At 46.0% G+C, this 142648-nt stretch overlaps 4 protein-coding genes and 1 pseudogene across 12 annotated transcripts; 2 read left to right on the forward strand and 3 right to left on the reverse strand.

Annotated features, from left to right (window-relative positions):
• The first annotated feature begins 897 nt into the window (after positions 1 to 897).
• On the forward strand, positions 898 to 15745 carry Clk3 (CDC like kinase 3). Of its 6 annotated transcripts, none has more exons than XM_075965785.1 (13): positions 898 to 1830; positions 5122 to 5273; positions 5912 to 6128; positions 8190 to 8286; positions 8561 to 8627; positions 11048 to 11164; positions 11787 to 11953; positions 12877 to 12971; positions 13067 to 13196; positions 13597 to 13679; positions 14152 to 14231; positions 14514 to 14604; positions 15244 to 15745. In XM_075965785.1, exons 1-13 carry the CDS (start codon positions 1387 to 1389, stop codon positions 15418 to 15420), a joined length of 1917 nt encoding a protein of 638 aa, XP_075821900.1. In that variant the 5' UTR covers positions 898 to 1386; the 3' UTR covers positions 15421 to 15745. The 6 variants fall into 6 exon arrangements, with proteins under 6 accessions (XP_075821900.1, XP_075821905.1, XP_075821903.1 ...); XM_075965790.1 differs by lacking the exon at positions 898 to 1830 and adding an exon at positions 1846 to 1867; XM_075965788.1 differs by lacking the exon at positions 898 to 1830 and adding an exon at positions 1958 to 3712.
• A 478-nt stretch (positions 15746 to 16223) lies between these two features.
• On the reverse strand, positions 16224 to 65479 carry Edc3 (enhancer of mRNA decapping 3). Of its 4 annotated transcripts, none has more exons than XM_075965794.1 (7): positions 65400 to 65479; positions 61282 to 61463; positions 55668 to 55987; positions 31583 to 31918; positions 23150 to 23303; positions 20411 to 20628; positions 16224 to 18286 (listed from the first exon to the last, which is right to left on the reverse strand). In XM_075965794.1, the coding sequence occupies exons 2-7, from the start codon at positions 61443 to 61445 to the stop codon at positions 17952 to 17954; spliced, it is 1527 nt and encodes a 508-aa protein (XP_075821909.1). In that variant the 5' UTR covers positions 61446 to 61463; positions 65400 to 65479; the 3' UTR covers positions 16224 to 17951. The 4 variants fall into 4 exon arrangements, with proteins under 4 accessions (XP_075821909.1, XP_075821908.1, XP_075821912.1 ...); XM_075965793.1 differs by having other exon boundaries at positions 65311 to 65445; XM_075965797.1 differs by lacking the exon at positions 55668 to 55987 and having other exon boundaries at positions 65400 to 65450.
• A 4823-nt stretch (positions 65480 to 70302) lies between these two features.
• On the reverse strand, positions 70303 to 75692 carry Cyp1a1 (cytochrome P450 family 1 subfamily A member 1). The gene is made up of 7 exons (XM_075965792.1): positions 75591 to 75692; positions 72962 to 73812; positions 72356 to 72482; positions 72178 to 72267; positions 71960 to 72083; positions 71727 to 71813; positions 70303 to 71582 (listed from the first exon to the last, which is right to left on the reverse strand). The coding sequence occupies exons 2-7, from the start codon at positions 73796 to 73798 to the stop codon at positions 71294 to 71296; spliced, it is 1554 nt and encodes a 517-aa protein (XP_075821907.1). The 5' UTR covers positions 73799 to 73812; positions 75591 to 75692; the 3' UTR covers positions 70303 to 71293.
• Positions 75693 to 96107: 20415 nt separating this feature from the next.
• Positions 96108 to 104402, forward strand: LOC142847035 (cytochrome P450 1A2). Its single transcript, XM_075967779.1, has 7 exons — positions 96108 to 96188; positions 97317 to 98153; positions 98723 to 98840; positions 99441 to 99530; positions 99791 to 99914; positions 100714 to 100800; positions 103746 to 104402. The coding sequence occupies exons 2-7, from the start codon at positions 97326 to 97328 to the stop codon at positions 104038 to 104040; spliced, it is 1542 nt and encodes a 513-aa protein (XP_075823894.1). The 5' UTR covers positions 96108 to 96188; positions 97317 to 97325; the 3' UTR covers positions 104041 to 104402.
• Positions 104403 to 130816: 26414 nt separating this feature from the next.
• LOC142847036 (cytochrome P450 1A1-like) lies at positions 130817 to 135117 on the reverse strand (annotated as a pseudogene).
• Between the last annotated feature and the right edge of the window lie 7531 nt (positions 135118 to 142648).

Consider the following 142648-nt stretch of genomic DNA (forward strand, 5'->3'; position numbering starts at 1 on the left):
CTTTCCTTCTGTTAGGTGTGAGTTCTTTATGAAGAGAGACAAGAGAGCAAAGCTCTAATGGGAGACCCTCAAGGCTAAGTTGCAGAGACAGTTCCTGTTTATGCCAGTGAGGAGCGCTTTCTAGAGCTGGGTAGAGGTGGGAGCTTCGGGCAGATCGCCTGGATTTTTCATGTTAGGAGGGCAGGCAGGAAGACTAAGATTCCCCCCTTCATTCCTGATGCCAGGGTAGGGCAGGGGACACGAGCTTTTTGAGGATGTCGGCTTTAAACTGGAGGATACTGGTTTCCCACAGCTGTGGAAACGTGGTGGGTAATATTGGTGGGAGGCGATGACAGAAACCTGTGAACGTATGGTGTGAAATTGTCACTGTGGCCCTGGGTCTCAGGTGGGAACTGCATCTTCAGACACCTGGGTTTTTCAGTATCTTTGGCTCCTGGGGCCGGGACTCCAGGGCAGAAGCAGCTGAAACTGCTATTGAATGTCTGTGTCGCTGAAAGTTAACCATGGGGTCAAACTGAGGCTAAATTAGCAAATGTAATCACCCAGCTTTTTTTTTTTATTCAGCCACTGTTTGCTTGTGTGGTGATGAAGATGTCAGGCCACTACATCAGTCAGAGGCTGAGGTCTCTAGAGGCAGTTGCAGTACGGGAGAGAAGTTCGGGGGAGACAGGGCCTGGTGGGTGGGCGTGCATCTCATCCTGCACGGGGAGCTGGGCACATGGGAAACCCTGGCTGTCCTAGCTGAGTCAGCAAGATCCTAAAGGGAAAAGGCGCCCCGCCTTGGCCGGCTGCTCCAGCCTCGCGGGCCTCGCGTGGCGTGGGGTAATTAGGTGCAGCACCCGCCCGCTTGGCTGCGCGACGCGCGGGGGCGGGGACGCCGTCAAAGCGAAGCCTTCCCAAAGGACCGCGACCTGTTGTTTTTACTGGAAAAATAGGACCTCATGATCCCGCCACGACAAAGCGTGGGTCAGTAGGTGGGAGGGGTCTGGTCTGAGTGGCCGCACGCCCGAGGTCGCAGCAAAAAGGCTGGCCGAGTGACTTGAGTGGTAGAGCCGAAGCGCCGCACGGCGCGGGGCTTTTGTGTGGCGCGGGTTTCCTAGCCCAGCAACCGTGCTGATTGGCAGCGAGACGCTCTGAGGTGCTCAAGTAAGGGGACGTCCTCTTCGTCAGATCCCGCAGCCGGGGACCGCGGGGATCTTCCCGGAGACTGTTCGGCAAGTTCCAGCGAGCTGGGGCGTGGCGCCAAGACTTTCAAAAAACCCGCACAAGCCAAGAGCAGAATGTGTCGTTTGCTTCTAGCGCGCAAGCGGAGTCGCGCCCGCCTTCCTCTGCCCGGGCGCAGCTACCGCTTTCGTCTCTAGCGCCCTCCCGGGCCCCGGGAGAACAATGCCGGTCCTCTCCGCGCGCAGGAAGAGGCTGGCGAGCACGGCCGGGCCGCGGCGGCGGAGTGGACCCAGCCTGGCAGTCCGGTGGGTTCCTCCTTTCGGTCCAGAGCCGGACTCCGGTCGCAGCCGCGCACCAATGCGGCCCTGGGGGCCTACGTGCACTACCGCACGACGAGGGGCGAGCCGCGGTCCGAGGCTGCTCCCGGGACCTCCCGGAAGACACCTCCACCGCTGCGGTCCCGACCCTAGAGGGGCAGGCCGATCCTCCAGAGCCTGCGAGTTGGGGGCTAGAGCGGCCAGGCCTCTGGGCCGGGTCGAGCCCGGGCGGCCGACGGCTGCGTCACGCGAGGGGGCGGTGCTGCCACGGGCGGAGGCCGGAGCCGGAAGCGGAAGAGGCGCTCGGAGTGGGGAGTGGGGCCTAGCCGCAGCCGGAGCCTGGGAGACGGTGAGTATGGGCCCGAGCCCGCGGCCGGGCGGCTTGGGTGAGTCGGTGGGGACGGGCAAGCTGGTACGGGCACCTCGGCTCCTGGTCGGGTCTCGGCTTGTACCCTTTTCCCTTTTCGGCCCACGTCAGGCCGCGGTCCCGACCTCTCACCCCTGACCCGCCGCTTCTCTCCCGGAGGGCGGTCACTGTAGACCCCTTTTCTGGATCCCGCGGTGTTGGAGGCGGAGCCCAGGCGGCCTCCGAGGCGACTGGGAGCATCCCCGTCGGGCCCCGCGGGCTGGATTCGCGTCCGACATAAGCTAACCTGGAAAGGCTTTCCCTGCCCCGGGCTCGTGGCTTAGCCCGCAGACCTCCGCCGCGAGCCGCCTGGAGTTTGATTCTGGCTCAGGCTGGCCTTCCCTCTGGTCGCCGGGTCTTCCCTTGGCGGTTACGGGGAACGGGGCTCTGAGGTCCCCGGGATCCGGGCGGAAGGAAGGGACTCGAGTGAGGGCCTCCGGCCCCCTCGGTGTTTTGTTATGATGGAACCGCTCCATCCCGGAGAGTGGGTCAGACCAAGCCGGGAGTACAAGTGTCCAGGCTGCTCCTCGGTCCGGCCGGGAGCCTCTATGCTTTAGTTCCGGGTGCGGGTGCCCTGATGCTTGGGTGGGAATTGCTTGAGTCTGGCCCCCGTCAAGGCGGAGTTGGCGGCCTTCCAGCTTCCCTCCTCCGTGCCCTTGAAAAGGAGGAGCGTTTTGCCCGGTGGCAGCCGCAGCTTGCGAGGTGGCAGGTTTGAGGTTGCAGTGGTGGGGCACTGCCAGCCAAAAATAACCATGGGTCGCTGGGGTGGCAGGAATCCGGGAGGGCAGCCGCTGACCTGGCTGGCTGTTCTTCTTGTCAGCCCGGTTCTCTAGCCAGGAACAGCAAATGAGAAGCCAGCCAGGCCTGTGCTCAGAGAAAAGCTGGCATCCTTAGCTTGGTTTCATTGGTCACCATTGCCTTTTTTCATTGTGTAGAGCCTCCCAATGCATAATTGTGGTGCTTAAGTTTTAAAAAGCCTCTCTACTGAGGTCTCAAGAAATCGGAGGGAATTTATGAGAAATGGGCCCAAGAGCCCTGGCTGGGATGACGTGGGACACCTGGTAGTTCCTATATTTCACCTGCCCGGGCTGAGTTGCAAGGGAGGTGATCTCCATTGCTACCCTATACGTTGTACTTTATGGCCGTCATACTTGGCCTTCTTTGCCTGTCTGGGAGGTCTTATCTTCGTTTTCCAGGCATTGGAACCGAGCTCAAAAGTGACTCGTATAAATAAGGCCACAGGGCCAGTAAGTGGCAGCACTGGGATTGAGTTCAGGGTTTTCTGCCAAAACTTCCTACCGGCTCCCATGGAAAGGATTATAAATTGTGCCATTCATCATAATGCTGAGTGTTACCCGGAACCTTCTCAGACTGTCTTACTTCTTGAGGCCCAAACCTGTGCTAGGCTTTTGACTTTATATGGCAGATATACTTAATTCTTACAGAACCTGCAAGAGATTATTGTTTCCTTCTTTCAAGAGGAGGCCGAAGCTCAGAGTGGTGTAATAACTTGCCCAAAGGCAGACAGTGGTAGTGGTAGTGGCATGGATTAGGTTGACATTGGACTCTGAAGCTGTGACTTTCCACTCAAGTAGACATACGGTCATAAAAATTTTCTAGGTCCCAGAAGGAAAACGTTGCCTGGTGTATATTAGACCACATTACCACATCCTCCAGATAGGTCTTTGTCTGCCTGATGAGGATGGGCAGGACCACACTTGCCTTGTGGGGAAGATATGTGCCCTGGCCAGTAGGATGTCTTTTGGGTCAATTAGTGAGACATGAAATACTGCTTTCAGGACACAGGTTGAGCACTTGCCTTAAGGTAATTGGGGAAAAAATGAAAACAGAAACATTATTCAGACTATTGGGAAAATAACAAATCTCCCGATTTTGTGTAGTGTTTATCTTCAAGGATTTCTGGGTGGCCCAGACTTTTCAGATGGAGGGTTACTAGTGGGGAGATAGAAGGCAGTGCCTTTAAGTTCTCCAGAGGCCCCCAGAGGTTTAGATGAATTGGCCTCCCTGTCCTGCACATACACAAGTAGCTGTTTCAGTTTTGGATTATGCTGGTGAGATGAAGCAACCTTGATGGATTTGTTTAAAAGATGCTTGGCCAGGCAAGCCTAGCACTGTGCAAGACTAGAGGTTGGGTGTGAGCAGTTGCCAGCTTGGGAAGCAAACAAGCAGTGTGGGCTCTTGCCTGGCCATCTGGTGGAGAAAATGTGAAGGGGCAGGATATGTGTGAAAAGGGTACCAGCCTCATGTAGCCATCTTCCTCAACTGGTTGCTGATCCAGCTTGGGAGTCTCCTCTGTTGATTTCAGTCCTCAGTAGCTAGGGATAGTGAATGGGAAGCCTGCTTCTGCTTCCAAGTGTAGACCTGCAGCCACCTCTTGGCATCTAACCAGCAGCACAGGAAACAGTGCTGTTAGGGGAGCTAGGCGGGATGGCAGTGATAGTGTTGGTTTAAGGTGGAGCATCTGGCATAGGTCTGAGTTGGTCCGAGGGCCACTAAAATGTGCCTCAGGCAAGCAGCTTAGATTCTCCGAGGAGCGTGGCATCTTCTGGGCTGAGACTGGATGGGCCAACAAGGGCTGGGCAGGTCCTCTGGGCCTATACTCACTTGGCTAGACCCTGGTAGAGGTAGGGAATATTGATGAGATATTGTGTCTTTGCTCAAGAGTCAGTGTTCTCTTTTCTACTGTGACTCGTCACTGACTTAAGAGTTTTCAACTTCTTTGAGTTGAATCCAGTTCAGTGCCTTAGCCAGGCAGCTTTCAGTTTCTGAAACCAGTACATTGGCTCCATGCCACCAGTTCTTTAGCTCCAGACTCCTGGTATATTTAGATATAGTAGGAAGAAATTGAGCAAAGAAGCTCTTCTTTCCCCCTGCCCTTGGAATCTCTGTGGCAGTGCTCAGCATCCCTCTAAGAGCTCTACTTCTGTATCTGGACCCTGCTCACCCGGCTCAAATGTTTAGGCCCCTAGGCCATGCTGGGGAGGCACCTGTTTGTTTACTCACTGGCAAAGGACGAGTCACCCATTGTATGCTGTTCTGTCACTGTGACCTCAGAGTTCTTCTTTACTTCATAAACTCCTGGGGCGGGGGAGGGCTGCCCCTAAATAGAACAATGGGCCTCTTCTTCAGGAGCACCTGGCTGCACCAGGCAGCCCTATGACTGGAAGCAGTGAGCTGTGTGCTGAGCAGGGCTTTCTCTTTCTTGTGGCCTAGATGCATCACTGTAAGCGATACCGTTCCCCAGAGCCAGACCCATACCTGAGCTACCGCTGGAAGAGGAGGCGGTCTTACAGTCGGGAGCATGAAGGTAGACTACGATACCCATCCCGAAGGGAGCCTCCCCCAAGGAGATCACGGTCCAGAAGGTGAGTGGGAGCTGGGTTGGAGGAAGTTCTTCTTTCCTCAGCTAGATGAGCAGATGGCCCAGAGACTCTGGTGGCCTTAAGTTCCTTTAGGTGACTGCCTCTGCCCAGATGCCTATGGACCCTGTCACGATCTCTGGGCTGCTTGCATATCCTTATTTGTGTTTCCTGGCTTCAGTAGAAGCCACTTTCCTTGTCCTGTCTTTGTCACAAAATGATCCTCCTTCTTCTATATTTTCTAGGCCACCCAACTGTGAGCCTTCCTCAGTGGGAAGTAGAACATTGTCCTAGCCTTAGAAAGACTGCTCCTGAGTCCTATCTGAGTCCCCAGACCAAAGTAATAGTTGTACCAGACTAGTCAACTCTGTCACTGTTGGAGGCCCTTCCCTGTGCTCGCTTGCTATTTCTGCTTCTTCCTCCTGTGGCACTGGAAGGACACTGTTATTACCCAAGGCTCTGAGAGTAAGCTTGGTACCTTTGCTCCTTCTCCCTGCTCACTTCCTTCAGCATGATGCTTCAGCTCTGACAGACTTTCCTTGAGAGTCTTTGCAGGGGCCTTGCAAAGAAAAGCCTCTTGCCTGCTGGCAGGAACCCAGCTGGTAGGGCCCTTCTTGACTCATGTCCCCACCCCCTCTTGGCAGCCATGACCGCCTACCCTACCAGCGGAGATACCGAGAGCACCGTGACAGCGATACATACCGGTGTGAGGAGCGGAGCCCATCCTTTGGAGAGGACTGCTATGGGTCTTCACGTTCTCGACATCGAAGACGGTCACGAGAGAGGGGGCCATACCGTACCCGCAAGCATGCCCACCACTGTCACAAACGTCGTACCAGGTCTTGTAGCAGCGCCTCCTCGGTGAGTGGTGGCCAGAGTGTGCTAACAGGGGCCTAAAGGCCTCATCTCTTTCTAGCCTTCTCTCAGGCTGGCTGGTCTGGGTGAGTACTGGCAGCCCTGTGCATACACACCATTGTGTGTGCACATATGTGTGTGCGTGTGCGTGTTTGGTACAGGGCTGAGCAAGGATGTTATGCCCTCCATCTTCTGGCCCCTTGCCAGTGGTAACTGTAGGGGCTCTGGCTCCGGCGCTGGCTGGTTTCCAGCCTGTCTGTGTCTACCCACTGTTCCAGATCTAGGCTACATGGTACACATGTCTGGGACACACTCCTCAGGAATTGTACTAAGATTGATGGTTTGGAGTTATACGGCCTGGTATTTTTCATATCAGGTCTTGTCCCCTTCCAAACTTCCCCCCAAATCCCCACACTTAGCTAAGTACTTTGAGTGCGGACTTGACCACCTCTGCCGCCTTACCTCACAGCCCCCCTCTCCCAGAGTACTAGAGTCTCTATCACCCAATGAAAAAGGGACACTTTACCAGTCATAAATTTTTTTTTTAACTTTTTAAATGCTGGGAGTCCAACCGAGAGCCAACACGTACTAGGCAAGTGCTCCACCACTGATGTATGTCACACCCTGGTTCCCACACTTCCTCTTTGTTTTTTGAAAATCTTGTTAAGTATCTAGGTTGGCCTAAAACTCCTGATCCTTTTGCCTCTATTTCCTGAGTTTCTAGCCCTTTCTTTTTTTGATATGGATCTTGAATTTCTGTGTTGAGCCGTCTAAACTGCTGGTCTGTAAGCGTATATCACTTTGCCCTGACAGTCAGTTCTCTTCTGCCTTGTTCCTTGATAGGTGAGGCACTTGTGATGAGGAAAGGCAGCCATTTGTGTGCTGGGGCACCTAGGCCTCACCTTGTTGCTGACCCCTTAAAAACAGAGGTTGGCCGGCATTCTTGGGTCGAACAGACCAAGAGTCCACACTGTACTCAATCCCATGGAAAAGAAAAGTCGCATGTGTGTTTCTGAGGTTATGTGCTGTCTTCTCTTCTCCCCATCTCTTCTCCCCATGCTGTCCTCCTGCTGGCCAAGAGGCCTCTGAATAGTAGTGGTGGGTTCAGTGGAGGTATCTTCTTTGCCCACTCTCTGTGACTTGAGTGGCATGGGTTGAAGGTTGACTCTTGTAAGTGAATCCAGCATGGCCTGTGGCCTCACACAGTGCCACACGCTACCACTGGATGGCAGTGTAAGTCTGTTGCTCTGCTTATTTAGGGTGCCCTCTGTTGTTGTGGGACGGGTCTGGCTTATGAGTTGCACAAGTCCTAAGGCCAGGCCAGGAGCTGGCTTGGGGCCTGAAGGTCGGCTGTCCTGGAGGATCTCAGCCAGGCTCATTTCCTGCTGGAGGCTGGTGGCAGGAGGACTGCTGGCAGAAGGCTGTTTCTGGTAGTTGCTTAAGTCTGGCCAAGGATGTCATGTGGGGGCAGGTGGTAGCTTGGTTTTACGTGGCAGCTGTTGAACATGTTGTGAGGCTGTGTGGGCGAACAGAGGCAGGCAAGGACAGGCTGAGCATGCTGCTGCTGCAGAAGCCAGGATAGCCCTCAGATCAGTCCTGAAGGTTGGACCCAGGTTGGGCCAGCCGCTTTTTGCGCCGTCCACTCTCCCTGCGTCTTCAGCTCTGGCCAAAGTCATGGGAGGGTCAGGGCGGGGGAGACTCAGAAGAGGAGGGAGTCAGGGCTGTGGCTGTCCTTGGGGCCTGGCCCCTCTGTGTCAGAGGCTGGACATCTTTCTGAGCATTGTGGCACTCTTCTTAGAGATAATGTCCGAGTTTTCTTACATACCTGTAGCTGTTTTTGCTTTTCTGTTTTGAAGTCAGTTTGTGTCTTGACGTGTCCCTTGCAATATCCCTATCGTTATATATGCTGTGTGCCTTATGAAATGCTGGGATCTGGAAAATCCAACCAACCAACCCACCGGCTCCTCACCGTCTCCACCTCTGCCTTTGACTGACACCTCAATCTGTCAATCGGAACCGCCTACCATGCGATTGGTCGGATGGCGTTTCGGGGGGCGGTGCATGCAGAGAAGCCAACAGAGCAGTAAGCGCAGCAGCCGGAGTGTGGAAGATGACAAGGAGGGTCACCTGGTGTGCCGGATCGGCGATTGGCTCCAAGAGCGATGTACAGCCACCTTTCGTAAAACTTTACCTCTCTACTTTCTACCCCCCTTGTTAGATGAGACCTCTCCTGCGTGGAGGGGCCCTAGTGCGCGTGGCGCCTTAGTGGGGCCACCAGTAATTGCCTGAATGACACAGACACTAGCAACTTCTGTTTTAAGAGTGTAGCAGTGAGCAAGAACCTTTGTTGTTTTTGAGGATTTGAATGCTGTGAACTTGCAGGAGCTGCCAGACTCCCGCCCTCCAGACTCTGATGCCCAGCTTCTTCTCTCTCACAGATGAGATCGTGGGGAACCTGGGTGAAGGAACCTTTGGCAAGGTGGTGGAGTGCTTGGACCATGCCAGGTGAGCATGCAGGGGCAGCATAGCCAGCTCTGGGTGTGAGCATGCTTGGAAGAGCTAGTTTGAGGCTCCTCAGGGTGTAGCTCTTTTTGGGGGTTAGCACCAGTGCCGATGTATGTGCTGGGCTTTACTAATCTCATGAAGTAAGGGAGAAATTCATGAGATTTGACAGGCATGTGACATCGCTGCCCAAGAACTTCTGATTAATAGGTGCCTCTGCCCTTTATGAGCTGTGGCATTGATAACCAGGCAGGGCCAAGGCCTGGCTTCTGTGGCGTGGCCTGGAACTGCATCCCATGAGCTTTTAGAGATTTTTGGTCAGGCTGCATCTCTTTTTTCTGATTTCTTGGGCAGAGAAAAGGACAGCTATAAAAGGATCTGAGAACTATAAGGAATTCAAAGGGAGTCAATACAGGGCCAGTGGAGGTACAATTCAGTTCTTCCAACAGCCCTGGAATGAGTTATACCTGTGTTGTGTCTGGGTGGGAGGGGTACAACTTGTTTCAGAAGTCTAAAGTAGTGGGCTTGCCTCCCTCTCTGTCAGAAGGATGAGAGTGCTGCCGGCCTGGCCTCATTCTGCCTTTGCTCCTGCCATGTCTGCCTGAGAGGTCCCAGGGCCAGATGAGAGACATGAAACTCTGGCCTTCACATCTAGCATCTGCTGCCCACCCTAGTGGGACAAGGGCCTTTTTTGGTTTTTTGAGACTGGGTTCCTCTGTAACTTTGGAGCCTGTCCTGGAACTAGCTCTTCTAGACGAGGCTGGCCTCAAACTCACAGAGATCCACCTGCCTCTGCCTCCCAAGTGCTGGGATTAAAGGCGTGTGCCACCACTGCCCGGCTTGTGACTAGGGTCTTGACTAGTTCATGTTGACTTGGTCCAGATTACAGGGGCAGTGCCTGTCTGTGTCATTCTACTGAGACCAAATCACTCCCTCCAGTCCTAGCGGTGAACACGTATCCCCTCATCATCTGCAAGACTAGAATTCTTACTTTCTTCCCTGTAGCCGTAGGTGTGAGGCAGCCCTCTGGGAACCAGTTGTTCCTGCCTTACTAACCTCTAATTGCTTTAGTGCATTAGCTAAAGAGTGCTGGTGCTCTCATGTGAGCCATGCCAGCCACTGCTTCAGAGATGAAGCATTAACATCCTCTGTGGCGTCCCAAGCTAGACCTCAGTCTTTGATGACGAGCTGGGCTGTTGATGGTTCTCCCACATTAAGTGGGCTTCTTAGAAAGGACCATTAAACCCAAAGTCAGCTGTGAGATGAAGTGCTAATGTGACCGAGAAGCTTTCCTCTGCTCCCAGTTTCCATTCAAATGCTTGTTCATCCACCATGACCCCCAAGAATGAGTGTAGGAACATGTACTCACTGTCTTGTGGCCAGATGTAGACATGACCGATCCAAGAACTGATACAGAAAGACAGCTACCAATGTATGGACTGTTCTTTGAAGCTGGGGGTGGGATATAAGCCTCTGAAGTCACTAAAGGACAGATACAAGGTCTTGGGAACCTTTAAAGAATTCAAAGGGAGTCAATGCAGGGCCAGTGGAGGTAGAATTCAGCTCTGCCAACAGCCCTGACAGACCATTGTGTGGGTGTATGGCAGGGGGCAACTTGTTTCAGAAGTCTGAAGTAGTGGCCTCTCTTCAGCCTGCACTGCCCATGAAACCAGAAAAATGGATGAGGGCTAGTAGAGCAGGGAATTCTGAAGTTGTCTTTGCCTGTGGGTCTATGAACCTGTTCACAGCATCAATGCCATCCCTTGAAGCACCAGAGGGTATACCCTGCTGGGCCAGGGCAACCTCATCTTAGGTCTCCATTGGCACCTGAATACTAGCTCTCATTGACAAGTCTTGGCAACCCAGTTTGGCATGTTTCCTTGTCCGGTCACATCCTACAAATGGCCTGCTAGGGTGGGGTAGAGCATGAAGGGTAGAGCAACAACAGTGGAACTCTCATGGGACACCGAGAAACTTCCTGGCCCTCTGTAGCTGGTGGGAAATGCTGATGCAGTTAGTTAGTTGGGGGAAGGACCTGGATTAGAGTGTAGTGTAGGGAGTGGCCCAGGCTTCCAGTGAAGAAGTGGGGCCTACAGGAGGGTAGGTTATCAGATAAGCTTCCAGAGACTGGGGTTAGTCAGGATTGGCCTCAACTCTTCTGCCTAGATTCTCCCTGGGGAGCTAGAAGTTTCTCAGACCCTAAAGGTATACGTCAGCATGGAAACCAAGAGAGTTCATACAGATGCCAGGGGGTCTTGTATGGTGAGCAGAGGCCTGGTGTTGCTTTAACAGGTTGTACCTCAAGTATAAACACTGCCTCAGAATCTGGATTATGTAGTGGTATTGAGTTGCTGGGTTTCAGGAAAGGATAGCATGCTGGGCACTTGGCTGATGAGAGCCTTTGTGTCTTTCCTGATCTACAGAGGGAAGTCACAGGTTGCCCTGAAGATCATCCGTAATGTGGGCAAGTACCGGGAGGCTGCTCGTCTAGAAATTAATGTTCTCAAGAAAATCAAGGAGAAGGACAAAGAGAATAAGTTGTGAGTATCTACAAGGAGTGAGAGGGCATCAGTGGGGTAGCATCCTCTAGTTCCAGCTGCCCGAACACCCAGGGATTTCTCAGTGTCTTACAGGAGCTCGGTACTGCTTTCTCAAAACACTCAGTAGGGGAGTGTGACAGGGTTCTTTCTGGAAAGAGCCCTTGGACTTCAGGCTCTATCTAATCTGGCTTTGTGTTCTGAAGTCGTTCTAGCCCTGCATTTATGAGTTAGGGACTTCACAGGTTTGTGACGCTTGTTTGGACACTTACAGAGCTTTTCTTTGGCAGATAGATACCAAGCACTTCACTGTGCTACACTCAGCAGAGGGGATGTACCTGCCCAGGCCCTCAAGAAGCTTAGTAGTACCCGGAGGCCTGTGTTGTACTGGTGTAATTTTATCTCCCCCTTGTAACTGGCAGGGCTGCTTACCATTCCAGCCACGGGTGAGCTAATCCCAAAGTTAAAGTCCCTCCACACAGTAGGAAGTTCATTTCTCGCTCAGAGCCCATCTGTGTGATAGTAGATTGAGACACGTGCTCTATTGCATCGTATCATGGTATGCAAAACAATGTTGAGTCAGGTGAGTCGGAGCTTGAACCCCACCTATCCTTTTTTCCTCTAGCCTGTGTGTCCTGATGTCTGACTGGTTCAACTTCCATGGTCATATGTGCATCGCCTTTGAGCTCCTGGGCAAGAACACCTTTGAGTTCCTGAAGGAGAACAACTTCCAGCCTTACCCCCTACCACATGTCCGGCACATGGCCTACCAGCTCTGCCATGCCCTTAGATGTAAGTGCCCATTGGTGGTTGGAGCATGGAGTACTTTGTTCTCAAAACAAAGTCGCCTAGTGGTCTTGCCACCCTCTTTCCTCTAGCACACTGTTGATGGTTCTGCAAGGTCTCTTAAGCCTAGGGCCCCTGGCTGAAAGAAAGGTTCTTCTATCTTCAGATAGGAATCTCAGTGTGAGGCTAGAGGGACCACATATGCCAGGCTCTTCCACAAGTGCTTAGGAAGAAAAGAGAAAGTGCTCTAGAAGTTGCCTAGCTACTGACCTTGCCTTCACCTTCATAGAAGAGGAAAAGGTAGAAAGTGGACTCGACAGGCTCCTGCTACCCAGAGACCTCTGTCACTCATCTGTCCACCAACCTTGAAGAGCAGCTTTGCTGGAACCCAGTGCTCAGTGCACTGTAGGACTTAGGTAGAAAGGCAGCTTGGAAAGTGACAAGGCCTAGAGCTAAGATACGCAGGCCTACGTACCTTACACAGGCCTAAGTACCTTAGGTGATGGGGAAAAGAACCAAGTAAGGGGCACGGTTCTGCAAAGGTCTAGACTGCCTTGTGAGCATCTTATAGGCCAAATGGGAACATTGAGGTTGAAAAGTAGAAAGTGACAGTGATTGGATGCAGAAGACTTTCCTTCTCCGGGATGGCTTCATAGGCATGCTTTCCAACAGTCACACTTTGGTGCAGTGAGCCATTATATAGCTAGTACTGAGGAGAGGACTCACTAATGTGGCGTCAGTGAGATGGTAAGGCTCTGCCTCTCTAGAGAGTGGTGGAGGGGTTTTCTGATGGAAAGCATTCCTTCCTTCCCTGTCTTCTGGATTATGAAGAGGTCTTACAGAAATGGGCTAGGGTTGTAAGTGAGCAGCTCTGGCCACAAGCTGGTGGGCAAGCCTAGGGTCTCAATCTGTGCTTCTCTCTCCTCTAGTTCTACATGAGAACCAGCTGACCCACACAGACTTGAAGCCAGAGAACATCTTGTTTGTGAATTCTGAGTTTGAAACCCTCTACAATGAGCACAAGGTAGAGCACTGACTGGGTGGGCAAGAGTGTGGCCCTGCTCCAAGGTAGGTCACCTACCTGGGCAGACTGACCTAGCTGGCCTGCCTTGCATTCAGAGCTGCGAGGAGAAGTCAGTGAAGAACACCAGCATCCGAGTGGCAGACTTTGGCAGTGCCACATTTGACCACGAACATCACACCACCATTGTGGCTACCCGTCACTATCGCCCACCTGAGGTGATCCTTGGTGAGTGGCTTCATAGCCTCCAGTATTGTTTACACTGCGCAGTTGTCAGAATGAATGTCTGGGCTTCATAGCCTCCAGTATTGTTTACACTGCGCAGTTGTCAGAATGAATGTCTGGATGTGGTGGCACACATCTGTAATCCAAGTTTTTAGAAGGCAGAAAAGATCAGTTTAAACCAGCGTTGGCTACACGAGACCCTGTCCCAAAGCGAGGCATGTGGTAAACAGTACCAATCAATCTGCTGCCTGGACTGGACAATATCCAAGACACCAAGGTAGACTTGGTGTTAGTCAGACACAGCCTTGTTAGTAGGGCTTGGGCAATAGCTATGCCGGCTAGAATGGCAGCTTCCTGGTAATGTAGGGTGTTGAGTCTCACATTTTGCCATCTTGGCTTACAGAGCTGGGCTGGGCACAGCCCTGTGATGTCTGGAGTATTGGCTGTATTCTCTTCGAGTACTACCGTGGCTTTACCCTCTTCCAGGTAAAGTACTGGGTTGGTGGGCTGTAGGGCACATGGTCAAGAAGCTGTGTGGTTAAGGAATTGATACCTTCCATTCCATCCCTACCAGTTCATGTGAATCTAGACTCTTAGGGGTTATAGTTGCTCAGGGCAAGGAATCAGTTAAGAGTCTAAAGCAGGTAGGGAGGATTTCATCCAGGAAAAGACTGGGTACAAACAGATTCTGTCTGGGCAAGAACTTATCATAGCAATCCTGTGGCATGAAGAACCAACCTGGTGTGCAATCAATCAGCCAGCCAGGTCTACCTATGGGGCCGAAAAACATGAGTCCAGCTCTGGTTCTAGGCCTGTGGGATGCCACCAGGTTGTGTTGAGACAGTTTTCCTCTCCTGGAGTGGGGAGCTTTTAGCCCGTCTTTTCTCACCCTTTACTCTTCCAAAATGGGCAGAAGTTGGACTTAATTCTTACTTGTTCTATCCCTGATCTTCTGCAGACTCATGAAAACAGAGAACACTTGGTTATGATGGAGAAGATCCTAGGGCCCATCCCATCACACATGATCCACCGTACCAGGTAAGAAGTCTCCATGGCTCTGGGTCAGCTGGGTACCAGAGACACAGCCTTTGTCAGGTATTCCTGTGGTTCTCCCAGCTCCTCATAACCTTTACTGTATGTTCCTCAAACCTGTCTGGTAAAAGCTGTTGCCCCTACTAACCTTTGCAGAGTCAGGCTAACACCTATTTTCTGTCCCTGTTGCTACCTGAAGACTGCCAGGAACTTTTTCCCCACCTCCCACCTAAGTCCAGACCTGAGGGCTTCTACTCCTTGATTCCTTTTTTTCCCTTGTCTTTCTAGGAAGCAGAAATATTTCTACAAAGGGGGCCTGGTTTGGGATGAGAACAGCTCTGATGGGCGGTATGTGAAGGAGAACTGCAAACCTTTGAAGGTCAGTTTCTGGCTCCCCCAGCTCAGCTCACTCAAGGATACCCCAGGCTTTGGGCAAACAAGCAGTAGAGACAGGATGGGCAGCCAACAGATGCCTGATCATATCAGTTCTCTGTGAGGCAGCACCCAAGACTACTGGGTACTTGCAGTAAGGCTTTCTGCAAGCTGCCTGAGGCGCCCTTAGCCTTGCCCCTTTCCACAGGGGGCTGAGAATGTAATGGGGAACATACCAGAAGAGCCAGCTGTCAGACTGCTGCTTCCTGTCCCCTTCTCTTCTCTGAATTTTGGGAAGAACTAGGCAGGACTAAGGCAAGAGGGAGGGAAAACCTAGATGTGGCCAGGAGGACTGTCAACTGTTATTTGGTACCTGGCCAAGTGCATTTTCCAGAGGTGATTTCTACCCATCCATTAGAACTTTGCATGTGGGATAGAAGCACCAACCCAGCAAGATCTCACCCGGTAGCCTAAGTTCTGAGCATGAAAGAAAAGGAGTTGTTCTGTCCTGGAGGGCAGAAGTAGTCCTCCAAGGAGGCATAGCTGCCTCCTTGACCCATCCCAGCGAGGTATCCCAGAGGCAAGAGGACTGCGTGGCTTCCCACAACCCTGCTATCACACTGAGGCACCTTGTGTCCTTGAGCAGAGTTACATGCTCCAGGACTCCCTGGAGCATGTGCAGCTGTTTGACCTGATGAGGAGGATGTTAGAATTCGACCCTGCTCAGCGCATCACACTGGCAGAAGCCTTGCTGCATCCCTTCTTTGCTGGCCTGACCCCCGAGGAGCGGTCCTTCCACAGCAGCCGTAACCCCAGCAGATGACAAGTGCAGGCCAGCATACGAAGAGTTGGAGAGCTGGACTGGGCTCCTGGCCCCTTTTCTCCAGCCTCTCCCACTGGCCTCCGAGCCAGGGCCACCGATGAACAGTGCAATGTGAAGGAAGGCAAGGAGCCTGCAAGGGACAGGGGGATGTGGTGCCCAGCTGCCAGAAAGCACAGATTGGACCCAAGCTATTTATATGTTGTAAAGTTATAATAAAGTGTTTCTTACTGTTTGTAACCCCCTGGTACCAGTGTGTCCATCTCCAGGCTCCTTGCCTTCTCCCTTCTCTGACTGACTTATTAATAAAGTCTTTCTTAGCAGCTCAGCTTGTGGAAAGCTAAGTGTGGGTTGGGCCAGACACAGAAAGGCAAGCCAATGAGTAAGCTGGAACATCTTCTAGGGCAGCAGTTCTCAACCTTGGGGCTCAACAACTCTTTCACACAAGTCACCTAAGGCCATCAGGAAACACAGATATTTCCATTATGATTCACCAATAGCAAACTGTTATGAAGTAGTAACTAAAATAATTTTATGGTTGGGGCTCATCGATATGAGGAACCCCATATTAAAGGGTTAACATTTGAAAGGTTGAGAGCCACTGCTCTAGGGTTTTAAGTAGAGCACTTTTGGCAGCAGGATGGCAATGAGGCGGCAGACTTGCCAGACCTAGAAGGCTCTTGGATCTTTCAGTCCCAAGGGTAGACACAGCACACTATAGCTAGCCTGTACATGCCCAGCAATCATGGTGATCAGGGTAGGCTCCTAAGATTTGGGGAAGCAGCACTTCACACTCTACAAAGCAGTTGAGACAGCACAGAACTCACTTTATTGTAGTGCTGGCGTTGGGTTTCCCAAGAGCTGCATGAGTTACTGACAGATATGACCACTTGTCTGAAACCAGCCACTGGGCAGGGACTTCCAAAAAGTTTCAGTAACTCAAGTGGGGGTTCAGGCCAAGGGCAGGGAAAAAGAGGCTTCTCAAAGTCTTACCACCTCCAGGGTCACCATAACTACCTGATGCTAGCCATCTTCACATACTTTGTATGTGTCTAGTAACCTGTAGTGGCTGCCTGCTGTCCCAACTGTAACCCTGCATTCAGAGAAGAGGCCTAGCTTGAAAGTTATAAAGTCTTCCTTGAAGTGTGCAGCTGAGGCTCCCAGTCCTTTCCTGCCGCTGGAAATAACTTGAGAGAAAAGATGGAGGGAAAGGAAAGGCTATTCTCATCTGTTGGGGCCAAGTTCCTACAAAAAAAGAGATAGCCTGAAATCTACAATATCAGGGTAGTAAGCCCATCTGCATGTCTGCCTATGCCCACCAGTGATGGGCACAACAGAAAGAACCGTGGAGGGGGAAGAGCTTCAAAATACAAGTCCTTTGTAAAGGTCCCTGCTAAGGCTCCAGGCATGGTCCTATCCTACTAGCCTGTAGGGCCCAAATCCAGGAAGATCCCGAGGATAATGCCCTAGGATCTGAGCAATGTGATGTTCCCATGGTTGAGCCCCATCAGCAAGGTCATCCAGAACTGGGCTCATGTTTGGCCATGTTTGAGAAAGACCTCTAGTCCCAAGTCTGCACATAGGGGAGGGCAACTATAAAGGATTAAAGCCCAGACATAAGAGTGAAGCCATGGCATGGGGGGAGGGGGCATTTCCAGAGGCAGGCAGAAGGGGAATCAAGGAATACTATTTATGGGTAAGGAGGAGGTAGGAAGTGATGACGGCCTAGAACTGAAGCACCAAGGAGCCTCCTCTGGCTCAGCACCAAACTCCCCAGGGTTCCCCAGTACTGAAAAGCTGCATCCTGAACATCTGGCTCCCAACTAGGAGGTGTGGGCACTGTAGCCTGACAGGCACAAACCCTCTGTTAAAGATGACAGCAAAGCAGCCAGCCTAGAATCTCATCACAGTCATCATCCCGATACACTCCCCAGGAAAAGTTCCAACATAAAACTGGAACATTTCAGGAGGTCCAAAGCTTCTAAAAAAACTTGGGTGGCACGGGGGGAAGGCAGAGACAGCACTCTCAGGACCTAGGAGATCACAGGTCTGCCTTCTGGATAGCTGCCTGATAGCAGCCTAATCTACATGATTAGAGTAAAGGTGAGCTGGCTGGCTGCAGGGCCAGAGGACGCATGGAAAGGAGAAAGCCTTCTGAAATGAGGTGGGTGAGGCTCCAATAGGCCCTGGCCAACCCCACAAGGTGCCAGCCCATGCCCAGTGGCTGTAAACCTGAAACAGTCTTAGAGCTGCCTATGTCTGTAAACAAAGCCCCACTTGAATGGAGGCATGGTAGGATAGAAAAGATGCCTGGAGCCACTAGTCTGTCCCTGACATGCATGCCAGTGGGAAAGCCTTCCCTGATTAAGGGGAGGTGGCAGGCAAGTTTTAAGTATGTTTGTGTTCTTTCATATAAGAAACAAACCCAAAAGAGAATCTATAAGGTCCACAAAGCTTCACATCCTTAAGGCGTCCTTTGTTGGGTTTGGCAGCAGAAGTGCAGGGGAATATAGGGTCCAGCTGCCAAGAGCCCTCTATGCAGAGTGCAGGGGAATGACAAACTTGCAGCCAAAGGGTGAATGGTAGTTGATGCCAACCTCCTGGAAGACCTGCTGGGGAATGCCAATGTCACACAAATAGACTCGGCCTGCGTGCTCCCCCAGTGGCAGAGGCAGGCCCAGTGCCAGGGACCATTTGGCATCGATGCCCTGTTCCACTTCATGCACCGGAGGGTCTATGCTGAGCACTGGTGCCCGGTTCTGGTTGGCCCAGGCCACAGCTGCCTTGTACCAGGGCTGATCCCGCAGGAAGGCGTTCTCGGGGCAATCCAGGCAGTTGATAACCAGGTCCACAGGGCTAGTAGGGAGATCTGTAGATGGAAAGAATGCAACTGAACATTCCTGGAGCAGACAGCAGGCTGGACCAGGGTTTATGGCTCCATGAGATCTGGTGTTTGAGGTGGCACTAACTCTAATACTAGCCTCTCCAAAGGCCAGAGCATGAGGCCCTCACCACCTCTGCCTTGCAGATAGGGCTTTCTATCTGACTAACCCTGCAGACGCTACAAGTTCAGAGATGCTCTCTGGTCCATTGTCTGTCTAGTTGGCAGTAGGTGTTTATACGCAAAAGGCTGGTCTGTGCATCCCACTCCAGCCAGCCTACCCTTCTCTGGGAATTCCTTATACAAAGGGATCCTCTACTCAACCCTAACTTAGTAACAGGGAAAAATGATCTCTGTTCTCCCAGCACTTAAAAAAAAGGGCTTCTCTGTCAGCCAGTGAGATGGCTCAGTGCTTGATGAAAGCACTTGCAGTCAAGCCCCATGACCTGAGTTTGCCCCCACCTCAGGACCCACATGGTGGAAGAGAGAACCGACTCCTCTAAGTTTTCCTCTAGACCACACACATGCCACAGCATGTGCACACATACACACAAACTTTAGTAAAATGTAATAGCAATGTTAAAAAAATGCCTCTGCTCTTGATTAGGCTGTAGACCTCTGTAACAGTGTAAGAACAGGAAGTCTCAACATGTATGCAAATCGTGGATTACCTAAGAAATCAACCTGACAGCCTCCTGAAGCATCTGCCATAGGAAGCTTTTTAGACAGCTAGAAGGAGGACTGGCTGGAACCTGGCACTGCATCAGGAATTGTAATTCATCCTCGTACTCAGCCTATAGTTAATAGCATTGCTCAATTAGAGATTCACAGCTTCCCTCCTCAAACCGCACCACTATAAAGTTCCTGTGGGCCATGAATGGCTCGAAAGATTAAGAATGGAACCCTCTGTGTGTACACAGAAGCCTGTGGTTCTGGTCTAGGCTCCTCCTGACTTGCCATGTGGCCTCTAGCAAGGTCGTTCCCTCTTGGACCATCTTTCCTCCAGCTCTTACCCTGTTATCTCTTAAATCTGAGACACTGTTCCTACACCAAAACTGCGCTTTCTAAATATCCCTAGCCTCCACACTGCCAAATCTAATTCTCAGTCTTCCCATGAATTAATTTAGAATTCCTTCCTCCACCTGGCTTTCAGCTACACAGACCACTGCACCTCCCTTTCCCTCCCTGACCGCTCCTGCCCATCTCCGTAACTTCAGAAACAAAGAACTCAGTCCTCTGTCCTTCTTCCCTTTTCCTGGCTATTTTCAGCTTCCATATCCTTCAATACCTGAAACTCCAGGCTGGACCCTTCCTTTTACTACAGAGTCATAAAATTTCCTGCTTGGCAGCATCAGTCCCAACCCCTGAACACTTTACTAACATCTAACCTGAGGTGTTCTTTCTCTGTCAAGTTCCACTTCTGAGGCAGGGACTCAGGCCAAAACATTTAGAGTATATTCTCATTCTCTCTCTCTCTCTCTCTGATCTATTATTTTAGTATGAATATGAACCACTTGTGTGGAGGCCAGGAGAAGACTGTTAGATACCCTAGAACTGGAGCTACATAGGGTTTTGGGCTGCCATGTGGACTGAATCTAGGACTAAAGCTGCATCCAGCTCGGTAAATGGATTTAAAAATCATTGCCATGTTTATTCCCATAACTGGGAAAAGTACTTGTCCCATATATATTTATGGAATGAGTTAGTGGGTATCTGGTAGGAAAAGGGTAGGGCCGAGGCTGTTTCCTCTAGGTGAGTTAAAGAGCGAGCCCTTAGAAGCAGAGCACTGCGTGCGCATATGTGCATGCACACACACACATGTATTTCCCCCAGATGGAGTCTCACTATGTAGTCCTGGCTGGCCTCAAACTCAAGAACCTCCTGTCCCCATGTCCTGAGTGCTAAGATTTTACGTGTGGGCCACCATCATTCTGAACTAAAGCAGAAAATTCCACCCATGTCATGCTTTTCTACTTAGCACCACCAGATGGCACCACCAGACTGTCACGCTACCAAGGAAGCAGAAAACCTTGCCCAATTTTTGGGCACTTTTTTTTTTGGTGAACCTAGGTCTTGACACAGAAAGAGCTACCCTCCAATACTAATGCTCACCTCTTAGGCTAGACACTTGTTGACCTTGGGTCTTGCTGAAGAGAGACAGTTCATTGGTGATAGACTCCAGCATCTTGACAAAGTTGGGCAGGAAGAGGATGACTTGCACATCATGGTTGGCTAGGTGCCTCCCACAACTGATACCCTGAGCCCCCTTCACATGGGGCCCACACAGCAAGGCAACTGTAGGCCTCTGGTGGACATTCTTAGGATTCAACCTAGAACACAAAGTGAAGAAACAGTTTGTGGACACAGACTGGCCAATCCCTTAAGTCCTCAACACAGAAACAGGTAACTGTTGCTCTCAGGGGCACCCCACTCCCACTCTCCACTGTTGACCAAGTCCTAGGTCCCAGAGAAACCCAAGTCCACTACAAATCTAACAGGCCTGTAGTGTGGCCCTCACTGCTTGTTCTTCCCACTAGGAGTTCACCCAGAACAAGTAGCATAAAACCCTGTTCTGACCCAAGGATGTCTTCATGTGAACCGTTAGATCCAAAACTCCACGTGACAGAATTGCTCCATCTCTTACCCCCAGACCAACAAGGTCAGGTTCCTCATTCTTCCGTGGAGTTGTAAGGCTCTTTCCTGCCTGTGCTCAAACTATGGCCTCTGAGCAAACAGTCCTTTACTTTCCAGACTCTGGCAACCTTTTCTTTTAGTTGAGACAAGGCTCTCAGCTCTGTGGGGATGCCCTGACTCATGCTAGTTGTTTTCCCTTTCTTGACCCTACTGTCCTTGATTATTTGCCAATCCGCGTCTGCTTTCAGGTGCCAATAATCTGAGGAGGGCAATGCTGTGGATGACTTCTAGTATTTCCGAGGGGGCTGTGTGAGCAAATGGATGAAAAGCACTCCCCAACACAGGCATCTCAACTGAGACCAGGCACCAGGGAAGGACCTGCCTTGCAGAAGGCAGCCACTTGTCTTCCTGCTAGTCAAAGCTGTCATGCCACTGGCTCAGATCAGCCCCGGAGGGGCCCATATCAAAGGCAGAAGGTAGAGGAGAGGGAAACTGCAAGACTTAGGGGTGGAGCAGTGCCAATCCCATCCCCCACAGGGAGGAAGAGGATAGGAATCATCAAGACAAACTTCCCTTCCCAAAGGCTCTTGGGAGAACTTAGTATCATCGTCTCCACAGACACCAAGTTAGTCACTACCCCATTATCTCTGCCTCTAGAGCAGTGGTTCTCAACACATGGGCCATGACCCCTTTGAGGGCTACACAACCCCACAACCCTTCACAGGGGTCATATATCAGAGATTTACATTACGATTCTTAACAGCAGCAAAATTATAGCTATGAAAAAGCAGTGATAAGACTTGAACTCTTAAAAAAAAATAGCAACAAAAATGATTTTATTATGGTCAACATGAGGAACTGTACTGAAGGGCTGCAGCATTAGGAAGACTGAGAAGCACTGCTCTAGAGGAAACAGACTACTTCTTCCTTCAGACAGAAACTGCAGGGTGCTGGCACCTGACTCACAGGGGCTGCTTCTCCAACGGGCTTTCCCTCACCCATCATAAGCCTTCACCAAGAAGAAAGTGACAGGTGTCTAGCACCCACAGCACCTCTACAGAGTGGAGATCTGGCGCCCAGTACACCAGCAGTGTTACCTGGGCAGTCCTTCAAGCTCTGAGCCATAATTTGCTCCTCTTAAATCATGGGGCTGTAATATTTCTCTTTAGTGTGAACCTCTGAGCAGCACATAAGATTCCGTTGTGGAAAACAGCACTTGACACACACAGTGCACACAGGCAGAAACAGCGTCTGGCTCCCAAAGGCCTATTGACGACTGCTACAAAGGACACAGATGGGTCTCCTGAAAGCTCAGAAAAAGCTAGCTGGAGAAGAGTGCACTGGTGAGGACACGCATAGCATGCCCATGCTACGGTTTCCAGGCGGCTCCAAAACCCTTCTCCCCAAGGAACTCATTCCACGACCTACCCGAGTGGCTACTCTGAGCATAGTGTGTGCAACAAGCTATCCCTCCTTGGGGAGTCTTCTTCCTATACAGGAACATCAGAGACCCTGTACAGCAAAGAACAGGCCCAAGCAAAGCACAAGGGGAAACAAATACTCCTAACTTTACAAGGCAACAAACAAGTAGGGGCCAGAGTGAAATCCATCCATCCCGGATCAAACTTGCTTTTGTTGAGACTGCTTCAGAGCCAGGAGACACTGCAGCCAAGCACAGATGGAGACGTCCTAGACACTCCTCTCTGCTCCCGTCACCACAGCGACTGACTCAGTGCATGTCCTCCAGACTACCCAGGCTACAAGAGGGCGGGAGGAGAGTGTGCTGTGTTTGTCACTGGTGTGTGCGGTGTCAAACACACGGTCTTGCACATACCCACTGGTGAGACCATGCTCTGCTTCTAACAATGACCTTGGGCAGGCAGGAACTATCTCCTCTGATAGGCTTTTAGGGTGTTTCTAGAAGTTTCAGGTATGGTGCTCAAAACTGATGCGCTTCCTAGTAAAAGGCTGAGTGTCGAAGCCCAGATCTCTGCAAGGTCTTTCGAAGTCAGGCCTGACAATCAATAGGGAGCTCAAAAGCCCAGACAGCTGCTGTCAGCAAGGAAGGGAGGGTAAGGACTTCCAGGAGATGGGTAGGAGAGAGGCAAACGGAGACGTGGCATAAGGGAGGCTCACAGGAGATAGGCCCTATGTGCATGTGAGGTGCTGTGGGCTGACCAGGCAGGACATCAGCCCACACTCAGCAGGGTCACTTACCTGTTGGGTCCTCCGAGGAGAGTCAGTGCCATCTGACTGGCACACACACCGGTCATCTCAAGTCTCCGCTCTAGGGTCAGCCCATGCTTCTCAGCCACAGATAACAGTTTTTTATGTAGCTCATAGGAGACACTTGGGACCACCAGGCCAGAGTCTGTAGTTAAAAGAGGCAAGAAGCAAGGGAAAATTATTACAAGAAACCAGGCTTTAAAAAAAATGTAGGCATTCTATGCAGATTCTGAGACAGGGTCTCTCATGTAGCCCAGGCTTAAAACTTACTATGTAGCTAAGGATGACTTTGAACTCCAAATCCCTTTTCCACCTCCGAAATGCTGAAATTAAAAGTGAACACAGCCACAGCCAATTTATTCAGTATTGAGAACTGAACCCAGAACTTTGTGTGTGCTAGGCAAAAACTCTACCAAATGAGCTGTATTCTAGGCCAAATGTCAACTTTTTAAGACTCAGCCTTGCAAGGCATGCTGAAGCATGCCTTTAATCTCAGCATTCTAGAGGCAGAGGCAGTCAGATATGAGTTTGAGGGAAGCCTGGTCTACTAGTGAGTTCCAGGACAGTCACGGCTATGTAGAGAGCCTGTTTGAAAAAAGAAGACCAATCCTCACCTGACCCATTCTCCTCCCTGAAGAGAAGGCATGCTTGAAGAGTAAATGACAACTTATACACAATTTGGTCTAGATCAGTGTTCTCAACCCATGGTTCAAATGACCCTTTCACAGGGGTCACCTACGACCATCGGACAACAGATTTTTATATTACGCTTCATAATAGTAACAAAATTACAATTATGAAGTAGCACCAAAAATAATTTTATGGTTGTGGTCACCACAACAGAAGGAACTGATGCAGATCAACACAAAGCAAGGAGGACTTTGCCCTCCCTGAAGGCACTCGGCTTCAGATCACTGTGCACAGGTGCCACAGCAATCCATCACAATAAAGACAGCACACTTTCCCCAAAGTGGGGGAAAGTCACCCTGGACTGTAGTTTTCTTCATAAATAGGCTGCTCCTCTTTCCCAAGAATTGGAACAGACAATAATGCCCTTTGACCTTTCTGAACACTGCTATTCTCATCAATTTCTTGGCAGGAAGTTCTACCCATTTGCTCTCTGCTTCCTCTTATTTCTTTCTTCCACTTAGTTCTTCCTCTTAGCTTAAGGAAATTTAGACAGCAACTTGTTTTCTCAAATGTCATTTTTCCCCTATTTACATACTACCCAACCTTCTGGCCACAGCAAAACAACTGTCAAGCTACTTAAATGAACATTTTGTTTCATTCCCCAGAAACAAAATTCTAACAATTCCCTTGCAGCTAGTATACTTGGAAAAGTTTATGTGGTGTACCCACATACATACATCAGTATCTTCAGACCAGTGACACTTCAGAAAGCAGGAAACCAAGCAAGCAAGAAATACCAAAGTAAAAATTGGTGATCTGAAGCCCTTGCTTTAATGCCGTATTACAAATGCCAAAGCTGGACTGGCCCCAGAGGATCAGACCTACTGCCAAAGACTATTTAGCTTCCCTGTCTGAAGAAACAAACATGGGCTCTAGGCTTGAGAGCCAGCTCAGAGGCTAAGAGCATTGGCTACTCTTTCTGAAGATTCAGGTCTGAGACCAATAGCCACACGACAGCTCACAACCATCTGTAAACTCCAGTTCCAGGGCACCGGACACTCGTTCTGGCTTCGGTGTGTATTGTATACACATGGCACACACATACATGCAGGCAAAACACTCACAAATGCTTAAAAGACAAAACCAACAACAAAACAAGCTCTAGCAAGTCATCAGAGGATTGCCTACTGGCTGTGTCTGGCATTTTAGATCCTGTATCCTCAATTACATTGGACTGTGAACTCCAAGCAGCGAGGTGACCGTTTTAAATCAGTAGCCATGGTTTCCGGAGCGTGTTAGCTTGTTGCATCTCCATCGTCAAGACAGGTAAGGTCTCACCAACTGGTCAAATGTATAGATACAAACCTCATGCTATTTATGATCTGGTCTAAAAACAGAAGTTTTCTTGTGGATCTGCTTAGAAAAACTTCCCTGCCCCGCTGGTCATCTCTAGAGAAATTTCTTTTTCTTTCTTTCCTTCCTTCCTTCCTTTTTTTCTTTCTTTTTCGAGACAGAGCTTCTCTGTGTGGTCCTGGCTGTCACAGAACTCACTCTGTAGGCCAGACTGGCTTTGAACTCACAGAGAAACTGCCTCCTGAAAATGGGATTAAAGGTGTGCTGTCATTGTCCATTGAGAAATTTCTTTTACTTCTATCATGAATCCAGTCCTGACTGTGTAGATTACTCAAACCAGACAAAAGGAGGCTTTTGTATGTTTTAGCAGTAGGAACCAAGCAGAAAGCCCAATTCTACAGCAGTCAGGTCTGCATCTCCTCAAGTGAAGGCAGACCAACACAGTTTAATACAGGAAAAGCATAATGAAAAGTGCCTAACATTTGTCAAAATAAATTATCAGTTGAGTGCTTCTACCTGCCCAACCCATTTCTGTTATGGGCAGAGATGACCAACAGCACCTTTCAAGCACCAACTCTCTTCCTACCCCTCTCTAAAATTTAAGTCACTGGTATTCCAGGCACTAAGGCTGAGGGTGCAGTCTGACCTTATACATCAAAACACGACTAAAACAGCCATATTTTTATGGCCCACTTTAGACAGGCACATATTTGTAGAGCTCCCTGGTGAAGCCCTGAGAGGCTGAGTTTCCAAGCCTCCTGAGCTGTCGTACTCCAAACCTGTCAGGACTAGTCATACAGTCGTACACCTATGTACTTCAAAAGCCTCCTTCCCTGCAAAGCCATGCAGAGTAGAGCTTTCCCTCAGCCTGCCTCCTTCACCTGTCTACCCGAACTGGTGCTGTTGGGTTTATAACGGAGTCTGCTACCCTACAAATCAAGTTTTCCAAGTCTGGCTCTTGTGTTGTACACAGACAGGAATCTCTCTGGGAACAAGTTGATCCATTTTCAGCCCATTCTCGCCTCATAGCCCTGAAGAATATGAATAAAATTCTAGAGATTGGGGAAACAAGCACTCCCCACTCTAGCTAGAAGCTACTACTAGAGCTGGAAACTGAATCTCCTACCATCTCCTCTGGTCTGTGCAGACAGGATGGGCTGTGCTGATGGGCTGCATATTTCTATAACCTAGAGCGAGAGAGGCTAGAATCCTCTTTGCCTGAAGTCATACGCTGGGGACTTTACGAGAGCCTACTGTTTGCTTCTCCAAAAGGAACACATGAGAATCACATAATATCCCTTTTAAACATTATAAAGAAAGTTCAAGAAGCTGAACTTGCTTATCAAAAACAGTCAGGGGGAATAAAATAAGCTCCAAAGGAAATGAAGCAAGAACATAGCGTGTATACTGCGAACAATAACACTGGCATTCTGAACATGATCCAAGTCTAATAATTATGTTTGGGTTGGAAGGTGGATCTTTATTGTTTGAGAATCAAGGCAGTAGATTGGTTTCTGGGTTTCTCTGGATATTAGTATGCATTTTACAGCTGTACTGAAGTAAGAAAGGGGGATATAACTATGCAATCTGTGACAGGCAGAACATTCACAAGGCTCCCATTAACCTCTAGATATCAAGGAAAACCAACAAGCACAGACTGCATGAACGGAAAGGGGGCTCCTCCTTGCATTGCTTATTTCCACAGCGTGGGGCTGGGTTGTCTCTCAGGACCCAGGGGCCCAGTATTGCAAATATCTGTCCTTTCATATCACATATCATATCACACTATCACTTATGCATTCCCCATTCCAATCTACACCACTTCAGGTCTTTCTCTCCTTATAGACTACACACATCCTCATATTCTCCATGCCCCAATCTGGAAGCACCACATTCAAGCTTCCCCTCTCATCCATCCAGGTCTAGCCTTTCTCCTGTCTAACCAGACTCTTACAACAAAGTGCCTCTCCATGTAGCACCATCTTCACACAAATGTGGTCCTTTAGTAGGAAAGGTCCTGTGCCCTATGTCTCATGAACAAGGAGCACAGCTCCACTGATGGGCATGAGATTTCTCTAGGTCTATAAACTGAGTCTATTCTGTGGCAGTCCCAAAATGGAGGCTCTGGGAGGAGGTAGCATACTTTCTGTGGTTCAAAACCACCTGCAAATTAGCACCTTCAGACTAGCAATGTATAAGTAGCCCCTGCAGATCTATACGAGATCTACCACAAAATGCAATGTCGCATCAGGAGGGATTGTTAAGAGAAGCCTAGAGATATGCAACAACATACATCCTGGCAACAAGCCTTTATCCTGGCTGCATCTATCTCACAGCCTTTCCCTCACACACACGCACCACCTCTGTCAGGCCTCAGTACACTCTTCACTTCCTGTCTCTACTCCAACAGCCCTAAATACCTTAGACTCTCATCTGCCCTCTCACCGCATTAGTTTTTCTCAATCTTTACTTTAAAACATTTCATTATATATACTTATTTATTTGTGCACACATGCAATGGTGAAGAAATCTTGTGGGAGTCTGTTCTTACCATTATGTGGGTTCTGGAGATCAAACTCACATAAGCAGACATCAGATAAGGAACAGACTCATTAGCTTCCTACTGGCCTTATAATTCAAGATCCTTCTCAATGAAACTCACAACCACTTTCTCACTCTCTGTCCTCCAGAGTGGCAACTATACCTTTTGCTTTCTACAGCTTCATCCACAAAGCAATACAGAAGAAAAGAGGGGCAGACAACTCAAATCACAAAACTATGCACAGCTCTCTGTAAAGTTAAGCCTCATTTTCTAATAAACATCCTCTTCTTCTCAGCCTAGAAAATCCTGCCCATGAGCTTCTGTTCAGGCTCTCGCTCGCCCGCTTTTCAACATCTAGCACACACACTGTCAGCACCGCACACGGGGATCTTTCCATCTCTTACTCCCCATTCCTATCCCCATGCTGAGTAAGCATCCAAGTCAGGCTCCTGACTGCTAAGCTGGTCTGCACACAGCTCTTTCTACTACATTCTTTTACTTCTGCTTTTGCTTTTTCGAGACAGGCTTCCTCTATGTAGCCCTGACTGTCCTGGAACTGCTTTGTATGCCAGGCTGACTTCAAGCTCAGGGATACACCTGCCTCCGCCTCTCTATTGCTGGGATTAAGGGTGTGTGCCACCACGCCTGGCTTCCATTACATTCTTAAGAGCAGGTTACAATAAGCACAGCAGTTTTTTCCCCTGGTGTTTGTGTGCTTGTGGGTATGCATATCGAGGCCAGAAGTTAACAATGGGTGTCGCCCTCATTCACTATCTTACTCTTTAAGACCAGGTCTAGAAAAGACCCAGATACACTGGCTCCCTAGAAAGCTCCAGGAATCCATCCTCCTGTTTCCACCTCCCCAGCACTGGGAATAAGGCATGTCCTGCCACACCCTGTGTTTATGTGGGTACTGTGCTACCAAACTCAGATTAGATTCCCGTGCTTACACAGTAAGCACTCTACTGACTGAGCAATCTTCCCAGCCTAAGCACAGTGTCTTGTGAGACCCAATGGTCCTAAGTATGCATTTTAGAATATTATAAAATTTGAGCAAAAACTGTTCTCTGGCACTTGCCAGTATTCTCTGGGGACTTTTTCACTGTATGTGGTACACTCACATACACACATGCAAACCATTTGTTTCCAGAGAGTTCTTAGCTCGCAAGTCCAGACCCAGAGATATCCTAACCCATTCGGGGGTAACTGCTGAACATTATTATCTTACAGGGTAGGCCTAAGGCCCAAGTTAGACTGTCTTACAACCTGTCACTGTAGAAAAATCAGCCATGCCAAAGGACCAGAAAAGGCTTTCCAGAGAAATTTGAGTTAAACATAAACACGGAACCAAATTTAGTTGATTCCTGAACAACCGACCTCTTACAATAAGCACGTGCTCATGCACAGAAACATGCACTCAGGTGCTCACACCTCCTCCCTCTCTGCTGGCAAAGAAGAGTGCTAAGGGGAGTATGTGCAATTCCCAAATAAGTGCCTGTGTGCTGTTGGCACCACTTAGCATGAACATACAGGATATCAGCAGCAAGCTGTTAGAACTCTAAAGCCAAAGCTACCACCAAATGGGTAATAAACATGTTGCTCCTCGTTCAGTGCTCTAGGTACGAGCAGGATGACAGCATTTAGTATTAAAAACATGAATGACACAAGGCTAGACTGGAGGGCTCTCCAGGCCACTTCTGCAAATTATTGATCAGACCACACTTTTTGGAAACTGCAGTCTGCTTGCTACTAATTAGATTTAGCTTCTTTTTTCTTTCTTTAAAATTTATTTATTTTATGTGTGAGTGTTTTATCTGCATACACACCTTTATGACAGAAGAGGGCAGCAGATTCCTTTAGAGATGGCTGTGAGCCACCATGTGGTTGCTTATAATTGATCTCTGGAAGAGCAGCCAGGGCTCTTAACTGCTGAGCCATCTCTCCAGCCCCCTGCCCCAGATTTCTCTTCTTATACTACAGTCTTCTCTTAACTTGTCCACATTCACAAGACAAAAAAAGATATGTCAACTAGATCATTTCTCCAAGCATTCTGGACAGACAGCCTCACTCAGCTGTTAACATCTGGAACTGAAAAGCGTTCGGCTCTTCACTATTTGAGTACTGCTCAGTACACGCCTGCTTGAGGACTGTGTTTTGAATCTGGAGGAGAAACTGCTTAGTGAGACAACTGTTGCTCTATTTCTAGAACAACAGAAGGGCTTTATTTCTAACCATGATTAAGGAAAACAAGAAAAACCAGGTGGCGAGAGGCTGCTGGGCTTCTTGTCCCCTTACTCCATGCCCTAGGAGACTGCCACTTACCGCTACACAACACAGGCTTAGCAGTTGCTGATCAAGAGCCAGCATGTGTGCCTTGTAGTGTATTTATTGGCAAGTATAGGAAAATAATTTCAAGAGGACAGAACTGTCTATTCCTGTCATTAAAAATAAAAGATGTATGGAAACAAAGTTGGAGAGGTACAGTATCCAATAGGAAAAATGATGTGGAAGTTTGAGTGAAAATGGCCCACAGGCTCATAGGGACTCAAACCCGGAGATGTACCTGCCCCCCCAAGTACCAGGATTAAAGGTGTGCCCTGGGCAGTGGGAGGTATGAGCTTGTTGTAGTAAGTGTGTCACTAGGGGGTGAGTTTTGAGGTCTCAGAATTGCTCAAGTCAGACCCAGTGGGACATTCTCTGCCTGTGGCTCTAAATAGAACTCTCAGATCCTTCTCCAGTACCCTGTGTCTCCCTACACACTGCCATGCTTTCCACCAAGATGATAATGAACTAAACCTCTGAAACTGTGAGCCAGCTCCAATTAAATGCTTTACTTTCTAAGAGTTGCCGTCATCATGGTGTTTCTTCACAGTAATCAAAACCCTAACTAAGACAAATTACTACCTCTGTTTTGGTCTATTTAGGAATGTTTTCTCAGTTTCTTTGGGGTCTGAAATGTTTTTCTTTCTCGTTATGAACTCTTACTTTTTAGTCATTTAACCACAAGTCAGACCATGATCTTCCCAAGTTTAGGAATTCCTGTGGTCTAAATAATTCCAGGAAACCACATACTTCATAATCCAACCACCTCTGCATAGCCACAAGGACAGCAGCACAGAGAGCTGCAGCAGGAACAGGCAGCTGGTAGATCAGGCCAGCCTGGGCTACCCTGTCGAAAACAAAACCCTTAAAACTAGCTGAGGCAGAGGCTGGAGTACTGGCTGCTCTTCTAGAAGACTGGAGTTGTAGTTCCAGCAACTACATGGCTGTTCAAAACTGACTGTAACTCCAGTTCCAAGGGAATTTAATGCCCTCTCCTGGGCCCTAAGGGCACTGCATACATGTGTAGACATACATGCAAGCAAACATCCACACATAAAATTAAAAAGTAAATCAACCTAAAAGGAAATCATTAAGGTAAGAGAAACACACTATAATCCAGTGGCTTTCATGATTACAAAGGGACTATTTAGGTGAGATTTTAACCAAACTCTCAATGACCAAGGCTACTGGAAGGTAAAGGGAGTAGGACAAACAAATGTAATTTCCTGAAACTCCAATTTTAGCACATGAAATTTACCCATCTTCACCTCTGTGCATCAGCCAATAACTACTAAACAGAGCTACATTTCTGGTGAAGCAAACACTTATCAGGGAAACCAGACTTAAGATTAACACGAAGTCTGCCAGATACAGGACATAAAGGAACAAGTATTGAAACGGCCCCTCCACCACAGCTCAGAGCTAAGTTAGCCACCATCCCCAACAGACAATAACATCACACCACCGCCAAGTCACTAATTCCTGATGCAAGATGCTGACTTTCAAACAATTAGGTTTTTCTGTTTTAAGCAAATTCAAAAGGAAGAGTAGCCCATGGTGGAGTCAACAGAACTCACCTGTGCAGAACTCCTTGCTCACAATGTGTGGTACTGTGATTCTACGGTAGACAATGGGCTCTGATTCGAGGATGTTTTCATCGTGGCGGTACCTAGCAGGCCGTTCATTTGGGACACCCCGGGAACGGGTGCCACTTCTCCTCTCATAGGTGTCAATCTCCTCAAACACAGCTGCCTTGTCAAAAAGGGCCAGGTTCCCCTCAAAGTCAAAATCTGTGTCTGGGATCTCCTCAATATCATCTCCAAAGCACTCGTCATCTTTATTCTTCATTTGGCCATTTTTTAAACCACTTTTCTTTGGGGTTGCCTGATTGGGGTGCCTGCTACTAGACGACCCTGAGGGAAAAAAATAAAGATCAAAATCAATGTGCAGGAAATAAAGGGGAAGGTATTTCTAAATCACATTAAGTAGCAAAAAAGGAGCAAGAGCACAAATCTCACATGGAACAATAAATTTGAAAAACCATTCAAATAACTAAACATGAAATGAACAATACTCTTATAAATCTTAATCAGTGCTGCCTTTTGTAAGGGAAGAGGTGATAACAGAAGCTCTTTGTCAATGAGGTCATCAATAAGCCCACTAGACTGGCCTTGAACTCCCAAACAGCTTGGATTACAGGTGTGCCCCACCAACAAGGCAACAGAAGTTTATCAAATGAGAAGTGGAAGAGCCACGGCAAGGCCAGGATGGCTGCTGCTACCAAAGTAAAAGAATGGTCCACAGGAAGACACTGCTCAGTTCTTATTCTCTGTGCACCCACCAAGGTCCTTTCTGACTTCATGTATTCTCAGGCTGGATCACAGCAGGCTAGAATCCAGACAACAGATCCAGATCATCTGAAATGCCTTTCAGTCTTTGGCTACCATGGTCTCTTTTCTCAGAACTGTATCTCTTCTATACATAAACATGTCTGCACTATCAAAGACAAGTGATCACAGCAAAATAAACACCAGAACTGCAGCAACCGGCCACCCTATCTCTTAGACTCTACTTGGCTGCTGCATATCAATCAACACTACTCTAGCAATCACAGAGAAAGCCCTGTAAAATTCTCCCAATCAGTCATTCAGAGAATAAATGACACCCACACATACAGGTAGGGGACTCATTTCAGCTCAACTGCATTCCCTTTTCATAATCTTTCAATGTGCCAAGAGTTAGAAGATCTTTAATCTAGTTTTGTCATCAAGATGTTATGTCATCTAGAAGCTGAGGAGATGGCAGTCATTAAAGTATGTGAGGCAAACATGAGGACCTGAGCTGGATCACTAACACGGACGTAAAAGCTGGATGCAAAAGTGGACGCATCTGTAACTGAAGGATCCCTGAAAGTTTACGGGGTGAGCCAGACAGCCGAGCCAAATCAGTGAGACCCAGGTTGAGTGAGAGAAATTCTGTCTCAAAAAATAAGACGGAAAGGGATGAAAGAGAACACCATGTTGACCTCCAGCACCCACATGCAACATGTGGATGTGTATGGGCATGCACACATGCATATAACCACATGAACACACACATGCACAATGTACACACATAGTTATATAATTTGGGGATGGAGTTGAAGCCCAGATGGCAGAGAACTTGCCATGCATGCACTAACCCCTAGGTTCAATTCCTAGCACCACAAAGACTGGAAATGGTGGGGCAAACCTGTAATCCAAGCACTTGAAGAGGCAGGACAGAAACTCAAGGTCATCCATTGGCCTAGGCTACATGAAATCTTGTTTTAAAAACAAAAGCAAAAAGTAAGAATTATGTATAATCTTATATTTGCTATTCAACATTTTAGGGCTTCAATCTCCATTAAGCAAAATGTTCACAGCACAGTTTCTAAGCAGTCAATAAAAAACTGACAAATTAAGCAACACTAGCAAGGCCATTTAACATTATTCTGAAGAATATACATTATGCAAATATAACTCAATGTTTTTTTAATGCCTCAGTATGGAAAAGCTGTGCTAGTAGGGAATATGTGACTTTGGTCTCTGAGGGAAAAAACAAAACATGAGGGTAAAGAACAGAGAGGCACCATTAACTCGGATTGTAAACCCCTACAAAATAAGAAGTGGTTTAGACTAAATTCCATTTTCAATTGTTTGCCAGACATTTAGTGAGAGAACACTGAGTGCTATAACTAGGTGCTGGGAATACATGATATATCATCAATACTAACTAAGGAAAAATAAAGTATACAAACAGTGAAAATTCAGCGTGGATTCAAATCTTAAAAGGTGTGTGTGTCCCACAAGAAGTCAGGTGACCTGATCTATCATGCTCTACCTTATTCCCTTGAGATGAGGTCTCTCACTGAGCCTGGAGCTAGGCTGGCAGCCCCAGAGAGCCTCCTGTTTCTGACCTCCACCGCACTGCGGTTACAGACACAGGATGTGTTCAGATTTGGTGCTGGAGATCTGAACTCAGGTCTGCACGCTTTCACAGCAAGTGCTCTTACCCACGGAGCCCTCTCCTCAGGCCACGAGAACACACAGCTGGATTAAGAACAGGAGAACAGGCAAGAAACTACAAATACACCATTAGTAATATTTGTAGTTAAAGGGAAGAAAGAACAGGACAGAAAGTCCAGCTCTCAAATGATCACTGCACTGACTCAATATTAAATATTAAATCAACTATCTACTAGGAAACAGGCATGCAACCCAACTGCCTCTCATCCTCAGGTCCAAACAGGACAATCCACTGGGATACAGAAGATGACAAAAAACATTTTATTCACTTTTACGTAAAAATTGTGGGAAATTACATACACTTCATGAATTTAATATGCTGATGGAAACTGACATCCTAGGAGGCTTCATGCCAGTAAATCACTACCATTTCTGAGGTATCTGGAGAAAACGCAATGTTCTCTACCTAACAAGTCTGTTAAGTGGACTTCCATAATTTTTTGAAAACAAAGTCTTTCCCTAGAACATGCTGTGCCATGTAGCCCAGTAACAATCCTCCTGGAATGCTAAGATTACATGTATGTGCCATACATAATTTAAATATGCACCAATATTTAAATGATATAGCATGAGTTGTGCAACAGTATATATAGTTTGGTTGTTATACATACAAAGACTGCTGCATCACCAGGAATAAAATCTTGAGTATTCAGCCAGCTAATGACTGAAATATCATTACAGGACATGGCTTTTTACATAAGTTCACCTGTTTTTACCCCCCCACCACGTTGTTGTTGCTATTGCTGTGTGTGTGCTGGTATTCAGGATTGAGCCCATATTGCATTTTTTGTTTCGTTTTTCAAGACAGGGTTTCTCTGTAGCTTTGGAGCCTGTCCTGGAACTAGCTCTTGTAGACCAGGTTGCCTTGAACTCATGGAGATCCACCTGCCTCTGCCCCCCGAGTGCTGGGATTAAAGGCGAGTGCTGGGATTAAAGGCCTGCACCATCACCGCCTGGCTCATATTGCATATTTTAAGCAAGTGCTCCATCACTGAGCCACACCCCTAGACTTTTCATCATTTTAGTTTTAGTTGAGATATGGTTCTTTTGTTTTTTTGAGACAAGGTTTCCTTATGTAGCTTTGGAGCAGGTCCTGGAACTCGCTCTGTAGGCCAGGCTAGCCGCAAACTCAGAGATCTGCATACCTCTACCTTATGAGTGCTGGCATTAAAGGCGTGCGCCACCACCGCCAGGCATGAGACAGGGTTTTGTTATGCATCCTGCTACCTTCCAACTAGTTATCCTGTCTCAGTCTTGAAAATGCTAAGATTAGCCGGGAGGTGGTGGCGCACGCCTTTAATCCCAGCACTTGGGAGGCAGAGGCAGGTGGATCTCTGTGAGTTGGAGACCAGCCTGGTCTACAAGAGCTAGTTCCAGGACAGGCTCCAAAACCACAGAGAAACCCTGTCTCGGAAAAAAAAAAAAAAAAAAACGAAAATGCTAAGATTATAGATCTGTGTCATCATGCCCACACCGTCTTAACCATTTTGGGATTTCCTAGTGGTATCGAGGTTTATGTTGGGGTAAGCTCCAATAAGCCTCTCAGGATTCAGAAGGATTACTATAGCAGGCGAAAATCTGACTAATTAGGTCTGAGGGTAGACGAAATAAATTAGCTACATGAGTCTTTTCACCATGTCCTATTTACTCTTCCTGTGCTCTCTCTAATGCTCTCTTGATGTTTCCTTTGGATGTTTCTCTTCCATGTCCCTTGCTGTTCCTCGCTGTTCTACCCATCCCACAAGGTTTTCAGTTTATATACCCACATGTAGTTAACAAGCATCCTTTTTTTAGGGCTAACAAGATGGATAAAAGACTGACCAGGTAGGCACCTTATGTCTCAGAAGGGGCGTGACTGTCCAGCAGATACCAGAAGGATTAGGTTGGAGCTTGCCCCTGGGCCAAGCATCCTGGTGTTGTATCTGCTGGCACTGAGGTGAGAAGGAATTTCTTTCTCTGGAGCTGGTTTAGCAACCCAAGCTTTTTTCCTATATATTTTAGGGGTAAAAGTACAAACAGTTAATTTCTTAGACTAAGACCTCATGTCAAATGAAAGGTGAAGGTAAGTGCAGAATATTAATAGCTTGTTAGGGCAGAGCAAAGACCAGCAGGCTATACTCTCCTGACTCGGCTGTGAGAGAATTCAGGGCCATCCAGACCTGTTTATCAGTAAGAGCAGACATACTGTCTCTCTGCTCAGAGCTCTTTCTTGTCAATAAGTCCTGTCAATGAGGATAATTGTGGGGGACTAGCTTTATGTAGATTCAACTAGAAATAAAGGTTTGATTGAGTGAATGCTTTCATACTAGGGCCCCATAGTGCAGGGGAGAGTATACATTGCTGGGATATTTTGGGATGAATCCTATTATGAGAGGGGAAAATGTCATGATTTCACAAGATTTCTACAAAATTGACAGTTACTCTCCAAAAGACAAGAGTTCCCAAAGCCTTGCAAATCGGGTTCTCCACCAGGTCATACTCTGTGGACCTGTCCACAGCTGTCAGCTGTACTCTCTGTATAACATTTGTGGCTGACATCATAGTGGCACCGGGGAGCAGGGTCAGGCACTGAGTTCATTAGGGACAAGTTAATAAATAGTGTGTACTCAATACTGTGCAAGATAACGAAAAGCTACTGAAATGCCAAGTACAAAATCAACGAAAATAACCCTAGATGGTTGTAGAGCTTTCTCGGCGTGCTACCAAACTCTTACACATTTAACTGCACCCATAGCTGTTTATTATCTGTTGCTTGTGTTCTCTCCACAAGACTATTCATTCAAGAGCCATACCCTAAACTAAGAACTATCTATTTTTCCAATACTGTCAATATTTTTTCCAAGAAAAACACTGATTTTTTTTTTCAAAAATACTGAAAATTCCAAAAGTCAGGGGAAAATGACCGGAAAAATAAAACTTTTTTTAAAAAATGAAAAGCAGGCAAAATAGTCATTTGTCTTAAGTCTCCCATTTCCCCATACTTTAATACAAAATACACCGAAGTCCTCAGTGAACAAGCTTGCTCAGTACTTGGCTCAGTACTTGGCTCACGTGGCCCATGGGTCTGGCTGGGCATTAAGCAAACTGGCTTCTGGCCACTGAGAGCACAAGGAACTTCCCTTGGAAAAGATAAACAGCACTTCCCAGGCTTGTATACCTTTCAAACAAGGGCCAAGCATGTGGGACTGGAAGCTGGCCTTCCTGTGCCATTTTCCTGCCAGCCTCTGATACACAGGCCCTTTGGCCAGGACATTCTGTAACAAACCCACTGTTGTGTAACCCTCGGTGTCACTAATTGGCTTTTGTCACACACATATTACAAAAGAAAACTTTGTCCTACACTTAAAGTTCTAAAAGGTATCTGATAGTCAAACTGAAAATATTTTAGCTCTAGACTCAGAATTTATGACAGAAAGCCTGACAATACTGGAGCACTCTAGTTATTTCCCAAATCACAGCGCTGCACTCTCTAGTATGGAAAACAGATGAAGCACATCCGAAGAGATACAAAGTCAAGTGTTGCGGGAGGTCCTCCCACTCCTCCAGCCTATCGCCGCTGAGATACCAGCCCCTTGGGGCGTGGTCTCTCTCCCTTTAAAAAAGCGGCCACTTCCCTCTCCTCTCTCTCTTCACTTCCTGCTCCACCGGTGACTTGACTTCCTTCCTGGTTACGCAGAGGGCTGAAAGTGATCTGTAAGTTTTTTCCCCTTTAAATAAATATCACCCTATTAATCATAATCCCAAATTGGCATTGTTTGTGACTTACGCCTTCATTTGGCGCCCAACGTTTGGTTTTAGAACCTCTCCCGGCTCGCAGCCGCGAGTTCGGCTTGGCGGCCGGAAGTTCGGCTTGGCGGCCGCAAGTTCGGCTTGGCGGGCGCTTGTTCAGCTTGGCGGGAGCAGTTGCTTCCTCAGCCGCTGCCTGTGGATTTAAACTCCACAGGCCCGCGAAGTCTCTGCCCGCGTGATTTGCTCTTTTCTGAGTCGTTTTCAAATCTCCCTTGCAAGCACAGCTCTTAAGTGGCGCGAACCAGAGCACGTGGTTGCTGAAAGCTGCAACCCCTCAGGGTGACTCTGTCACGTGGAGGCATAAGCGGCTTCCAGGTTGCTCTTCCCTACCCCTGGATTCTGGTTTCTGGTTCCATCTCTGGAATTGATTTAATTACATTTACTTTGTTGAGCAACTTACATTTTCCAGTTTTTAACAAATACTAGGCGGACTCTGAAACAGGACCGTGTTTTCGTCGAGACTTGGCAACAGCGCCACCTGCTGGATAATAGGTAATATGGCAGTTCTCGTTTCCAACGCGAATTTTACTGTTCTGGTTACCAATACAATGGGTTATATCATGCAAGGTTTATATGACTATGGGGATAGCTTAATTTACTGGTTACTAGGTTTCAGTATTTTTTTGCATATTCTATCATTTAGGAAGATCATGGCACTCCTAAGAACCATACAATCTTTACTAGAAACTCATGCAGGTCAGGAGATTAAGGATTCAAAAGAGACAATAATAAAAAGACTTGAAATGATTGAAGAAATGATTGGAGCTGGTGAACAGAGTAATAAGGCACAAGGACAGAATACAATGCCAACACCAGCTATTAGAACTGGCTTACCAAAGGTTTTAGCAGCATACCCTATACTTAATTCTGACAAAGCGTCAACTTCTAAAGGCTCCAAGGGAGTCAGAGAAGCTAGATGGACGCCAATAGCAATGAATGATCTAAAAGAAATTAAGCAAGCTATTGTTAATTTTGGCTTGCACTCTGCATACGTAAAGGAAATGATAAGGACTTGGGCTTCTAATGCTAGAGCTACCCCCCATGATTTCCATCAGTTAGTGTCTGCAGTTTTAGATAATGGACCTTCCTTGATGTTTGGAATTTATTTCAGAGAAGAATCCAAACATATGGAACAGCAAGGAAGAGCAAAAGGTATTGAGGTTTCCCAAGATCAAATTCTTGGTGCAGGAGAATATGCTGATCCACAGGTCCAAGCTCTTTATGATGATGAAGTACTGTGTCTATGTCACCAAGCAGCTTTAAATGCTTGGAATAGGATACAAGATCCAGCAAAAAGGGTTGAATCATATACCAGAATTAGGCAGGGACAGAGAGAACCCTTTATTGACTTTTTGCAAAGATTAATTAAGGCTCTGGACATAGGGGTAACAGACCCAGAAGCTAGACGAATACTTCTTGAATCTCTAGCTTTTGAGAATGCAAACATAGAATGCAAAAAGATAATTGGGCCTTTAAAGTCTAGATCAGCACCTATGGATGAATGGATTCAGCATACGATGAATGTTGAGACGTTTAGTTATAACGATGAATCTTGGGTAGGAGAAGCGATTTCCACAGCAATGAGGAGACATCAAACTGCCAGGTGTTTTAATTGTGGTAAATTAGGACATCTGAAAAGGGATTGCAGGCACAGAATTTCTAGGAATATTATCTCCTCTGGGAATGACAAAGATAGGAGACCTAGGCCTTCAGGTATATGTAGGAGATGCGGTAAAGGCCGACATTGGTCCAATGAATGCAGGTCAACAACAGACAAACAAGGCAACCCGATACCGTCGGGAAACTCCTTGAGGGGCCTCTCGCAGGCCCCCAAGCCAACAGTGGCCCAGTCATTCCCAGTCACAGTGGAGAACGTGCCTCACCAAGAAAATTAAAAGCTCCAATTTCTGCTGTAAAAAGTAATACTGGTCTAAATGATGAAATCCATGTGGAGGATGAGTCAAAAAACCCAGTTGGACAGAGTAAACGTATATTTTGGCAGACTTCTATTAATGATCAAAGACCAAAGCTAAGAGTCTGTATAAATGGCACTTTTATTGAAGGCTTATTAGACACAGGTGCGGATGTAAGTATCATTACCCCAGAATCTTGGCATCCGAATTGGCCTCTTCAAGAGGTAGATGTTCAGTTCCTGGGAATTGGAACCCTATCTCGTGTAAAACAAAGCACAAGATGGGTTGAATGCATAGGGCCCGAAGGGCAAATAGGAAGACTAAGGCCATATATAGCCAATATTGCCATAAATTTATGGGGCCGTGACCTGCTACAGCAATGGAATACCCAGATTAACATTCCTGTAGTTCCAGGAACTCATAATTCTGGGAAGTATATGATGAGGTATTATGGAAAAAGGTCACTAGCCATTCAGGCTGTACAAGAACATACAGCAAATACCAAACCTTTAGAGGTACCAACAGCCCTACCTTTAAAATGGCTAACTGAGAAGCCAATATGGATCAAACAGTGGCCTCTAGCTGAAGATAAACTACAGGCATTGGAACAGCTGGTGCAGGAGCAACTAGATGCTCACCACATTGAAGAATCAACCAGCCCTTGGAATTCTCCTGTGTTTGTTGTAAAAAAGAAATCTGGTAAATGGAGAATGGTGACAGATCTAAGAGCTGTCAACAAAGTAATTCAACCTATGGGCTCACTACAATCTGGAATTCCTTTGCCTTCTCTGTTACCAAAAGGATGGCCTCTTATAGTTATTGATTTGAAAGATTGTTTTTTCACTATACCGTTACAAGAAAAGGATAGAGAAAAATTTGCCTTTACAGTGCCTACTTATAATAATTCTCAGCCCAATAGGAGATATCAATGGACTGTCCTCCCACAGGGTATGCTCAATAGTCCTACACTGTGCCAATATTTTGTAAGTAAGCCATTGGAAATAATTCGTAAACAATTCCCCAAGTCCATTATTTATCATTACATGGATGACATCTTGTTATCTGATTCAAATAAAGATACTTTAGAAAGGATGTTTGAAGAAGTAAAGAAAGTCTTGCCTAGGTGGGGATTACAAATTGCCCCTGAAAAGATTCAAAGAGGAAACTCTATTAATTACCTAGGTTACAGAATAGGGTTAGAGAAAATTAAAACGCAAAAGGCACAAATTAGGAGAGACCGGTTAAAGACTCTTAATGACTTCCAAAGATTGTTAGGAGACATTTCCAGTCTACGACCAGCTGTTGGGATAACACCTGATCTAATAGTTCATTTAAACAAAACCTTAGATGGTGATAAAGATTTGAATAGTCCAAGAGAACTGACAGCTGAAGCAGAAAAGGAACTGACAATGATTGAGGAAAAATTACAGGAGGCACATGTGGATAGGGTGAACCCAAATCTTAGCTGCATCCTAGTCATATTGCCTTCCAGAATTTCTCCTACAGGGATTCTAATGCAGAGGGAAGATATTATTTTAGAGTGGATATTTATACCTAATAAACCAAGTAAAAAATTAAAAACTTATGTGGAAAAAGTCTCTGAATTAATTATAAAAGGTAAGCTGAGACTTCGTCAACTAGCAGGTATAGACCCAGCAGAAATTATAGTGCCTTTTACTACTGAAGAAATAAAAAAGTTATGGGAAGACAATGAACCGTGGCAAAGAGCTTGTGCTAATTTTTTGGGAGAAATTAATAGCAACTATCCCAAAAGTGGTAGACTTAACCTCATAAAAAGAACTTCTTGGATTCTTCCTAGAATTGTACGTGATGCTCCAATAACTGGAGCCCGTACGTTCTATACTGATGCAAATAAATCAGGGAAAGCAGGTTACAAGTCAGATGAATTGAGTAAGGTGGAACAAAGCCCTTATAATTCTGTCCAGAAGGCAGAATTATATGCCATTCTTATGGTGCTAAGGGATTTTAAAGAACCTCTTAATATAGTTACAGATTCACAATATGCAGAAAGAGTTATCTTGCATATTGAAACCGCTGAATTTATACCAGATGACACAGAGTTGACTTCATTGTTTATCCAGGTACAAGACATAATCAGGAACAGGCTTTGTCCGATGTACATAACACACATCCGTTCCCATACAGGTCTGCCTGGTCCTCTAGCCCAAGGCAATGCTGAGATTGATCAATTATTGATTGGAAGTGTGTTGCAGGCCTCAGAATTTCATAAGAAGCATCATGTCAATAGTAAAGGCCTAAAGAAAGAATTTTCCATTACTTGGCAACAAGCTAAGGACATTATAAAGAGATGTCCTACTTGTTCTTTCTATAATCAAACACCGTTGCCTGCAGGGAGTAACCCAAAGGGCACTAAGAGAAATGAAATCTGGCAGATGGATGTGTTCCACTTTATGGAATTTGGTAAATTAAAATATGTACACCACACCATAGACACGTATTCAGGTTTTCAATGGGCTACTGCCCTGAGCTCAGAAAAGGCTGATTCAGTAATCACACATTTATTGGAAGTTATGGCCATCATGGGTATACCTGCACAAATAAAGACAGACAATGGTCCAGCATATGTATCTAAGAAAATGAAACGCTTTTTTGATTATTATAATATAAAACACATTACAGGTATACCAAATAATCCTACAGGTCAGGCAGTTATAGAAAGATCAAATCGTACTATAAAGGATATGCTGAACAAACAGAAAGGGACCGAAAATACCCCCAGAAATAGATTACATAATGCTTTATTAACCTTGAATTTTCTTAACGCTAATGAGAAAGGAACGACAGCAGCAGAAAGACATTGGATAATGGAAAAGTCTGCTGAACTAAATCAACCGATTTATTTCAAAGATGTGCTGACCTCTCAGTGGAAGCCAGGAGATGTGCTACGTTGGGGAAGGGGTTTTGCTCTTGTTTCCACAGGAGAAGAAAAATTGTGGATACCATCAAAATTAATAAAGTTTCGATTTGAAGAGGAGAAACCTCTTGGAAAGGAGAAATGACAACTTATCCACAATGATGATATTCATACAGGTGGTAAGAAAAACATATAGAATGGGGGCAGGGTTCTGTTCTTATCTCCACAGGAAAACACTCATCTTTGAGAAATTCAAGGGACCCTGGATGTTTGGATACTGACAGATGGAAAAATACCTGCCCGATAGGAAATATCAAGAAAACTGAATGGGTTGTGTAAGTAATATTAAACCATATTTCTAAATTTATAAAGCTGGTTTTGAAGTTGGACTCTGGCTCAGTCCCTCTCCAATTCCAAGCCTGTTAGTAAGAGAAAAACCCAGAGTTTCTGGAGTTTCTGTCTCATGTCAAGAGCCATGATGTGGGACAGAAAGAAATATGAGTTTAGAAAACATCTTTGCTTTTCTTCATATCTATCATACTTTTCATTGAATATATCTATCATGTCTTTCATTGAATATATATATATATATGTCTATATGATTAATGCTTAAGTTTTTCATAATGAACAATGAGTTTTTCCTGAAGTGACATTTGAAGTTTCCAGGAAGAAGATGGGGCCCCATAACAACAACTCCACCTGGTTGATATGACGTCATGATACTGATAGCGCTACAACAAGACCTGCTTTGGGTACCAGCTGCACAAGACAGTTCCAACTTGGTTAGCTGAAATGGTGCACATCTTATACAACATTTTGGCCAGACCTGCACAAAATACTCAGAGACTATTGGCAATATTAAAAGACTTGATCTTGAAATTTAACCATCATTTTACTTTCACAGGATCCCCCAGAAAGAACGTCGCCCCCATGACAGCTGGAAGTAATTCTAGAGGACGACGTCCCCTCTCCCAGTAAAGTTTGCCCTTGGGTTTAGGGACATCATTTAGGGGTTGATTATAATTAGTATACGATTGAGGGTTGGGGGAGGAATTTTATAAGCTCAGGGATCATTTTGAAAAAAAAAAAAAAAGAGGGATGATGGGATAATAGATTTGTAATTGTGAGTTACTGTTGTTAGACAAATATATTGATATAGATTCTTGTATATTGATACAAAGTTAAATTGTATTGACTATTGTATGCATTCATGTTTCTACCTCTGTTTAAAACATTTTTTATGTATTGACATATATATATTGTATATATTTACCATATTGCAGTGTACATTTCTACCTCTGATTAAGATACTTATATAATGTTCGTGTATTGGTATATATTTACCCACTGCAATGTATATTTGTACATTGTTTATATTTGGAGGTCATTGTCCTCATTTGTTTCACAGTCGTTTATTGTCTTAGTCTTTAAGTTAGATAGATATTGAGAATTATATAGACTAATAGTCATCTAAGTTTGTCATTTATAATTAGACTAATCAGGTTCTTTAGATATATAGAGATTATACTCAGTATAGATAGATAATCTTCAACTTCTTCAAAGAGCTGTAGAAAATGGCCTTTAATCTAACTCAGAGTTTTGTGGTAGTGAGACACAATTGCTCCTGGCAACACCACTCTATTCCCGAGAGAATGTTGAGCACCAAAGACACTCCACCTGGAGCATTTCTTTTTGGCAGAACTGGCCTTGGGGCAAAGAAATGCCCATACCTCAACCACTGACAAAGATACAGAGCATGCATCAATGGATAAAACAGGGCTGTCTTATCCTGCCAAGACAGGGTAAGATAGTTTTGAAAGTTGCTTGCCTTTGAAAATGGTGTGTCAGTTATGTTAGGCCTTAGCCAAAGTTGGTTGCTTCAACGCTGCTAATGTGACTTTGGGTGATTGCCTAGGTAGCTAGTTGTCTCTGTGATTTGTTGCATGTTTTGGAAGTTGTTTTACTGAACTTCCTAATTACCCAGGTAACATTATTTCCCTTCTCAGATCTTTGATGGGGTTGAAGACTATATAAATGTAGTTACTTTCTCTCATGACTTGGCCAAGTTATTTATTATACAAGACCTAAGCTAGTTAGAATAGCATATTTGTACTTATTGTATATAATTTCATAGTAGGTTTAGAACTCTCTTATTTAAACAGAAGGGGGAGGTGTTGCGGGAGGTCCTCCCACTCCTCCAGCCTATCGCCGCTGAGATACCAGCCCCTTGGGGCGTGGTCTCTCTCCCTTTAAAAAAGCGGCCACTTCCCTCTCCTCTCTCTCTTCACTTCCTGCTCCACCGGTGACTTGACTTCCTTCCTGGTTACGCAGAGGGCTGAAAGTGATCTGTAAGTTTTTTCCCCTTTAAATAAATATCACCCTATTAATCATAATCCCAAATTGGCATTGTTTGTGACTTACGCCTTCAGTCAAGGGGACTTCCAGCAGGACCATGGAATCATAAGTTCCAACTGCAGATGACTACCAGATCTAATAGGCCATTAAAGCCCAACCATGCTGCAGCAAGTTAACATCCAACGTCTTCAAAAGGTTTAACTATACTTCCCAGTTTCTATCCTCAAAAGAGGAAGGGAGAATCTGGTACCAAGAAGACATAATTTTGTACCTATGATTATATTTTACTTCTAATTTTGTATATATGTGATTCTGGGATAGGTGGTGTGTGCCTAAGAGGCCAGCAGAAAGTATTAGATCTTCTGGAGATGAAATTATACATACTATGAGCCCCCAAAATGTCTTATCTGTAAGACATTTTGCTTATATAAAAATGAACACAAGGCCAGCTACCTACTTTCATGTCCTATGGGCAAAAAAGGCTTAACCATTTAATAGTATGTAGCCAATGTCTGTCACATTCATGACTGTAATGTGATTTCAGAGTGTCTTTTATTTGTCCCTAATAGTCACTATTTTCAGCTGACATGGGATTTGAAAAACATGATTTTAAATTTATTATTAGTGTATGTGTGCACACCTGCACCTATGACACCTGTAAAGTGCATGCATAGCACCAAAATCCAGCGTATGTGGCACTGAGGATCTAGCCAGATTTACATGCTAAGCATGCACTTTAGCAACTAAGCTATACCACCAGCATGACAAATATGATTTTTACCCACATAGTGATCTATACACTTAGTAAAACTCTAAGTGGTCTCCCTCTGTAACCTGGACCAGATGGTTGATCCATTCACCCATTTGGCAAGTTTTCTGACAGTCATAGAAACTATTCTTTAAAGCCATCAGAAACAACAACACAAATAGTATTCTTTTAAACACTGCCTGGCCCATTAGCTCTAGCCTCTTATTGGCTAACTCTCATATCTTGCTTTAACTTATATTTAGTAATCTATGTAGCACCACGAAGTGGTGTCTTAGCAGGAAAGATTCAGCATGTCTGACCTGGTGGCTGGGTTCATCGCGTCTCTGACCCAGAGAGGAGAGGCATGGCAATTGCCTAACTTCCCTTCTTTCCAGCATTCTGTTCTGTCTACTCCACCCACCTAAGAACTGGCCTATCAAATGGGCCAAGGCAGTTTTTTTATTAACCAATGAAAGTAACTCCTCCAAGGTGGTGCTGGCACGTGCCTATAATCTCAGCACTCAGGAGGCAGAGGCAGGTGGATCTCTGTGAGTTCAAGGCCAGCATGGTCTACAAGAGCTAATTCCAGGACAGGCTCCAAAACTGCAGAGAAACCCTGTCTCAAAAAGCGAAACAAGCAAAACAAAACAAGCAAAAAACTCCAAAAACAACAACAACCAAAACTAATCCATGAACATAAGTTTGATTTCAGTTGCTCTGATAAACACCATAACCAAAAACAACATGGAGAGGAAAAGGTTTATTTAGCTAACACTTTCCAATCACAGTCTATCATGGAGGGAAGTCAAGGCAGGCACTTGGAGGCAGGAAATGAATGAAGCTGGGGCCATAGAGAATAAGAATGTTGCTTACTGGCTTGCTTACCTTGCTTTAAAATACAACCCAGGACAACATACAAAGTAGTGGCACCACCCACAGTGAGCTACACCCCTCCTACATCAATCATTAATCAAGAAAATGCCCCATAAACATGCCAAAAAGTCAATCTGATGGAGGCAATTCCTTAATTCAGGTTCCCTCCTGCTAAGTGACTCTAGTTTTGTCAAGTTCACAAATCTAACTAACACAATGCGATAACAGATTAAGTTGGAGATGTCAGAATAGACTCACATTTAGCATGGTATAGTATACATGGTTCCCTACAGATTATAAACCAATTAAATATAGACACATCTGTTTCTTTGCTTTCAGTTAAAAGAATGACAGTGGTTAGCAATGATCAAAGCCCACATTTTGGTTTTAAATACTACTTTCCAAACAAGGAAATAACATTCCTCCTGATTCATTTCAGGAAGAAAATACACAGATAAGCTTCAAGTTATCTTTAATGTCATAAAATAAGTATTAGGGAATTAAAAAAATATTTCCCTATGTCAGGAGTATGTCAAAGAGACATGGGATTCAATAAAAAAGTGTTTCTATAACCAAGGCTGAAATAATATGTCACCAAATGGCACACAGTAGCTAGGGACACTACTCATAACAAACCCCTTGCTTAACCCACAGCAACAAAGTAACAATAGAGTAGGAGCTGAGGAGACTGCTCAGTGTGTAAAGTTCAAACATCAGAACTTTAATTCAGATCCCTAGCACCCACCCACAGACAAAACCACATCTGAAATTCCAGCATTAGGAGATAGAGACATTCTATCACAAAGGTAGCACGAATAATGAAAACCCAGAGACGAATAATGGGATTCAAGCTGAAGATGGGAGAAGCAAAGCAGGCAACAACTAGAGAGACCTTTTACCTCTACCAAATCTTCAGACCAAAAGGGCAAAATCCTGTCTGCATGAATACTCAAGAGTCCACACTCCAGTGAGTTCCTGTCTCTTCCCCTTTATATTCCTCTCTCTGCCCACCCATAATGCTCCTGTCTCTGCCTCCCTAGTGTTGAGATTAAAGGGTGTGACTCCCAAACACTGGGATTAAATGTGTGAGCCACCATCACCTCAATCTGTTTATGGATTGTATTGTGTAGTCCAGGGTAGCCTTAAACTCACAGAGATCTGTCTACTTTTGTTTCCTGACTCCTGGGATTAAAGGTGTGTGCAACCACTCCCTGGCCTCTAGTGGCTAAGCTTTGCATTTTGATCAGGCAAGCTTTATTTATTAAAATACAAATATCACTACACTTCCCCTCTTTTGTCAAAAATTAAAAAGGCTACTAAGATAAGAAAAACTATATACAGTAAGTACAATAACTACATTCAATATATACAGGCAATAAGTACATCAACAATGTCTAGTCCATTTGCATTTGACAAATTCAGAGAAAATATTCCATTATCTATCCTATCTTGGTGAGTGCAAAGTCTTGTACCTAATTTACTTTCTATCATAACTTGCTTTCTGCATCTGGTAAACAAGGGAAACTGTAACCATAACTATCTAATCTTCAACTTCCTCATACTCAAGAAAGAAATAATATTAACTGCACAAGCAGGAAGTACAAGCAAGCTACTTCCAAATCATGTGAGAAATGACAAAAACATCTGGTTGCCTGGACAGCCACCCAAAGTTCCTCTGTAACATTGGGGTATCCATCTTTGGTCTACAGGCCTAAAAATATCCAGCACATTTTTCTGTGAAGCAGAATATTCTGAAAGGCTGTCCCTCCTTGTCTTGACAATGTTTGGCAGTCATATTTCTTTCTTATTTTTTTGTCATGCTTGTCCATTTAGAACAGCATACTGTCAGCGGTTGAGGCCAGGGTACTTTCTTGCCCAGTGGCTTACTTTTGCCACAAAGAAAATAAACTTCACGTGGAGTTTCCTCGATACCCATCATTGTCTCTGAAGTAGATTAGTGCTTCCAGGAGCAGATGTGTCTCATTGCCAGAAAAAAAAAAAGAGCCTATTAAAACATCTTAAATGCCATATTCTGTAGATCTCTGAAGAGTTTGAAAATGACTTATCTAAAATATATCTTTGTTTGACCTTGAAAACATACCTAATGTGACTACAAGATTGATTATAATAGGTGATTAACTACTAACCTGCATTTCCTTATTATCCTAAACAGTTGGTAATAATAATTTTCAAGGACTATAAATTTGCAATACATTGTTAAGTGAGTTGTATAGGTACAATACCTTGAAGAGTAGAAATGTATATACAGTATGTTCTAACAAAATCTTAAATTTGTATCAATATATAAAATTTGTATAAAATATACAAAAGTCCAATTCAATGTAAAATATTTAAAACTAGTAGTTGCTTTTTAAAAGCAGATTCAATAATTCCCCTTTTTATCTTATATCTATATGATAGACTCAATGATCTACCCTTTTATCCTATCATATCGATAGCACTCTCTTTTTTCTTTTCAAAACAATAACCTTGAATCTAATATCTTCGGTTTAGTTTTCCTGACCATTACCAATAACAGATTGTAACTAAGCCCCATAAACAATGACAAATATCCATAACCCAATGAAAGACCAAAAACTACCCACCCCATCTCTTGGGAATGTGGGCACTGTATTCTTAAATTTACTTCCTGCTGTCTGGGGGTGAGGAAAATCTTTAGGGAATCCTGAAAAAAGAGATTTAGGTTAATTATCAAGTCCTGGGAGAGGTAGCTCTATCATTTGTTGTTCAGTCTCTGTGTACAACAGTTGGGAAGTGCAGGGCTGGTCTCAGGTCCTGGCTAGAGAAGTCTGTGAGACTGTATCATCTCAGCTAGCCATTTTGAAATTGTTCTGAGCAGGTTGTAGTCCCAAGTCGATCTTTAGGTGGTGTTTTTCAGCTAGTGGTGTGATGTAGGATGTCCTTCTGTATATGTGTTGCTTTTATGGGTTGATGAATAAAGCTGTTTTGGCCAATGGCTTCGCAGAGTAAAGTCAGGTGGGAAATCTGAACACAGATATATAAACAGAGTAGGCGGAGTCAAGCAGATGCCAGTCAGCCACCGAGGAAACAAGACAGGTAGAAAATGAGGTAATGCTACACGGGAATACATAAACTAACAGAAATGGGTTAATTTAAGATGTAAGAGCAAGCTAGAAATATGTCCATGCCATCAGCCAAACAATGACGTAATTAATAAAGTTTCTGTGTGATTATTTGGGTCTGGGAAGCCAGTAAACGAGAGTGCAGTCTCTGTCCACAAATGGTCCCCAAACATTTGGCAAGAATTTCCACATAAAGCCTGAGAAAGCTTTACAAAAAGGATTCTAATACCAGGTGGTGATGGTGCATGCCTTTAATTCCAACACTCAGGAGGCAGAGGCAGGAGGAGTCTATGAGTTGGAGGCTAGCCTGGTCTACAAGAGCTAGTTCCAGGACAGGCACCAATGCTACACAGAGAAATCCTGTCTTGAAAAACCAAAGTGGGGGGGAAAAAAAAGGATTCTAGACAGACAAGAACAGAGTCAAGCACAGCTTCTTGGTAACTATGTTTTCTCCACTAGGCTCTGTTTGTTAGAGGCAAGGCTTCATTAAGATAGGCTTCCTGACTCAGATTTGCAGCATCTTTAATGTGGGGAAAAAACTCTTAACTAATTCATCCCTTTAAGAATTCCCAATGTCTTACCAAATCTGCTGCCAATGTTGATGAAGATATGAGGCTTAATTTTTTATTTAATTGATTTTATTGAGCTATACCTTTTTCTCTATTCCCTTTCCTTCTTCTCCCCTCCCTTTTAACCCTCTCCCATGGTCCCCATGCTCCCAGTTTACTAAATGTGAGGCTTATTGCTGCTGCATTGAATAGTAAAAGCCTGACTGAATTTCAAGGCAATTACCTAGTTTGGCAGCAGCCTGAGAAGGGGGTTCACTGAGAGCCTGCCAGAAGAGAAGAAAAACCTAGCTGGTAGGGTGATGGATGACTCCAGCCACAGGTAGCTTGGTCTATGCCAGTGGCTGTAAAGCTACAGGCAAATGGCTTTTTCGTGGATTTATACCCGAAACGTTGGGTGTCATATGTAGCACAAATATTAAAAACCCAGAGTCAGACATTGGGGTTCAAGTTGAAGATCAGAGAAGCAAAGCAGACAACCACTAAACCTTTTACTTCTACCAAATCAGACTGAAAGGGCAAGACTGTCTTCATGAATCCTCAGACTCCACTCTCCAGTGAGTTCCTGCCTCTTTTATATTTTTATAATTCCTCTCTCTTATACTCCTTTCTCCACCCACCCATACAGCTCCTGTTTCCACTTACCTAGTGCCAGGAATGAAGGTGTGTGACTCCCAAACACCAGCATTAAAGGTGTGAGCCACCACCACTTGGATCTCCTTCAGGATCAACCTTGTGTAGCCCAGGGTAGCCTTGAACTCTCAGAGATTCACCCACCCGTCTCCTGAGTCCTGGGATTAAAGGTGTGTACCACCATTCCCTGGCTTCTAGTGGCTTAGCTATACATTCTGATCTTCAGGCAAGCTTTATTTATTAAAATACAAATAAAACATCACTACATCACAGGGGATCAGTGACCAGTCAATATGGTCAATTGGTGAACTCCAGTTTTAGTGAGAAACTCTCTGAAAATATAAGGTAAGGATGAAAAAGTGATGAAGAATATACCCAATGTCAACCTTTGGCCTCTACAAGCACACACAGATGTACAGACATGTGCATACACATGTGCGCAAATACATCTGGAACACCACAGGCACATACACAATCAATGAGTCAAGGACTAAATAAACACTTGTGAGTCAAAACTCTACTACTCTAAATGACTGACTGGATAAGCCAGCATTCAGGAGGCGGAGAAATGCTGATCTTTGTGAGTTATAGACTAGCCTTGTTTACATAATGAGTTCCTGGTCAGCCAATGGCTACACAATGAGACCCTGACTCAGAAGATAAAAAGGCATAAATAAATACTTGGGTAGGGGATCTCTGGTGCAGGTTTTTCCAAATAATTTGTGAAAACATTGTACTGCCAAGGAGAAGTATCATTAATTGTTCACTCCTTGGATGTGGGCTACACAGAATTATTTTCCAAAGGAGAAACCTGACATGCTATTTTAATCAGGTGACCAAAGTGATGATGGAAAGTCATAAATTATGGTCATTGTACACAACCTTGACACAATGTAATGAAAACAGCATTTTACCTTTTGTATTTTTCTCCCCCCCACCAAATCGACAACAAGAACAAAACCCCCAAATCACTAATCTAATCATAAGAAAAGTATCAGCTGAGGGACTTGCTACAAAATACCTGACCAGTATGCATCCAAACTATCTGTGAACAAAGATAGAAGTCTATGGCGGCGCACGCCTTTAATCCCAGCACTCGGGAGGCAGAGGCAGGCGGATCTCTGTGAGTTCGAGACCAGCCTGGTCTACAAGAGCTAGTTCCAGGACAGACTCCAAAACCACAGAGAAACCCTGTCTCGAAAAACCACAAAAAAAAAAAAAAAAAAGAGAAGTCTATGGCTGGAGTGATGGCCAGTGTTAAGAACGCACAGTGCTCTTCTACAGGACACGCCAGTCACAACTGACTGCAGCTCCAGCTTTAAGGGTTCTGATATCCTTTTCTGACCTCCTTAGGTACCTGTCTACACACACACCCCAAAATAAAATAAAACTTTAAAAAACAGTCAGTCCAAGATTAGTAACTTCTAAATGAAATGGATACCGAATAAGATCCAAGACATTAGGTAAATACAAGGGCAACCTGAATAAAATATGTAGTTTATTCAAAAAAGGTTTCTAAGTGGAAAGAGTCACTATCTAAGCCATTGTAAGTTTCCTTAGGATACAGAAGAACTACTGCAAACATTTCAGTCTCCTGTTTCAGGCCATCACCAATTAAAACTGTTGCCTATAGGTATTTAAATTGCCTAGAAATGCCTTTTTTATTGTTTTTTTTTTCCCCACATAAAGTAGGCATTTCCTTTGTTTTGCTTTTTTAGATTTATTTTTACTTTATGTGCATTGGTGTTTTGTTTGCATGTGTGTCTGTATGAGGTATTGGATCCCAGGAACTGTAGTCAGATTATTTTTTTAAATTTTTTAAAAATAATTTATTTAACTTTATTTTATGGGCATTGGTATGAAGGTGTTATATCCCCTGGAACTATTACAGACAGTTGTGAGCTGCCATGTGGGTGCTGGGAAGCGAACCCAGGTCTTCTGGAAGAACTGCCAATGCTCTTAACCCACTGAGCCATCTCTCTAGCCCCCTGTAGTCAGATTATTGTGGGCCCCCATGTGGATGCTGGGAATTGAACCTGGGTCCTCTAGAGAGCAGCCAGTGCTCTTAACTGCTGACCCATCTCTTCAGCCCAAAGTAAGCATTCTTATAACTTAAAATGTTAGTTCTGACACAAATGTCACATCACAAGCTAGAACTAAAGCAGCACACTAAAAGGACAGTAAGTGACATCTGGAACTTTCTTTAATCAACTCTTTAATGTGGGCTCCAGAAAGCAACTCATTCTAAATTCTGCCTTTTAGGAGGTAATGCCTTACTTAGCCTTAACATGACTCTAGTTTATGAGTTTCTATGTTATTAAATTCCCAATATATTTTGCCACTATTTCTAGAAATAAAATGCACATAAAAGTAAGAATAATGTAGGGCTGGAGAGATGGCTCAGAGGTTAAAAGCACTAACTGCTCTTCCAGAGGTCCCGAGTTCAATTCCCGGCAGCCATATGATGGCTCACAACCATCTATAATGAGATCTAGTGACCTCTTCTGGCTTGCAGGCAGAACACTGTACAAATAATAAATAAATCTTTAAAAAAAAAAAAGAATGTGCTGGAAAGTTTTGTGTCAATCTGACACAGACTGGAGTCATCTGAGAGGAGGGAACCTCAACTGAGGAAATGCCTCCATAGGATCAAGATGTGGGCAAGCGGGCTGGAGAGATGGCTCAGAGGTTAAGAGCACTGGCTGTTCTTCCAGAGGTCCTGAGTTCAATTCCCGGCAACCACATGGTGGCTCACAACCATCTATGAGACCTAGTGCCCTCTTCTGGTGGGCAGGCATACATACAGACAGAACAGTGTATACATAATAAATAAATAAAATAGTACAGACTTTTTTAAAAAAAAAAAGATGTGGGCAAGCTTGTAGGGCATTTTCTTAAGTTAGTGATTGACAGGGGTAGGGAAAGACATTATGGGTGGTATCATCCCTGAGCTGGTGGTCCTGAATTCTATGGGAGGGCAAGCTGAGCAAGCCGTGAGGAACAAACCAGTAAGCAGTACTCCTCTGTGGCCTCTGCATCAGCTCCTGCCTCCAAGTTCTTGCCCAGCTTAAGTTCCTATCCTGAATTCCTTAATGATAAACTGTGATGTGGAAGCGTAAGCTAAATAAACCCTTTCCTACCCAAGCTGCTTTCGTCATATGTTTCACTGCAGCAATTGTAACTCTAACTAAGACAAGAAGTTTTATCATTTAGAAGCATTTTTTAACATTTATTTTTATTTATATGTATATATATTTTGCAGGTACCCAAAGAAGTCTGGAGAGGGGCTTTGGAGCTGCAGTTACAGGCAGTTGTGAGCCAACTGACTTGGGTGCTGAGAATTGAACTCAGGTCCTCTGTAAGAACAGCAAAAGTGCTCCTAGTTACTGAACTATCTTTCCAGGTCTAGAAGTAATTTTTAAAATTGTATTTATTTTATTACTTTATGCACGAGAGTTTTGCCTACATGTACCACATGTGTGCCTGGTGTCTTTGGAAATCAGAAAAGGGCACTGCATCCCTTAGGACTGGAGTCACAGACAGTTACGAACCACCATTTGGATGCTGGGAAGTGAAACAGGGTCTTCTATAAGAACAAGGCTCTTAACCATCAAGCTGACTATCCAGGCTCCCTAGATGGAACTTTTAAAAGACATTCATATGTATTTAAGGAACGATAAGAGATGTGAACAAATCTATTATGTATCAAATTACATTACTCTAGTACACATGTTAAAAAACATTACAGGTTCTAGTGACCCATCTATGTTTCTAAAACCAGCACGTGGAATTCAATAATCTGTTACTAGCAAACAAAACCAGAGAGCAATATATATCCATATATGTTCTCCTTAATGTTCTAGTGGGGACAGTAAACACAACAAAATTTAAGTGATCAGTTTGGAGGCCAGTGAGATTATTATAAAGGTGTTTGCCACCAATCCTGTCAACCTGAGTTTGATCCCCAAGATCCACATGCTGGAAGGAGAACCAACTCCCACCTCCACATGTACATCCCTGCACACATACACATAAATAAATGTGCTGTAAAAAGAAATAAAAGTGAAAGAGTCCGTTTGGGCTGGGGCTGGAGCTTGGTGACAGAATGCTTGCCAGGTATGCATACAGCTCTGGATTCAACCCACAGCACCTCAACAAATAACATACTCAGTCTGTCAGAATGATGGTAACAGTGATGCCTACACTAGCCCCTCCTCTCCGAGAACAGAAGTTTTACTCAAGAATTAACTAGAGCCAGGTGGTGGTGGCGGCACACGCCTTTAATCCCAGTACTCGGGAGGCAGAGGCAAGCGGATCTCTGTGAGTTCGAGGCCAGCCTGGTCTACAAGAGCTAGTTCCAGGACAGGCTTCAAAACTACAGAGAAACCCTGTCTCGAAAAACAAAAAACAAACAAACAAAACAAAAAAATAAAATTAACTAGAACAGCCTGAGTCAATTCAGACATCATAACTACCCCCACAGATTTCAAACACCAATACAGTGCAGATCCCCAACTCTTCCTGAAAAGGAAGAAAGGTGGGCAAGAAGCTTAGGAATACCTCTAATAACTCATTTTCTTTTCCTTGGTATCTTAAGGGATTAGCCCTAGGAAGACAAAAACGCACTATATTTTTGTCAAACTCCGCCAGTACCCCACTTTACAAAATAAAGGATTAATTTAAAGAGCTTACAACACGGAAACAGCAGGTTATGAAAATGGCAATTTGACTGTACTTACAAGAGTTGTGCCGACGACGGAAGCTTTTAGACTGACTCAAGGATTCCATGTGCCTGTCCACATAACTCTTTGAGCACTGCTGCTGCTGAGGAGAAACGGCAACATCCTGGCTCTTCACATCTGTCCTCTTAGGGATGTTCTGAGGGGTACTACTGGAAGAGGTTGGCTTCTTGACCACCTTGCCCGTACCATTCTGACTGATACCCACTTGGTACCCAACACCAGAAGGGCCTAATTCTGTCTGATGAAGGTCTCCAAACTGTTGGTTGTCTCCAGGACCTGGTATCTCCAAAATTTTTAATTCTGTAATATCACCTGCCCTGAAATACACAAAAGTCCGAGTCTCAAAATTATAATTGCAATAGAAAAGTGCTAAGGATGAAGCTGGGATTAATGGAAATCAGTTACCCCTCTGCAAAGCTGTACTTCAGGGAGCTATCGGACATAAAAGTTAAGAAGGTAGCAGAGCATTTAGAGACAGTGCTCAGCCACCAATTTTCAACTCATACTCTACTGGCCTTTAGAGAGAGAAGCTGTTAATAACAAAACTCTACAGCCATCTTAGATTTTCAGAACATTAGTGGCTTTTTAAAATTATTTCACCCACTTGCTCATTCAATGGGCATATATAATGTCTTTACTATGTGGTAAACCCTGGGCTAGGAGCAGGACATACAGAGACACAGTACACACTCATAAACAACTCAGTCTGGGTACTGGAAAAAGACACATGTAAACAATTGAGTGTCAAATACCAGGACAGAGATAAACACAGGGCACCAGAGAGCCCAGAAACAAAATAACTGAATTCACACTGCATATGGACTAGTTAAGCTATGCCAGGGTGTATAAGCTAGGAGGAGGGAAAAGCGAATCAAGCAGAGAATAGTAAGGAGAAAGACATCTCAGCCAGAGGTTCAGAGACTATGAAAATGTGACATCATCCACAGGAAGAACTGCCAATGTTGCCTATGGTATCACATAAGGACAGAACACTGACGGGGGCCATCAGGAAAATAAAGTGATAACCGGGGCCCAGATCATGAGCACAATGGGCTTTTCCCATGGCAACAGGGAGGGAGAAACCAGCAGGGCACCCAGGCTCCTGCTTAGAACCCTCCCATCTGGAAGGCAGAGGCAGGAGCTCAATTTTAAGGTTAGTGTGATTTACATAAAGAGTTAAAAGATAGTCAGGACTACAAAGACTTGTTTCAAACAAGTCAGAAAGAATCCTTATTCTTTTCCTAAAGTCCTCTCCTGTCATATGGCTGTCTGCTACCATGTGGAGGATATCCATGCTGGCAACTCAAATAGTGTGGCTTTTCCCACACTAAGTAGCTGCTGAGATAAGGGTTTTCTGTCAAACTCTAATAAAAGTATCCTCTCAAGCTTATATTTGGGGAAAAGGTTTATTTTCTTTTTTCTTTTTTGAGCCTGGACATGTGGAATATGCTAACAGATCTCTGTGAGTCTGAGGACAGCCTGGCCTACATAGTGAGTTAAAGGTCAGCCAAGTCTACACTTTTGAGACCCTTTTCTCAAAACAAAACAACAACAAAAATGTTTTTCCCTTGGGCTGGAGAGATGATTCAAGGTTAGGGAGACTATTCTTCTAGAGGACTCACACTATAACTCCAGTTCCATGGGATTCACTACCCTCTTCTAGCTTCCCTGGGTACCAGGCACACATGCGGATACAATGTATAATGCAGCCAGATACTCCAATGAACAGATTCTAAATTATTCTTTACATGTACTTATTCATTGCATGGGGAAGGGTAGAGACGGGGGGGGGGGGGGGGGGGGGGGGGGGACAGGGTGTTGCAGTGTGCACGTGGAAGTCAGAACACAACTTTGAAGGAGGTGGTTCTGGGAACTGAACTCGGGCTGTCAGCCTTGTTGGTAAGAACTTGGCTTGCTGAGCCATTTCACCAGCCCAATCTTCATTTCTAACTTTGGTGAAAGGTGCCAACAGTGGACCTCTGGAAGAACCTGCAAATAAGCAGCTGTTCAGCTTCTAAGTCTTCTGTTGAGGACATACTAGAGAATATTCAATTGGGAAGGACCAGGCTACAAAGTATCAACAGCTCAGACAATGAGTTCAAAGGACAAAGATCTGAGTTCTTACTAAAATACATAAAAGAATACACAAGAGTGCCTAGAACCCAGCTTAATCTGTGGGCTGTGGAGTTTGGGAAAACTTGGCAATAGTAAAAGACTTCTGAACATGCCATGACCAGAAAAGAACTAAATCAAACATATAACAAGTCCAGTGTGCTTCTGCATACTCTGCACTGTGCATGCCGTCGTGCCCTCCAACCCACTACTGCTGCCTCAAATACCGCGGCTCAAATCAGAGACTACTACACACTATACAGTGTAGGGTTTCTACTCTACAAAGATTGTTGGCCTCATAGAAACATAATAGTCTTATTATGAAAACAAAGTCTTGGGCTGGAGAGATGGCTCAGTGGTTAAGAGCACTGCCTGCTCTTCCACAGGTCCTGAGTTCAATTCCCAGCAACCACATGGTGGTTCACAACCATCTGTAAAGAGGTCTGGTGCCCTCTTCTGGCCTGCAGACATGCACACAGACAGAATATTGTATAATAAATAAATAAATAAATGAAAACAAAGTCTTTCAATATTTTTCTACGATCATTTCTCAATATGTAAACATCAAATTAGCAAATCTCCAAAATGTATAGTGTTACAAGTTTGTTGCTTGAGTTACTAATTTAAGTAACTTAAGTTTCATCTAAAAACGGAAAAAGGCTCACACCTTTAATCCCAGCACTTGGGAGGCAGAGGCAGGCAGATCTGAGTTCCAGGACAGCCAGTGCAACACAGAGAAACCCTGTCTCAACACACACACACACACACAACTGGAGAAATGGCTCAGTAGTTGGGAGCACCTTTGGCTCCTGCAGAGGACCTGGGTTCTAGTCCCAGCACCCATATAGCAGCTCACAACTATCTGTAGCTCCAGTTCCAGGGGATCCAGTCTCTTCTGACTTTCTACATGCATACAGTGCACACACATACACGTAGGTACACAATATACACATTAAAATAATTAAATATTTTGTTTTTTTGAGACAGGGTTTCTCTGTGTAGTCCTGGCTGTCCTGGAACTTGTTCTGTAGACCAGGATGGCCTTAAACTCAAAAGATTTGCCTATCTCTGCCTCCCCAATACTGGGATTAAAGGCATGCTCTACCACTGCCAGTTAAATACATAAAATTTTCTCTTTTTTCTTTTTCTTTCGTTTTTCAAAACAGGGTTTCTCTATGTAACAATCCTGACTCTCCTGGAACTTACTTTGTAGACCAGGCTGGCCTCGAGCTCACAGAGATCCACCCGCCTCTGCTTTCCCAGTGCTGGGATTAAAGGAATGTGCCACCACCACCTGGCACATAAATATTTTAAGAAAGTTAAAATGAATTTTGGCTTAGGACAGAATTTTCATAATTTCTCAAACGTCCCTAAATACATTTCCATTTATGCTACATTTGTGAATCAACATTCCCCGCACTGACAACTATAAGATCAGTATCATCAGTTAAAGTGAAAAAATAAAGTATTTTGTGTACTACCGCATCAAATATTTATACAAGCTTTAATTCTCTATGTAAAATAAATATACATACCTACTTCATTAGTATCCAAATACACTTCACATTTACTAAGTGGTAAAATTATAAGAATACCAAAGAATTATTTTAAAATAAATATCTTTATGACTGAAAAGCAGTAGATGTTTTGTTTGTATACCTACTTTCTATGGCTATATGCTACAATTACTTTAAAATGTCTAGGAACCAGACATGGTGGCTCATTCTTTAAATCCCAGTGCTGGGGAGGCAGAGGCCACCAGAACTCTGTGAGTTCCAGGCCAGCCTGGGCTGCATAGTGAAACTCTGTCTCAAGAGTCTGAGAAAAAAAAGAGTGTTTAAGTAGAAAAAAATTAGAAGCTCTGATCTGATATTGAGGGGGGGAAATACAGAATCCAGAATAAACCAATCTTTGGATCTGAAAAGAAAAAAATCTTAAAGGCAAGCTGAAGAAACCAAGAGAAGAGGGCTTCTGAATCTGACATTACATCATCTGTAGTTTGGCAAGAGATAATCCAGGATGATGATAGAAAAACACAAACATGGGACTGAAAAATAAAGCTGCAAAACCGAGTAAAGACAAATTATTTTCATCTAAACAAGAATATGGCTATAAAGGGAAGAGAAGGATAGGGCACTGTCTTTAGCTAGTGGGAAATGGCGGGTGGGGTGCCTCACACGAGGGAGGTCAAACGGTAAAATACAAAGAGTACAACCAAAGTTGATGCTGAAGACACAGAGAAGATGAAATAAGGTCTCGAAGGAGGCAGAGTGCATCTCAAACACAAATGAAGGGGCCAGCCCAAACACAAGGGCTACTTCCAGAGACCACAAAGATAAGCAGTTAAGAGCAGGTGGTATACCAGGGCTAGAGAGATGCCTCAATAAGTTAAGAGCACTTGCTATACCTGGCAGTGGTGGTGCACACCTTTAACCCCAGCACTCAGTGAGGCAAAGGCAGACAGATCTCTGTGAGCTCAAGGCCAGCCTGGTCTATAGATCCAGGACAACCAGGGCTACACAGAGAAATCTTGTCATACAAAACAAACAAAAACCCAAAAGAACACTTGCTATTTTTTGTTTTGTTTTTATTTTTTCAATACAGAGTTTCGTTGTGCAGCTCTGCCTGTCCTGGAACTAGCTCTTGTAGACCAACCTGGCCTCGAACTCACAGAGATCCGCCTGCCTCTGCCTCCCGAGTGCTCACTTGCTGCTCTTAACAGAGGATTCAAGTTCAGTTCTCAGCAGCCACACTGGCCTATAACTCTAGCTCCAAGGCATCTGACCCTCTTCTAGCTCTGCAAGTAACTCAACAGTACGTACCCCAAGACACACATGTACCCTGAGACACACATGTACTTGCGTAATTAAAAATAATCTAAAAAATTAAAAGAAAAAAGAAAAATACAGGTACTCAAATATGAAGGAATTGTTCAGGGAAATAATGGCACTCACACCTGACAGCCTCATTTTGGGAATATACATACAGGAGGCTGACTCTCCAAGTGATGGAGATGAGAGTGTCAAGAGACAAGTGAGTGAGCGCTATTGGTAAATATTAAGAAAAGAACTCCCCATAACTAAGGCCTTTAGTTATTAACTACCATGTGTTTCTGGGGATAAATCACACATATCTCCAAAGACAAACACATTTATGCCAAGGGGGAAAAAAACTGATGAGACCTTTGATGTAGAAAAGCACATATAATACAATACTGAGAAAAATTTTGAAAAGTGATGCTGAATTTAAATAAAATTCCATGTCTAACAGAGGTTAGAAACAGTGAACACTAAATCGTTAGCTCGAAATTGTATTATAATGTAAAGTCTCCACTGAGAATAGCAACAGTACTCTAAGGCCTGTAAAACTATGAATTCTCCTTCCTGGCAAGACTCAAGGCAAAACAGAGCCCAGGTGAGAAAACACTGTCAATCAGACCCCTTCCCAGCACCACAGACCACCAGGCTGGGTTCTTAAGGGCGCTAAGCAGCACACTTACCGAAAGGTGACTTCTGGTACGAGACACTTTACTCCATTGTGGAAGGGCCGCGTAAGAGAAATGGTCTGGCCGACCTGATCTACTGCTGACACTCTTCCTTGATAGACACCCAAGCTGTCTCCACAGTTGATTGATACAATACTGCCTAGCCAATCCATTGCCATGTTCCCGGTGTGGGGTCACTGTGAAGAGAAGGAAGCATTCAGTGCACCTTGAAGAAAGACTTAACTCAGCAAGTATGGCCGGCTCTGCACTTAGCGCTAACTGACGATGCTCTGCCTAAGGTGATAAAGCATAAATAATAAATAAAACAACTTTGGTAAGAAGTGAGGCATAACTGCACACACTCTATATTATTTTTATTTTACTGTTGCACAAATTCTAACTGATCTTAATAATAAAAACCTGGAGTCAGATATAGGGGCTAATGCTGAAAGATCAGAGAAGCAGAGCCCTAGTTCTTACTGCTACGGAACCCTCAGCTCAAAGGGGCGATTCTGTCCCTATGAAATCCTCAGACTGAATCCTGAGCTCCTGTTTCCTCCATCTTATAGTCCTTTCTACTCCCAGCCATACCATCCATTTCCTGTCTCCACCTCCCTAGTGCTGGGATTAAAAGTGTAGGCCACCACTTAATCTTGTGTAGCCCAGGGTGACTTTGAACTCACAGAGACCCCTCTGCCTCCTGAGTGCTGGAATTAAAGGTGTGTACCACCAGTGCCTGGCCTCTATGGCTAACTAGTGTGGCTAGCTCCGCACTCTGATCTTCAGGCAAGCTTTACTTGTTAAAGTACAAACAAAGTATCATCACATCTTACCATGTAACTTGCGGGCCTAAAACTAGTTACATAGACCTCACACTCACCGAGATCTGTCTGCCTCTGCCTCCTGAATGCTGGAGTTAAAGAGATATACCACCATGCCCAGCTGAAAAGACCTTAGTTCTAGTGCTGGACGTATGGAGGGGAGGCAGAGACAGGTTTAATCCAGCCTGGTCTACACAGAGAGTTCTAGGTCAACCAGGACTACACTGTAAGTAAGACTCTGCCTCAAAAACCAAAAACCTTTTTTAGTAGGGACATGCAGATTAATAAGCAATATTGATATGTGTATACAAAGACCATGTAGACACCAGGCACTGGTGGCACAGGCCTTTAGTATCAGCACTCTAGAGGCAGAGCCAGGGGGAATCTGAGTTCAAAGCCAGCCGGGTCTACAAAGTTGAGTTCTATGTAACAGCCAGAGTTACATAGAGAAACACTGTCTTAAAAAACCAACACAACAAAAAACAAAAACAAAAAAGCAACCCAAAGACCATGTCATTGTTTTAGTATATGCATTGCAGATAATGGTGCAGAATCTTTCAAAAGAGAAGGCTGGGGATGTGGCCCCGCAGTGGAGGAGTATTTGCCTAGCAAGCACAAAGTTCTGGGTTTAATTTTTAGCACCATCAAAACTCTTAAAAAATTGAAAAGCTGAACAAAAAGGTTAGAAGGAAGACTCAGCAGTTAAAAACATTGGCTGCTCTTCCAGAGGATCCCAGTTCAATTCCCAGCATATATATACTGTGGTTCAGGGGCCCTAATGCCCTCTACTGGCCTCCTCAAGCACTGCATACACATGATGCACAGAAATACATTCAGTTAAACACACACATAAAAATAAAATAAATTTTAATTAAATAAATTGCTACATATAAAAGACACTTACTCTAGGCTTATTTTCTATTCCTGATCAGATTTTGCCTATTTTATATCAGAGTAGCATAAATTTTCTTGCCTATCACTTATACTCCATCATAATCCTATTTTGGCATCTGCTTAGGTATTAGATAGATGCATTATAAAAAGCTGTCATAAGAAAAACAACAACAACTAGAATTTAACCAAATGAACAAGTTTCTTTTTGCTTCTCCAATCAACATGTAGCTTTAATGCCCTGATCTTTTACATTCAAATTTATACTGTGCTCACTACTGAATCAAAAGGTTGACACTTTGAAAATGTGGCTTTTAGTGATAAGTGCAGGTTTTTAAAAAATCTGGCTCTGTATTAGTGTGTAACTGTCCATTTTTATTGGAAAATCTCCCATAAAAGATACTGATTATTTTATTGAAAACTCATCAAACAGCTTTTTCTATAAAAAAAAAAGTTCACGTGGGCGTGGTAGTGCATGTCTGTAATGCCAGCACTTGAGGCAGAAGCAGGAGGACTGCCGCCAAGTCTGCGGTCTGATTCCAGCCTGATGCAGAGAGCAAGTTCCAGGCCCTCCAGGGCTACACAGAGAAGAAGCCAGGTCTCAAAAGAAGCAACGAAAACCAACCCAAATTTCCTAGGGCTGGGCACGAAGCTCAGTGGGAGAACGCTTTCCAGGAATGTGTACATGAAATTCTGGATCGACACCCCAATACGGCCAAAAACAAAACTTTTTCATTACGCAGACACTAAATAGACTTCAAACAGCGTAAACAGTGTGATCACTGCCCCCACTGGACTACTGTGACTAGTGTTCTGGCGACTACTCCGAGGAAGTGTGTTCCATCATTACTAGTCTAAGGCCTCCGCGTCAAAAAGCCACAGTTGAAGCAGGATCCATAGGAGCTGCAAAGGATTTGGGGTGGGAGGTTGGCAGGGGCACAGAGTTTCTCTATGTGGCCCTGACTGTTTTGGAACTAATTCTTTTGACCAGGCTGGTCTCGAACTAAGCAACCTGCCTGACTACACTTGCCTAGGGCTATTTTTTTTTTTTTTACCTGTAGTGTGTGTTTTGCTGGAGATCAAGCCCAGAGCCTGCGCTTATTGCTAGACAAGCTCTGTCACCGAGTTAAATCCCTAGCACAGGATAAATCTTGAGACATTTTATTTTCTACTTTTCCATCTAGTTATAAACCAAATAAAACAAAAACCCAAAACAAAGAAACAAAGACAGGGCCTCACTATGTAGCCAGAGCAGGCTCAAACTCAAGATCCCCCAGTCTCAGCTTCCTGGGTACTGTGATTACGGGTATACATCATGACACCTGGTCATCCAAAAATGTGCACAGTAATCCCCCATTGAGCCATGACATAAACATCACAGGGGGCTCCACTGGGTCTCTACAAAGGCGCAGCTATTCTGACACCATGAAAGATCAGTCTACGCTGCTTTCAAACGTCACAGAAGTTGACGTGGGTCTGGCTGTCATTCGTCACCAGGACATCTGTGAAACATGGAGCGAACGTTAACCACACTGTCTGGACTGTATTATTCAGGGGCACCGCAATTATTTAAGCCAGACTACTAAAATGAACAGCTGGATTATTTTCAATCCTGAGTTCCTGCTTAAATACCTAACTTTTTACTTGTGTTCTTGTTCATATTACACAGAAAATCAGAGCCAAAGTTATCAGAAACTGTCAGGTAGAGTCAGGCATAGTGGTGCACACCCAGAATCGCAGTACTCCAGAGGCTAAAGCAACTGGACCCGAACGGGAGACTGTCTTGGTAACGTCAAAACCAAGAATGCTTGACAAGTCATCCCGGCACTCAGGAGGCAGAGGCAAGAGAGTCTCTGCGAGTTCCAGGCCAGTCTGGTCTGCATACAGAGTTCTAGACCAGCCTGAGTTACATAGTGGAGTGTCTCCAAAATGGGCCGTTCTTTGCAAACACTTTTACTTCAGAGAAATCAACAACTAGGAATCCTGTGCCCAATACATAAAACAAAAACAAAAAACTGGGTTACACACACCTCACGATTCCAAATGCGATACTAATAGCTCAGGGAAAGTCGCTTCTACTGTGGAAAGATCGAGGCTCCTCTTAGCTCTGCATTTGGGAGACTGAAAACCAACTAACGAAGCCAATAAGGACTGTTCCTCCAACACACCCCAACACTTGCCCGCGACACACACATACACACACCAGTTCCTGCCTGCCAATGTAAAGGTCTACAAGGCCTGGAAGCCCGCAGCCTAAAAAGCAAACTGAGTTGACCACCCCGGAAGCGCCAACCAACGAGCACCGCGAACACCCGGCCTCCCCCGCGCTCACCTCCCTACCGTCTACCCCAGCCTGCGCGGGACACCACACCAAGCGGATCCCACCAAGCCAAAACACCACCTAAGGGGCTTCACGCCCACCTCCACAGTCACAGAAGCAGCCGCCAGCACCGCCGCCGGAAACGCCTCCGCGCCTCGCCGACCTGGGCGATGTCACTTCCGTTGAAGCGTAATAGGCTGGCGCTAGGAGCCCAGAGGGTGGGACTCCCACGAAATTTGAAAGGATGTAAACTGAGAAGAGAGCTAGCCAGCGAACGAGAGAAGAAAGTATGGAAATGTGCTGGTTAGTTTGCCAACTGGACACAAGCTAGAGCTACCTAAAAGGACGGAACCTCAATTGAGAAAATGTCTTCATAAGAATAAGATACGTAGACCTGTAAAGCATTTTTCTTAATTAGTGATTGATGGGTGAGGGCCTAGCCAATTATGGGTGGTGCCATCCCTGGGCTGGTGGTCCTGGATTTAATACGACGGCAGGTTGAGCAAGCCAGTAAGCTGCACACCCTCGCATGGCTTTTACATCAGCTCCGGGATCCTCCAGGATACTGCCCTGTAGCACGAATTCTAATTGTCTTAATGAACAAAACCCAGAGTTAGATATTAGGGGGTGAAAGCTGGACTCAGAGAAGCAGTTCGGCCAGCCACTAGAGACCGTATACCTTTACCAATGCTCAGACCAAGGAGGCGATCCTATCCTCAGACTTCAGACTATAATTGTCTCCACTAACCTTCAGACTTCAACGAGTTCCAGTCTCTTCCTGCCTTATATTTCTCTCTCCGCCCAGCCATATCACTCCTGTTCCCATCTCCCTGGTGTTGGGATTAAAGGCGTGGAATTCCAAGAGCTGGGAGCACCTTTGTGTGAGCTGTTTCTTTTTTTAGACAGATTCAATCTCGCATAACCCCAGTGTGGTCTTGAAATAACAGAGATCCCTCTGACTCAGTCTCCTGAGTCCTGGGATTAAAGGTGTGCCACCACTCCCTGGCCTCTACGGGCTTAGCTCTGCACCTAATCTTCAGGCAAGCTTTATTTGTTAAGAAATAAACAAAATATCACTACACTGCCCTGTTTGAGTTTCTGTCCCGACATACTTCAATAATGAACAGTGATGTGAAAAGTATGAGCAAAATAAACCCTTTCCTCCCCAAGTTGATTTTTGGTCATGGTGTTTCATTTCAGCAATTGGAGAGAGAATTTTGGGGCTGGAGAGATTGCTCAGAAGTTAAAAGCACGTGTAGCTCTTCCACAACCATCCCGTAAATCCACTTCCAGGGGATCGAACACCCTCTTCTGACATCTGAGAGAACCAATAAAACTCATGGTGCATGTCTTACAGCTTCAGTTCCTGTGAAGAGACACCATGACCACAGCGATTCTCATAAAGGAAAACATTTAATGGAGCTGGCTGACAGTTCAGACGTTCAATCCGTTATCATTATGGTGGGACATAACAACAGGCAGGCAAAAATGGTGCTGGATAAGGAGCTGAGAATTCTACATCTTTGATCCACAAGCAACAGGAAGGGGTCTGTGACAGTGGGAGTAGCTCGAACATACCAAATCTCAAAACCCAACCCCACAGTGACACACTTCCTCCAACAAGGCCATACACACTCCAAGGCCATACCTCCTGTATTAGTGAGGGTTCTCTAGGGTCACAGAACTTATGGAATGAATCTCTCTCTCTCTCTCTCTCTCTCTCTCTCTATATATATATATATATATATATATATATATATACATATATATGTGTATATATATATGTAATTTGTTGGAATGACTTACAAGCTGCAGTCCAACAATGGCTAGCTGTGAATGGAAAGTCCAAGAATCTAGTAACTGCTCAGTCCCACCAGACTGGGTGTCTCACCTGGTCTTCTGTGTATGCTGGAATCCTGAAGAAGCAGGCTCCTATGCCAGTGAAGGAATGGATGCACTAACAAGGCAAGAGCAAGCAGGCAAAGAATGAACCCTTCTTTCTTCCCTTTTCCTTATATATGCTTCCAGCAGAAGGTGTGGCCCAGATTTCAGGTGTGTCTTCCAGCCTCAAGATCTGGATTAAAGGAGTGTGCCATCCAATCTCAAGATCTGGATTAAAGGAGTGTGCCATCCAATCTCAAAATCTGGATTAAAGGAGTGTGCCATCCAATCTCAAGATCTGGATTAAAGGAGTGTGCCATCCAGTCTCAAGATCTGGATTAAAGGAGTATGCCATCCAATCTCAAGATCCACACCAAAGGCATGTCGTCTTCTTGCCTCAAGATCCAGATCACAGGTGCGCCCTCCATTTCTGGATTGTAGTTCATTCTAGATATAGTCAAGTTGATGACCAAGAATAGTGTCATTCTCTTTGGGGGTCATTTTCTTTCAAACTACCACAGTGCACATACATACATGCAGGTGAAATATCCAGTATACATAAAATAAATCTTCAAAAATTAAATTTTTATGAGCTTATAGATTCAAACACACTGGAAGGATTTTAATTTATGGGAAATTTTTTTTGAGTCAGTGTCTTGCTATGTAGCCCTAGCGAGATTCAAACCCAAAGCAATCTTCCTGCCTGAGTTTTGAGAATAAAGGCATGTGCCACCATACCCAGTAGAAATTATTATGAATAATCAAAGTGTCCTATCTTAAGAATTTGAAAACTGCTCAAGCTGGTTCCAGAGTGATTCAATCCACTCCGGGAATTTTTGTAGCAGCTCTACCATCTGCCATGACCAAGTGTTCCAGGATTGTCTTTTTCACTACATCTTCTGTCCCAGATTTGTGGGCAGTTGTTTTCCCTAGAAGCCCTGGATCACAATCTGGGTATTAGGAAGTTAGAATGCTCATTTCTGTGAGCTGGCCTCTAAGATCTAGGATGTTAGCCAGGCATGATGGATGGTACATGTTTGCATATCCCAGCTCAGGAGGGTGAGACTTGAAGATCAAGAGCTAGAGCCAGTCTGGACCACAAATTGAAACCCTGTATCTGAAAACAAACAGATCTAAGAAGTTAACAAAGAAGCAGATAGAGATGTATCATATTGGTTAAACCTCTGTATAACAACAGTCTCTTCTTCTTGCTATACTCTAAATTCCTAGCTCCATAAGATAAAGGGGATGATAAATTTGAATACCATTATCAAGTCTCATTTGTTTACCCCTCATCATACTATAATCTCAAGAGAGCAATAATAATATCACCATCTCCAAGGTTACGAACATCTGCGAACAGTTACACGAGTTGTTTTCAGCTTTTTTTGTTTGTTTGTTTGTTGATTAGTTGGTTGGTTTTTCAATACAGGTTTTCACTGTTTAGTGCAGGCTGAACCGAAACTCGCTCAATAGACCAGGCTAGCCTCGAACTCAGAGATCCCCTGCCTCAGGCTCCCAAGTGCTGCGATTAAAGGTGTGTGCTACATAAATTGTTTTACATATGCTGTCCAGAGTCCTTAGTTTTAGAATGCTATTTTTCCTACCATTTTAACATGCATAATCCATTGTTGTTGTTGTTTTATGAAGGTTTACCTTTTGTAGGTATGTGGGTATTGGGCGGGTATATGTACATGTTAGGAGGGAGTTTCCCCTGGTGTTAGAGTTACAGGCAATTGTGAGCTGTCCTACAAGGGTGTTGGGAGTGGAACTTGGGTCCTCTGGAGGAACAACAAGAATTCTTAACTGTTGAGCCATCTCTCTAGACCTCCTTGGCTTGCTGCTGCTTTGTTTTTTACAATATTCATAAAGTTATCCAATCATCACTCCTATCTTTAGAAGAGACTCTGCACCTCCCAATTCCCTTTGCCCTGTGTTCCCTGATAATCACTAACCTAATTTCCGGCTATATTAATTTGCCTATTCTGGATAGTTTATAGGCACCTCTACATTACAGCATAGAATACAGATTTGCTTGTTGTTTCTAAGCAGGATCTCATGTATTCTGGGCTGGCTGCAAACTTTCTGTAGCTGAGAGTGATGCTTACCTTCTGATCAGCCTGTCTTTAGCCGCTGCTTCCTAGAATTACAGGTGTGTACTACTACAGAAACTCTTGACTTCGGCCATGCTAGACTACTATCCAACTGAGCTACATTTCTAGCTCCAAAGGTTTTTTTGTTTGTTTGTTTTTTTAAAGAAAGCTGTAAGAATGGTAACTGGGCACCATTGTGTCCTCTGACTTTGGTTTGCTCATTACGGTGGCCTGAAACTCTTGGTGAGTGGAAACTGTCTAACTCCAATCAGGAAGCATGAATGGGAGCTGCTAGCCACTACAAGCTGTTCAAGAAGGAAGCTGAAGGGGGTGATACTAGGAAGGATCATATCCCAATATGCATGTCCTCTTAGCACGTCAGCCAGAGGAACTTCTGACTGTGCAGCTCTGGCATACACCCCTGCCTGACACTGCCACACTGAGATTCCTGAGGGATAAGGCTTTTTGCATTGATATGCAAGCCCCTCAAGAGACTGCTTCTCATCCTTAAGGAAGGCTCTGCTCAGATGCCTCCCAAAGACCCCAGTATCCCTTCCCACCAACACTATCCCCAGCTTTAGAATCCACGTTCCCTGTGCAGGACTGGTAAAGCCCCTGGTTAGCATGGATTAGATGATATGCTTGTGGACTCTATCGATGTGTGACAACCTAGAGAGGCAGGCACCACTAACAACCCGCCTGAGAGGAGTCCCTTCACCTCTCTGTTGCCGCTCCTCTCTTCCCAACGGGAAAACACAACATAAGATTGAACTCTAGGTGTGAATGTGGCTTAACTTCAGGTTGAAAACCTCTCCACATGGCTGGGCAGTGGTGGAGTATGCCTTTATGGATCTCTGTGAGTTCAAGGCCAGCCTGATCTACAGAGCAAGTTCTAGGACAGCTAGAGTTGTTACAAAGAGAAATCCTGACCAAGAAAGGAAAGAAAGAAAGAAAGAAAGAAAGAAAGAAAGAAAGAAAGAAAGAAAGAAAGAAAACAACAACAACAAAAAAAACAACAACCCTTTCCATGTGTAGTACTTCCAGGTAATATTTTATTTAGATCATGTAGGTATTGTCTATATATTTCTGGATACTGGAGTTAGGATTTTCTATGTGGCATTAAGTGCATTGATCTAAAGGTCTTAAGATATGACTAATATAAATGTATAAGCAAAATACTGGCTAAAATATAAAACTTACGTATAAACATTTCTTAAATGAACATTTTATACAGCAAAGAAGAGAGACCAAGAGCTGGTGTAGTGATCCATGACTGTATCCTAGCACTTGGTAGGTTGGCAAAACAGGAAAAAAACAAACAAACAAGGAATTCAAGGCCATCCTTGGCTACACAGTAAGTTTAAAGGCAGCGTGGGCTACGTGAGACTCTGTCTCAAAAGTCATGCCTTTGCTCTGGACCTGGTCCTACTGCCCAGAGAGTCTGTCCCTCTGTTCTTGGATCTTCCTAGACACAGGAGCCAGCATTTCTGAACAGGAAGAGGGGCTTTGCGAGGACAGGGGCACCTTGTTTATTCTTCTGTAGAATAAACAAAGGTGATCCCTACAGACAGAGTCCTAGACCCATGTGGGAAGGTTGCTCAGCGAATGACAAGCAAACCTCTGTGGCAGTATTTTGAGCCGTCTTCTCCATCTATTCTGGGTAGATCCCAATTGTCAAAGAAACCCGAAAGGCCCTGGCATGACCCGCTTGAAGCATTTTTCAAACAGGACAGCCACTTGAGAACCAAGAGAGCTCTTTGGAAGTTGTCTGAGGTCCATGGAACTCCTTAACCTTTCAGGCCTCCTAGCTGATGTTGAACTTGGGGAGGCTCTGAAATTCCTGTGGGCCTCGGCTGTGCCCACTGTCTGTGGTCAGTATATAGAGAAGTAACTCCAAAATATGAGGCAGTCATGATTCCCCAGAATCAGTGTTTCTGGCTGTAGTTAAAGTAGTTAAATCCCTGAACACGCCCCCTGGTCTGGTGACCATATAAGGCAGTCTAAGCTTGGAGATGCTGAGGTCAAGAAGACCTCATCTGCACTTGGAAGTGCTCGCAGCGGGCATGCTTTAAAGTCAGTCCATAAATAGGAGTCATGTCCACCTTCTCCCCCGGTGACACGCTGAATTCAATTTGCTGCAGCAAGATGGCTAGGAAAAGAAAGACCTCCCATCGTCCAATGGTCTCTCCAACACACTTCCGCTTGCCCAATCCAAAGAGAATAACCTTCTCACTGAGGACCTTATCCAAAGTGCCACTGGGGGTGAGAAACCTTTCAGGCCGGAAATTGTTTGGGTCACCCCACAGTTCCCTGTAAGCAAAGGAAGAGTTGAAGTAGATGTTTAGGGGCTTATTAGCATCAATTAGGTCAATCCCCAAGAAGAAAAATAGTCTGAAGCCCAGGAGAGGATGGATCTCGCCCACCCAGGAGTTTCCACTGCCCCTGTCAACTTACTGGTCATGGTTAATCTGCCACTGGCTCACAAAGACACAACGTCCCTTGGGGATATAGAAGCCACACAGACTTGTATCTCTTGTGGTGCTGGGGAAAGAGGAAGCTTAGTAAGATTCAGGGACACAGAAGAATCTGTCCCCTGTCTCTCATGTCATGTCCCTCTCAAGAGCCTTAACTGGCTGTGCATATTAACTAAGGCCTAGTATCAAATACCAATAGCTCTATGGCCTGACCTGTGGGGGATGGTGAAGGGAAGGAAGGATGAATGTCGGAAAGTCTCCAGGATGAAGGCCTCCAGATAGGGCAGCTGAGGTCTGTCAGAAAGTCGGGGTCTCCGATTCCTGCCAATCACTGTGTCTACAGAATACAGGGATCCAAGAGGATTAAGGGATTGCCCAGACTTTATCAGGGTCCCCGCACAAGGACTCCTCTGAGTGGAACCACCACCTACCTAGCTCCTCCTGGATCTTTCGCTGTACCCTAGGGTTTGTCACCAGGTACATGAGGCTCCAAGAGATAGCAGTAGTGACTGTGTCAAACCCTGACCAGGACAGAACAGAGGGAGAGAAGTTAGGGATGTGGCAGCTTCGGGCACCTGAGCACAGGATGATACACTAAAGAGCACGCACCTGCTCCAAAGAGGTCAAAGACGACACTAATGACCTTATCATCTGACAGCTGGACATTGGCATTCTCGTCCAACTTTTTGTCCTGACAGTGCTCAATGAGGCTGTCTGTGATGTCCCGGATGTGGCCCTGGGAGGTGAAGGAGCACAAGGTGAGACATACCTCAAGTCTAGCCCTACCTCTCCATCTAGGCCTGGTCCCTCCCTGCCATTAGCGCCTTTGTGCAAGAGCTGACACTCTGAGGCTGCTGTCCTACTTGTCCTTTCCCTCTCCAAGTCTCCTTCCTACTTCAGAGAACTGGTGGCCCCAACTCGCGGGACCCTTGAGGCACAGAGCCCGACACTCTTAGTGTTAGACGTTCTTAAATTTTTATCTACTATGAGGCCAGGAGACAGGGTTTTAACTTTTTCTGGTCCAACAAGAACTGGCCCAGAACTCCTATTTGGTGGCTTTTGTCTGACGAATGCACAGAGGGATTAACCAAGAAAAGTTCTAGGGCCCTGGTGAGAATGGAATGCACTCTGCCACTGGCTTCAAGCTTGCCTGTGATGTTTTGGCCCTGGACCCAACCTGCTTCCCACCACCACCTGCTCCTCCACAGCCTCTACCTTCTCAAATGTTCTGTAGTGTTCCTTGATTAACTTCTGCATGAAGCTGTAGACCTTCTTATTCAGGTCCTTGAAGACATCCAAGGAAGAGTTAGGTAGGTAGCGGAGGACAGGGATGAAGTCAGCTGGGAATCCAGAGGCAGTAACTTCCCCAAACTCATTGCTCAGATTGACTATGCTAAGCAGCTCTTGGTTATCATGGTCATAACGTTGACCAAAGCACATGGCACAGATGACATTGGCTACTGACACCACCAAATACCTATAAGGGTCGAAGTGGCCATCCTCTGCCATCAGCTTCTGGAACTTGATAATGAGGTATTCTGCCTCCTTGCTCACATGCTCCTCTAAGTAGCAAGAGGATGCAGAAGCTGGGTCTGAGGCTATGGAGAAACTCTTCAAGGCATTTTGGGCCAGGCGCCGCCGGGCAGCCCATACTGGTCCAGAGTCTGGGTTGAAAGTCATACTCTGTCCATTGCTGATGAAATTAAAGCTGTAGAGGTCTGGACGGCCCTTGAAGTCATCTCCCTGCTTCACCAGGGCCTGCCGGATGGTGTCCAGGCCACTCAGCACCACCACAGGCGTGGAGCCAATGTGAATCTGCAGCACGTCCCCATACTGCTTGCTCAGTTTGGTCAAAGACAGGTGTGGGTTCTTCCCCAGAGTCAGTATGTGTCCAATGATGGGCCATCCCCAGGGCCCAGGTGGACTCTTCAGGCCTTTAGGGACGCTGGTCCTTGTGGCTCTGACCACCCAGAATCCGAGGCAGAAGGTGGTGATGGCCAGGAGCAGCTCTGTGGCTGACAGGAAGGTTAGAAGTCCATATAGGGAAGGCATCTTCTAGGTGGCTGCTGAGAGAGGCAAGAAAAGGAAAGACAGACCATCAGACTGAGGGTGAGGGACGGATTTCCTAAAGCGTCACCATGCTGGGCAAGGAAAGGAGAAGCCTGTCACTGGGCATGGAAAGAGACAGAGATTGTTTATTGAGCTGCCACCTTGTGCCAAAAATTCCTCATTTCTTTTTCCCCACACACAGAAAGGCTGGGGTCTCGTGGACTGTCCAGCTACTATCACAGGGGTCTCCCCTAAAAAATAAAAAAAAATTGAGTTCTCAGGTCACTCTGTTCATCCCAGGATCTAAAGAATTCCATTTAACCCTGGTAGAGGACAGGGATGCAAGGGGACAGAAAATCAGTGCCCAAGCCACATTTCTCTCAGCTCCAGTGCTCTGAGTTCAACTGACACACACTTTAAAAGCAGCTAGATCTAGTGTAGATAACAGTAATCCAGGGTGGGCTCTTTGTAGTGCTCAGTTCCCATGAATGAACAGCCTGGGCTTCCCCCCACTTCTTTAGGTCATAAAAAAGCCAAAAATAAACGGGAGAGTCCCACCAGGCTAGGGTTATAAGAAAACTATCGCCTGGAGTCAGAAAAACCAAGAATGGATCTAAACTTAACAAAAACTAAGAGGATACTTTTCTTTAGCCTTGTTCTAGAAAATGTATGAAAATTTACAGACTGCCCTAAGGCTGTGCCCAGCCAGGAGAGTCACTCTGCAGTGCAGGTCAATCCGGTAGTTTGGAACAGTCGCTTTACCTCCAGGCTTCAGTTACAGATGGAGAGAGGTAAGACAAGATTGCCCATGTCAGCCGGAAGCTGGTGGTGCAGGCTTTTTAATCCCAGCACTCAGGAGGCAGAGGCAGGTGGATCTGTGAGTTCAGGGCCTGCCTGGTCTACAGAGAGAGTTCCAGACCAGCTACAGCTTAACAGAGAAACCCTGTTTTGAAAAAACAAACAAACAAATAAAAGATCACCTCATTCAGAGGGTACAGATGCTAGGAAAAGAAGATCTGAATCACGTAGGACAAGAAGATGTAGGGTTCCTACCCTAAATACTACAGCCACCTTGAAGTGAGGGTCTTCCTGGAGAAGTTGACTCACAAAGCACACCAGAGGCTCAATTCCTTCAGAGCAGTTGGGATACAGTCAGCCTGGTGTGCAATAATCCCTCCTTCTACAGAGCTGATATCCCCTTTGTAAGATGGAAGAGTCAGGGGAAATACAACTCTTGTTTCCACCAGCTAGCAATCTATTAAGCTGGCTGTATCCCAGCAAGGATGGAAGAGTCAGTCAATGGGACAGGGAACCCCTGAGCAGTGGGTGGTTCCAAGGCTCCTGCTGTGCACGGCAGAACTCTCAACTCTGCCATGCTAGCCTTTGGGAGGGTGGAGGCTATCAGGGGTAGTTTTGAAATAAGACGAAGTACACAGGAAAAGTTCAGTACACCTCCTCTATCCACCCTACCCACCCAGAGAGAGCCCTCTACCCTATTGGCAGTCCTGAGGAAGGGGTTACATGTGCAGGAACGGGGAAGCCCCCGGAGATCAGTGAGGTAGTGGGAGTTGACCTGAAAGTGTAGGGTATCTCATTTCCATCTAAAGATCTGACACTAGCTACTGGACCTTAGGCAAATCCTTTTAGTTCTCTAGCCTCAGTTTCTCCCCTAAGGAATTTCCTGATCACAATAAAGGTTCTTAGTGTTCCATCTTGGAGGGGCTACCCAGCACCCCATCATCCAAACTTCCTTTTCTTGGGAAGGAGGGGCAAACCAGGAGCCCCCAGTACTCACCTTCGTCTGTGAGGAGGTGCTGAACCCACGAGTGCTGTCTGGGGATCCCAAGGAGGATCAGGGAAGGCTCCAAGGAACTACCTACCACCTTCAGGGTCAGGGTGAAGGCACCACCACCTTTATAGGACTGTCTGTGGCCACGCCCTCTTCCCTGGAGCCCAGTGGTGGGTCAGAGGGAGGGGCAGCCTTAGGGAATGCTCTAGGCAGGAGGGGGAGGGGGTGAAATAGGCAAGACCTTGTTGTGGGCTACCTGATGCAGGCGCTGGCATATAAAAAAGTAAAAGCTGCGGTCACTCCACTTTCAAGGTTCTCTATAGACAGCACAGAATCCTGCTAGGTAGGGGTTTGAGGGGAAATCCTGGGGAACCTAATAAGCGAATATGGGGGGCTGTATCTCGAGCCATGGGGATTCCTTTTCACTGTTTTTGTGCCCGGAAAACAATGGGTGTGTAAGGTTCTCTCGCCCACTTTAAGCCAATGGGTGCCAGGAAAGGCTGGTGGAGGGAGAGCTGCTGGGTGGTGACTTGGTGTCTTTCCTTCCCTGGTTCCTGAGTCCAGGCTCGCGTGAGAAGCACAACGACCCCAGCCCCGAGGTCACGTACAGGAAGGCGAGTGGCGCCATAGGATGACTATGTCCCCCACAGATTGAGTACTGGCCGAAGTTCGTGCTGCTTGATCTAGGGGTGGGGATGGGTGGCGGGCATGCAGATTGCACCTCTAGGGTCACCTTAGGCAAGCTACAAGCCTGGCAGACCCCTCTTGCAGCTACCTCTGTGCTCCCGGGGCTTTCTAGTGTTTTGCATACAGAAACACACACTGAGAAATCTGGAGGCGAGTAGCTGCGGAGCAAGCTGCGGATAGTGGAGGAAAGGGTGGAGGGAGGATCCACGCGAGTTGGCAAGAGGGTCAGGGGCCACAAAGCGGGGCGGAGGGGGGGGGTGAATGCTTGGCATGCTAGCAGGCTCTTGGGGTTTGCGTGCCTGAGCCTGCTCCATCCTTCGGGGGCAGAGGTCGGCCTGCTTGTCCCCGCCCCACCTGGTTGGGGGCAAGGTGCCCAGGAGTAGCGTGAGAAGAGTCTGGAGGCCCGCGTGCAGCCACCCAACTACCAAACTCGGAACCGGGCGCGGGTTCCAGTGCTGTCACGCAAGCAGGGGGAAGGGAATCGGGGGTGAGGCTCTTAAAGGGCCAGTCTCTCTTGGGGCGTTAGGGTGGGGCTTGAGAGATAGAAGTATCCTAGGCTTTGCAAGGGCGCGACTAAACAGAACGGGGCGGTGCAAAGGGCCAGGTTTGCGTGCGGAGCTCGGCTTCTGCATGAGAGCAAAAGCCTGACAGCGTGTGTCCACGTTTTTAGTGGCAAGACACACAGCACCACCCGGCACACCTATCTGGCTGTTTTGCAGGAACTCTCGAGAACTGGAGTGCTCCCAAAGTAAGATGTCTAAGGAGGAAAGCAAAACTTGTTTGCTAACTCAGCTCAACCTGACCCTAACTAACATCTTCACCCGCCCTCAGAAGTAACACTGCCATCTGTTCTGTGACCAAGGCTAGAAAACAAAACAAAATAAAAAATCAACCTCTTTCACCCCCTCACCTCCCACTCCAGTCCCATGACACCCTCATACATTGTACAAATATTCACAGCTGACTATTATGCTCTGGACACTAGGAAGAAATCTAATAGTCTTCCTACGACGCAGTGAACCCTCTGCTGGGGGAGACAGGTGATAAGCAACGAGACAGAGACTGGCATACGGCAAAAAATGTGCAATAGAAAAATAAAATGATAGCTGTGCGGTAGTTGTGCATGCCTTTTATCCCGGCACTGGGGGTGGGGGTGGGGGAGAAGCAGGAGGATCTCTATGAGTTCAAAGCCAGCCTGGTCTACATAGCAACTTCTAGGACAGGCTCCAAAAAGAAGCTACAATACAAAGAAACCATATCTCAGAAATAAAAAAAGAAAGGAAGGAAGGAAGGAAGGAAGGAAGGAAGGAAGAAAAATAAAGTGATAGGCAGAGGTCAGTTTACAACTGCAATGGGGTTGCCAGGGGTGTGATGCTGTCTGAGATGACACTGGGCATGGGTAAAAGTATGGAATGAAGAATGAAGCCTCCCAGTACCTATCTGGAGATGCACCTGTAGCGGGTACACCTCCTAGGCACAGTGGCTTCAGAGGACTGGTTATGGGTAGGGCTGTGAAATGGGGCTGTGTTCTCCTGACATTTGTCCATTGCCAGAAGTACATCACTACCACCTCCAAGGAAGATGAGAATCTGTAGTGTGGACCTGTGTGACCTGAGCAAGATTACTCAGGCTTCTGTGCTGGAAATAGAATGAAGGACCAAGAACACCTCCTGTTCATTTTGACATCTGTCTAGCGCCATGGTTACAGTCTCATCAAGGCCCCTATCACTGCTCCCTAGAGAATGGAGTCCCCTTTGTTTTTGGACTCTGTCAACTCCTTCTTCCCCACTTCCAGAGTGTGAAAAGCTTTCTGTTACCACTTTTGCTCAGATCCTTTGGTATCTGAAGATAGAAACTAGAACCCCTTGCAGATTCCACCAGGTCTGCCCATCTAGGCTTCTAGTGGTCCCCATGTTGAGTCTTCAATAACCCGTGTACCCCCCCCCATATCCTTTCCACAGCAAGTTAGAGTTCACCTGATGTCAGTTCCAGCACTTCTTCATGGCCAGTCTCAGGACATCTGACCCCATAGCTATGATCCTTATCCAATCTGCTTCTTCTTCCTCTATGCCCCAATGGAGAAAATCTGCATGTCGAAATTTAATGAGATATAGAAGTCTTTGTGAGGAAGAAATAATTGCCAAAACTGCATTCTAAATGTATACATGGCAACGATAGTATTGAGCCCCTGGTATGTAACAATAATAATTAGGCAACAAGTGCTGGCCATGATGGTACAAATCTATAACCTTAATCTCTGAGAATCTGAAGCAAGAGGATTTTCATGAGTTCCAGGTCAGCCTGGGCTACATAGTAACAGTAGCCCAGCCAGGAGTACTGAGCAGACACAGGAAGACCAGAAAAACTAAAAACAAGGAGGAAGACAATGAGGAATAGGAGAAAAGGAAGGGGAGGGGATAAGCTGGGCAACAGAACAAGAAGGAGACATAGGAGGTGGAGTGGCCTTCTCAGCATCTTCACAGCCGGTCCACTCACTGCATCTCTACTCAGACTAAGAAATTTCCTGGTACCCACTTTGGAGCCAGAACAAGAGAACTGCAAGAGCTAGTGCAGACATAAATTCTGACCAGGAAGTGGGAGCCAGACCCTTCTAGATCCCTCAGCCTGCTCTACAGTCACTGTCTTCCTCCTGTTTCTGTTGTCCCTAGCAACGCCTTAGCTCCAGAGAGTCGTGGAAACCTCCTCATCATGGCTGGAAGACCTAGTTCTCAGACTTGCCACCCTGAACACAGGAAGCCTCACTGCTTGGCTCCTGTCCTCAACCAGGCATTTGACTCCAAAACCTTCATTAGCTAATAAAGGCAGTCTCTCTTTCCTTCTCAGCTGGAGAAACTGAGGCCAGAAGGAACAGGCACAGTGACCTGGGGCAGATGAAATCAGAGCCTAAATCTCTGGCATCCTGCTTCCAGGCGATGGTTCTTCCTGCTAAGGGAAGCCGCAGGGCTACAAGCTGAGGCTCTAAGCCAAGACCTTCATCTCCCCAGACCCTATGCACTGGAATAATGGGGACCTTACATCCACTGTCACCAAAACTTATCTGGACTAACAGCTACAGTGGAAGGAACAGGGCCCTCGCTAATCCCTGGATAATTGACAGGCAGAAGGTTTGGAGACCTTGGCACAGAGTTTAACACCCAATCTGAGGTCAAAGTTTATGCCTTTGCGTGAGAAGCTCCTTGGCTTTCTGAGTGACTGATACCAGGAACACATTGGGAGGGTGAGGGCTCTTGGCTGGAGGGAGGCAAACAGCTTGGGAGTCATCCTGACAGAGTCAACAGCTGGGGGATTCTGGTCAGTACTGCTGAGGGCTAGGGAGCAGAAGCTAGGAATGAAACAAGATCCTACAAAAATCTCTTACTCCACAGGGAAGAGAGGAGCCGCACCCCAAAGAAAGCCTGGACAGAGCCCATAGATGCTACAGAAACCAGAGAAGGCTGAGGCAGGTGACACAGAGATTCTGGGGAACCTGAATGAATGTGAGGAACTTAGGGGAAGGTATTGATGACCTAGGCGGGTGGCACCATATGAACAAAAATGTAGTAGTAGAAGGCAAGAGGAAGAGTGTGGGAAGAGTGGAGTTTGTTGAGATGTGGAAACCTGTCACTTGTCTCTCATTGTGTCCTCTTCCCACCAGTCACCCTCCACTGCAGCCAACGTATGAGCCCTGAGGACCTTTCCTCTCTGTGCCCAGAGATCCACTGAGATTCAGTCGGTAGGACCCAGGCTCAGATGGCACAGCCCTCCACTGCCTGACTCTTGCCTGCTGCAGTTAAAGCAATGTTACTTTCCTAGGACAGTCTTGCTCTAACGCTGTGGTTGTGGTCAGTCTTGACGGCCACCTTGATGGAAGGTAGAATCACCATGGACACCTGACCTCTGAGTGTCCAATGTATTTCCAAGAGATTTGACTTGCCATGTGGCTGGCACCGTCTCTTGAGTCTGGGTCCAGGACCAACTACAAGGGAGAAAGCCAGGTGTAGCCGCATTCACCTCCCCCTGTTTCCCAACTGCAGATGCAGCCTGGCCCATGTTCCTACTGCTGTGCCCTTACCACAATAGAGCCAAAGAAAGCCTTCCTTCCTCAGACTGTTCCCCTCAGCTATTTTACCAGAGCAGCAGGAAGTCATGAGCACACCTGTTGTCCTGACATAAATATTTAAAGTGCCTTCTTTTATTCTTAGAAGATTCTAGACTAGTTGGGGAGGCTCCTATATTGAGTTACATGGTCACCCCATTGATGGTGGACTTCTGAGGTTTCTATAAACCAAGCATTTAGAGTCCTTTCTACTTTCACTTCTGTGTCAACTGTCCTTTGGGGACAGCTGGATCCCTATTCTGTACTTTTAAGTCCCTACCCCAGGCTAGGACAATGAAAATCCATGCTGGGGAGTGGTGACAAACACCTTTAATCAAAGCACTGGGGAAGTAGAGGCAGATGGATCTCTGTAAGTTCAATGCCAGCCTGGTCTACAGAGTGAGTACAAGGCCAGCCTGGTTTACAGAGTGATACCATCTCTCAAACCTAATCAACCAGCCCCACAAAACCAAAACCAAACAAACAAAAGAGGTGAAGCCAAGCAGAAAAACACTTCTGTGTCAACTGTCCTTTGGGGACAGCTGGATCTCTGCTGTCTACTGTTAAATTATGAGGACGATTCTACCCCAGGCTAGGCCAATGAAAACACTGTGGATGTTTTGTCGGCTTCTTTGTTTTTTTGTTTTTGTTTTTCGAGACAGGGTTTCTCATTGTAATAGCTGTGGCTTTTTCATTGGTAGCATAGCGGGGGTGGTGAGCATAGCTGCCTTCCTGTGGGAGTGTGATGGAACTACCAGGAGAAAAAAAGAGTTTCTCTTTCTGCAGGGGTGGTTATACTAGTTATCTGGGCCTCATTTTTAAAGAAAGTCACAGTGGGAGCAGGGCGTGGTGTCCAGTGTCTATAAATGCCACTTTAAAAGTGGAGACAGGGCAGGCTCAGCTACTGAGAGAGGGTTCTGGCCTAGCTTGGTCTATAGAAGATACCCACCCTACCCACCACCCTGGTCTCCCCGGACAGCGGTGGTACATGCTTTTAATCCCAGCACTCAGGAGACAGAGGCAGAGGCAGGCAGATCGCCATGTTCCTGGCCAGTCTGGTTTCCAGAACTAGTTCCAGGACAGCCAGGGATAAACAGAGAACCCCTGTCTTGAAAAGGAAAGAGAAAATCATCTCAAACACAAATAAACTTGGCTGGTCAGATGATTCATACACATACAAAACAAATGTCAAAAAAAAAAAAGAGAGGAAGGGAGATGGGGGAACAAAAACCAAACAAACAAACCAATCACAGAGAAGGAATTGATAGCTAGGTGTACCTAGAACCAGATTTTCCTACAGCTAGGGTGTGTGGGTGTATGTGTGCATGTATATGCCAACCAGGGTGTGGTGTGTGTGTACACATGTAAATGCCAGCCAGGGTGTGTGGTGTGTGTGTGCACGTATGTATATGCTGACCAGGGTGTGTGGTGTGTGTGTACACATGTAAATGCCAGCCAGGGTGTGTGGTGTGTGTGCGCGTATGTATATGCTGACCAGGGTGTGTGGTGTGTGTGTACACATTTAAATGCCAGCCAGGGTGTGTGGTGTGTGTGTACACATGTAAATGCCAGCCAGGGTGTGTGGTGTGTGTGTGCGCATGTATATGCTGACCAGGGTGTGTGGTGTGTGTGTACACATGTAAATGCCAGCCAGGGTGTGTGGTGTGTGTGCGCGCATGTATATGCTGACCAGGGTGTGTGGTGTGTGTGTGTGTGTGTGTGTGTGTGTGTGTGTGTGTGTGCGCACATGCATATGCCGAGGAGGACACTGGGTATGTTGCTTTGTTACTCTCCATCAAACTCCCTTGAGACGGGGTCCCTCGCTGAGCTGGGAATTTGGCTGGTGACTAGCAAGTCCCATAGGTCCTCCAGTCTCTGCCCCGCACAGCACTGGGCTTACAGGGAAAGCGTTACATGGGTACTGCTAGTGTGATCTCGGTCCTCATGCTTGCACAGCAAGTGTCTTTCCCACTGGGCCATCCTTCCAGGCCTATGCTTTTGTTGCTTTCTGAGGTTTTTGTTGATGTTCATGCAGTGCTAGGGCTTGAGTTCCGTGCCTTCGTAAACCAGGGGAGCGCTCTACTACTGAGCTATAACCTCATCAGTGCCTTGGTAAACCAGGGGAGCGCTCTACCCACTGAGCTATATCCTCATCCCGTATCCTTGTCACTTGAATTAAATCAGCACCGCTGGGTTCTTCTACACCCCAATCCCTTTTTCCTTCCTCCCCACTGCTGCCTTTCTCTCCTTCCCTCTGTCCCTTCTTTTCTCTCCATTTTATAGTATGAGTTGGGCATCAGGAACTTGTGCAAGAATTATAATCCAAGCCTGCCAGCCTGGGTACCAAACCCAGCACTCTCTGCACGTTAGGCGACCCTGCATCAGGTGCCTTTAACCCTAAAGGCAGAAACAGGTTGATCTCTTTGAGTTCAAGGTCAGTCAGAGCTACCTAGTGAGACTCTGATTTGACTGCCCCCACCAAAACAGAAACAAAACAAACAACAACAATAACAGAAATTGCCCATACAATGTACCTAAAGAAGGTTCACCAAGGATGGACAGAGTCCGAAGAAGTTGCCCCCATCTCTCAGCTTTCTACTGTTCTCCCCTTCAGCGTCAGGACAGCTTTTATTAATTAGCCACATTTCCAGAAAGCCCGTGATGCTGTTGGGTTGTTCTCTGGTGAGTGACTGTGAGGGGACTCCTGCTCTCAGCAAAGCCGAGAGTCTATGTGGCTCTTTTTACTCTTAGATGCCTCAGGAAGCAGGTAGCTATGGTCAGGTTCCTGCTGCTTCATTTGCTCTTTGCCTCTGTCAGCCTCAACCCTTCAGTTCCTGGCTACGGAAATATAGTCAGTCTTCCCGAGATGGATAACTTTGAAGTTTTCAGGATGTTTAACCTTCCAAGGCTCTGAAAGAAATCCTTGCGATTTCCTGGGAGGCACTTCTCAGGCGGCTCCACCCCCTTTCTGACATCCCCCACCCTGGTTTATTCTGTCCCCTGCCCAGTTCCCTCCACCCCAGAACTCAGACACTCAGAAGAGCAGCCTGGGAGGTATAACTTCACACAAGAAGTCTGAGGGAGGGAAATCCAGCTTCACTCTCCTTCTTTTCTCCTGTCCCACACCAGGGCCTTCTAAGGGTGGAACACATAGAGAAGGCAGAGCGGGAGGCACTGACGGTCCACAGGGCCAGGGCGCGGTGCACAGAGGAGGCAGCACAAGGGATGGCCAACAACCTGGGTCTGTTGAGCTGTTTGATTTCTATCCTGGTTTGTTTTGTGTCTTTCCTTTTTTTCTTTGTTTTCTTTAGACAATATTTTATTATAGCTCCCATACTAGCCTTGAACTTGATACACAGCCTAGACTGCACTGGAACTCTAAACCCTCCTGCCTGAGTCTTCCAAGTGCTGAGATTATAGGTGTATACTATACCACTCCCAGCTTGTTTGATTGACATTATTTTATTTACCTGTTTTTGAGACAGGCTCTTGCCATGTTGCCCAGACAGGTCTTGAACTCCTGCGCCCAAGAAATCCTCCCTTTTCACACACCTGAGTAACTACAGGCTGTACAACACCTTAAGGGTTTTGTTTTGTTTTAATTAGCTTATTGTTAGACTCTTCCATGGATGCAAGGCTTGAATGCATTTTTCAGAAATGAAAGTTTTTGTCTAGAACAGTAAATGATACTCTGTGTGTGTGTGTGTGTGTGTGTGTGTGTGTGTGTGTGTGTGTGTGTGTGTGCGCGCGCGCACCCCCCCACACACATTCAGAGTTGGGGATGAACCTGGACTTCACGCCTACTAGACAAGTGCTCTACCACTGTGCTGAATAGTTTTGTTTCAACTTGTACCAAGTTGAAATCATTTTAGAAGAGAGAACCTCAGTTCAGAAATGCTTCTCTCAAATTGGTCTAAAGGCAAGCCTGTGATGAATCTTCTTACTTAGTGATTGATGTGGGAGGGCCCATCTCATTGCAGGTGGTGCCACCCCTGGGCAGGTGGTCCTAGGGAATATAAGAAGGCAAGCTGAGAAAGCCTCAGAGAGAAAGACAGTAAGCGGCATTCCTCCATGGTCTCTGTATCAGTTCCTGCCCTGACTTCTCTGGATGATGGGCTATCAGTTGTAAGATAAAATAAACCCTTTCCTCCCCAAGTTGCTTTTGGTGATTTATTACAGCGATAGAAAAGTAAGTAAGTACAACAACCACTAAGCTTCCTCTCCCAGCTGGCAGAATAGTTTGTGCCCAGAGAACGCCACTGTGCCCACTACGTGACAGATGAGTAATAGTGGGTGCCAGGCTGGGAGTGGTAGTACGCACCTGTAATCTCATGACTCATAGGCTGAGGCAGGAGGATTGCCATGAGCCTGGGCTATGTGGCGATCTCTCATAGTCTAGAGAGGGAGAATGGAGCCAGATCACTATGACAAGCATGATTTTGATACCATGAAGGAACCATGTCCAAAGAAGGTTAAACCCACGGAGATGGGCTTGAAGTCACACACTGGAGGTATAAAGACGCCTTGTCAGCAGGGCTTCTTAGTGTTGAGGCATAAGCAGGCGTCTTTACCAGAAAAACAATGCATCTTCATGAGGGTATTGTTTGGCTGGCGAAGAATGGTTAGAGGAGGGGTCAAGTGTTCTGGGTAGTGGGAACAACACGTGTAAATGCAGAGACAGAAGCTGGAGGAATCATGTGGTCTCCCCTCTGGCTGGTGGAAGATGGAGTGGGAAGATGGGGATCACATACTGGGCAGTGTGGGAGGATGGGGATCACATGGGGGGGGGACTAAGGAAACATTTTTAAAATTTTTATTTATTATGTATACAGTATTCTGCCCGCATGTGTGCCTGCAGGCCAGAAGAGGGCACCAGATCTCATTACAGATGGTTGTGAGCCACCATGTGGTTCCTGGGAACTGAACTCAAGACCTCTGGAAGAACAACAGCCAGTGCTCTTAACCTCTGAGCTTTCTCTCCAGCCCAGGAAACTTTCTTAAATGCCTTGGGAAGTTAACAAGCAAGCAAGTTTGAGGGGAATCCGGCATTCAGTTTTACAAAGTTCCCTTAGGTGGCAGCATGGAGCACTGACTGCAGAGCTGTGGGTGTCTAATTCTGCTTAAAATCCGAGAGAATAAAGCACTCAACGTGACAGTTCTGCTAGCCCATTTCACGGCTGTAGCAAACAAACAGCAAGAATAGAAAACCTTTCCTCAGGCAGGCAAGATAGACTGACAGCCCGAGTTGAATTCCCAAGACAGTCTTCTGTAGCTCAGGCTGGCTTGAGTCTCCCCACGCAACCAAAGATGACCTTGACCTTCTGGTCTCCTGCCTACACCCCCCAAGTGTAGACAGCAGGCATACTCCACTGTGACAGATTGTATTCGACGCTGTAGCTTGAACCTAGGGCTTCAGGCATGTAAGGCAGGCTCTCTACCTAGTGAGCTGTATCCACAGCCTTGGATAAATGAGGGACACCCTGCCCTGAATTCCCTTGAATCTTCACTCACAGTAACTTTCTGCTTTTGCCCCTCCTCTGCCCATGCCCACTGCTGCCCTTTCCTACATCTGGCTCCAGTCAGTCACTTACCACCTCTGCAACTCCACTGATTCAAGCAATAAATGAGACGATAGTGGCTCTACCTATAGAGATAGCAGCTGAAGCAGAGATGTCTTGTGCTAACTGTAGGAGAACCTGAGCTTAATAGGTCAGGGAACGCTAAGCGTTCTTACTCGTCTGTACGACCAAAGCAGGAAATTCCGTAAGAAGAATCATCACCAAACTCTTGCGCAGGTTCACATCCCTCATGCTAATTAATTTATCAACCCTTTATCTGGGCACACGCTATGTGCTGGTCCCAGCACTAGATACTATAGGTATACATAAATGTTGAGGCTGCGTCAACCTCTGCGTTCCAACTTTCCACTCCTACGACAAATACTTGAGCTTATCGGCCTGGAGAGGGAGATAGTCCACTGGCTCAGTTTCAGAAATTGAAGTCCACAGTCAGAAGGCCCTGCTGGTTTTGGACCTATGGAGGGAAGAGTGCGGCAGAGCAAAATTGCTTCCCCTAAAGCTAGGAGGTGGAAAAAAAAAAAAGAGGAAATCTAGGGTCTCACAATCCCCTTAAAAGGTAGTCCTCTGGCGACCCCAAACCTCCAACAAGGCCACAGTTCAAAGTTTTCACCCCCTTCCTAATAGCACTGATCTGGGATCCAAGCCTCAAGCATATGGGCCCGTGGAGAACACCCAAATACCCCAAGTTATTCACAGTGGAACAATCCTTGTACACTGTAAATATGAATCACCCTCATTGGTTAATAAAGAGCATATTGGCCAATGGCTAGGCAGGATAAGGTTAGGTGGGAAAACCAGACTAAGGAAATGCTGGGAAGAAGGAGGAGACGTCTGAGGAGGACCAAGACAGACTTGAAAGAAGCAATATGGGAAGTTCATAGATGAGCTAAACAAGCCTTGGGGCAGCTCACAGATGAACAAAAATGGGTTAATTTAAGTTGTATGAGCTGGCTGGCAACGAGCCTAAGCTACTGGTTGAGATATTATAATGATAAGTCTCTGCGTGACTATTTGGGAGCAACTGCCAGGACACAGAAAAACTCTACCTACTCATAGTCCTGAAGGGAGGAAGGTGATAGGTAAGGCTGTAAGAATTAGAGGGTCCTGGCGGTGTGGTGACAGCTGAGCAGGGTATAAAATGATGAGCAGGAGTTGGATCAGAAAGGCAGAGTGGAGTTCAACACACAGACAAAGACTGTGGAAGTTTCCTTCTCTCTTGCTGTGCGGTGCTCGGCATTGTCTTGGATGCAGTGCCTTCACTCTGAATTCAGATTCCTTGAAATCAGGTGTGGATTGGGGAGATGTTTCAGTGGCGAAAGTGCTTGCCATACGAGCATGAAGAACCCAAGTTCTGGGATCAGATCCCAGAAACCCCACACAGAGCCAGACTGTAGCAAGTGTCTATTATCCCTGAGCAATTACTGCAAGATGGGAGTTGGAGTCAGAAAACTCCCAGCAAGCTCAAGGGTCAGAAGTCCTGTCGTGAGAAGTGAATAAAAATAGACCCGTCTCATAAAAGGTGGAGGCTGAGAACTGAAACCTGAGGCTGGACTCTGACCTATGGCAAATGCATGCCCACGAATAGTCACACATCATACACACAAAAAAAAGCTTTCAAATAAATCCTAAAACAATTTTTAAAAACCAGGAATAATGTCGTACACCTGTAACCCAAGCCCTGGGGGTGAGGAGACAGGTGGATTCTGGAAGCTGATTGGCCTTCCAGTCTAGCCAAACCAATAAGTTTTAGGTCCATTAAGAGACTCTGTCCAAAAGTATAGGTGGGTCCAGGTGCGCACCTTTAGTCCCAGCAGAGAAGGCAGAGGCAGGCAGATCTTTATCATGGCTTTGAGGACAGCCAGGCTACACAGTAAGACCCTTTCTAAACAAACAAAACCAAAGAAACAACTGTTTCTTTGGGGCTGGAGGACCCAGATTTGATTCCCAGTACCCACATGGAAGCTAGCAACCATCTGTAGTTTTAGTTCCAGGGGATCTGATGGCCTCTTCTGGCCTCCATGGGTACCAGACATGCACAGAAATACATGCAGGGAAAAACACCCATACACATAAAATAAAATTTAAAGGGAAGGATTTTTTTTCAGTGGTTAAAAACACTGGTTATTTTTCCGGAGGACCTGGCTTCAATTTCCAGCACCCACACAAAGGCTCAAAATTGGCATTAATTCCAGTCCCAGGGGATATGACACCCTTTCTGGTCTCCAGATATATATGGAGGCAAACCATTCATACACACAAAATTTAAAAAGTTAAATGTTTGAAGTAAAATAAAATTAAAAGTTCATAAAGGTAGCTGGGCATGATGGCTCATGCCTTTAATCTTAGCATTTGTGAGATAGAGGTAGTTGTTTCTTTGTGAGTTCAAGGCTGGCCTGATCTACATAGTGAGTTCCAGAACAGCCAGGTCTATGTGGAGAAACCCTGTCTCACAGGAAGAAAGAAAGAAAGAAAGAAAGAAAGAAAGAAAGAAAGAAAGAAAGAAAGAAAGAAAGAAAGAAAGAAAGGAAGGGAGAGGGGAAGGGAAGAAGGAAGGAAGGTAGGGAGGGAGGGAGGCAGGGAGGGAGGGAGGGAGAGGGAGAGGGAGAGGGAGAGAGAGAGAGAGAGAGAGAGAGAGAGAGAGAGAGAGAGAGAGAATAAAGGTGGAGGCAGGCATAGGCATAGTGGCACACACCTTTAATCCCAACACTGGGAGAAAGGCAGATGGATGTGTGCATTCTAGGCAAGTCTAGACTACATGGCAACTCCCAGGTCAGCCAAAGACTCTGTCTCATAACCAAACACGACTGGAGAAAAAAAAATAGTCAGTGAAATGATGTTTAATGATACTCTGCTATCCTCGTAGGTTGGTGCCTAGCCCAGTTGTCAGGGATGCTTTAGCCAGCAAGAGATGGAAACAGACGCATAGACCCATAGCCAAACATTAGGCAGACCTCACAGAATCCTGTGGAAGTAGAAGAGGAAGGGTTGTGAGAGCCAGAGGGCTCAAGGACACCACAAGAAACCTACTGAATCAACTCCCCTGGGTTTATAGGGCACCACGGAGACTGAACCAGAGAGCTTGCATGGGATTGACCTAGGTCCTCTGCATATATGTTACAGTTGTGTAGCTTGGTCTTCTTGTGAGACTGCTAACAGAGGGAGCTTTTAGGAAGCTTTCCTCCTACAGGGTTGCCTCATCGGGCTTCAGTGGGAGAGAAGGTGCCTAGTCTTACTGCCAGTTGATACATCATTGCTAGCTGACATACATGGGAGGTCTGCCCTTTTCTGAAGAGAAAGGAGGAGTGGATGGGGATTTGGAAGGGGCTGGGAGAAGAGGAGGGAGGGGAAATAATTAATTAATAAAAATAACATTATTAAGTAAAAGTTGGGGTGTCAACGTCTAGTGCGTTGGGGTCCCTGGGTAAGGGTCTCGCACAAATCAGGACACAGGGGATGCAGAGTGTGAACAACTGCATAATAAGCTTTATTTTGTGTGGCTTTTATACAGACTAAAAAGCATTACCTCAACTATGAAACCCCCCTTTACTCACATACATGATCATGAGAAACTCTTGCCTCTCCTTGCAAGAAACAATACCTCAATTAATAACAGTAATAAAAATGAAAAGAAGAACATAGAACCAAGACAAAAAGTATACAGAAGCAAAGCACTCCTTTGTAACTGGTAGAGCGTGAAGAACTGAGCTCAAAGGCCACTTCCCTATCCAGGGTACAGATTCTGACAGAACTTTTGAGAAATAGGCAGAGAAAGTTTGCTTTCATCTATGCTTGCTTTGCCAAGCAACCATTTCCCAACTTCGTCTCATCTATCCCAGGAGGAGCCTGCACTCTAAGCCAGTTCTGTGTCTCCACATTGGGGCTAGATGGCTGGGCAGTGATGACCTACATCTTTAATCCTAGCACTCAGGAAGCAGAGGCAGGCAGATTTCTGACTTCAAGGCCAGCCTGGTCTACACAGTGAGTTTTATGACAGCTTGAGCTGCACAAGGAAACCCTGTCTCAAAAACAAAAAAAAAAGTTAGGGCTAAATTGATGTCTCAGCAATTACTGCTCTTTCAGAGGACCCAAGTTCAGTTCCCAGCACCCATGTGATAGTCACGATAACCTATAATTCCAGTTCTAGAGGATATGGCCTCTGAGAGCTCCTGAGTGCCGTGTGGTGCATACACACTCTTGCAAGCAAACGCACGTAACACAAATAATACTTAGCCTTACTTGCCAGGTTAGTAAAGATGCACGGAGGCCAGGCACTAGGGCTATGTGACTCTATTTCCGGTATTTGTAGACTCCAGGCTTTTGGATTCTAGGCCAGACTGGACTATTTTGTAGCAAGCAAAGTAAGCTCTGAGTGACTGAAGTCCTAGGTGAATGTGTGCTATTGCCACGGGCACAGCCATGCCAAGGACCCCAGAGCCTCAGACTCATGGAGAGAAAGCCTTCTCCCCCAAAGTGAGGCTCAGAGGCAATGCATTTCTTCTGATCTGTGTGCAGATGTTGACAGTGTGTGAAGAAAATGTTTACCACAGCTGTCGCTCCCTGGATATTTACAACCTGAAGTCTACTCCCCTCCAGAGACTGCTCCCACTGAGGTTAGCTACACCTGTCTCCTTGATCCAGCTGTGTACCATAAACCCCGCCTCCTTATCAGTTTGTGATAACCCCACCTCCTTGTTCAGCTGTGTCTTCTAACCCCACCACTCCATTCAACTCCAAACAATAAACACACTGAGCTTCCAGGGTACTGAAGTTCCTCTGTTTGAGAGCCCAGAACCTGATCCAAGCGTTCTGTCTGTCTGTCTATTTGTCTGTCCATCTGTCTGTCTTTTCTTCGTTCCCCTGATGCCCTAGTCATATTTAAGTTCCTGGAGGTGTGCATGTGCACTGTGCCATATAGTACGACTGTCTCAAACCAAACAAAAAATTTCCTTGAGCTAGGTATGATATGTGCACTTTTCTTTATTGTGAGGGGTTTGTTTTATTTTTGAGAAACTTTCAAGTAGCCCTGGCTGGCCTCCAAATCCCTAGGAGTCCAGGAATGACCTTGAACCTCTGACCTTCCTGGCCGCACCTCCCAAGAGTTGCGTTTACAGGCGTGCATCACCGTGCTCCATTGACAAAAAGCTAAGGATCAAACTGGATCCTGATGCGTGGTTGGCAAGTCCTGTGCCAACTGAGCTGCACCCCCTGCTCTCTTGTATTTAATATTCAAAAACATTGTTTAAAAAAGCAATCTCTCATAGAAAAATGTCCAAATATTTACGTAGCTACTCCTCACTACTTAGGTGTGAGCTGTGCACAGTGACTTCTTTCAAAAGGTGCAGACTGGAAAGAGAGAGAAAAAAATGACTTTAAAACGGGTAAAATCCAGGGTCTGTGTTGAAGTCAGAGGCCCATGTTGCTATTAATGGTCGCACAGAAGCCTGGGGTCTGGGCTACACCCTGTGGCCTTATTGGCGTCCGAGGGCCTTGTGGGTTCCAGAGCCAGGCTGATCTGAGTGGCCTGCGGTGCCACCCGTAGCCTTGGTGCTGTCCTGGCCCTGGTGCTCCTGCAGCTGGGGTGTGTGTTGATGTCTGAGGCCTGTGTTACTGCAGGAGGCCATAGGAACCGTGTGTGATGAAATCAGAGGGCCTTGCTGAGCTAGACCCACTCTTTGCTGGCCCTGAGAAAGCTGGCCTTGCCCCTTGCAGGACAGTGCAGCAAGAGCCCACAGCACTCAGGAGAGATAGTCCCACCTCTCACCATAGCCATGAGAGAGCTGGCCTTGATGGCATGAGCCTAGGAGAGCTGGCTCCACCCCTCCCTCATCTGAGGAGTGTTGCCTCAGTGGCCCAGACTGACACCAGCTTAGCTACCACACAGGACCACATCCAGGGTTTTGGATTGGCACACCCTGACTTCTACCCTATTAATAACCTGCTGGAGCTCGTGAAGGGACTGGACTCAGAGCTGGTGCAGGATATCTGAGAAGAGTGTCCGTCAGGGTCAAGTGATGATGGTGTACCAGAAAACAAAGGCCTTGAACCGGACCAGTGACTCATTGCAACGAGCATGGTATGCTGTGTGACACACCATACTCCCTAAAATGGCACTAAGATGGATGAAGAGGTGCTTGGAACATGGGAAAGACAGAGGAGCAGGTTTTTGATTGTCTGCTTGCTTGGTTTGGTTTTAGCTTTTTAAAAATTTTCTGTTGGGGAGATGCTGCAAAGATGAGGGGCAGATGTGGCAGACTGGGACATGAGCAGAATGAGGGTACATGATGTGAAGGTCCCAAAGAACCAATAAAGAAATTATGTTGAAATACATATTTTAAAAAATGGATAAAATCACTTCTCAGCTTAATATCATATACTTTGGAGAAAGTTGACAGTCACTATTCAGTCAACTTATGAAAATCTCAAAGACAATGGCTGATCGTGTTAATGTCATTTTACCTCTGAGACCCTTCTACCAACAACCCACACCCACAGACTTGCCAGAAGAAAAGCAGCTGACCAATTTTAACACAGAGATGTATAGCAAAACACTTGACCCAGGCTCATCAGAACCAAGGGCAGCCTGAGAACCTTGTCACAGCTGAGTTTCCATGTCTAAATATCACCTAGTATCCCAAAGAGGGACCCAGAAAAGAATAAATAACAGTAAATGAAAATTGATGGCACCTAGGAGCTGGAGAGGTGGCTCAGTGCTCTTCTAAAGGAAGAATATACTAGTCCCAAGGGTATTTGATGCCCTCTCCTGGCCCCCATGGGCACTGCACCCATGTGATTCACAAACACACATGGGGCAAAACACTCACACATGCCTAAAATAAAATAAAAACAGTTTCTGTTTGTTATTTTAAAGTACATCTATAGTCAGGCATCATGACACAGACCTTTAATCCTAGCACTCAGAAATGCAGAGGTCACAGATCTTTGAGATGGAGGCCAGCCTGGTCTACATAGTGTGTTCCAGGACAGCCAAGGCTACAATAGACAGCTGCTGTCTCATAATAAAGGGTGGGGAGGCATCTAGATAAAATAAGCCACGGGGTTCAGTTAATGAGAAAGAATAAAAGAAATTTGTGTGAAACTTAGCTGATTTCCAGATTGACCTGTTCCATTGAGTGAGCTGAGCGCAGTGAAGACTCAGACAGGAAACCGTGTTCCCTCCTTCCCAGCTGTCTTCACACTGCTCTGTGACTGTCAGAGTCCCCATCCTATCGCAGTGCTTTCTCTTCAGGACTGCCAGCCCACAGATAACGGCACGGGGATTTAATATTAACTATGAAAGCTCAGCCTTGGCTTAGGCTTGTTCCTAACTAATTTTTATAACTTGAATGAACCCGTATTTTTGTAATGTATATTCTCCTAAATGACTTGTTCCCTCACCTCCATGCCGCCCATCCTGCTTCCTCCTTGACTGGCGACAACTCAGCCTTTCCTCTCCCCTGAGTTCTCTCTCTGCCCAGAAGTCCCGCCTACAGTCTCCTGCCTAACTATCGACGAGTCAACTTTTTAAATTACATCAGTCAAACCAATTACATAGACACCCAGTGTACAAACATCCCACAATACATCCTTGACGCGTGCACAAGTTGATCCTGAAGTTTAAAGGCGTGTGTGTGTGTGTGTGTGTGTGTGTGTGTGTGTGTAGCATGGGAAACACGAGCATGTGTCTGTCTGTGTGCCTTGGCACTCACATGGAAGTCAGAGGATATCCAGCAGGATCTATTCTCTCCTTCCACCATATGTGTCCTGGAGAGCCAAGTCCTTGGGCTTGGCAGCAAGTGCCTTAACCCACGGAGCCATTTTTGACAGTCCAGAATGTGTGTGTGTGTGTGTGTGTGTGTATAAAATTTTATTTTATTTTTCCCCAATACAAGATTGCTCTGTGTAGCCCTGGCTGTCCTGGAACTTTTTCCTTTAGACCAGGCTGGCCTCAAACTCAGAGATCTGCCTACCTCTATCTCCTGAGTGCTGGGATTAAAAGGTGTTCACCACCCATCACTGCCCGGCTTTTTTTTTTAAGTTTTAAAGTTTTTATCTATTGTGCAGGTGTGTGTGTGGGAGGGAGGGAAAGAGAGAGTACACACATTTGCCAATAAGTGGATGTGCCAAGGCACACATGTGAAGGTCATAGGACAATTCCTCCTAGCGCATTGAGACCTGAGGATGCAAATCAGGCCATCAGGCTCGGTGGCAAGCATGTGAACACACTGAAACATCTGAAAAGTTCCAAAATACAGGGTTTTCTTTTCTTGGCTTTTTGTAAAAGAACCACTTGAAAGGTTGCAGGTATCATGAAACTGCACCCCTGAAACATACAGCATTAGCCTCCTAAGAACAAGAACATTGTCCCACGTGTGGTGGTTTGAATGAGAATGGCCCTCATAGGCTCATACCTGTGAATACTTGATCCCCCTCACTGGAACTGGTGGGAAGAATTAGGAAGTGTAGCCTTGTTGGAGAAGTTTTGTCACTGAGGGTGGCCTTTGAGGTCTCAAATCTCCACAACAAGCCAATCTTGATATCTCCCTGCCTTCTATCTATGGTTAAAGATGAAAAGCTCTCGGCTATTAGTCCAGCACCATGCCTGTCTGCTTCCTGCCATGATGATCATGGACTGACCCTCTAAGACTGCAATCAAGCCTCCAATTCAATGCTTTATTTTATAAGGCTTGCCTTGGTCATGGTGCCTCTTCATAGGACTAGGAGACTAGCTAGCTCTGTTCTAGATAGCATGTAAGCATGACCGTATGTCACATCTGAGATAAATAGTGTTCATTAATTCGGGAATGTAGCATATTCTCCAGGCCATGTCCATGAGTCCTTAATTATCCTTCCAAAAAATGTCTTCTGTGACTTTAAAAATTAGTTTCTGTTAAACAGAAACTCCAATCAAGTTCATATACAGTATTTTATGTTTTTTTTAAAAAGCGTCTTGCTATGTAACCCAGATGTCCTCAAACTTACTATGTAGACCAGGCTGACCTTGAACTCATAGAGATCCATCTACTTTTGCCTCCTAAGTGCTAGGATTGAAAGGTGTGCTACTATACACAACCCTGCATTTGTTTTTAATTCTTTTGTCTCTTGGTTCTGGAACTTGTCTGATTTGTTGGTGCTTCCCCTGCCGGCCTGCCCAATGATGTTGACTATGAATCCAAGCCAGTTGGCATAAGCAGCAATTGATGACATTAATTCTTTACCATCATACACTGGAAAGAGAGGGTAAAGAAGGTCTCTCTTTAGAATACAAAGTTCGAAAAAATAAAAATTTGGGGGAGGAGTCAAGACACAGTTCAGTGCCAGAGTCTTCATCAAGTATGTTAGTGTATGTAGGTTCAATTACACACACACACACACCACAGAGGTGTAGGGATTGTTGACTTAGCTAGAACATACCCATGAAGGTTAATCTCCAGAGTCATCCTGATGTGATTTAGAGTCACCTAGAAGATGCCCCAAGGGCATAGCTTTCCAGAAAGTGTAACTGAGGACGGAAGACACATTCTGACCTGGATCAAACCATGGATGACATTTCTAGGCTTCAGTCCCTGGTTGAGGAGAGAGAGAGGGGGGGAGAGAGGGAGGGAGGGAGGGAGGGAGGAGGGAGGGAGGGAGGGAGGGAGGGAGTCCCAAGCAGCAGCATTCATCTCTCTCTGCTCCTTGTTGTAGATGCAATGTGACCCACTGACTGTTCCTCCTGCTGTGACTCCCCTGCCACCACGGACTACACTCCAAACTTGTGAGTCAAAGCCACCTTCCTTCCTTAACTCACTTTCGTCAGGTAGTTTGTCAAGAGAGAAAAGTCAGTAGAATAATGCAACTCCCTCTCTGCTTTCACAGGGAGCATGAGCTGCCTCTGGTTGGCCTGGGGTACAATGCAAAAAAAAAAAAGGGTGTACTGCCCACAGGCTTAACTTTTACCCCCTGGACTCTGCTGTCTTTGAAATATTGTATTATCTACCCTGGACCCTAAAATACTTGAATATTTATCTCTAAGGAATCTGAACATCTTCTGATCCAAAGACAATAGAATGCGGGGCAGAGGGATCTTGACACAAAGCCAAGAACTGATCCTTTAAACTTTGCGCAATAACCAGCTTTGATATCAAGTGACTCAAACAGTTGAGCCAGTCCGGAGAGGGTGGTGTTATAAAAGGCCCCTCACCCTAACCCAGATGTCCTGGATTGGCTCCTACATCTCTGCGATCTCCAGCTCCTACCCTTCAGGTATATGTGTCTTTTCTGATCACAGAATCAGCTTCTATATCCTAAATGCTTTCAGAGATGGAGAAATGGGGATCCTCTGAAGACTGAAGGAGGTCTGAGGTTTTGCTTCTTGCTTCTCAGTCCTGAACCTTAGTTTATCCTTTTAAAACTCTCTCTCTCTCTCTCTCTCTCTCTCTCTCTCTCTCTCTCTCTCTCTCTGTGTGTGTGTGTGTGTGTGTGTGTGTGTGTGTGTCTGTGTGTCTGTGTGTCTGTGTGTGATATGTGTCCGTCTGTCTATATGAATGCCACAGTTCAGTGGATACATTTCAGGAGTCAGTTGTCAGTTCTTTCTTTCCATATGTAGATTCCAGGGCTCAAACTGAGATTGTCATGCTTAGCAGTAGTGCTTTGAACCACTGAGTCATCTCACTGTTCCCCAGTCTTTAATTAAGGAGTTTCAAATAGGCTGTCTCTAAGGAGGTTGCTTGGAGTAAGAAGACGGGGAGAGAATACTTGCCTAGCACTGGGGAGCCTTGGACCTGGCTGTCGCCTGCTTCAATCTCCAAGAATGAAGGTCAATGAAGACTCATTTTTAGAGGCCATGTCCCTGTGGTATTGATAGAGAGTCATCGAGGAAGGGGAATGCCACAGATCATTGCTATGATTCCAGGGACACTGACCTTCTGTTGCTTGGGCAAGGGGACATCTTCTGCTCCATGGGTGTGTAGAGGGCTCCAACAGGGAGCCCACACTGTGTTAGACCCTTTGGTAGAAAGCCCAGCAAACACTCTGTAATTGGGGCTGGTGAAGAGATGTCTTTAGCTTCATTGTTTTGGAATGGTCATTTGTATCCACACGAGTCTCAGAAATGGAAATGGGAGAAGACATAGACAGGAGAGCCTGGGGTGGAAATTCAGACACTAAAGTTGGGAAACGTAAGGCTTGTGAGACTCTTTTGCAGCCCTTGAATTCTGCGATGGGGTGAGGGCAAATTCCTAGGGAACAGGACACATGACAGGTATATCTTCAGTGTCCTGGTGTGTGGCTGAAAGTCAAACAAAAAGTATCCCAACTGAGTGGGAGAGTGAAGGAATAAAGGGAGGCTAAGAATCCGTGCTAAACCACCCCACCCTTCCATTTCCCCTGCAGCTGGTACAGATGGCATTGTTCCAGAACATCTCCTTGACCCCAGAGCTACTACTGGCCACTGCCATCTTCTGTATAGTATTTTATGTGGTCAAGGCTTTAAGAACCCGGGTCCCCAAAGGTCTGAAGAGTCCACCTGGACCCTGGGGATGGCCCATCATTGGGCATATGCTGACCCTGGGGAAGAACCCACACCTGTCTCTGACCAAGCTGAGCAAGCAGTATGGGGACGTGCTGCAGATCCGCATTGGCTCCACCCCTGTGGTGGTGCTGAGTGGCCTGGACACCATCCGGCAGGCCCTGGTGAAGAAGGGAGATGACTTCAAGGGCCGACCAGACCTCTACAGTTTCACACTTATCACTAACGGTAAAAGCATGACCTTCAACCCAGACAGTGGACCTGTGTGGGTTGCCCGCCGCCGCCTAGCCATGGATGCTCTGAAGAGTTTCTCCATAGCCTCAGACCCGACATCATCATCCTCTTGCTACTTAGAGGAGCATGTGAGCAAGGAGGCTAACCATCTAGTCAGCAAGTTCCAGAAGCAGATGGAAGAAGTTGGGCACTTCGAACCTGTCAATTTAGTGGTAGAAACGGTGGTTAATGTCATTGGAGCCATGTGTTTTGGGAAGAACTTCCCCCGGAAGAGCGAAGAGATGCTGAGCATCGTGAAGAGCAGCAACGACTTTGTAGAGAATGTCTCATCAGGGAATGCTGTGGACTTCTTCCCCATCCTGCGCTATCTGCCCAACCCAGCCCTCAAGAGGTTTAAGAACTTCAATGATAAATTTGTGCTGTTCCTACAGAAGACCGTCCAGGAGCACTATCAAGACTTCAACAAGGTGAGATTGAGAGGCAGAGAGTAAACCCATCACTCACAGGCCCAGAGAAATCTCCTCACATCCTACTCCAAGGTACTTGTACTGCCATGTGCTCTCAAGTGCTAGGAAGGCTCAGGACCACTCAGAGACCTGTGACCTGCAGTCATGCCCTGTTCCCTACTGCTCCCCCCGGGGGCTTCCCCAAGCCCCAGAAAACAAAGGCAGGTGAATGGAGCCTTGGCAGAGCTTTGCAATATGGGGTGTTGTTCATCTAAAGGCCATTGTTCTGCAGGAACATGAACCTCAACAGGGGCTAAACTCCAGCTTCGGGTCACTTTTCTTCCCTGGGTTCACACATACTTCTTCCTTCTCTGAAACCCGACCCCTGTGGATAGGGGAAGAAGGGTTGGTGGCACACGAAATGACTATGCTCTATTTAGCACTGATGCCAGTTCAAAACTCTGAGTCCCAGCCCAGTTCCCAAAGGGCAATGCAGTTCCTAGGCACTGGGGACATCTCAAATGGGATGGGGCATGGTCTGGCATTTGACCATCAAAATGCCAAAGTTCCCTTAAACTTGTGTTCTCCAGAACAGTATCCAGGACATCACAGGTGCCCTGTTCAAGCACACTGAGAACTCCAAGGACAACGGTGTCCAAATCCCCCAGGAGAAGATTGTCAACATTGTCAACGACCTCTTTGGAGCTGGTATGAGCCTTACCCCTGCCTCTTGATCCAATAGCTGCTATTATCTATACCCACCCTATCTACTAACTCACCAACCACATGGCAGGTGACACAGGACAGACACTTGCCATAAGATCGAGGTGTGACTTCATGTTGTGTAACCAACTCCTGGGAGAAACTCAACCAAGCCCCTCTCCTTTTGGGCCTGGGTTTCCCGGCCTGGAAAGTAAAAGGGTTCTACAACCTGGAGTCCAGGTCTCTAACTTCAGCCATTGACTAGGAAACAAGCGTCTCTGAGGTTCTTGTTTGTTTGATTTGTTTTGAGTTTGGATTCTTTGGTTCTGACTTGTTTTGTGTGAGACAAAGTCTCATCCCTGTATCCCAGGTTGGTCTCAAACTTGTGACAATTCTCCTGCCTCAGACTAGGCTAGTGTTGGGATTCTAGGTATAAGACACCATGCTTGGCTTCAAGTTTCTGTTGAGGACTCAGCCCTTCCCTCAGGATACACAGGGGTGGGAGCCCGAGAGGATAGGGCTTGCTCTGTTTATGGAGAAGCGTGTCTAAATTCTTTTCCTTCTCCCTGTTGTCCTTTCTCCTTCTCCCCACTCCCTGCTGCCCAGGATTTGACACAGTCACAACAGCCATCTCCTGGAGCCTTTTGCTCCTTGTGACACGGCCCAATGTGCAGAGGAAGATCCACAGGGAGCTGGGTATGTGTTGTTCTCGACCCTAGAGTCAGAGAAGCTGTGAGCCTCCAGGTCACTTGTAAATCTACAAATAGGTGTTCACGTGTCCTACTATGTTTAAGTCCTAGGACATAGCATCCCCCACTTGTGCACATAAGGCGTGGGTGGACCATGGGGTCTCAGAAACGTGCATAAACATAGCCAACATAGAGTGACCCTAGTATAACAAGGACACGTGTGTGGGGGGCAGACAACACCCCATGAGCTCTGCCTGTGCTTTGCAGACACAGTGATTGGCAGGGATCGGCAACCACGGCTTTCTGACAGACCTCAGCTGCCCTATCTGGAGGCCTTCATCCTGGAGATATACCGATACACATCCTTTGTCCCCTTCACCATCCCCCACAGGTAAGGGCCCTGTTCTGTGACCCTAAGTTTTCATACTGTTCACCAACCCTGTTTCTGAGCTCTGGAAACAACTCAGGCTGTATCTCATTCCTGAACATGGTAATTTCTACATCTGACCCCATCAATCTCTGGTCTACCCCCCCAGTCCAGTTGCTTATGGCCTCAGTGGTCACTCACCTTCACTTGTGTTTGCTCCCTATGGAATCTTCTGCTCCAGCCAGGCCCTCTTCACTGTCCCTCACAAGGGTAATCCAGCCACCTGTCAACTTTGCTTAAACCAGACCTTCTGCCTGGAAAAGTGTCTGTCCACTTATCTGGCTCCCAAACTCTACCCTTACCAAAGGTCAATCCTGACACATGAGTCTTCTTCCATCTAGAAGCCTCTTTTGGCTATCGGCCAAGTAGAGCTTCATCCTCCAGGATTTCTAAGATTTACAGCCCAAGTTCCCCGACTGTGAGAGTGAACATTCACCTCTGTCCACCTCATAGGCTTGTTAATCCTGGTACAAAATCTGCAGATTCTCCAGGGCAAGTCCCATTCCCTGATATCTTGGCTTCAGAGACTGCCCCAGTGCACATCTGAGCACTAGAAAAGTCTAGTAAAGAAGTGTTGAAGTTGTAGGACAGGATCCTAGCAAAAGGAAGGATAATCCCCCCATGTTCCCCGCCCTTCACATGACCTTCCAGTATGGAACTTGGAGACTGTGGTAATCAGACACTGGGATGCAGTGGAGGGAGGAACACTCCACACCACAGCCTCTCCAAGCCCTGACTGGACACAGCTCTCTTCTCTCCTCAGCACAACGAGGGACACCTCACTGAATGGCTTCCACATTCCTAAGGAGCGCTGTATCTTCATAAACCAGTGGCAGGTCAACCATGACGAGTGAGTACTTAGCCCTGGCGGGAAGGTCAGTGCTCAGTATCAGGAAGGTTGTCTGTCCCTTCGGGAACTGCTTATATGAGGACCAACACTCACTGCTACCTAGCCTGTCCCAAGTAACAAAACTTAGAGCCACTTCCTCAAACTCAGGGTACAGAAGAACTTAAGTAGGTATCTGGAGTGGATGGTGAATGCCTGTAATCCAGTCTCCTCAGGAGGCTGTGGCAGGAGGATTAGAGTGAGTTCAAGGCCAGTTTGAGCTTTAGATTGGCCTAGGCTGCATACCTGTCTCAAGGAAGAAAGGAAGGAAGGAAAGAAGGAAAAGGAAAGAGAAATTGATTAGAAAGTTTCCCCATGTCCCAAGGTCCCAGTTGGATGGATAATGAGGATACATCATATGACTTATGGGAATGGTCTAATGACCTTCCTAAAAAACTCCACTCTAATCTGTAATCAGGCCGATTGATCCATCCAAACCAGGACATATTTTTTTTTTCAAATCCAAACATTGATTTTTTTTTCTTTCCATCAAGACCAAAGCCAAGAGAGTTGTGTCCCGTCCCATCTCCACTCCCCCCATCCCCCAGACCTCTCCTAGCATGGCAACGTGGCTTTGCCACTGTCAGCAGTTCACTGCGGGAGTGGGCAGGGAAAACCGGCTGCACTCCACCCACCAAAGGCTTGGGTTCTTTTTTTTTTTTGTAATTTATTTATTTATTAAGGATTTCTGCCTCCTCCCCGCCACCGCCTCCCATTTCCCTCCCCCTCTCCCGATCAAGTCACCCTCCCTCATCTGCTCAAAGAGCAATCAGGGTTCCCTGACCTGTGGGAAGCCCAAGGACCGCCCACCTCTATCCAGGTCTAGTAAGGTGAGCATCCAAACTGCCTAGGCTCCCCCAAAGCCAGTACGTGCAGTAGGATCAAAAACCCACTGTGATTGTTCTTGAGTTCCCATTCTTCCTCATTGTCCGCTATGTTCAGCTAGTCCAAATTTATCCCATGCTTTTTCAGACCCAGGCCAGCTGGCCTTGGTGAGTTCCCAATAGAACATCCCCATTGTCTCAGTGTGTGGGTGCACCCCTCGCGGTCCTGAGTTCCTTGCTCGTGCTTCGTCTCCTTCTGCTCCTGATTTGGACCTTGAGATTTCTGTCCGGTGCTCCAATGTGGGTCTCTGTCTCTGTCTCCTTTCATCGCCTGATGAAGGTTAATATTCAGGAGGATGCCTATGTGTTTGTCTTTGGATTCACCTTCTTATTTAGCTTCTCTAGGAACATGAATTATAAGCTCAATGTCCTTTATTTATGGCTAGAAACCAAATATGAGTGAGTACATCCCATGTTCCTCTTTTTGGCTTACCTCACTCAGGAAGTGTTTTCTATTTCCATCCATTTGTATGCAAAATTCAAGAAGTCCTTGTTTTTTACTGCTGAGTGATACTCTAATATGTATATATTCCATACTTTCTTCATCCATTCTTCCGTTGAAGGGCATCTAGGTTGTTTCCAGGTTTTGGCTATTACAAACAGTGCTGCTATGAACATAGTTGAGCATATACTTTTGTTGTATGATAGGGCCTCTCTTGGGTATATTCCCAAGAGTGGTATTGCTGGATCCAGGGGTAGGTTGATCCCGAATTTCCTGAGAAACCGAAACACTGCTTTCCAGAGTCCAAACCAGGACATATTGACATAGAACCCCATTCATGTTGTATAGTTTATTTTTAGTACCAGATTATAATAAGCATTAGCCAAGCAAGCCAGTGATCTCCCTTCCCACTGGCCTTTTGGAAATAGGAGGGAGAGAAACATGTTATCCCTTTTGAAATTTTTTTAGATAACACATTATTTCCTTGAAGGAACAAACATTGGTAGTGTATGTCATGTGGAAGGCCCTAGGTTCAATTCCCAGAACTACATCAAGGAAATAAAAAGGAACTAATACAAAAGAGTATTGAAAATATGATCAACCTTTTGGTGGTGTTCCCACATGCCTTTAATCCCATCCCTTGTGAGGCAGAGGCAGGCTGACGTCTGAATTCTCTGCGAGCCTGATCTACACAGAGAGTTCAGAACAACCAGGCGACACAGAGAGACCCTGTCTTGAAAAACCAACACAACAAAACCAACCACTATCTTGCATCATGGGAATGGTTCAGCAGGTAAAGGCATGTGCCGCCACACCTCACATCCTGAGTTTAATCGCCAGGTCCCACATGGGAGAAGGGGAGAAGTGACTCCTGCATGTTGTCCTCTGACCTCCACATGCACATGAAGATTTAAATAAAATTATAATTTAAAAACTAAAAATAATCAGGCTGGAAAGATGGCTCATTGGTTAAGAGCACTGCCTACTTCTGCAGAGGTCCTGAGTTCAATTCCCAGCAACCACATGATAGCTCACAACGATCTATGAGATCTGGTGTCCTCTTCTATCTGATGCTCTCTTCTGTCATGGTGACATATATGCAGAAACAGCATTCATATGTATAAATAAATATTCAATAGAAAATTAAAAATAGTCAAAATCCACTCTCCTTACGTTGGGTCGTTTTAAAGAGAATGTTATTTTCAGAAGCACTATCATGACTGGAGGTGCAGCTCTGTAGATAGAGTGCCCTCTACCATGCCCAAGGCCTGGGTCCATCTCCAGCATCAGGTGTGGAAGCCCAGTACTTGGAGGTAGATGCAGAAGGGTCAGAATCTCAAACAAGATGACCTGGGTCATCTATGGAGTTCAGGGCCAACTTTAGACCCAGGAGACAAGTCTCAAAGCAAACAAACACAAAAGAACCATCACAAAGGAGATAAACACCGAGTCTGGTACCTTCCCCACAGGCTCTTGTTACCCTCAGTCTTTTCTAACACCACGTTCTCACAGAAGCTGGGAGGACATAGCTCCCCTTTCCTCCCAGAGCCCACCCATTCAGATCCTGTTTGTTCCTCTTGCAGAAAGCAGTGGGAAGACCCCTTTGAGTTCCGTCCAGAGCGGTTTCTTACTGAGGACAGCACAGCCATCAACAAGACTCTGAGTGAAAAGGTCATGATTTTTGGCCTGGGAAAGCGTCGGTGCATTGGAGAGACCCCGGCCAAGTGGGAAGTCTTCCTCTTCTTAGCCATCCTGCTGCATCAGCTGGAGTTCAGCGTGCCACCAGGCCTCAAGGTGGACCTGACACCAACCTACGGGCTGACCATGAAGCCTCCGATCTGCAAACACCTTCAGGTGTGGCCACGCTTTTCCAAGTGAAGATGGCCGAGACGGGAAGAGGCATCCACAGACCACCAACTTTGTTTCTTTTCCTTCTTTTTAAATAAGAGCTTTTTTGGAGTACAAATCTTTCACCATTTAATTCACTTCCAATCAATTTTAGAATATTGTCTGTCATAATCCCCATACCTGTACCCATTAAGATTCTTGACTATTCCTCCTAACCCGTCTCCCTTGCCCCTCCAGATGCCAATCCAGCTTTTGACAAGTAGATTTGCCTACTGTCGCCATTTCACACAAACCCCATGATGTGTGGTCTGTGACTGGCTCTTTTCACTTCACACAGTTCTTTCAAAGTTCACTCGTGTGGTCTGTAGGGTAATAAACCTCAGTTGCTTGAACCTGCGACTCCAAGCAGCCCTCATTCTGTTTCCTCATAGTTAATGTGGGCTCCTCTTTCTTGCTTTCTCTTCCTCTCTTCTTCTAGGACTTCAGTCTTTGAATACTTAAAAGGGACAGCGAGGAAGGAACCAGCCTGTGGTGGACATGTCGTCCCTATATCCTATCCTCAAAAAGTAGAAGCTGTGACTTTTCGTGGTGAGGGGAGAATCACAACCCCAGATGTATGTGGGTTGACTGGAGAGTGAAGACAGGGACCTGGCCAGATGATTCTGTGGCCAAAGGAGATTGCTGTGCAAGTCTGAGGACCTAAGTTTGAGCTCCAAATGTTGGACTCTGGCGTCCAAACACTGAGAAGGAGTCACCCCCAGAAACCATCTCATACACCACAGCCAATGCAAAAGCATGAGGATTTTATTAATTCTGTCATGACAGGGTCCCCCAGCATTCGGGAAGCCGAGGGACCCCGAATAGCAGGTACAGTCTACTTTTAAAGGGGCCACAGAAGCAAGGGGGCTTGTTCTTTGACTATTTTGATTGGCTTATTTGAAAGGATATTACCAATAATTGACTGGAGAGCTGTTGCCAGATCAGATGAGATAAGAGGTCATTTTGACCCCGTTTCCCAGGGGACCGAACCAAAGCATATGTATATGGGTAATTGTTCAGGAACTGAGTACGTGCGAGTGTAGCTGTTAGGTCCTTGGTTCCCAGGGGAGGAGGGGGAGCACTATGGCACAGAGGCTGAGAGGATTTGGAATTGTCAAAAATGGCTTCAGGATTGTCTTAAAGTCTTACATTCCCTCCTCTTATTTGGTCAAATATCTCAATCTTGAGATATAGTAAATTTGGAGGACCATTTGGATCTGTACACAGAGATTAACAAACCAGTGTTGTTTTTTTATAATAGGGAGGTTTTGTTGACAAGCATAGTCAACAAGATTGTGTCAAGCTGGGGTTAGTACTATTTAGCAAAGAAAAGGCTCCCACTATCAGATTAAACAGTCACTGGCCTGTATAGAGCTTGCCAGCAGTGAAGCAGGAGTTGTTACAACAACTCACAGGGTGAACAGAATCCCTATGTCTTTCCTTCCTGGATCATATAACTATAAACCCCAAGTATTGCCTGTTAACTGGTTAGCTCTTTTTTTTTCTCAGTGAAAATGATTGTGATTTTAGATTTTTTTTTTTTTGGTGTGGTACGGGTAAAAGAGACTAAGTCCTTTTTGTTAACCCTCAACCAGGAGACACTGACATTGGTTTTACATCCCCAGGCAGCATAATAAAATATTTTAGGCCCCCCCCATATTGCTTCTCCCCCCCAGACAAATATATCATTCAGAATATTTGTATACAGGATAAAAGTTTCTGGGGGTTTGCTCAGTATCCTCCCAAGAGTAATTTGTTAAAACATACAGGTCAAAAGTTAGCTGGGGGAACCAGGTATTCAGGGAATAAACTCCAGTGGCTAGCCTTAAGACTGGCCCAGTCTCAAAGTTAGTCAGGGTCCAGGTTAAGTCCTGAGGTATAAACATCAGGGCAAAGATCAGCAAGCCTGACAGAGTCAGGCCTCCTTGAGAGGATTTTGGGTACGCTGAAGCTTTTCTTTGGATAGTCTTGGGTCGTCCTGTGGAGGTGTAAGCTTGACGTGAGATGCATGGATCCAGGCTGCAATATCGTCCACTTTGAAGGCAGTAGGTGTAGGGTCCCTTCTAGCGAGGTTTAAGGTTCTGGGACCGGTGTCTCTGAACATACACAAAATCGCCAACCTGGAACGGGTGTGAGATTTCCGGGTGCCCGGGCTGGTGTTGGGAGGTGCCAGCAGAGAAGCGGGGAGAGTAGCTTAGTCCAGCGGGCATCAGCAGGGATAGCTAGGGCCCCTTTAGGGAGGGTCTAGTCTGGCCTGCAGCAGCAGGCTCTGGTCAGATAGTACTTGGTTTTAAATACCATCTTATGCCCCAAGTCCTTCCCGACACCCATGGAGACAGTCCCGCTTCTCGCCCCTGGGAAACAAGTGGGGGAGATGTCTGAACCCCCGTGTCCAAATATTTTCTCCAGGGGAAAATCTTTTGCCAGCCTCCAGAGGCAGCTGCTGTTTCGGCTGTGGGGTGCTGTAGCTTTCCTCATGTCCCTCTGGATATACCCCAGGTGTCAATTCTGGAACGAATGAGAGATTTTCAGGTGTCAGGGAGGCCAGGGGTCTCTATGTCTGGGCTCGGAGATCTGGAGAGCCTTCAACCGCGCCTGTAGATCGGGTTTGTGAGCAAATGGGTCATGAGGGGCCTTAGGAAATTAAGAGGGGGGTCCCCATATTGGATCTCATAGGGGGTTAGTCCAAGCTGAGACGGGGTGTTTCGTACACAGAACAGGGCTAGGGGAAGGAGCTGTACCCAGTCTCTAGTGCCAGATTCCAAAGGCTAATATGGTAAGGGTCTTTATTTATCCTTTTTACCTGTCCTGAACTCTGGGGTCTGTATGCACAATGTAATTTTTTCCAGTCTTACCTGTGCCCTGACTTTTTTGAGCAACAAGGCAGTTTTACCATCAACCTTGATTACCTTGAGCAGGCCAAACCTCGAGAAGATTTCTTCTTTGATCTTCTTAGTCCTGGTAAGAAAAAGCTTCTCTGCCTTTCGGCTGATGTCCCTTTAAGTAGGCTTCTCAGCTCATTTACCATTGCTGCCCTGCCTTTTTACCAGCATGCGCCACCAAAACCGGCTCTGCTTGGGCATTGCTGAACCCCAAGCTTCCCACAGCTGCGGTCTGGGAGCTGGGGGCAGTTGTTTTCTGTGAAACTTGCAAGCAGCTCAGGAAGGCTGTTTGGAATTGGGCTCCGGCATCTCCCAGCCCCTCCTGGCTTTAGTCAGTCGCAATCTGCCGGGGCAGGTGGCTGTAAGCAGAGTTCCCAAGCTTGGGCTGTGATCAAGGCAGCAGGAAGGAGGATTCAGCTGGTAGTGGCTGCAAAGCCTTCCTCAGCGAGGTGGGCATGGCAAAGGCAGAGAGCAGCCTGCTTTTCTTTACAGCCCTGGAGAACTGTAGGGGAAGTCAAAGTCTCCAACAGGTCTTTTTGTAATAAAAGTGTGGGACACTCAGGAATAATCAGCCATTCTTGTGTCCATGGTCAAATGTTTTAGACATAGCGAGGGGGAACCCCTTTCCTTTTTTTTCCATACACCCCAGAATTGAACACCTGGGTGCACAGCATAAGCAAAGGGGGGGGGGACTTCAGTACTATTATTGTGGCTGCTGCGTTGGCCTCTCAGGTGGGCAGAGTGCCGCTTCAGTAGCTGGCTGTGCTCGGCGGGCGCCGTTCTCCGACCTGCTTCTGCTCAGCAGCTACTTTGGGAAGTGTCTCGAGCCCAAAGTCCTGTAGGGCCACTCCTCAGCACTAAAGTCCGCATTCGGCCACTCAGGGGCTGCTCTGTCTGAGGTGCGCAGTCTCTGCAGCTGTCGTCTTCTGTTGCCTCCCTATCTGTCTAATTTTTTTTCCTTTACTAAGTCTTGGAGGGAGCATCTCTGCAGTCCCTCCATTTTCTGCAACTTGCTGTCTGATGCTGACTGGCCTATAAAAGACATCACTACATCGGCTTGGTGATCTGCTGCCATGGGATCAAAATGGGTTTACATCCTGTACCCCTCCAATAGTCTTTCTAAAAATCCTGTAGGAGTACTATCAGACCTTTGTACTATTGCTCTTACCTTAGCCAAATTAGCAAATTAGTGGGGTGCTTTGCAACTCCCCCCTCCTTTTTTTTAGACCGGCCAACTGGACTCTGGCAATAAAGACGGAGCTGCTCCCTATCAGCTGGAGTATTGAAGTCCCATCCTCTATCTTGTCTGGTGATTGGGTTGGCCTGCTGTCAGCTCCTGGGACATTCTTTTTTTCCTCTGTGGTTAGGAGCACCTGTAAGAGCTGCTGGCAATCATCCCAAGTGGGCTAATGAATAACCAGAACAGATTCTATAAGCCCGGTCATGGCCTGAGGGTCCCGAGAAAAGGAAGGGTTATAGTATTGTAATTGGCCTGTTACTGAACAAAGGGGGAATGCTTGGGAAGTCGTTCTCATCCTTCCCCTGTCCCAGCGTAGATGCTGAGTACTGAAGTTTTCAGGGCTAGGGCCCGACCAACGGGGTTCCTCAGGAACGAAGTGCTTCCAGGGGAGGAGGAGGGAGAAGTCTGTCACGCTCAGCTGGATATCAGGAAGAACAAAGGTGCCTGGATTTTGGGTTTCTTTTGCTCCTGTACAGGAAAGAGAGAAGACAAAGGGCTTGGGGAGGGGCAGCCATCACCTCCTCCAGCAGTGGGGCTGCTTTCAGAATCAGGGAAACTGATGATGGCCAGGGGGCCGGTGCCAGGTTCTGAATTCCTGCAGGTGGATTTTAACAAAGACAAACAAAAACAAAAAATACAAAGAGACAGACATAAACTCAAAACCAGAAGCTGGTGCTCTCACCACCACTCTGGCTTAGAACTGAAAATACACAAGAACAAAAAGACAGACATAGACTCAAAATCAGAAGCCGCGTGGCAACAAACTGATACGAACCTGGAAAGGAGTGGGCGATAAGGGCCACACTCCCTAGAAACTAAGATGACCTGGTCGCTCCTAGTTTCATAAATTGCCAGTGAAGCGTCCTCCACGGCTGGGCCAGGGAGTATTCCTGGACACGTCTGTCCCACTGCCTGGTCCGTTTCAAATACTAGCCCTGCGCAGGTACAATTCTCAAGTTACTGATTCACAATTACACAGAAACAGAAACACAATACACAAACAGACAGACATAAAAATGAGCTCGTTTCTTTATACCTCCAACTGGGCCCAGAGTGTGTCTGGGAGCGACTCTATTCCCGGTCAGGGAACCAAATGTTGGACTCTAACGTCCAAACACTGAGAAGGAGTCACCCCCAGAGACTATCTCATACACCACAGCCGATGCAAAAGCATGAGAATTTTATTAATTCTGTCATGACAGGGTCCCCCAGCATTCGAGAAGCCGAGGGACCCCGAATAGCGGGTACAGTCTACTTTTAAAGGGGCCACAGAAGCAAGGGGGGTTGTTCTTTGACTATTTTGATTGGCTTATTTGAAAGGATATTACCAATAATTGACTGGAGAGCTGTTGCCAGATCAGATGAGGTAAGAGGTCATTTTGACCCCGTTTCCCAGGGGACCAAACCAAAGCATACGTATATGGGTAATTGTTCAGGAACTGAGTACGTGCGAGTGTAGCTGTTAGGTCCTTGGTTCCCAGGGGAGGAGGGGAAGCACTATGGCACAGAGGCTGAGAGGACTCAGAATTGTCAAAAATGGCTTCAGGATTGTCTTAAAGTCTTACACAAGGACTCACATAAAACAGGGGGACATGGCCATACCTCCCTGTAACCCCAAAGCTATGGGGCGTTGCCAGATAGATCCTGGGAGCTTACTGGCCAGCCTAGCCAAACAGTCAGCCCCCAGGTCCAGTATGTAATCCTGTCTTAGAGGAATATGGCTCAGAGTGATAGAGCAAAATCCCTGACACACTTCTCTGGATTCTGAATGCACATGCATGGTTGGGCATGCACACCCCCACACACACGTGCACATATACACAACACACTAAACATACACACAGCATAACACAAAACCACACAAACACAACACACACACACACAGGGAAATGGAAATAGAACTCATAGCATGGAAGATAATTGCAAAACATACATCATGTCAAGGACATGTAAAGACCTTCTATAAGGGCCGGGCGGTGGTGGCGCACGCCTTTACTCCCAGAGAGGCAGAGATAGGCGGATCTCTGGGAGTTCGAGGCCAGCCTGGTCTACAAGAGCTAGTTCCGGGACAGGCACCAAAGCTACAGAGAAACCCTGTCTCGAAAAAAAAAAAAAAAGACCTATAATTCAAAGATACCCCAGTTTAAAAGTGGACAAGAGACTTAAGTCAATTTTTCTTTTAAAAAAATAAACAATTGGGGCTGGAGAGATAGCTCAGCAGTTAAGAGTACTGACTGCTCTCCCTGGTTCAATTCCCAGCAACAAAATGGTCACTCACAACCATTTATAACTGTAGTTCCAGGGGATCTGATGTCCTCTTCTCATCCCCACAAGCACCAGGCATGCATATGATACACATACATATGATATACATACTGGCAAGAAACAATACACATAAAAATAAATAAATCTTTCAAAGATATATTATTGACAAATGAACATAAGACAAGGCGTCCAATACCATAAGTCACCAGGGAAGCAGAAGTGAAAACCACAATAAGGTGGGGTGGGTAGCAAACACCTGTGAGCCCAGTCACTCGGGAGACTGATAGGAGGGTCACTTGAGCCCAGGAGTTCACTATAAGCATGGGCACTATAGCAAAATCTGCTCCCACAAAATCAAATTTAGCTAGAAGTGGTGGCATATGTTTTTAATCTCAGCACTTAGAAGACTGAAGCAGGAGGATCATTAAGAGTTTCACACCAGCCAAGGCTAGGAAGTTAAACCTTGTCCCAGTAAATAAAGAAATTTAAAAGCTATTCATGGCACAACTTGTAACAGTTGAGTCCATCATGAAGGGAAGTCAAGGCAGGGACTCAAGGTACAGGAACCTGGAGGCAGGAATTCAAGCAGAAACCATAGAGGAACACGGCTTCCTGGCTTGGTGCTTTCTTACACAACTCAGGACCACTTGGCTGGGAGTGGCACTGCCCACACCAATCATTAATCAAGAAAATGTCTGAGAGACATGCCCACTGGCAAATCTAAGGGAGGCAATTTCTCAAGTGAAGTTTCCTATTTCCAAATAACTTTAGTTTGTGTCAAGTTGATAAAAGCCAACTCTTATAAGTAGGATGTCACTAATTTTTTAAATGGAACATGCTAAGTATTGGGGAACATGTGGAAAAAGTATAACCTTCATATGTTGCTGGTGGAAATACACTCTGTTTCAGCCTCCGTGAAGAGTGATTCAGTATTCCCCCATGAAGATAAACACAGATTTATCTATGATGTGACCACACCGCTCCTGCTCCTCCATACCCTCCCTACCAAGACAGAGTGTATCTCCTCAAACTGTAATCCCTGTAAAGTCTTCCTCCCTAAGTGGATCCCTGTGAGGCATTTGGACACAGTCCTGAGAAAGGACTCATACATGTGGTAAGCTCACAGAAAGGAACACTGGTCAGCCCAAAGTAGATAAATTCGCTGAATAAGGACAAGAGGTTCCCAGAGATTCAGAGGAGGCAAGAATGAGAAGTTGGGTTTTGTTGTTTTGTTTCTTGTTTTTGTTTTTTATACTTAGTGTTTAAGGAATATAATTTCCATTTAGGATTATAAAACATTCTAGGAAGCAGATGGCTGTCAGTGTTGGACCGCATTATGGATGACCTTAACACCCTTAACTGCATACGTACATGGTAAATGGAACATATTTTGTCGCAATCTTTTATTTGCCTGTTTTGTTTTGGTTTTTTTTTTTTTTGTTGTTGTTGTTTTGAGACAGGGTTTCTCTTTGTAGCCCTGACTGCTTGGAACGTTCTCTGTGTTCTGGGTTGGCCTCAAACTCAGAGATTCACCTGCCTGCCTCCAGAGTGCTGGGATTAAAGGCGTGCACCATGTCAGGCTCCATCTGCACGCTGGCTCCTCCAGTTCATTTCTGATATCTTTATGACTCATAAAGTTCCAAACAAATATGTCCTACGAGTTATGATTCTCCAAGCTGAAATAAAAATGAGATAGACTTATTTCCAAAGAGGTTTGTCCAATGGTTATCACCCAACAACAGATAGCAATATCATGGTTCTCTGTGACTTGGAAAAAAATAATATTTGGGATTACATATTTAAAAAAATAATGTTGGAGCTCCTAACTACTGGTCAAAGTGACTGTCAAATGCTTAGTACTAAATGGAACATCTGTATGGACCCTTTGTAGGATTGGGGAAGAAGTGGAAAGACTGACAGATGCTTTGACCCACAATCATCTCTTCACGTAGTATGCAGCTTAGCTTTTGGTCAACTCTATACAAAGTTCTGGATAATGGTACTGCTCCCCTGGAATTTCGTTTCCCAGTAGGCACATTGGGAGGCTCACAACTGCCTATAACTCCATCTCCAGGGGGCCAGACGCCTTGACCTCAGTGAGTACACACACACACACACACACACACCACGGACACAATGGACACACAGATACACACAAACTGTCAGGGTCGGCGAGAAGTCCCACAGAAGACCATCAGTTGTATGCAATCAGCAAAAGTGTTTATTAAAAACTGCTAACATGTTGGGGTGGCAAATAGCAACAACAAGAGACACTCGCAGGCTCCTTTTAAAGAAGATTAAGGGAACTCCAGGGAGGGGAGGTTAGTCTGGGGGCTAATTGGTGACTTTAAACAAAACATTCATAGGTTTGGTAGGTTTCTCTGGTGGTTAGGGTCTTCCCAGCAGCAGGGTAGGAAGCTGTTTTTAGCTAGCAGAAGGCTGTGGGGTGCCTGAGGATTGGTTGCCCCTGAGTTGTTTTCCTAAGAACTGCTTGCTCAGATCCAATCAGCTCCAGGAAACCGAAACTAAGGCCCGGTCCCTGGCAGGGCCTATTAGAAACTTTTCATGGCTCTGGTCTGGCTCTCTGGCCCTCTCAAAACAACTATACACAATTTAAAAGTAAGATAGATCTTCCTGAAAGAAAAGTAGTAATAATAAAGTTTAGGAGGTGAAAGCAGGGCCAACCTGTGATAAACTCTGGAGCAATGGAGCCCCTTTCTGGAGTTCCATCTGCCTATGACCTGCCTATCTTCAAACCCAAGGCAAACTCCTCAAGGAATTCCAGACAGGAGGAGACCAGCTCATCTCCTAGACTCAGAAGGGCACATCTCTAACCCTGGGCAATCTCATTCTAAAGTGAGAGAGTGATGCCCCAGGATTCCAAGACTGATCAGGCCATAGCCCAGTCCTAGATATTTCAAAATGGAAAAGGGGACAGAGTTCCACAGGAAAACCCCTGCTCCGAGACAGCCCACTAAGGAGGAGGAAAGCCCAGCTCTTGGAGAGCAGGGAGCAGCGGCCTTCTTCTCCACTCCTTGTTGAGAGAAGAGGCATGGCTCCAGTCTGAGGGGCATGGACCGTGCTTCAGAGCCTTTAGGCTAGTGGAAGACTATCTGGGCATGATAGCTAATGTTTTTGTGACATTTTATTCATACGTGGTAACAGGTGTCAACTATGACATTGTCATAGGTGTGTTTTGTGTGTCTGAGCATAATATTCACCCCACCATGCTCTCTCATCACCTTCGGCTCCCACTGATTCCCTTCCTCTTCCCCACCAGTCTTTCTTTGACTAGGGTTTCTTCCATGAGCACAGGTGACAGATTTGTTTGTTTGTTTGTTTGTTTTATACAGGAGCTTGGAAAACTTACAAGTGGCTATACCACTAGGGAAAATGTCTCTGCCTCCTCCAGGAACCATTGACTGTTAATATCAGAAAAGGATGGGGCCTCATGATCCCCTCTCCCGTTTATGACTGAGCATTGACTGGCCTGGTCTTGTCAGGTAACCAGAGATGCTGTGAGCAGCACCCTATCATGGCCTCAGCTCTCACAGATGTTCCACCTCCTCTTCTCCAAGCCTTCAAATGGTTGATGCAGATGAACCAATCTTACATTTATACAATCTCACATCAAATGATACATTTGGGGCTGAGCATTTAGCAGTCACTTATTCTTAGCCCTCTGACCAGTTCTAAGTCTTGGCATTGACTGCTGCCCACTGTAAAACAAGCTTCTCTCAAAGTAGGGAGAGCCCCAATCCATGGACATAAATAAAAACATTTAGAAGGCAGTTTGACAACACATCCATTCAGCAAAACTACAGTAGCAGTGATCTCATCAGAGCCTAGGAGCTTGCCAACTACGAGCTATTAGCAGGCTTCAAATCCAATCAGAGAGTGGCTGGGCCTTAACCACTGTTGTGCAAGTGGGCACATATTGGTGGTTAATCTTGAGTGACTTGATTGGATCTGGAATCAACTACGAAACACATCTCTGCATGGCCCCAGAGTGGATAGGCAGCACCTGGTGGAGGGCAGCTGATGAAGAGGTCTGTGGGGGCGGTACTAGAGAGATGACTCCGTGATTAAGAGCCCTGGCTGCTCTTTTGATGCCCAGCACCCACACGATGGCTAACAACTGCTGTAACTCCAGTTCCAAGAGATCCTCTGGCTTCTTGGGGCACTAGGCAAGCGTGTGATGGACTGATGTGCGTGCAGCCGAAACACCCACCACAAAACAAAAGAAGCCACTGTTTTTCCTGTTGGAGTCACTTCTTTTGTTTGGGTTTTTGTTCTGTGGGACTGGTTGGTTGGTTGGAGATAGGGCCTCACTCTGTAGACCAGGCTGGCCTTAAACTCAGAGATCCTCCTGCCTCTCCCTCCCCAGTGTGTACCACCATCACCACACCCGGCTCCACCTTCACTTCTTGCTGAGTGTCTACTTAGCCCTTGTTGTCTAAGCCAACCGTATCTCATGATATGGATTCGTTCTAGCACTGCTGTTCCTCTGGAGAGCACGGACTGATGCACTGGGTACCATAGCGGCATGTATAAACCCTCAGAGGCAATGGTGGATATCACCATACTTCTCCAATCCAAGGTCAGCAAGGCCCAGCTTCCCGTAAAGTTTCAAAACTTATCTGTTGATTGTTATCTAATGGTTACGGACCAATCTGACCGCACATGGACTGGAGATGGTCAGTCTTCAACCAGGTGACCTAGGGCGCCGCTCTGGCCAGAGCCAAGGTAGGAAGAATTGGACAATAGGACAGGAGACTTTGTTCCTTCACTCACCACTCCTGACTGACAGCTGGTAAGGGGCATATGGAGCCAGTTTTGTCTCGGTCTGTCCTGGGCAGCCCATGGGCAGACATCATCTGAAAGACATCATCTCACTCCAATTTGGGCAAAGAAGAAATGGTAGAAAAGGCCCTGAGTTGGGACCCTGCCTCTGTCTCCCCATGGAGGTTGCAGGACTCCTCTGGTCCCCATGTCTGTACATCTCAGATTCCTAGCTCTTTATCTTAAGCAGCTCCCACCAATCAGGTCTTTCTTTTAGATTGCTTAGGTCAGCTTCCACCCCATCCCCAGTATTGGGAACTATAATTCAGTGATGGAGGAAGGGAGAGGGTTAATCACAATAGCCAGACTACCTTGGAAGGTGAACCCAATACAATAGGCCCCCGGGGGATGGCATCACAGAAGAAAGTCAGCAGAGGTACACAGGGGTTGCCAGCGGTCACCTTCCTGGTTTTTCCCGGCAGCAGTGCAAACCTAGCTCACTCTAGTTCTCAGCCAGACCTAAAAACCCCAAGATAGGGTCTACTGATAGTTCCCAGGCCAATCCTGCTGCTTTGAGGGCACAGCAGCTTGTCCTTTCGGAAGGAGCTGTGGCCCTGGGCCACGCATTCCTTATTGGTTGTTTTATCCTCAAGGTCATGTCTCCCCCTTGGTACCTAGGCAAATGAACCCAATCACTAACTTTCCTCTCACCCTAATCTGCCAGGTCAATTTCATCCTAAGGCAATTTGTTGTCCGAGCAAGGATTTTCCAGTTGGCAAAGGAATCTCTGGATGAGGCGAACTGTTTGTAACCGGTGAGAGTACCATCTGCACTGAGGAATCCAGACGCTGCTTCTCCCAGACCAGGGTGAGTTCAAAGAGTCGGTCTCCAAGTCTGTCCTCCACTTTACTAAGAACTTCCCAGCTCTTAAGGAAACACCCCCTCAGCTAGTCACCTAAGGTTCTGCTTTCTGAATATCCCTCTCCCAGGGCACAGTTCACAGGGTCCTCTGGTTTCTCTCGGGTTATGTAGTAGCAACTTTTATAGGCAAGAAACACACCTGGTTCTGAAGAAGCTCACCTCCTTCTGAGGAGGAAAACAGCCTCTGGTCTTTTCCGAGACTACCTGTGCTTTCCTGCCCGCCTGCCTACCTATGGCTTTAGAAGGACAATAAAGTGACATTTGTTTGCTTTTTCATTCCCCTCCCTTCATCTCTGCACTTCTGTAGCAAATAAAGAGGTGTTTCACCTCAGCAGGGATTGGGAAGTGGAAAGTGATAAGCAGGTGGCTGGCTCGAATTCACTAGCCAGTTGCATAACCTGAGTCTGGATTTTCTCATCTTGCAACTGAGGATAATAAGCCTAACTCATGGGGCTGGTAAGAGGCTTAATGAGAGAGTATGTATAAAGTGTCAGGCCTCAGGTGAGTGTGTGTGTGTGTGTGTGTGTGTGTGTGTGTGTGTGTGTGTGTGTACACACACAAACACAGCAGAAACACTGGGAAAGGTGTTCTCAGTGTAGGAGCAAACCTATATGCATACCATGAGTAGCTGTATACCCCTCAGATACACGTGTGAGCCAGCATTCCAGGACTTGCACCCTCTGCACTGGGGTCTTGCCAGCACCCAGGCTCAGCTCACTTCCTCCCACGCCTACCCACCCAAATGCTGGCAAGGGCTGGGAGGGTGATAGCGTGCTAGGGAACAATAGGTCGACAACCCCTTCCGGCCCATCGCGTGAGAAGGAACTTTGGGAAGGAAACTCATCTCCTGGTGGGAGAGGTCACCGCCCCCTTATCGTCAGCCCTGCAGGAGCTGCAGGGCTCTCTTTCTGTTCCAGGCCTCTCTCTCTTAGCTTCTCTTGTCTATATCACCTGGGTTGGCTTTCCCCACGCCTTCCTTCAGAGAAGGGCATCCCCACTAGGCATCTCTGGGTCTGCAGCTGGGTCGGGGGCCTCATGGGAGCCCAGATCCCTGCTCTCATTTGTCTGTGTGTCCTGGCCCAGGGCAGTCTCCATGAGTGCTGAGAACTGACCAACAGAAAGAATGGCCTAGGAAAGGAAGCCAAATCTGGAGACCTTGGATCCTAGAAGCCGAGCCAGGAGAGATGAGGGAAGGATAGACATGGAGAGGCCAAAGGTCCTGTTCTTTACAAAGGGACGAAGTAACAGCCCCCGAAATGCATCAGAGAATAGGGCTGACATCTGGAATTGAGGATACTTGAAGACTTCCGGCACTCAGCTCACCATTTCATATGTAGGACAGCACTGCCCTTTCTCTAACACCCCCAGCTTTCTCTACTCTCTACAGACAGGTCAGGGAGGGAAGACAGCTCTCCTACTCTGCCTGTCCAAACCAGCTGAGAGCTCAGAGGGACCCCACCTGGCAGGCTGCTGATCAAGGGCTCTGGGGCTCCATTTTCCCCATAAAAGACACGGCAGGGGCTAGGGGAGTGGCTGAAACCATCCTTGCCATAGGCCCTCCTGATCTGGCCCTTATTAACAAAGTAGGGAGGTGCTGAAGTCTGACTAGTTCTCGCCCATGTATACATTTCCTCACTGTCGCCCCTCAAGTCCCTGGGCAGGAACTCTTCTCCCCCGTGCATGGACACCAGTTCCAAGTCTCCCCAGCCTCAAGTGTGACCATTACCAGGGAGCAGAAGAAGCAAAGACTGCTTCCCAAGGCTTCCCAGGTCTGGGCTAGTTGCTCCCACAGCCACCCCCGCCGGGTTCTCACCATTCCAGCTGGAAGCTCCTAGGGCCCGAGGACACAAGGATGGCAGGCACACCTACAAACACATGCCCAGCCTCAAACACATACACACCTGACTGGCATGCTGACCCACTTGAATGCACACCTGGTGCACTCACCCACAGACACACACCTGGCCACACCTGCCCACATGCACAACTCAGGCCTTGTGCACACACACACACACACACACACACACACACACCCAGACTGGTGTGGGATGTACAAAGCCACCTCCCACTTGGCCACACTAGAACTCTGTCAGGTGGCCCCAGGAAATATGAGCTCTTTTTTTTTTCCAACTTGGGTTAAGCTGTGACCTCACCTAGGCTGGGCTATGTTTCTACTGCCCAGATTTTTAACAATTAGTTAAGATGATGTGTATATGATGGCCAAGGAGGCGGGTCATAGCATACATGTGGAGGTCACAGGGCATCTTGTAGAGCCAGTTTCTCCTGCCATATTGATTCCAGGAATAGAACCCAGGCCTTCAGGCTTTGCAGCAAGCACCTCTACCAACTGCCATCCTGAAGGCCCATTATTTTTGTTTTGTTTTGCAGTCATGTGGTCTAGGCTGGCCTGGAACTTATGTAGATGAGGCTGACTTTGAATTTCTGATCTTCCTATCTCTGTCTCTCAAATGCTGGGGTTAGGGGAGAGTGCCACCTCCCTCCTCTTTTCTCTCTGTCTCTCTTGACATTATCTTCTTCTGTAGCCCTGGCTATCTTAGAACTCACTATATAGACCAGGCTGGCCCCCAAGTCACAGCACTCCTACTGTCTTAGCCTCCACAGTGCTAGGATTATAGAAATACAATGCACAGCTAGCTTAAAAAGAAAAAAAAACTATAATTTTATTTTTACAAATTTTGGAGGGGGGGGTGTTAAGGCAGGGTAGCCCAGGCTGTCATAAAACTCATGGCACTCCTGTCTCAACCTTCGGACTGTTGGGATGACATGCATGAACCACCAAGCCTAAGTTTAAAAAAAAAAAATCAAAACTTTATTTATCTATTTACTTGCTTACTTTGTTTATTTTGGTTTTCTTGGGACAGAATCTTACTAGGCAGAACAGGCTGGCATGAAACTCAAAGCTAGCTCCCTCCTTATCCTCCCAACTGCTGGTCTTATAGGCGATGTATTGAATCACTACACTTGGCCAAAAGCTACAACATTAAAAAGGAAAGCAAGAGAGAAAATTTTAATAAAAACAATGGCTGAGCCAGGCGATGGTGATGCACGCCTTTAATCCCAGCACTTGGGAGGCAGAGGCAGGCAGATCTCAGTGAGTTCGAGGCCAGCCTGGTCTACAGAGCTAGTTACAGGATAGCCAGAACTGTTACACAGAGAAACCCTGTCTCAAACAAACAACAAAACAAAAAACATATGGTTTTTACCCATCAGATTGGCATGACTGAAATGTTCAAAAATAGATTGTTGCTCAGAGGTTTGAAAACCAAGCACACCTCTAATCCCGGCATGCAGGAAATAAAGGCAGTAGGGACTCAGAGTCCAAAGTCATGCTGAGCTACATAGCAAGGGTTTTAGGACAGCCTGAGCTACATGAGACCCCATCTTTAAAAGAAAAGCAGAGGTGTGTGGAGGGGGGGAGGGAGCTGGAGAGATGGCTCAGAAGTTTAAGATCACTGGCTGCTCTTCCGGAGGACCCGGGGTTCAATTCCCAGCACCCACATGGCATAACTGTCCCTAACTCCAGTTCCAGGGGATCTGACACCCTCGCGCAGACATACATGCAAACAAAATACCATTGTACCATAAAGTACAAATGAATAATTTTTTAAAAAGTGATTAAGACATGACTGGGGGCAGTGGCGTGCTCTAACAGCCCCAGCTATTTGAGAGAGTGAGGTGATAGGATCACCTGAGCCCCACAGGTTGACAAGTCTGGTTGAGTACCACCAGGCCTGTTTAAGGACTTTTGTGGCAGTGGTCAAAATCAGAACGGAGGGCTGGGATGTTGCTCAGTGACAGAGTTCTTGCCAGTCATGCTCGAGGCTCTGGGTTTTATTCTCAGCAGCATCCACATAGTCTTGCCAGGGTGGTCCACACCTATAATCCCAGCAGTTAGTGGGTGGAGGCAAGAGGATCAAAAGTTCAAGTCCAGCCCAGGTTATGTGAGACTGTCTCCAAAAGAAAAGGAAAGAAGAAGAATGAATGAATGATTGAACGAATGAAAGAAAGTGAAATCGCTTTTGTCAAGCATTATAAGACACTAAAGTAAAATCAAGAAAGAACAATTTCACAAATGGTTAATAAGAAAAACTGTTGACAAGAGACTGTCATAGTCACCACCCCACACAGTCAATAGCAGCCTCACAAAGAGAACATGTACCCATCGTTGTCTGCTTAACCTTGGACAATTGCGGTCCTTGCTATTGATCCTGTGGCCAAGGATCATTGCATCAACATAACTTACGAAAGTCTCCTCATTTTACCTTTAACTCCTGCTCCTTGCCCCATCCTCTTGCAGGCACACGATTTACTGTGGCACAGCTGGTATTGTTGTGCCAATGCTACTCTAGTAAACATATTGAAAGGTTGACTTGTGGGTACAAATCTGCTGTCCCAGGACTTGCGAGATGGAGGTGGGATGACCAAGAGCCCAAGACTTACCCATGAGAGACTGTCTGAAAAGAAAAAGAAAAGAACGGACAAAAAAACGCTACAACAACCAGAAGTGGTGACACACACCTTGTTCTCAGCACTCAGGAGGCAGAGGCAGGTGAATCCCTGTGAACTTGAGGCCAACTTGGTCTAGAGGGCAAGGTTAAGGCCAACCTAGAGCTATACATTGGGATCCTGCCACAAAATAAAATAAACAAACAGAAAAAGACTACAGAAATGATTCAACAGTTATGAACTCTGGCTGCTCTTCCTGAGTTTAATTCCCAGCGTGCACACGGTGGCTCATGGCCGTCTGTAATGCCAGTTTCAGAGGATCCGATACCCTCTCTCAGACTTCTGCAAGCACTATATACATGTAGTACACAGTCAGACAAACACACAAAACACCTGTATACACAGAACGAAAATAAACAAGTCTTCTTTTACAAACCCAAGAACTAAACAATAGCAACAACAACAATTTATATTTGGAAATTCTCTCTGTGTTATTTAGGATGGCTCAGTAGTCCTCTAATACCAGCAATAGTTAAAATGACTAAAAAATGACAGACTACATCAAATAATACCATGATGTGAAGATTTTTCCAGACCAATATATATGGTTTTCTTCTTTGTTTGTTTGTTTTGTTTTTGTTTGAGTTTACGTATACAAGTGTTGTGTCTCCGTGTATGTCTGTGTTCCACATGTGCTCAGTGCCTGGGGAGACCAGAAGAAGGCATTGGATTCCCTGAGCTGGAGTTACAGATGGTTGTTAACCATCTCGTGGATGCCGGGAGTTAAACCCAGGTCTGCTGCAAGAGTTAACAAGTTCTCTTAACCACTGAGCAATTTTTCCAGCCCCCTTTTTTGAGACCAGAATCTCAACATGTACCCCAGGCTAGCCTAGAATTCTCAATCCTCCTGCCTCAGACTCCTAGGCTGGCAAGTGATCACCACTATGTCCATCCATTTATGATTTTTTGTGATGATATATGTGTGTGTGTGAGTGTGTGTGTGTGTGTGTATGTGTGTGTGAGTGTGTGTGTATTCTCTCTCTCTCTCTCTCTCTCTCTCTCTCTGTATATAGTTTTACTGTCTATTCTGGACTGGCATGGAACTCATGATCCTCTTGGCTTGGCTTCCCCAGTGGTTTTATATTTTTGCTTCTCACGTTTATTTTATTAGTGCATACATGTGTGTATATGGAGGTCAGAGGGCAATTTGCAGAAGTCTGTTCTCTTCCTCTGTTCTGTGGGTTCTGGCTTTACCTACAGAGGCAGCTCACTGGCCTATATGGCGGGTTGTTTGCTCCCTCGCTGGCTTTTGAGACAGAGTCAGGTATCACTTTGCTTGGCTTCACATTTATATTTTTATTTCATTTCTATTTTTTTGGTTTTTTGTGGGTTTTTATGTTTTTGTTTGGTTTGGGGTTTTGTTTTGGAGAAAGTTCTGGAATTCAGTATATACTAGGCTTGGTTTCCTTACTATCACTGTGATAAAACACCACAACCAAGGCAAGCTGTAATAAGAAAGGTTTGCTTAGGGCTTCCTGTCCAGTCACCACCGTGGCTGGAGCACAGCAGCGTGACATTAAAGCAGCAGGTGACAGCTCATGTCTTGATCTGTAAGCAGGAGGCAGAGAGGCATGCTGGGGCTGGTGTCCTTTGAAACCTTAAAGCCCACCCCCAGTGACACACCCCTTCCAACAAGGCCACACCACCCAACCCTTCTCAAACATTTAGTCAATCAGGGACCATATATTCAAACACAGAGCCTATGGAGGCCATTTTTATCCAAAACATCACAATAGCCTAGAATAACCTCAAACTTCCAATCTCCCTGCCTATGCCTTTGATTGCTACATGTGCAGCTGTGCTGTGTGCAGCGCTAGAGATGGAACCTGGGTATCTGTGTAGGCCAGGTACTAGCTACATCCCATTTAATGATTTAAAAACAAGTATAAGGTAATGTAGGCAGAGAAGAAAGATGGACTTCTCTATGGGAGGTTATAGATGTCTATGTGATGTAGGGTTTTGTTTGTCTGTTTGTTTGTTTGTTTGTAGAAAGGGTCTCTCTATTAAGTAGCCCTGGCTGTCCTGGAACTCTCTATGTAGACCATCTGGTCTCAAATTCACAGAGATCTGCCTGCCTCTGCCTCCTGAGTATGGGATGGAGATTTCTTTTTCAGATCTGGGAGTTGAATCCAGAGCCTCTCCTGTGATAGGCAAAGGATCGACCCCTGAGTCAGGCTCCCTGCTTCCCAGCAGCCCTGTCTCAAGTTACCCCTGACTCAGAAGGGGGACTGCCTCAAAGTGTCAAGCTGGAACAGTATCCTTCAAATTCAACACTTTTTCCATTAGTAGGCCCTGATGTTCAGAGGAAATTGTCCCACTCTCCCACCTTATGTACACCTGAAATAAAAACTCAAGCCAGCACCGGGCAGTGGTGACGCACACCTTTAATCCAAGCACTCAGGAGGCAGAGGCAGGCAGGTCTCTGTGAGTTCAAGGCCAGCCTGGTCTACAAGAACTAGTTCCAGGACAGACTCCAAAGCTACAGAGAAACCCTGTCTCAAAAGACAAAAACAAACAAAAAAGTAAAAAAAAAAAAAATGAAGCCAGCTAGCCATGTTACACACAACTGCAACCCCTGCCACAAGAGACTGAAACGGAGCTGGCAGTCGTGACGTGTGCAGGGCAGGAGATCTCTGTGAGTTCAAGGCCAGCCTGGTCTACGAAGTGAGTTCCAGGACATCCAGAGTTATTACACAGAGAAACCCTGTCTTGAAAAACCAAAAACCAAACCAAACCAAACAAAAACAAAGCAAAACCAACAAACAAATGAAACAACAATGAAAAAGAAGCTGAATCTGGGGCTGGAAAGACAGCTCAGAGGTAAGAGCTCTTTCAGACCCCTCAGGTTCAATCCAGCACCCACATGGCCGGTCCTGATCCTCTTAGGCTCCAGTTCCAGATGATACACCCTCTTCTGGTGGCCTCCTTGTGCGTCAGGCTCACACAACCTAGGCATGTAGAGGAGGGACATACGTGCAGGCAAAACGCCTGTACATATGAAAAACAAAATTTTTAAAAATGAGGCTGAAGTGGAGTGGACATGAGGTCAGGAGGAATCACTGAGGGCTACACAGCAAGATCCTGTCTCAAAAAATCCACAAGCAAACAAAAACAGGAATAATCTGGGCACTGGACAGGGGTGGCACATGCCTTTAATCCCAGCACTCAGGTTCTGAGTTCCTCGAGGACAGCCCTGGTCTACAGAGCTAGTTCTAGGACAGTGGGGCTACACAGGGGAGAGAGAGAGAGAGACAGAGACAGAGAGAGACAGAGACAGACAGAGGGAGAGGAGAGAGAGAGAGACAGAGAGAGAGACACACACACGGAGAGAGGAGAGAGAGAGAGAAAAGAGACAGACAGACAGAGGAGAGAGAGACAGGGAGAGACAGACACACACACAGAGAGGAGAGAGAGAGAGACAGAGAGAGAGAGAGAGAGAGAGAGAGAGAGAGAGAGAGAGAGAGAAAATCATGTGGGCTCACACCTTCAGTCCCCGCAGTCAGAAGGCAGGAGTTGTTGGCCCCTCTGAATTCTAGGGCAGCCATGAACTGCACAGTGAGACACCATTTATAAATAAGCAAACAGAATCAGGATTGTGAACTGTGGGCAGAAGAAAAGTCCTTCATCTTCACTGTTTCGTAGCTGCCAGTTTTCCTTTTGTTTTTGGAGACAGGGTGTCACTATGTAACTTTGGCTGGCCTGGAACTTCATAATTAGAGCAGACTGACCTCGAACTCGTAGAGGTCTGCCTGTCTCTGCCTCCCAAGCGCTAGGATTAAAGATGTGTATCACAACACCCAGCTAAACTGCTGGTTTTATCCTCTTTTCCTTTCACACACCTGAATTCTCTGACCAAGATCTGCCCTTAGCTTCCACTGGTCTGGGCTGTGGCCCTGAGAGTGTGGTCTGCGCCGCCCCCTTGTGGTCATTTGGGAAAACTGTTTCCCTTAGTGGTTGACCTACCCACAAACCCACAGACCCCACCAGAAGTAGTAGGCAATCAGGTTGGAAAGTGGTTTGTGGTACAAATGCAACTTCAAGGGAAATCTCAGGTCTTTCTGATGTGGGATTTCCCTCTGTATGATGTGATTACCATTAATGAAGAAAGAAACTGCTTTGGACCTATCGCAGGGGGAACAGAGCTAGGCGGGGAAAACTAAGCTGAATGCTGGAAGAAAGGAGGCAGAGGCAGAGAGAAGCCATGGAGCTGCCACCGGAGACAGATATGATGAAACTTTGCTGGTAGGCCATGACCTCGTGGTGATGCACAGATTAATGGAGATGGGTTAAATTAATATGTAAGAATTAGCCAATAAGAAGCTAGAGCTAATAGGCCAAGCAGTGATCTAATTAATACAGTTTCTGTGTGATTATTTCGGGTCTAAGTTAACCGGTTGAAGTAGCCTCTGACTACATCTTTTCACTCCATAAATTCTAGAGAAGCTACTAATAGTGGCCATAACACGGACTTATCCCACTTTTCTCTGCATCATTTCCTGACCTGTTTTTAAAGACCAATTTGAAACAAATTCTTTGTCCAGGCAGGTGTGATGACACATACCTGAAATCCTAACACCTGAAAGACTGAGCCAGGAAGACTTGAGTCTGAGCTAGAAACCAGGCTGGGCCACAGAGTAAGCTTTAGCCCGGCCTGGGCTTGATACTGAGGATCTCATGGAAAAGCTTAGAACCATAGCTTACACACACACACACACACACACACACACACACACACACACACACACCATCATTAGTCCCAGGAATGTGAGGAACTAGAGTTCTCAGTACCCTTCTGACTGCTGATTGGGATTGTCGAGGGATGCCCTTCCGTATGCTGTGAATATGTTTTATTACCATTGGTTAATAAAGAAGCTCATTTGGCCAATAGCCAGGCAGAATAGAGCTAAGGGAAAATCCAATCAAAGACACAGGGAAAAAGAAGTCAGAGTCTGAGAGATGCCAGAAGTCACCAGAGAAACAAGATGTGAGGTAAGAAGCCACATGGTAAAATATAGAACAATAGAAATGGGTTAAGTTATAAGAGCTAGTTAATAATAAGCCTGAGCTAACAGGCCAAACAGTTTGTATTTAATATTAAGCCTTCAGAGTGGTTATTTGGGAACTAGCTTGTGGGAGAGAAACCTCCAGTTACAGATGGTCTAGGCGAAGACCACTTGTTTGTTTCCCTGCTGCCTAGACTAGGAATAATCACACTGAAACTATATTAATTGCAACACTGCTTGGCCAATGATTCTAGTGTATTCCTAGCTAGATTTTTCCTCTTAAATTAACCCATTTCTATTAATCTGTGCACCCACCATGTGGGTGTGGCCTACCAGTAAGGTTCCATCCAGCATCCTGCATCTGTCTCTTGTGGTGGTTATACGGCATCTCTCTGACTCAGCCTACTCTCTTGCTATATCTTTTCCAGCCTGACTATATTTTGCCCTATTATAGGCCAAAGAAGCTTCTTTATTCACCAATGGCAATAAAACATATTCACAGCATACAGAGGGGAATCCCACATCACCTCACCTTTTCTATCTAATTAAAAAGAAAGGTTTTAACTTTAACACTACAAGGTTACATACAACAAAACAGTTATCAAGCAAGAATTATAGTTATAATATTTAGTCCATTTACATTTGGCAAATTAAGGAAAATATTCTATCATCTACTCTATCTTTGTGAGTCCAATTTTTATATCTAATCTATCTTTTATCATAACTAAGGAAAACTATAACTATTCTTCAACACCATCAAAGACCCCAGAAGGATATAAAATTACCTAAGTTAACAGGAAGTACATTGCAATCAACTCCAAAATTCTGGAATTGACAGAGACATCTTGCTGCCTGGACAGTCACCCAAAGTTTTTCTGTATCATTGGGGAATCCATTTTCAGACTACAAGTCCATAGTATCTGGCAGACATTTCCATGAAGCAGGAAATTTCAAAGACAGTTCCACCTATGTTGGCAGTTTGTCAGTCACTTTCTTTTGTGTCCTACAGAATGTCAGACAGACCCTTTTATGAAGCAGAAACCCTGAAGGATAGTTTTAGACAAGTTCAGTAGTCATTTTTCTGTGGGTCCTGCAGTCCAGTTTATACAGCATAACTTCAAGCAGTTCAGACAAGAGCAGTTTCTTGCCCAAATGGCTAGCAAACTCCATAAGGAGCCTCTTTGATGCCCATCTTCTTCTTGAAGTAATTGGTGCTGCCAGGAGCAGATGTGCCTCATTGTCATGAAAAGTCCTAAGTTTTAAAAACATTTTAAATGTCATATTCTGTTAGCCCTTGAAAAGTTTGAAGAATACATATCTAACTGAAATAAATATATCTCTATCTATCTAGAAAACCTAACTAACATAACTACAAGCTTGACTATTATAGATGATTATCTATTAACCTATATTTCTTAATTATACATTACATTTTTAAATGAGCTGCACAAACACAATACCTTAATCAAGAACAGAAATATACATATAACAAACTGACTTGACCTTAAATTTGTATCAATAAATCAAGATCTATATCATTGCTAAATATTCATCTATATAGCATAACCCCCTTTAATGTAAACAAACGTTTATAAACAATATTTGGGAATTTGGGTACAGTTCTCTCCAAACTGCTTCCTGCTTTTTGTTGGGTAAAATAATTTTAGGGGTTTATGGAGACCTTTCAGGGGCTCTTGTTCCACCAAAGCACCTTAGTCTGGAAGGAATCCACAGGATCTCATCCTCTGTGGAAACAAAAGCAGAACCTCTTTTCCAAAGCAACATATCCTTAGACCCAAATTTCAAACTCGATACCTTTAAAATATATATGTTGGTTTAGCTTAGCAGCCCTTACAAATGAAATGTCTCTCTGTACTTAGCTCCTTCACAGTAAAAAAAAAAAATTCAAAGAAAACACAATAATGTACATAATCCAGACTCTCTGTGTATTTTCCATCTTTATGTGGTTAATTTTTTTAATCCTTTAATCTATGACTGTCTGTACTCTGTCTCTTTAAAGACTTTGTTTTATTTTTTAAATAATTTGCTTCTTTTTATAACTCTTTATATTCTTTTTCTTCTATATCCCAAGGCTATGTACATTTTTAAACACACTGAGTCTCATTTGGAGGTCTTTTCCATCTGAATTTATATTTATTGCATGCATATCTGTAATTATTTTTTGACCAGGAGCACTTTTTTAAAAAAAATGCTAAGCAGCTGTGGCCAGGACCAACTCTATTGTCCTACCTGTTGTTTCCACCCAGTCCAACATGGCGGAGGCATGCTTGCTACCTTTGAGAGCCATTCATGCTGCCCCAGCTCCAGGGTCACAGCAGGTCTATGTCACCATTAAACTACTAACAATGTGCTGCTCACAAACCCCATTTAAGTTCTTGGCCTCCTGAAAGAGTCAGAGTTCATGCTGGCAGCATGAATCAGGAAGCTGCCATTTCTAATGCTGAGTCAGTAAGCCTTTTCTTAAAGAAGCCACAGCTCTCCTGCTTGCCACTAGCAAACAGAGCCCATCTGGGGAAAAAAATGCTGGCTACCAAAAAGCCATGCTTAACTCTGTTCTTTTGGGTCTAGAATTCCTTTCCAGGTTTTTTCAGGTTCTTACATGGAAGTAGTCAAACCCACATTGGCATTCCAATCTGTAGTCTGAGGCTGCGTGTTTATTTCCTGGCTATCTAGTCCTGAAATAATCGCACTGAAACTATATTAATTGCAGCACTGTTTGGCCAACAGTTCTAGTGTATTCCTAGCTAGATCTTGCATCTTAAATTAACCAATTTCTATTAATTTGTGTATTGCCACATTGTTGTGGCCTACCAGTAAGGTTCTATCCAGCATCTGACATCTGTCTCCTTCGGTGGCTACATAGCATCTCTCTGACTTGGCCTATTCTCTTGCTATGTCTCCATAAGATTGGTTTACTGCCAATTAGCAAGAAGTAGTATAGAAAACTATGCCGAAATTCCCAAAATATTGTTTGAGAATATTTGTTTTCATTTAAAGAAGGTTGTTTATAAATGGTTAATGTTCACAGTCAATCTCTTTCTAAAAAAAAGAAGGATATGATATAGAAACTATAAAAAAGAGAGATTACTAAATCTACTTTAATCCAAAACACAACTGTTAATCTCAGAATATTTTATATAGGTTTGGATTTTGGTTTATTGATACAAATTTAAGGTCAATTTTCATATAATTTGTTATACCATATATATATTTCTACTCATTTTTAAAGTTTTATGTTTATGCAGCTCATTAAAAAATGTAATGTATAGTTAAAAATATAAATTAATAGTCATAAGACCTCAAACTTGTCATGTTAGGTTTTATAGATATGCAGAGATATATTTTTGGATAGATAGGTAATCTTTGAACACTTCAAAGACCTACAGAACATGGTATTTAAAATGTTTTAAGAGTTTAGACTTTTCTCAACAGTGAGAGATGCTGCTCCTGACAGCACCAATTACTTCAAGAGGATGATGGGCATCAAAGAAGCTCCTTATAGAGTTTGCTTTCAATGTTGCAAGGCTAGTCATTTGGGAAAGAAACTGCTCTTGCCTGCTTCTGCTTGACAATATGTTATAGAACGTGGACGTGTAGGACCCACAGAAAAAAAATGACTGCTGAACCAAAACAAAGTTGGACAGTCCTTCAAGTATTCTTGCTTCATGAAGGAGTCTGCCAGACATTCTGCAGGACACAAAAGGAAGCTGATGAATTTTGCCAAAATGGGCAGGATTGTCCCTCAGATTTCATGCTTCCCTGAGAAATCTGCCAGTCATTCTAGGCCTTTGGGCTGAAAGGTGGATGTCCCAACTTTACAGAAGAACTTTGGGTGACTCTTCAGGCAGCCAGATGTTTCTGTTATTTCTAGAATTTTGAAAGCTGCTTACAATGCATTTTCTATTTATATAGGTAATATTATATCCTTCAGAGGTGTTTGATGGAGTTGAATACTAGATAGTTATAATTATAGTTTTCCTTAGTTATGATCAAAGACAAATTAGATATAAAACTTTAGACTCACAAAGATAGAATAAATGATAAGAGTATTTTTTAAATTTTGTCCAATACAAATAGACTAAATATTATGACTTTTACTCTTGCTTGATACTTGTTTTGTTGTATATAATTTTACAATGTTAAAGTTAAAACCCTCCTTTTTAATTAGACAGAGACAGGGAGATGATGTGGTATGCCCTTCTGTATGCTGTGAATATGTTTTATTACCATTGATTAAGAAAGAAACTGATTTGGCCAATAGCCAGGCAAAATAGAGTCAGGCAAGAAATCCAAGCAAAGACATCGGGGGGGGGGGGGGGGGAAGGAAGGTGAAGTCTGGGAGATGTTAGCAGCCACCAGAGAAGTAAGATATGAGTAGCAAGCCATTAGCCTCATAGTAAAACACAGGATAATAAAAATGGGTTAAGATACATAAACTAGTTAATAAGAAGCCTAAGCTAATAGCTTGAACAGTTTGTAATTAATATTTAGCCACAGAGTGGTTACTGAGGAAATAGTAACCAGAAAAGAAACCTCCAGTTACATGTGTTGTGAAGTGCACCTTCCCCTCTCACTCCACACCCAACACACTTTCCAGGAAAAAATCCATACACATAAACATTTCACAAGAATCAAGAAAAAGCTGGTGGGGAAAAGGGTTAAAAAGCCAAAAGGGAAAAACAAGAATAACAAAAACTAAGAATGTGAATGAGAGGCTTGAGAGATGACTCGATGGTTAGGAGCACTGGCTGGCTCTTTCAGAGGACATGAGTTCCAATCCCAGCACTCACAGGGTGGCTCAAAATTGTCTGTAACTCTAGTTCCAAGGGACCAGACGCCCTCTTCTGGCCTCCACAGGTACCACACATACACACAATAGACAGGCAAGCAAGAAAAATACTCATACACATAAAATGATATTAATTGTCTAGAGTGCCACTTGAGGTGAGAAAACTTTCAGGCTGGAACTTGTTTGGGTCACCACACTGTAAGCAAAGGAAGAGAGTTGAAGTAGATGTTAGGGGCTTATACGCAACAGTTAGGTCAATCCCCGAGAGGTAAGAGGGTCTGAAGCCCAGGAGAGGATGGACCTCGCCCACCCAGGAGTTTCTACTTCCTCTGTCAACTTACTGGTCATGGTTAATGTGCCACTGGCTCACAGAGACATAACGTCCCTTGGGGATATAGAAGCCACACAGATTTCTGTCTCTTGTGGTGCTGGGGAAAGAGGAAGCTCAGCCAGGTTCAGGATCACAGAGGGAATCTATCCCCTGTCTCTCATGTCATGTCCCTCTCAAGAGCCTTAACTGGCTGTGCATATTAACTAAGGCCTAGTATCAAATACCAATAGCTCTATGGCCTGACCTGTGGGGGATGGTGAAGGGAAGGAAGGATGAATGTTGGAAAGTCTCCAGGATGAAGGCCTCCAGATAGGGCAGCTGAGGTCTGTCAGAAAGTCGGGGTCTCCGATTCCTGCCAATCACTGTGTCTACAGAATACAGGGATCCAAGAGGATTAAGGGATTGCCCAGACTTTATCAGGGTCCCCGCACAAGGACTCCTCTGAGTGGAACCACCACCTACCTAGCTCCTCCTGGATCTTTCTCTGTACCCTAGGGTTTGTCACCAGGTACATGAGGCTCCAAGAGATAGCAGTAGTGACTGTGTCAAACCCTGACCAGGACAGAACAGAGGGAAAGAAGTTAGGGATGTGGCAGCTTCGGGCACCTGAGCACAGGATGATACACTGAAGAGCACACACCTGCTCCAAAGAGGTCAAAGACGACACTAATGACCTTATCATCTGACAGCTGGACATTGGCATTCTCGTCCAACTTTTTGTCCTGACAGTGCTCAATGAGGCTGTCTGTGATGTCCCGGATGTGGCCCTGGGAGGTGAAAGAGCACAAGGTGAGACATACCTCAAGTCTAGCCCTACCTCTCCATCTAGGCCTGGTCCCTCCCTGCCATTAGCGCCTTTGTGCAAGAGCTGACACTCTGAGGCTGCTGTCCTACTTGTCCTTTCCCTTTCCAAGTCTCCTTCCTACTTCAGAGAACTGGTGGCCCCAGCTCGCGGGACCCTTGAGGCACAGAGCCCGACACTCTTAGTGTTAGACGTTCTTAAATTTTTTTCTACTATGAGGCCAGGAGACAGGGTTTTATCTCTTCCTGGTCCAACAAGAACTGGCCCAGAACTCCTCCTATTTGGTGGCTTTTGTCTGACTGATGCACTGAAGGATTAACCAAGAAAAGTTCTAGTGCCCTGGTGAGAATGGAATGCACTCTGCCACTGGCTTCAAGCTTGCCTGTGACGTTCTGGCCCTGGACCCGACCTGCTTCCCACCACCTGCTCCTCCACAGCCTCTATCTTCTCAAATGTTCTGTAGTGTTCCTTGATTAACTTCTAGATGAAGCTGTAGAAATTCTTATTCAGGTTCTTGAAGACATCCAGGGACGAGTTAGGTAGGTAGCGGAGGACAGGGATGAAGTCAGCTGGGAATCCAGAGGCAGTAACTTCCCCAAACTCATTGCTCAGATTGACTATGCTAAGCAGCTCTTGGTTATCATGGTCATAACGTTGACCAAAGCACATGGCACAGATGACATTGGCTACTGACACCACCAAACACCTATAAGGGTCGAAGTGGCCATCCTCTGCCATCAGCTTTTGGAACATTATGATTAGGTATTCCACCTCCCTGCTCACATACCCCCCACCACTCCCAAGTAGCAAGATAATGCAGAATCTGGGTCTGAGGCTATGGAGAATCTCATCAACACATCCTGGGCTAGGCTCTACTGGGCAACCCATACTGATCCAGAGTCTTGTTTGAAAGCCATGATCTGCCCATTGCTGATGAAATTAAAGCTGTAGAGGTCTGGTCGGCCCTTGAAGTCATCCCCCTGACGCACCAGGGCCTGCCGGATGGTGTCCAGGCCACTCAGCACCACCACAGGCGTGGAGCCAATGCGAATCTGCAGCACATCCCCGTACTGCTTGCTCAGCTTGGTCAGAGACAGGTGTGGGTTCTTCCCCAGAGTCAGTATGTGTCCAATGATGGGCCATCCCCAGGGCCCAGGTGGACTCTTCAGGCCTTTAGGGACGCTGGTCCTTGTGGCTCTGACCACCCAGAATCCGAGGCAGAAGGTGGTGATGGCCAGGAGCAGCTCTGTGGCTGACAGGAAGGTTAGAAGTCCATATAGGGAAGGCATCTTCTAGGTGGCTGCTGAGAGAGGCAAGAAAAGGAAAGACAGACCATCAGAGTGAGGGTGAGGGACGGATTTCCTAAAGCGTCACCATGCTGGGCAAGGAAAGGAGAAGCCTGTCACTGGGCATGGAGGGAGACAGGGATTGTTTGTTGAGCTGCCACCTTGTGCCAAAAATTCCACACACAGAAAGGCTGGGGTCTCGTGGACTGGGCTCTTATAGAGAAGTCTCTGTACCCTGGAAGCAAATTGTGGTTTGGTTTTGATCATATTCCTCCCACACACAGACGTTTCTTATTCAATCTCGAACCCAAACCTACAAAGAAGGCTGCAGTGAGACTCAGAGAGGGTGAGTGACAGTCTCAAAGTTGCACAGCTAGGGAATTTGAATATTCCTGCTGCCACTCACTTCCAGAGAGCCTCTCTAAACTGCTACTGTGAGATTTCAAACAGCGACTTCCAATGTCTGTGGTCTCCATTCACCCCAACGCTGTCGTTTCCTTTGTCGGTTTTATATCCATCATGAGCAGCAACCAAAGCAGTGTCTGTGTCTAAACACAGCTTTGGACCACCCGACCAATTCCAATAATTGCACAATTAGCACAAACCACACAAGCAGTCCCGTTGGGTCCTACACTTTTTGGATGCCACGCTATTGGGGAATAAGAGATCATTTGCTCCTTCGGCCTCACTTCATAGTCTAGCAGGGAAATAGGCCTCCAAATAGGGCACTGACTTGCCCAAGTCATCCAGCAATTGCGACAGAGTCAGGATTCAGAGCTATTAGGGAAAATTCCACGGGATTTCCAGCTACTATCACAGTTGCCTCCCTTAGAAAAACAAAAAATTTGAGTTCTCAGGTCACTCTGTTCATCCTAGGATCTAAAGAATTCCACTTAACCCTGGTAGAGGACAGGGATGCAAGGGGACAGAAAATAAGTGCCCAAGCCACATTCCTCTCAGCTCTAGTGCTCTGAGTTCAACAGAGCCACACTTTAATGGCAAATACACAGACTGCCCTAAGGCTGTGCCCAGCAGGGAGAGTGGCTCTGCAGTGACATCCAGTCCGGTAGTTTGAAGAAGTCGCTTTACCTTTCGGGCTTTAGTGATGTAACCCAGAGAGGTAAGACAAGATTGCCCAGGTCAGCCGGGAGCTGGTGGTGCAGGCTTTTTAATCCCAGCACTCAGGAGGCAGAGGCAGGTGGATCTGTGAATTCAGGGCCAGTCTGGTCTAGAGAGTGAGTTCCAGGACAGACAGGACTACACAGAGAAACCCTGTTTTGGAAAAACAAACAAACAAAAAAAGATTGCCCAATTCAGAGAGTGCAGATGCTAAGAAAAGAAGATCTGAATCACATAAGACAAGAAGATGTACAGTTCCTATCCCAAATACTACAGCCACCTTGAAGAGAGGGGCTTTCCAGAGGAGTTGACTCACAAAGCATACTGGAGACTCAGTTCCTTCAATGTAGTGGGGAGACCTCCAGCCTAGGTGTGCCTTGGTTTCTCCTTCAACATAATTGGTATCCCAAGAAACCTCTAGCCTTTGTAAGATGGAAGAGTCGGGGGAAATACAACTCTTGTTTCCACCAGCTAGCAATCTATTAAGCTGGCTGTATCCCAGCAAGGATGGAAGAGTCAGTCAGTGGGACAGGGAACCCCTGAGCAGTGGGTGGTTCCAAGGCTCCTGCTGAGCACGGCAGAACTCTCAGCTCTGCCATGCTAGCCTTTGGGAGGGTGGAGGCTATCAGGGGTAGTTTTGAAATAAGACGGAGTACACAGTAAAGTTCAGTGCACCTCCTCTATCCACCCTACCCACCCAGAGAGAGCCCTCTACCCTATTGGCAGTCCTGAGGAAGGGGTTACATGTGCAGGAATGGGGAAGCCCCCAAAGATCAGTGAGGCAGTGGGAGTTGACCTGAAAGTGTAGGGTATCTCATTTCCATCTAAAGATCTGACACTAGTTACTGGACCTTAGGCAAATCCTTTTAGTTCTCTAGCCTCAGTTTCTCCCCTAAGGAATTTCCTGATCACAATAAAGGTTCTTAGTGTTCCATCTTGGAGGGGCTACCCAGCACTCCATCATCCAAACTTCCTTTTCTTGGGAAGGAGGGGCAAACCAGGAGCCCCCAGTACTCACCTTCGTCTGTGAGGAGATGCTGAACCCACGAGTGCTGTCTGGGGATCCCAATGAGGATCAGGGAAGGCTCCAAGGAACTACCTACCACCTTCAGGGTCAGGGTGAAGACACCACCACCTTTATAGGACCTTGATGTGGGAGGTGATGTATGCTGTGAATATGTTTTATTCCCATTGGTTAATAAAGAAGCTGCTTTCAGTCAATGGCTTAACAAAGTAAAGCCAGGCTGAAAAGATATATATATATAGAGAGAGAGAGAGAGAGATTGTGTGGAGACAAAGAGATGCCATGGAGCCGCCAGAAGAGAAAGAAGAAAGCTGCCAAGTGGAACCTTGCCGGTAGGCCACACACCCCATAGTAAAATATAAATTATTAGAAATGGGTTAATTAAATATGTAAGAGCCTGCTAGAAATTTGCTAGACTCATTGACCAAGCAGTGTTTTAAATGATACAGTTTTGATTATTATCCTGTTGAGGGAGGATCTTGAGGGAATCCTGGGGCAGCATAATAGCTAATTTGGGGGGGGCTGCATCCCAGACCACCTAGATTCCTTTCCACTATTTTATGCAAGGAAAACATTGGGTGTGTAAGATTTTCTCTCCCACTTCAAGCCAATGGGTGCCAGGAAAGCCTGGTGGAGGGAGAGCAGCTGGTTGGTGACTTGGTGACTTTTCTTGCCTGGATCCTGAGTCCAAGCTCTCATGAGAAGCACAACGACCCCAGCCCCGAGGATGGACAGGAAGGCCAGTGGCGCCACTGGATGACTCTGTTTCCCTCAGATTGGGTACCAGCCTATGATGCACGTTCGCGCTGCTTGATCTAAGGGTGGGGGTGGCTGGTGAGCATGCAGATCTCACCTTTAATGTCACCTATTGCAAGCTACAAGCCTGGCAGACCCCTCTTGCAGCTCCCACTGGGCTCCCGGGGCTTGCTAGTGTTTTGTATACAGAGGCAGACCACAGAGAAGTAGCTGAGGAGCTACTTGCAGATAGTGGAGGAAAGGGTGAGGGGGGGATCCAGGCAGTCTGCAGGGGGCATAGGGGCCAGTGGGGAGATATGCATGGCATTAGGCTCTTAGGGCCTGCATGCCTCAGCATGCTCCGTCCTCTGGGGCAGAGGTAGGCCTGCCTGTCCCTGCCCCACCTGGCTGGGGATGTGGTGCCCCGTAAGTGACAAATGGCATGAGAAGAGCCATCCAGCTCAGAAATGGGCACGGGTCGCAGTGCCGTCAAGCTAACAGGCGGAGGGGGAGGAGTGAGGCTCTCAAGGGCCAGTTTGTCTGGGCGTTGGGGTGGGCCTCAAGAGAGAGAAATAATCTAGGCTTTGCAAGAGCGCAACTAGACCAAGTCAGGCAGTGCAAAGGGCCCGGCTCGCGTGCGAAGCTCAGCATCTGCCTGAGAGCAAAGGTCTGACAGCCTATGTCCACACTTTTAGTAGCAGGACACCCAGCAGCACCACCCAGCACACCTAGCTGGCTGTTTGGAGGCGCTCTTTGGCCCTGAAGGGTGCTCCCTCAGTAAGAGTCTAAGGAGAAAAGCTAAACTTGTTTGTTAACTTGGCTCCACCTGTTCCCAACTAACATCTGCCCTCTCCTGTGAGCTCCCGAGCCCAGAAGTAACACGGCCATCTGCTCTGGGACCAAGACCAGAAAACAAAACAAAACAAAATTGAAAACCAAACTCATCCACCCCCTCAGCAGCCGTTCCACTCACAAGTCACCCTCAGCATTGCCCAAATATTCTCAAGTGCCTTCGATGCGCTGGATGCTAGGAGCAGAATTAACAGTGTTCCTTTGATGGCGTTTATCCTCTGCTGGGGGAGACAGGTGATAAGAAACACAACACAGAGACGGAAATAGTGCAGAAAAGGGGGCGCAATAGAAACAAAAAAGACAAACAGAGGTCAGTTTGCAACTGCAGTGGGGTTGTCAGGGGTGTGATGCTGTCTGAGATGACACTGGCAGGGGTAAAAGTGTGGAATGAAGAATGAAGCCTCCCAGGTACCTACCTGGGGATGCACCTGTAGCGGGTACACCTCCTAGACACAGTGGCTCCACAGGGCTAGTTATGGGTAGAGCTGTGGGAATGGGGGATGTTCTCCTGACATTTGCCCCAGTGCAGGAAGTACCTCCCCACAACAAGGAAGATGAGAATCTGTAGTGTGGGCCTGGTATGACCTGAGCAAGATTACTCAGGCTTCTGTGCTGGAAATAGAATGAAGGACCAAGAACACCTCTGTTCATTTTGACATCTGTCTAGCCCCGTGGTTACAGTCTCATCAAGGTCCCTATCACTGCTCCCTAGAGAATGGAGTCCCCTTTGCTTTTGGACTCTGTCAACTCCTTCCCCACTGTGCCTTCCAGAGTGTGAAAAGCTTTCTGTTACCACTTTTGCTCAGATCCTTTGGTATCTGAAGATAGAAACCAGAACCTCTTGCAGATTCCACCAGGTCTGCCCATCTAGGCTTCTAGTGGTCCCCATGTTGAGTCTTCAATAACGCGTGTACCCCCCCCCCATATCCTTTCCACAGCAAGTTAGAGTTCACCTGATGTCAGTTCCAGCACTTCTTCATGGCCAGTCTCAGGACATCTGACCCCATAGCTATGATCCTTATCCAATCTGCTGCTTCTTCCTCTATGCCCCAATGTAGGAAATTGGCATGTTGAAATTTAATGAAGTATACAAATCTTTGTGAGGAAGAAATGATTGCCAAAACTGCATTCTAGAAGAATACATGGCATCAGTAGCATTGAGCCTCCAGTACATAATGATCATGATTAGGTAACAAGTGCTGGCCATGATGGTACAAACCTATTAACCTAATCCTTGGGAAGCTGAAGCAAGAGGATTTCCATGAGTTCCAGGTCAGTCTGGGCTACATAATAACAGTAGCCCAGCCAGGAGTACTGAGAAGACATAGGAAGACTGGAAAAAATAAAAACAATGAGGAGGACAATGAGGAATAGGAGAAAAGGAAGGGGAGGGGATAAGCTGGGCAACAGAACAAGCAGGAGACATAGGAGGTGGAGTGGCCTTCTCAGCATCTTCACAGCCGGTCCACTCCCTGCATCTCTACTCAGACTAAGAAATTTCCTGGTACCCACTTTGGAGCCAGAACAAGAGAACTGCAAGAGCTTGTGCAGACATAAATTCTGACCAGGAAGTGGGAGCCAGACCCTTCTAGATCCCTCAGCCTGCTCTACAGTCACTGTCTTCCTCCTGTTTCTGTTGTCTCTAGCAACGCCTTAGCTCCAGGGAGTCGTGGAAACCTGCTCATCATGGCTGGAAGACCTAGTTCTCAGACTTGCCACCCTGAACACAGGAAGCCTCACTGCTTGGCTCCTGTCCTCAACCAGGCATTTGACTCCAAAACCTTCATTAGCTAATAAAGGCAGTCTCTCTTTCCTTCTCAGCTGGAGAAACTGAGGCCAGAAGGAACAGGCACAGTGACCTGGGGCAGATGAAATCAGAGCCTAAATCTCCAGCATCCTGCTTCCAGGCTATGGATCTTCCTGCTAAGGGAAGCCGCAGGGCCACAAGCTCAGGCTCTAAGCCAAGACCCTCATCTCCCCAGACTCTGTTCACTAGAAAATTGGGAACCTTACATCCACTGTCACAAAGACTTGTCTGGGCTAACAGCCACATTGGAAGGAACAGGGCCCTCTCTAATCCCTGGATAATTGACAGGCAGAAGGTTTGGAGACCTTGGCACAGAGTTTAATACCCAATCCAAGTTCAAAGTTTATGCCTTTGCGTGAGAAGCTCCTTGGCTTTCTGAGTGACTGATACCAGGAACACATTGGGAGGGTGAGGGCTCTTGGCTGGAGGGAGGCAAACAGCTTGGGAGTCATCCTGACAGTCAACAGCTGGGGGATTCTGGTCAGTACTGCTGAGGGCTAGGAATGAAACAAGACCCTACAAAAATCTCTTACTCCACAGGGAAGAGAGGAGCCACACCCCAAAGAAAGCCTGGGCAGAGCCCATAGATGCTACAGAAACCAGAGAAGGCTGAGGCAGGTGACACAGAGATTCTGGGGAACCTGAAGGAACAGTATTGATGACCTAGGCAGGTGGCACAGCATGAACAAAAACAATAGTGGACGGTGGGAGGAAGAGTGTGGAAAGAGTGGAGTTTGTGGAGATGTGGAAACGTGTGATTGTCTTTCATTATGTCCTCTTCCCACCAGTCACCCTCCAGTGCAGCCAACGTTTGAGCCCTGAGGACCTTTCCTCTCTGTGCCCAGAGATCCACTGAGATTCAGTCTGTAGAACCCAGGTTCAGATGGCACCGCCCTCCACTGTCTGACACTTGCCTGCTGCAGTTAAAGCAATGTTACTTTCCTAGGACAGTCTTGTTCTAACGCTGTGGTTGTGGTCACCTTGACGGAGGGTAGAATCACCATGGACACCTCTGAGTGTTCCAATGTATTTCCAAGAGATTTGACTTTCAATGTGGCTGGCACCGTCTCTTGAGTCTGGGTCCAGGACCAACTACAAGGGAGAAAGCCAGGTGTAGCCGCATTCACCTCCCTCTGCTTCCGGACAGCAGATGCAGCCTGGCCCATGTTCCTACTGCTGTGCCCTTACCACAATAGAGCCAAAGAAAGCCTTCCTTCCTCAGACTGTTTCCCTCAGCTATTTTACCAGAGCAGCAGGAAGTCATGAGCACACCTGTTGTCCTGACATAAATATTTAAAGTGCCTTCTTTTATTCTTAGAAGATTCTAGACTAGTTGGGGAGGCTCCTATGTTGAGTTACATGGTCACCCCATTGATGGTGGACTTCTGAGGTTTCTATAAACCAAGCATTTAGAGTCCTTTCTACTTTCACTTCGGTGTCAACTGTCCTTTGGGGACAGCTGGATCCCTACTCTGTACTTTTAAGTCCCTACCCCAGGTTAGGACAATGAAAATCCATGCTGGGGAGTGGTGACAAACACCTTTAATCAAAGCACTGGGGAAGTAGAGGCAGATGGATCTCTGTAAGTTCAATGCCAGCCTGGTCTACAGAGTGAGTACAAGGCCAGCCTGGTTTACAGAGTGATACCATCTCTCAAACCTAATCAACCAGCCCCACAAAACCAAAACCAAACAAACAAAAAAGAGGTGAAGTCAAGCAGAAAAACACCTGCTTCTTTTATCTGATATGTTTTCATTTTTGTGTACATGCTTTGCATTTTTCAAAAATTTATTAGGGCTGGAGAGATGGCCCAGAGATTAAGAGTACTGCCTCTTTTCCAGACTTCCCGAGTTCAATTCTCAGCAACCACATAGTGGCTCACGGCCATCTGTAATGAGGTTTGATGCTCTCTTCTGGCCTTCAGGCATACATGTAGGCAAAATACTATACATAATCGTATAAAATTATTTATTTATATTTATTTTTACTTTGTGGTTGGTGTTTTGCCTGCATGCAAATCTGAAGACCACATATTTGCCTCGTGTCCCTAGAAGCCAGAGGATCTCTTAGAACTGGAGTTACAGCCAGTTGTTAGCACCCACGTGGGTGCTGGAAATCAAGCCTGAGTCCTCTGAAAGAGCCGCCAGTGGTCTCAACCACTGAGCCATCTCTCCAGCCCCCAACCCTGGACCTCTTTATGTCTGGGCTGCTGATGGAGGGTGCTGCCTATCCATCTGGGGCCATGCAGAGATGTGTTTCTTAGTTGATTCCAGATCCAATCAAGTTACTCAAGATTAACCACCAATATGTGCCCACTTGCACAACAGTGGCATAACTGGTAAGGCCCAACACTTTCTGACTGGATTTGAAGCCTGCTAATAGCTCATAGCTGGCAAGCTCCTAGGCTCTGATGAGATCACTGCTACTGTAGTTTTGCTGAATGGATGTGTTGTCAAACTGCCTTCTCTAAATGTTTGTATTTATGTCCACGGATTAGGACTATCCCTACTTTGATGAGAGAAGCTTCTTTTTACAGAGGGAAGCAGTCAATGCCAAGACTTAGAACTGGTCAAAGAGCTAAGAATAAGTGACTGTTAAATGCTCAGCCCCAAATGTATCATTTGATGTGAGGTTGTATACATGTAAGATTGGTTCATCTACATCAACCGTTTGAAGGCTTGGAGAAGAGGAGGTGGAACATCTGTGAGAGCTGAGGCCATGATAGGGTGCTGCTCACAGCAGCTCTGGTTACCTGACAAGACCAGGCCAGTCAATGCTCAGTCATAAACGGGAGAGGGAATCATGAGGACCCATCCTTTTCTGATATGGACAGTCAATGGTTCCTGGAGGAGGAAGAGACATTTTCCCTAGTGGTATAGCCACATGTAAGTTTTCCAATCTCCTGAAAAAAAAAACAAACCTGACACCTGTGCTCATGGAAGAAACCCTAGTGAAAGAAAGACTGGTGGGGAAGAGGAAGGGAATCAGTGGGAGCCGAAGCTGATGAGAGAGCGTGGTGGGGTGAATATTATGCTCAGACACATAAAACACACTTATGACAATGTCATAGTTGACACCTGTTACCATGAATGACTCACAGGTATCACAAAAACATGAGCTATCATGCCCAGGGAGTCTTCCACTAAGCTAAAGGCTCTGGAGCGCGGTCCATGCCCCTCAGACTGGATCTATGCCTCTTCTCTCAACAAGGAGTGGAGAAGAAGGCCGCTGCTCCCTGCTCTCCAAGGGCTGGGCTTTCCTCCTCCTTATAGTCCCAATATTAATTTTTTTTCAAATCCACAGACAACCATGATATGATATCCACAGACAACAACTCTCTAGGCTTTAGTTCAAAGAGGACTAACCACTTTGGAAATAAGTCTGGCTCCTTCTTATTTCAGAGAATCAGAATTTTTAGGTCATATTTCTGAGTCTTAAAGAGAGCAGAAATAAACTGAAGGAGCAGGAGTGCAGAAGGAACCTGGCATTGTGACACATGTCTTTAATCCCACCCAGCCCTTGGGAGGCAGTTGCAGGCAAATCTCTGAGTATGAGGCCAGCCTGGTCTACTGAGTAAGTTCTAGAACAGCAGTGCTACACAAAGAACTGAAGGCGTAAGTCACAAACAACGCCACACCAGTTTGGAATTATGATTAATAGGGTGGTATTTATTTAAAGGGGAAAAAACTTACTGATCACTGTCCCAGCCCTCTGCACAACCAGGAAGGGAGTCTAGTCGCCGGCAGAGCAGGAAGTGAAGAGAGAGAGGAGAGGGAAGTGGCGCTTTTTTAAAGGGAGAGAGACCACGCCCCAATGGGCTGGTATCTCAGCAGCTATAGGTTGGAGAAGCGGGAGGACCTCCCGCAACACCTCCCCCTTTTGTTTAAATAAGAGAGTTCTAAACCTATTATGAAATTATATACAATAAGTACAAATATCCTATTCTAACTAGCTTAGGTCTTGTTTAATAAATAACTTGGCCAAGTCATGAGAGAAAGTAACTACATTTATATAGTCTTCAACCCCATCAAAGATCTGAGAAGGGAAATAATGTTACCTGGGTAATTAGGAAGTTCAGTAAAACAACTTCCAAAACATGCAACAAATCACAGAGACAACTAGCTACCTGGGCAATCACCTAAAGTCGCGTTAGCAGCGTTGAAGCAACCAACTTTGGCTAAGGCCTAACATAACTGACATACCATTTTCAAAG

This window comes from Microtus pennsylvanicus, chromosome 3 (assembly GCF_037038515.1).
Source record: "Microtus pennsylvanicus isolate mMicPen1 chromosome 3, mMicPen1.hap1, whole genome shotgun sequence".
Lineage (NCBI taxonomy): Eukaryota > Metazoa > Chordata > Mammalia > Rodentia > Cricetidae > Microtus > Microtus pennsylvanicus.

Excerpts from the sequence above, each read along its gene's own strand:
- Clk3 (XM_075965785.1), top strand. The coding sequence starts at position 1,387 with ATGCCGGTCCTCTCCGCGCGCAGGAAGAGGCTGGCGAGCACGGCCGGG. Across the intron at positions 5,274-5,911 it reads AGGAGATCACGGTCCAGAAG|CCATGACCGCCTACCCTACC; the intron begins GTGAGTGGGAGC and ends CCCTCTTGGCAG. Across the intron at positions 11,165-11,786 it reads AAGGACAAAGAGAATAAGTT|CCTGTGTGTCCTGATGTCTG; the intron begins GTGAGTATCTAC and ends TTTTTCCTCTAG.
- Edc3 (XM_075965794.1), bottom strand. The coding sequence starts at position 61,445 with ATGGCAATGGATTGGCTAGGCAGTATTGTATCAATCAACTGTGGAGAC. Across the intron at positions 55,988-61,281 it reads GTACCAGAAGTCACCTTTCG|GGCAGGTGATATTACAGAAT; the intron begins GTAAGTGTGCTG and ends TGTGTATTTCAG. Across the intron at positions 20,629-23,149 it reads CTCCTCGGAGGACCCAACAG|GTTGAATCCTAAGAATGTCC; the intron begins GTAAGTGACCCT and ends TTTGTGTTCTAG.
- Cyp1a1 (XM_075965792.1), bottom strand. The coding sequence starts at position 73,798 with ATGCCTTCCCTATATGGACTTCTAACCTTCCTGTCAGCCACAGAGCTG. Across the intron at positions 72,483-72,961 it reads ACTACAGAACATTTGAGAAG|GGCCACATCCGGGACATCAC; the intron begins GTAGAGGCTGTG and ends TTCACCTCCCAG. Across the intron at positions 71,814-71,959 it reads CCCTTCACCATCCCCCACAG|CACCACAAGAGATACAAGTC; the intron begins GTCAGGCCATAG and ends CTCTTTCCCCAG.
- LOC142847035 (XM_075967779.1), top strand. The coding sequence starts at position 97,326 with ATGGCATTGTTCCAGAACATCTCCTTGACCCCAGAGCTACTACTGGCC. Across the intron at positions 98,841-99,440 it reads CAACGACCTCTTTGGAGCTG|GATTTGACACAGTCACAACA; the intron begins GTATGAGCCTTA and ends CCTGCTGCCCAG. Across the intron at positions 99,531-99,790 it reads GAAGATCCACAGGGAGCTGG|ACACAGTGATTGGCAGGGAT; the intron begins GTATGTGTTGTT and ends TGTGCTTTGCAG.